This window comes from Urocitellus parryii, unplaced genomic scaffold, assembly GCF_045843805.1.
Source record: "Urocitellus parryii isolate mUroPar1 unplaced genomic scaffold, mUroPar1.hap1 Scaffold_53, whole genome shotgun sequence".
NCBI lineage: Eukaryota > Metazoa > Chordata > Mammalia > Rodentia > Sciuridae > Urocitellus > Urocitellus parryii.
The window spans coordinates 1,482,770-1,626,948 of NW_027554068.1; the positions used below are offsets into that span (position 1 = coordinate 1,482,770).

The 144,179-nt window shown below is 38.7% G+C and overlaps 1 protein-coding gene, 1 non-coding gene and 2 pseudogenes across 2 annotated transcripts; 3 read left to right on the forward strand and 1 right to left on the reverse strand.

The window, feature by feature from the left end:
• Window positions 1-13,522: 13,522 nt before the first annotated feature.
• On the forward strand, window positions 13,523-22,155 carry LOC144252722 (adhesion G-protein coupled receptor V1-like). The gene is made up of 6 exons (XM_077794865.1): window positions 13,523-13,713; window positions 16,521-16,783; window positions 19,262-19,437; window positions 20,133-20,257; window positions 21,779-21,937; window positions 22,040-22,155. Exons 1-6 carry the CDS (start codon window positions 13,617-13,619, stop codon window positions 22,060-22,062), a joined length of 843 nt encoding a protein of 280 aa, XP_077650991.1. The 5' UTR covers window positions 13,523-13,616; the 3' UTR covers window positions 22,063-22,155.
• Window positions 22,156-26,183: 4,028 nt separating this feature from the next.
• LOC144252720 (transport and Golgi organization protein 1 homolog) lies at window positions 26,184-116,598 on the forward strand (annotated as a pseudogene).
• LOC144252690 (transport and Golgi organization protein 1 homolog) lies at window positions 84,632-85,941 on the forward strand (annotated as a pseudogene).
• On the reverse strand, window positions 90,292-90,398 carry LOC144252736 (U6 spliceosomal RNA). The gene has a single exon (XR_013343049.1). It is a non-coding gene; the product is annotated as a U6 spliceosomal RNA (small nuclear RNA).
• Window positions 116,599-144,179: the final 27,581 nt, after the last annotated feature.

Consider the following 144,179-nt stretch of genomic DNA (forward strand, 5'->3'; position numbering starts at 1 on the left):
CAGGAAGAGGATGGAGAACCACACGTGGGTGGGACTCAGGCAGCCGTGATGTGCCAAGGGAGAAGAGACGCCCTTCACCAGGGCTGGCACCTGGTCGCAGCTTCAGAGCTCTGCGATGATTTCCAGAGTGGTGGTGGGCCGGTGGAGGCAGCTCCCTCTCCAGCTCAGAACCTACTCCATGAATATTTGCTGAATGAATTAAAAAGCCACCAGAGAAAACCCCTCCTCGGACCACACAGCACAGACCGAGTCCTAGAAGGAGAGAAGCCCTTGGGCAGTTAGGGGCTGAACCCCTCCAGGGCCTTCATTCACTCCTTCCTTCACCAACTCGTTTCTCCATCATCAAGAGCTGTTTATTGAGCCCACTATGCGCTCATCATTACACAATGCGTTGCCAAGGGGTAGGATCCTGAACAATGACCAGTGGGCTCCGCTGACAGTGGCCAGGAGTCCCGTAAACGCAGGCCCCTGGCTCTTGGTGAACCCCAGATGTTGCTGGGCTCTGCTGACCTTATAGAAGACCTTCAGGTCTTCACACAAGACACGCATCTGACAAGTAGCCAGGAGCTCACCAGCCACAGGAAGGTGGCCCGCGGTCTCACATAAGCCCTTCTAGAGGATGACAAGCCTTGGCCAGTGCTACCTTCTCCTGGTCAGAGCCTGCCTCATCCTGATGAGAAGAGTGAGGGGGTTCACATCTCTCATTTGAGGGCCCATGAGAACACTGTGGCCTCCCACCACCAGAAGTGGAAAAACTCCAAAAAGGCAGATTTTATTCAGTTCAACTTAACCACACATTCCTAGTCACTGCCTAGGCACAAGGACCTCTGTTTGAAGTCACCGGAGAGACCAGGATGTAAGAGACCTGGTCCCTTTTCCTCAGGGACCCATCTAGAAGAGACAGTCACAGACACAGGGGCTGTAGTTGGGGCTGTGTGGAGGGGGCCATAAACGGTGCGCGTGCGCACCAAGTGCAACCTGGGCTCCTTCCGGGCATTTTGGGGCTGGCCCCTGCACTCGGCTTCCCAGAGTGTTCCACTGACTTTCACAATAACCCGTGAGGCAGGACTCTCATTGTCTCATTTACAGATGAGGGAATCACGGCTTCCGAGGTCCAGGTCACAGGCCAGTGAATCTGTTGGCTTTAGCTAAACTCTGCTGCCTGTAAATCAAACCAGATGGTACTGTTGTCCCTGGTTTGGAATGTGGCAGGGCAGGGAGCAGGGAAAGCAGGTCAGGAGAGAGGAGGGAGCCGCCGACGGAAGAGGGACCGTGGAAGCTCGGCTTGCGTCTGTCTCGTCTGAGAGATGTGCAGTCCTTAGGGTCAGGGCTGCCATGACCAGAGTGGAGAACCGAGGGGCATGAGGACAGGGGGCGGCACCCCAAGCAAGGGGTCAGGTTGCAAAGCACAAAGATCTGGCAAGAGAGGACGAGCAGGGTGCCAGAGTCCTCGAGGCAGGGCCAGTAAATGTCAGCAAGCAGTGGATTGGTGACTTCCTCAAAGGAAGAGGGCCTGGGACCGGGGGAGGAGGCAGGGAAGCGATGCGGAGGACACGGTGTAGGTGAGGTCTGGGAGACCTCCCCTGGAGGGACACTGCCATCCAGAGTGACCTGTTCACCCCAGGAAGAGGTTCGACAGCACTGTGCAGGGAAAACGGAAGGACAGGGCCGAGGAAGGGGGTGGCAGGAGACCCAGGAGGGGAGGGTGGAAGAGACCAGGGAGGAGAAGGTGCCAAAGGAATCTTTCGAGAATAAGAACCAGACAAGGACGTCAGCTCCCTGAACGTCACACCGCGTGCAGCGGGAGGCCTGCGGAGACCAGGCCCGCACTCCAGCTTCCCTTGCTGCCTGCCCCCAGTCACGGCTCCACTGCTCCCCATCAGCCCCTGCGCGTCCCCCCATGGAGGTCTGCTGCACTGTGCTGCCCCGCCCCTCCATCGCGTTCTTACCCTCTTGGCGCCTATGTTTTACTTGGGGAGAGAAACAACAAACAAAAAAAACGAGTTTGATACGAGGTGGAGATAATAAGGGGGGGTTTGAGGGGGTGCGGTGGGAGCCGTGGGTAGGATAGAAGTGGAAACCCCCCTTTCTCCTAAAGGACATAGCCTCCGAGGGACTGGCTTTCCCGCGTCTCCTTCCACCCCTCCTGGGGACGTGTGCAGGCAGGGGCACCCCTCCACCATGAAGGGGTAGCAGGGATGGCTGGTTGCGACGGTGCCCCTGCTTACTGAGGCTGTTCACCCCCCGCTACCACTCCGAAAGCCTGGGGTGTCTCACCCTGCCTCTCCAATCCCCTCCCATTGCCATCTTGACCCCTGTCTTATCTGAGTCTGGTCCCCCAGGTAGCACTGGGGCCAGGCAGGGTGACCTGAACACGGAGAAAGCAGTCTCCAGCCTCGCCTCCCAGTGAAGAGGGGGGGCTGGGGCAGGGCTCAGGCTTGGGGAAAAGCAACCTCAGGAAACAAGGCTCTTCCTCAGCTCCAACCCGGGAGAGGCACAGCGTCCCGACAATTCTTCCCCCAGAAATGACAGACTCCGTCTGAGCACAGAGGCCTGTCCACCGCCAAACCCCAGCTGGAGCACATCCTCAGTGGGCTGAGGTCTAGGAAGTCTGCTGCTAACTGCCCCAGGATGCTCGGATGTCCCCGCATGCGCCACAGTCTGCCCAGCTGCCCTGCCAGGGCCTCGCCAGGTCCTGAAGCTGCAGTGGGCCTGAGGGTCCGTCCTGCTGTGCCAGCCAGCTTAGGACAGGGGGCTGTGGGCTGGGACACAGGGCAGGAGTCACTTCCTGGTTGGAGGTACAGAGACCAGGAGGATAGGCTGAGAGCCCTGGGGACAGTCCAGGTACCCCCAACCCCATATCCTGCTTCCTGACAGCCCAAGTCTCTTGAGAATGTGTCACTTCACAAAGCCCCCACAGAGCCACCTAGACCTCACCTCTCTTTCCCAGCCCCCAAAGCTGCTTTCCCTCTCCCTTCCCTTAGGGCCAAGTCCTTCCTCTCACCGGGTCTCCAAATCGCCTGGATCTCCACCGAAGTCAGGTGGTCAGCAGCAACTTCCGGGTTGTAAGTGATGTGGCAGGCACTGGCGGGAGGGGCAGTGCCCTGCACAGTGGTGGGCAGCTGTGGAGCTGGCTTCCTGAGCTGGCAGGCCTCAGGCCCACCTACCTGCACGGGGCACACGCCCCCCAGGCTCCAGGCTCACAGCCCCCGTGAGCTGTGCTCACCGTCTCTGCTTGTGCTGCAGGCTGAGCAGGCCCAGGAGGCCCCCGAGCCTCCCTGTGTTACCGAGGGGTCAGTGTGATAGAGGACAGGCATGACCCCAAGCAGGAGCCAAAATCATAGCACCCAGGCAACAGAGGGGAGCCAGGGCCCAGCCTGTCCCACTTCAAAGAAGGCTCCAGACCCAGGACTGGAGGCCAGGTTGGGGGCTCTTCCCCCCCCCCTTGCTCTTCGGCCCTCTGCCCTCTCTCTGAGCCCTAACGGCCTCTTCCTGGAGCAGTGGAGCCCAAGGAGAAGGGTGAAATCCCTGCCCTGCCTCATTATCCCCTTTTGTCCCACGAACAAACTGATGGCCCAGAATGAACGATCCCTTTCCTTCTGGATTGGAATCTTCCCAGTGCACGATTCCTGTGCTGGAGAGAAGAATTGTCCCCGCATGCGCCACAGTCTGCCCAGCTGGCCCCTGGCTCCGGCTCCCACCTGCCCAGGCCCATGTGCCCAGCTCCCTCTGGGGCCTGTCCCCACTCTGTCCCCTCTGCCTGATGAAGTCTCACCTTGCTGCACATCCCATGACCGTGCTGTGGCTGGTTTGGTGGATATTATAATTACTGCATTAGCCCAGTGGCCTGAAGAAAACTCGGGGTGGGGTGGACTGAGAACGGGGGGAGGGGAGGATTCATTATTAAATGCAGATGTTGTTAAATCACTGTAATTAACTGGAATGGATACTGAGAACTGGAGGCATAAAAGCCAAATGGGCTTTTGTTTTAACTGTTTGTCATATATTTAAAGGGGTCATTGGAGAATATAACACAGAGAGATGTTCTTGCTCTCTTCCGGTTTGCTTTGGCCTGGCAAGTGTTGAGCATGTGCACGTGCAAATGAACACACACTCACACACACACTCACACACACACACACACACACACACACACACTCACACATGTACACACCCCTCCCATCCTCACCCTCTGTCTCTCTCTGATTCACACACACCCTCTGTCCCCTCTGTCCCTGTCTCTCTCACTCTAATGCACACACTCAGTGGGGCTGGCCCAGGAGGTGGAGTCTGAAAAGGAGGAGTGGGGTTCCCAAACACAGCCCTGGGGGAGGTGGTCTCCCTGTCCTTGGAAACCTTCCTCAGAGGCTGTCCACTTGCCCGCCCCAGAGCTTGCCGGCCTCCTGTGGCTTCTCAGTAGGCACACAGAGGCCCACGCCCAGCCGCCTGCTTCTGATCACCCCTGGCCCAGGGGGCATATCCCTGGAGAGATGCTGCCTCCACTCCTTCCTGGTCTCACTTAAAAAGTTGGGGGACAGACACACCCCCATTGGGTCAGACTGTCCCTTTCTCCCCAGGAGGTCGAGACTTCTGCTTGGACACCTTCCTTCCCAAGGTCAGGGCAGTGGTCAGGAGGCAGGGTCAGCTGTGTCCATGTGGGCTCTGACAAGCCCCTCAGCCACACACCTCCTCTGGGCCCTGAGAGGAGGCAGAGGCCAGGCTTGGACCGCACAGTGTACATGACAGACAACACGAGGACAGGTGGAGGAGGCCGCAAGGTGGGGTCTTCTCTGGACTGTCTTGGGCCACTGCTCCGACCCCACCCTCAGCCTACAGAATTGCCCCTGCCGACTCCGGGCCTTTCCAGGGAAACCCACCCATTGTGTCCCGGAGCCAGTGGTTCTGCTGCCGGATGAAACCAGGGCCCGGGGCCTGCCCACCAGCTGCCCTCCCTGGACACCAGAGTGGTGTCGTCTGGCTCAGTGAAGAGTTCCTCTCTCGCCCTCTTGCTGGAGCTGAGCCTTGGAAAGCAAAAGCAGGGCAGAGAGGAAAACCAACTGGAGCAGCCTGGTGACGGGTGTCCCTGGGAGGCCCTGCCGCAGCTGAAACGGCCCCCTCCACTCTCCAGAGAACCAAGTCAAGGTGCTGGGTGCTCTGGTTCCCCTCTAGGGCTGCGACTTAGCTACCCCTGAGCCAAGCCAGGACCCCAGCCACCTTGAGAACAAAGCTTTCACAGAAAGGAGTCCCCCACATGGCCACCCTGGGCTGGCCTGTGAGCCAGGGAGCCTCATCCTTCAGGGCCTGGCCTTCTTCCTTGGTGTAGTGACAGGAGTCCCTGGATCCCCAGCACCTAACTCAACTCCCAGCTCCCCTCCTTCCGGCTCCACTCTTCAAGACGCCTCTGGGAGGACACCTTTCCTTCTGGGTTTTCAGGGCCAAGACTTACAGTAAGAGACACAGGATAGAACAGGCACCGTGGTGCACGCCTGTAATCCCAGCAGCTCGACAGGCTGAGGCACGAGGATCACGGGTTCAAGGTCAGGCTCAGCAACTTAGCGAGGCCCTAAGCAATTCAGCAAGACCCTGCCTCAAAATAAAAAATAAAAAGGGCTGGAGATGAGCCAGGCACAGTGGTGCACACCTGTAATCCCTGCAGCTCAGGAGGCTGAGACAGGAGGATGACAGGTTCAGAGCCAGCCTCAGCAACAGCGAGGCACTCAGCAACTCAGTGAGACCCTGACTCTAAATAAAATACAAAGTAGGGCTGGGGCTGGGGCTCGGTGGCCGAGGGCCCCTGACTTCAATCCCGTGAACATGTCACAGAGAAGCTCTCCCGGGCCCTGCACACTCCTATTTTATTTCTCTACATGCTCCTGCTGTTGTTTTACATTGCTGTTTCCATTCCATGACCAACTTCCCCACCACCTGATCTCACCCACTACCGAGTGTCGTCCGGCTCTCTGAAAGCCACTCTCCCTTTCCCGGTGACAGCAGGCAGCAGTGCCAGCAGCATGCCTGCTCCTACCTCTGCCATCTTACTGCTCCACGGGCCGGAGTCCCGGCACCGTTTAACCAGGTCCTTTGCATCACTGGCGGCAGCCAAGTTGTCGAGTCGGGTCACCTCTGAGACCTGGGTTTCCGTTCGGGCTCACAGGGCTGCTGACAGAATCCACAACCCCGACCCTGTAGGAGCACCTCCCTAACCTGGCTTCCAGGTGCCTTGCTGGCCTTTCTGTGGGCCTCCACTGCTGCCCGGCCTCTTCCCTGCTCCATGAAGCCTCTGTCCTTCTGGGGTCTTCCCAGTTTTCCGAACCCTGAAAAGTTTCTTTGTTGTACAGAGAACAAGACTGGGCCTCAGGCAGGGTGGGGCAGAAACCTGGCTTGTCTCCGTGTGAAGAATCCACCTGAAGCCCTGGCGTTGAACTGTTCTGCTCCTGCCGCAAGGACAGACCCTCAGTGGAGGGTGAGGGTTTGCAGGTAGGACAGCAGTCACTGCCTGCCCACCGCTCTCCTTGGAGTCTAATTGGTGTGATCTCCTGCTGTCTCCCAGGAGCCCATGAAGCAGGATTTCATTACCACTTTTCCGCAGGGAGAGGGGGAAGGAAAGTCAGTTATCCCAGGCTTGTGGGAATGCTGGCGGGGTGGGGAGGGGTGAGGAGGGACGAGTCACACCTAGGCCTGTGGATATAGCAAAGTCAAGCTCTCTCTGCCAGGGAGATGGCCTCCCTGGGGCCTGGTGCTCAGATGGCAGAACAAGTCTCCCGGCCAAAGGGGATTGTTTTTGCTAAATGAATGCTGCCGCTCTTTCTGGCTCCCCACATCCCTCCCGGCTGTAAATTTCCAAGCTTAAGCCAACCATTCCCTGTACGTTCCAGAACCAAGACTGAGAGGCTGGGGAGGGAGGGAGGGGGAGAGAGGGTGAGGGGAAGAGTGAAGTAGAGCAGAGAGGAAACTAGAGAGACCCGGAGCCTAGGCGAAGCCCCGGGCTCTGTCTCTGGCACCAACAACACAGAAACAAGGAAACGGCAAGCATGCTTCTGAATGTCTATTTTTCTGTTAGAAAATAAACATTGTTTCCATACTCGAAGGTTCCTGAAATTCAGAGCATTTTATAACTGATGCCAAAGAAGCTTGCTGGTAAATGGTACACCCTAAGAGTCAAAACGATCTGGAACCGGGAGGGGGAAATGCAGGTTAAGGTCACCTGTGACAGCCTGCAGCGCCTCGCGCAGACTGTAGGTACGTCTGGACTTTGCAGGACCGTTAAAGGCTTAGCGGAGTCTGGTTATCATGCTTTCAACTATACCGGTTTATGGGGAAGGAAATTCTGTGGTCCCGATTATTCTACTTTTATTTGCACAGTCTTGTGTGTGTTTCCCAGTGCATCTCCCCAGCGTGTTTTTTTTTTTTTCTTTGCAGTAGCAATTAACTTAATAAACCACCTCCTCAGTGTTCCGCATGCAGATTAACCACTTCAGACAATGCCGGATAAGCATGGCGCTTTGCATCCCTGCCCCTTCTGAGAGCGGCTGCTTTTTCTGCCAGGCAGAACAATGGGGGTTGTTTTAACGGCAGAATCCTAGTAATTAGCGAGAAGAGGCCCCCTCAGGTATCCGCTGAGAAAGGTCCCCTAATTTGACCCTGTTTCACACGGTCCAATTTTCAATAAAATGAGACCCTCCAGCACCGCCCCTCAGGAGCTCTCCTGGGAGTCGCAATGCCTACATCTTCCTGGGGCTCATTCAGTTGAGAGTGTCCCTTCTGATCTCTGCATCGAGCGCCAGCGGACCCCCTTCCCGCCTGGTATTTACCCAGGGACAGTTCTGTGACCCCGGCCTCCATGCCCCTTGGCAGCATCAGTCAAGTGCAGGGCTGTCTTCGTCCTCCGGTTGGGACTGCCTTTATTATTTTTGATGATCTCCTTGAACCTGCTTCCCTTTCCTACAGTCAGTGGAAGCCCAAAGCCGTGGGCGATGGTTTATTCATCATTTACTTACTTATTTATTGAGCAGCGCTTCCATTGCACATACGTTTTTACCAGAAGTAGGAAGCACACACAGACTAGCTCCTCACCCTTCAAAGTCCTCCCCTGCCGTTCTTTCCCTGTGGATCCCAAATCGTCCAAATCCACCGTAATATTTTCCCCCAGGCGCCTTGGGTTCTAGGTTTAGTTTTTGTCCCCAGATGTCTCAGCTCCATGTTTGATATCCTGGCAGCTCAGGACCATGACAGATGGGACAGTCACAATTCTTCCTTCAGGCAAAATTCTCTGCCCATGAACCATGAAGTCTTCCGTTCTTACGCCCAGGAGGCGTGGGTCTCGCTGGACAGCCGTCTATCCCTTACCCCTCAGCGAGAGCTGCTTGGTGCCAGTCCTGCTCACTCAGACCTCGGAGTCCCTGGGTCTTGGCACCAAGAAGCACACAGAGATTCAGGGCTGGCTGTTGATGGGTCCGTCACGCTGCCCGGAACAGGGTGGCTTTCCAGGTGAGCAGGCAGGTAGCGTCTTGGGCACAGAGGAACATGTCTACATCCTGTCCTCCCCTGCTCTGCCCCAGCATCAGCTGCTAGAGCACACTCAGCGTACCAGGGAGGGCTGAGCACATTGGCATTGACATCTGTGCCTGGCCCCTATGTTCTTAAAAGACACACAGGTGAACCCCACAGAGTTAGAAACAGGAAATAAGGCTGCCCAAAGTAACCAAAATATCTCCTCCTGGGCTTTGCACAAGACAAGCAACCCAGGGTGGTGACGTGGTGTATCTGGTGTTTTCCACGCTGCTGTCATTCAACAAGTTATTTATTAGTAAAAGGAAATCATTATTATTACTATTGTTTTATGGTACTGGACATTAAACCCAAGGATGCTTTACCATGGAGCCACGTCCCCGGTACCTTTAGTTTTATTTTGAGACAGGGTCTCACCGAGTTGCTGAGGCTGGCCTTAAATTTGTGATCCTCTGGCCTCAGCCTTCTGAGTCCCTGGGATTACAGGTGTGTACCATTGTGTCTGGCTGGATTATTTCTTAATAAATGCAGTACAGAGGTGGGAAAGCTAGCTGGTGCAGTGGCACACTGCACTGTAGTCCCAGCTATTTGGGAGGCTAAGGCAGGAGGTCAATTGAGGCCTGGAGGTCAAGGCCAACCCAGGTAACAGCAAGATCACATCTCTTAAAACACATAAATAAGCCAGGCGTGGTGCCAAAGGCCTGTCATCCCAGTGACTCTGGAGGCTGAGGCAGGAGCATGGCAAGTTTGAGGCCAGCCTCAGCAACTTAGTTAGAACCTACTCAAAATAGAAAAAAAAGAAATGGGCTGAGGATGAGGCTCTGAGACAGAGCACCCCTGGTTCCAATCCCTAGTACCAAAAAATAACTCAATTAATTCATTTCAAACAATCTTTCAAACACAGGGCCCATGGATCTAAAGGAGATAAATGGTATCTTGGTAGGCTAGGCTGGAAAAGACTAATCTGATACAAACTTTCACTTGGTGCTGGCGGCCCCCGCCCAGCCCGCGCTGCAGATTTTGGTTAACGGATGCCGGCTGGAGAGATCAGAAAGGCTCCATCCTCTCTCCCTTGCCTGAAACTTTGGGCTCTCCCTGAGCCCCTCCCTCAACAATGTCCACGCCACAGGCAACCCCAGACCCCTCTAAACCAGAGGGGCAAAGCCCAGCTCTGCCAGCCTAGCCATGGGCCCATGACCACCCTCTGAGTTCCTTCCCTAAGGTGGTCAGTTCCTCCTAACTGCCCGTGGCCTCTCCAACTCTCGGACTCAACGCCCCTCCCTCCTGCTGCGTGGAAACTGCCCTGGCGTGGTGGCCACCGACCCCCTACTATCTATCCAATTCCAGTCCTCTCACCATTGTGCATTTTGGGTTATTCATTCTTGGAAACTCTCTCCCTCCTTGTCTTCCCACCACACCCTCTCCTAACCCTCCCACCACCCCTTCCCTTGGGTGGTTACCTCGTCTTCCAGCCCCAGAGTTCCGCAGCCTTGGCCCTGGCCACCTCTGCTCTAAGCTTCTCCCTGGCTGACCCTCCGCTCCTGGGGTCAGACCTGCACCTTCGTGGAGGTGGTGCTCAGAGTTGCATGCCTTGCTCGGGCCCATGCCACACTCCGCCGTCTCAGGCCATCTTCATGAGAAGATTCTGCATGAGTCAGCTTTCACTTGGGCCCATGCCACACTCCGCCGTCTCAGGCCATCTTCATGAGAAGATTCTGCATGAGTCAGCTTTCACTACGGTCACAAATACCTGAGATAATCAGCTTATAAACAGAAAAGGTTTATTGGGGCTCACAGCTTCCGAGGTTTCAGTCCATGGTGGGTTGACTCGGTGGCTTTGGGGTGTGTGGCAAGGAGCACATCACGGGGAGCGGTAGGTGCAGTGCAGGGAGCTGCTCACCTCATGGTGAATGGGAAGTTAAGAGAGAGGGGAGAGACCAGGCGCCCAAGCCCTTCAAAAGCATGGCCTCCGTGACCTAAAGTCTCCCACTAGGCCCGGCCTCCGGAAGGTTCCACCACCGCCTGTCCCCTCGCCAAGCTCAGGGCCAAACCTCCAATACCCGGCACGATCCATCCCTGAGACCTGGGTCTCCCCAGTGTCAGTGATTCTTTTCTTCCATCACCAGCTATTCCCCTCAATGGTAGGAAACCCGTGGGCCTCACGTTCCTGGTACCCCAGCCTTGTGAGTTGTGATACGGTGCTCTGGGTGGAACACAAGCACACAGTGGGCTTCCCCCGTGTGCTTGGAAAGGTTCTCAGCCCCCTCTCTTCCTGGGGCTCCAGGTTGTCGGGACAGTTCCGCTGCCCTGGCACCAGTGTGGTGCTTCCTTTCTGGTAAAGGAACATCCTCCACATTTCTCCCAGGACCAGGTAGAAAGGACAGTGACCTGAGAACTGCTTCATAAGCCCGTGTGAGCATGCGCTCTTTGGGGAAGGGCCGCCCAGCTTGCTGCTGGCATTACCCGGGGAATGCCTGTCCCCGCACCGCACACCACAGGCTGAACTCAGCCTCCGCACACAGCCCACTTCCTCTTCCCAATATCGCTCACTCAGGCCCCAAACCCGAAGCACCATGCGATGCCACCTCCAATCCTGCCGATTTTACATCCTGCCGATTTTCTCCAGCTTTCTCTTCCTCTCCGCTCTGGTCCAAGTCTCTATCACCTCTGCCTGAACCTCGGCCTCCTACTAGCCCCCGAGTTTGTACCTGACAGGTGTGCACATGGTCGCTCTGTGTCAGACCCTCCAGGGACTCCCAGAAGCTCACTCCACACCCAGACCACCCACCCTGCCCTGCCTCAGCCTCCAGCCTCAGCCTGTGCTGCCTCCACACTGTTACTGGAGGCTGAGAGTCAAATGTGGCATGATCCTGGTCCTCGGGTGTCATGCCTAAGATTAGGACAGTTACTTCACAGGAACGGAAGCAAGGGAGGGAGGTAATCAGGGCACTTGGGGGGCCTGGTGGCGGGGCGGCGGGGGGCCTGGTGGCGGGGCGGCGGGGGGCGGGGCGACGGGGGGCGCTGCCGTCGGGGCGGCTGTCCGGGAGGCGGGGCCGTGCAGCGGTGGGGCCTGGCGGCGGCTTGGGGCCTGAGGCCAGGCGGCGGCGGCAGGGGGCCGGGCGGCGGGGGGGGGGGGGGGGGGGGGGCGGTGCCGGGCGGCTGGGGGGGGCCAGGCAGCGGTGTGGCCCTGCGGCGGCTTGGGGCCTGGCGGCGGCTTGGGGCCTGGCGGCGGCGGGCCCCGGCTGCAGCGGCGGGGGGCCGGGCTGTGGGGGGGCGGTGCCCGTCGGCGGGGGGCCGGCAGGGGGGCGGGGCCGGGCGGCGGCGGTTCCGGTGGCGGCGGGGCGCGGGGCGGCGGGGGGCGCTGCCGTCGGGGCGGCGGTCCGGGAAGCGGGGCCGGGCGGTGGGGCCTGGCGGCGGCTTGGGGCCTGGCGGCGGCGGCGGACCCGGCAGCGGCAGCGGGGGGCCGGTTGCCGGGGGGCCGGTCGGAGGCGGGGGGCTGGGCGGAGGCGGAACGCCGGGTGGAGGGGGACCAGGCTGCGGGGGGGCGGTGCCCGGCGGCGGGGGGCCGGCGGGCGGGTGTGGGGGGCGGGCGGCGGTGTGGCCCTGCGGCGGCTTGGGGCCTGGCGGTGGCTTGGGGCCAGGCGGCGGGGGGGGCCCGGCGGCGGGGGGGCGGGGCCAGGCGGGTGTGGGGGCCGGCGCGCCCTGACCGGTCTGCGCATGCGCGAGCCCGGCCAGGCGGCGCAAGGTCACAGGTGGGCTGTTGGCGGCGGTTGGCGGCTGCTAGCAGTTGGGCTGCCTTCGGGGCAGAGGTCCTGGAGGCGGCGCGGCGGGGGGGGGGGGGGGGCAGGCGGCGTTGCCGTGGGGGGGGGGGCCGCGCGGTGGTTGGGCCTGGCGGCAGCTTGGGGCCTAGTGGCCGCTTGGGGCCTGGCGGCGGCGGCGGGTGGCCGGGCTGCGGGGGGGCGGTGCCCGGCGGCGGGGGGCCGAGCTGCGGGGGGGCGGGGGCCGGGCGGGGGGCGCTGCCGTCGGGGTGGCGGTCCGGGAGGCGGGGCCTGGCGGCCTGGCGGCGGCTTGGGGCCTGACGGCAGCGGGCCCCGCAGCGGCAGCGGGGGGCCGGTTGGCGGGGGGCCGGTCGGAGGCAGGGGCTGGGAGGCGGGGGCTGGGCGGAGGCGGAACGCCGGGTGGAGGGGGACCAGGCTGCGGGGGGGCGGTGCCCGGCGGCGGGGGGCCGGTCGGGTGGGGGGGGCGGGCGGCGGCGGGCCTGGGGTGGCGGGGGGGGGCGCTGCCGTCGGGGCGGCGGTCCAGGAGGCGGGGCCCGGCGCCGGTGGGGCCTGGTGGCGGCTAGGGGCCAGACGGCGACGGGCCCGGCGGGGGGCCGGGGGGCCCGGCGGGTGTGGGGGCTGGCGGCGGGTGTGGGGGCTGGCGGGGCCTGGTGGCGGCTAGGGGCCAGACGGCGACGGGCCCGGCGGGGGGCCGGGGGGCCCGGCGGGTGTGGGGGCTGGCGCGCCCTGATCGGTCTCCGGAGGTCCCGGAGGCGGCGGGGGGCGGGGCGGTGCCGTCGGGGCGTGTGTCCGGGAGGCGGGGCCGGGCGGCTGCAGGGGGCCGGGCGGCTGCGGGGGGGCGGTGCCATCGGGGTGGCGGGGCGGCGGTGGGGCCTGGCGGCGGCTGGGGGGGCCAGGCGGCGGTGGGGGGGGGGGGGGGGGGGCCAGGCGGCGGCGGGGGGGCCGGGCGGCGGGGGGTGCGGGTCCGGCGGCGGCTTGGGGCCTGGCGGCGGCTTGGGACCTGGCAGTGGCTTGGGGCCAGGCGGCGGGCGGGGGGGGGGGGGGGGGGGGGGGGGGGGGGGGACAGGCAGGCGATGGGGGGCCATAGGCGGCAGGGGGGGGGGGCGGTGCCGTCAGGGCGGCGGTCCGGGAGGCGGGGCCGGGCGGCGGCTTGGGGGGCGGCTGTCAATTTAAATAAATTAAGATAGCTAATTCTTTGTGTTCGAAACTATATTGTTTCATCCCAAACATTTTATTAAAAAATGTTTTTTTTAAATTATATTATTCCTTTTAACTTTTAACCAGAGTCTTCATTTTTCTGATGGAGAAAGACATAAAAATATAGAAATCATGATTCTTGATGATGACATTCCAGAAGGAGATGAAAAATTTCAGCTCATTTTAACAAATCCTTCTCCTGGACTGGAACTGGGGCAACAGACAATAGGTATTTGACAATTTCTTCTCCATAGCCACCTCTTTCTCATGCCTGTTTCCCTAATTTGGGGGAGAGACAGATTAGAGAGACTTCATGATTTCTACTTAGAATAAAAAAAACATTTTAAATTAGGCATCTTGGAATTCTATGTCAGTGTTTTTGAATGGGTATATTTATCTAAAGAACAAAAAAAGAGTTAGTTGGTACTAAAGATACTATTGAGTCATTTCCACAATTTAGAATGTTCAAAACATGAACAGAGACAATGCAGAAAATATGTCTCAAGTGATGGCTATAAAGGAGGAGGAGAAAAATAGGTAAAACAAAATAAAGGGAAAGAAAAAGAATGTATAAGAGAATTTGACTGTGAGAAGAAAAAAAAGGAGAGAAAAAAAAAAGAAACAAAACAAAACCAAAATTAACAAGACAAAAACACAGACCCTTAAGGGTCAATTCAAGGAAAAATAAACATGTTTAAAAAATGCTAAAACTGAGATAAAAAAAAAAAAAAACAAATGTATGTATGTCTACCAACAAATCACTCCAGCAAGAATACATACACACATGCACACTTAAAGAATCATCTCCACTTAGGTGTTTCAAAGTGTTGATAAAGGTGGATGTCGGTACCTATCCTCAACTGTCATTCTGTTTCTTCTTGGGCTATGTATTGAGAGTAAGAGACACAACCTTGGTTGGGGGTTAACTCCTTCCTCTTTTTGTGTTGTTCACTAAACTGCCTACTGGGTTGGCCTAACATTGAAGTTGTTTGAAATAGCTTTCAGCTTCCCTGCTTACCATTATAAGACAGGAAGGAACGGGAAGTACTATCAACTGCAGTTTTGTCCAGACAGATAACATTGATGCACTCCGAGTGTGGAGCTTCTGCACAGTCCTAGTAGTGATGTTCTGGTGGCTAGGGCTTAGGTCTAATCAGAGCTTAAGGACTTTGTTGAGTATTATCTTCCCTGGAGAACACACATTCCTAGTGCCAGGCTGATGGCAATCGCTGCCAGGATCTCAGGAATCTCCCTAGAATTCTATTTGTAGGACAGGAAAGCCAGTCCTCTCCACGTGTTTCACGTCTCTATAAGTCTTACACACTTATAGAGACGTGAAACACAAACATGGCCTTCCCACACTTAGTCCCTAAGTGTATTCATACCCACTTGTTCAGTTTCATGACCTCTTCAGCTGGTTATGTGAGCCACCAGACTCAAAGGGTTAGTGAGTTGCACTCCCCTCTGTATTTCTTACTTGAATCACCATGGGTACAATATTCTCCATAACTCTTGCATTTGTGTTCTACTAGGTACACGTTGGGCCACATGATGGGACATTATGGCAGTTCTTGTTTGATCTTACAGGCTTCTGCAGCAGCAAACTGCAAGGTGGCCTCCTCAAGATGACTTCCATGTCAGGTTGAGAGAAACAGATTTCACAACAAGCACATTTCAAACAAGAGCCTGTTGTGCAGCCTCTGGATAGCTAAATTATGACTTTTTATCATCCATAGGTTTTTCCATGCCAATAGGTTGTGTCTCTCTCTATATATATTACCCCTCCCCTCTGTGGCCAATCAGTGCTGCTGCTGCTGCTGCTACCAAGTTGGCTCCAATGTACTCTTTCTTGTTCTTTGTTCAATGCATCTTCATTTCTATGTTTCTAAGAGACCATGATTGTCTAAAATTGAATTTTAGTTCCCTTTTTTTACCCACCTTGCTGAGAAGCAGTTCTCCTGCTGCTTGAGTGTGGAGTCATGGAGCAACTGGAAATGCAACCTTCCTCTATTCCACTATCTTGAATCTCTTCTAAATTTATATTTCAAACTCTTATCATATGATAATTTTTTTCTTGTACCTTGTTAGTAGACAAGCATTTCATTTAAGGATGAAAGTTCTGGACCTTCTTTTCCATTACCTTTGCCTGACGGATAGCTCCAGGACATGTTGAGCAGTAGCAGTACTGGCAGTCATCATTATCTTGTTTCTTTCTTTTTTTTATTGTTATTATTAGTTGTTCAAAACATTACAAAGCTCTTGACATATCATATTTTATACATTTGATTCAAGTGGATTATGAACTCCCAATTTTACCCCATATACATATTGCAGATTCACATCGGTTACACATCCACTTTTTTACCTACTGCCATACTAGTGTATGTGGTATTCTGCTCCCTTTCCTATCCTCTACTATCCCCCCTCCCCTCCCCTCCCATCTTTTCTCTCTACCCCATCTACTGTAATTCATTTCTCTCTCTTGTTTTTTTCCCCTTTCCCCTCACTTCCTCTTACATGTAATTTTGTATAACAATGAGGGTCTCCTTTCTTTACCATGCAATTTCCCTTCTCTCTCTCTCTTTCCCTCCACCCTCTCGTCCCTGTTTAGTGGTGATCTTCTTCTCATGCTCTTCCTCCCTATTCTGTTCTTAGTTGCTCTCCTTATATCAAAGATGACATTTGGCATTTGTGTTTTAGGGATTGGTTAACTTCTGTTTTTACTGGGAATGTTTTCACTGTTTCATCATTAAATTTGGTCTCTGCTGTTGACTTCTGAGAGGTAGCATCACATCAGGTTGACAAACCTACCTTCCATTCTAAGATTGCAGAGTATTTTCATATAATAAAGGAATATGAAATTTTATGTAATGCTTTAAAAATGACCTCTCTTTAAAAAAAAGGAAAAGGTACTCTTAAAATGATCACTTGAGGTCGAGAGTTGACCTTCTTTCCAATGAAATATCCACACTCATTTCAGCATTTATAACAGCCCTTCTTATTTTCACTTATCATTGAATATTTTTGTTTGGACAGCTGTAATTACCATCCTTGCTAATGATGATGGCCCTGGAGTTCTATCATTTAACAACAGTGAGCACTTTTTCCTGAGAGAGCCAGCAGCTCTCTATGTTCAGGAAAGCGTTGCGGTCTTGTACTTTGTTCGGGAACCTGCACGAGGACTGTTTGGAACTGTGACAGTTCAGTTCATTGTCACGGAAGTGAATTCTTCAACAGAATCCAAGGACCTGACTCCTTCCAAAGGCTATATTGTATTAGAAGAAGGTGTTCGACTCAAGGTACAGTATGCAACTTTAATGAGGATGAAGCTTATAACTCTAATATTTACAAAATATTTTTTCCTGCATCCTCAAAAGAAGAAAAAGATATTTCCAACTTAGGTGAGAAATAAAGACACGATTAGATTATTATGTGACAAGTGCTAATGTACTATATAATATGTATAGAGGGCAACTGAAGGAATTTACTATTAATAGAGAAATATGGAAATAATAAAAATACACATTTTTTTTTTAATTTTAAATTCCAAACTTATTTAAATGGTATACTTCACTTTATATGTAAAGCATAAGCCAAAAAAGCTCCCAGCCTCAGTCAGTCATTTCTTTTTGCTATATTTTAATTAAGCAGCATGTAACTGCTGCTTCAAACTGTTTGAGAATAGGAATAGTGTTTTAAAGAGAAAAATCCTGGATTTGAGATTAATTATGAATGTGATCTATCCTTACATAAGTTTAGTTTCCCAACTTATTTTTCTATATATTTTCCATTCCTGTATATTGATTTTCTGTTCCTACTAAACTTTATTTTTAAAAATATAGTTGAAGTTTAAATTAGTTCATCGAATTATCTTTAGACATTTTTCAAGCTAGCTAAAATACTGCTTTAAAGAAATACATTTGGGGCTCGCCTGGCATGCGTGCGGCCCGGGTTCGATCCTCAGCACCACATACCAACAAAGATGTTGTGTCCGCCGAGAACTAAAAAATAAATATTAAAAATTCTCTCTCCCTCTCTCCCTCTCTCTCCCCTCTCTCCCCTCTCACTCTCTCTTAAAAAAAAGAAATACATTTGCAGCCCTTTCCTCTAAACTAATTCATCTAACAATCAAATAACTTTCTCAATTTTAAGTTTTTGTAAAGTTCAACATATTTTTTGTTCATTTTTTAAACGTTCTTCCAAATTTAAAATCTTTGATTTCTTCAAAGACACACTTAAATTGTGAAAAATACAAAAGTTCAAATTTGAAGTATATTAAAATTTGTCATTGCTTTATTCACATTTTTCTCTTAATAATTTTTTTGTAATTTAAAATGTTTAAAATTTTTTTACTGTAATATTTTGTGTCTTTTTCTCGGCGTGTATTTAAGTAAAACTTTTGTTCATTTGGTAAATTAAACATTAGAGAAAATTAGATTAAATATTTTTGGCTCACACAACTGTTTTTGCTCCACGTTTTTATTTTGACATATAAATAGTAAAATGCACCAATTCCAAGCATATGGATTAATGATTTTAAACATAGTATACACACATATAATGACCTGTATTAGTCAGCTTTTCATCACTATGAACAAAATACTGATAAGAACAACTTAGTGGGGAAAGATTTATTTTGGCTTAGCGTTTCAGAGGATTCAGTCTGTGTCATCGGGCTCCAAGGTAGAATCATCTTGGTGGAAGGGTGGAGTTGAGGAAAGCTGCTCAGCTTATTGCACCCGGGGAAAACAGAAAGCAAGAGGAAAGTGCCAGAGAGAACCCAGACCTTTCCAGGAAAACCTCTATCCCTTGTGACCCACTTAATACAAGTAATCCATTCAGCCATCAGTGGATTAATCTACTGATGAGATCAGAGCCATCATGATTTATCACTTTCCAAAAAGTCTACCTCTGAGCAGATGAGACTTTGGACAACATTTCATATCCAAAACATAATACCTCCACTCAGATTAAAGATATTAACACTACTATTACCCAGATGGTTCTCTTGGCATCTTGCCTTTTCAAGAGGAAACCACTTTGTAATGTTTTAATTGACTCATTTTTGCTGATTCTTGAGCTTTGTATAAATAGGGCCTTATAGTATCTATTATTTTGTGTTTAGCTTCTTTCATGCTTCTTTTGTGTGGTTGCGGACATCCGTAGCTGATCCTTTTTTATTGTTGAATAGAGTTTTGTGGAACAGATCACCATTTATTTATCCATTTTCCTGTTGATGAACATTTGGGTTGTTTTCTAATTTGTTCCTACTATGGCTTTTTTGTAATATATATATTTTAATTGTCAATGGACCTTTATTTATTTATATGTGGTGCTGAGAATTCAACCCAGTGCCTCACACATGCTAGGGAAGTGCTACCCCTGAGCCAGAACCCCAGCCCCTCTACCATGGCTTTTTAATGGTGAATCCTAGACTACAAAGACATTAATGAAGTTATATAGCCAGAGCAGGATAAAAAAGTATCCCAAAAAAGGACATGAATTTAATATTTTAATATTTTATTCTGTGTTATTTAAAAATGTCATTTATTTTTTAGACACTTCCATGTAGTGTACCACAGTGTTGAAAATCCCAAAAGTAATAACATGAAAATCCCAAAAGTAGCTATCACATTATGGGGACCATTATTAAATAAAAAAGAGGTGCTGTTTTTTGAAAGACATTATTTTGGTTTCTAAAATGTTTAGTAAATTTCTCTATGTGTTTTGCAAATATATTCTATTCTAGTAACTTTACTTTTTTATTTTGTTTTCAGGCCCTGCACATTTCTGCTGTATTAGACACAGAACCAGAAATGGATGAGCATTTTGTTTGCACCTTGTTTAATCCGACGGGAGGTGCTAGACTAGGGGCTCAGGTTCAAACCTTGATAACAGTATTACAAAATCAGGCCCCTTTGGGGCTGTTCAGTATTTCTGCTATTGAAAATAGGTATAATTTATTTATAAGAAAATGTCACTTCTGAAAATAAGGAAGAAATAATTTTTGACATAAGAAAATGCAAAAGAAAATTGAGGTGTGATTATGTAAAGTGGACTTTTAAAATGAATTCCAGACTTAACCATGGCCTGCTTAATGGTGTCATCAGAATTCTTATTTTCTCATACTTCACACTTCTAGGAAAAGGCCTGCATTATTTTGTGATTTTAGAAATAAAAAGCAAGAAAAAATATAAAATATACTTGGTCACTGAATCCAAATACATTACTCTTTAAACATATTAAAATGATTATAATTATAAAATTTCCTTTGGAAACTGACAGATATTTATATACAGTATATTAAGAGATTTAGTTTTATTCTTATACTAAGAATTTCCTGTTTTTTCCTGTCAGATGTTTTTGATTTATGTGTGAAAAAATTCAAAAAAGACAGTTTTAAAATGTGTAATGTTAAATTACTGATCTTCAGTATTTTCTGATTATAAGTGTTGCATTTGTACTTAAAAAAACTCCATAAATGAATATTTTCAAGCACACATTTGTCTTGAAAATATTCATGTATCAAATTTGTGCATGTCATTTGGGTTGTATAAATGTAGAAGCATATTAAGCATATACTGGTAATGTGACATATATTTTAAATATGTAGAAATTATATTCTTTTTCTGTTTTCCACAATTTCAGAGCCACTTCTATAGATATTGAAGAAACCAACAGAATGGTATACTTAAATGTGTCGTGTACTAATGGCATTGATTTAGCTGTGAGTGTGCAGTGGGAGACGATATCTGAAACAGCCCTTGGCATGAGTATGTTTAGTTTTTTATGAGAAAAAAATGCTGTAACTCAGAAATGTTGCATGTATAAGATTTACATTATTTCCATGAATTATAATTTATGGGTTTATTAAAAATGGGAAACAGATATTTAATTTTATTACTATATCCAAGAATATTTGAGTGCCTAGGAATGTTACTGAGCTCATGGAGCTTAGAATTTAAGGTGTACCAAAATAATAAGTAAAAATCAATGTGGAGGAATCAATTATGCAAAGAACTGGGTTGGAGGAACCTGGGAGACACGAGGGGGAAGCTTTAGAGGCAGGAAACTCAGGCATAAAAGGACATGTCATAATTGAAGAACCTCAGTGAATAGGGAGTACAGAAATAGGGGAGATGCAGAGATCATTGAAGAACTTGAGAAATATTTTATGGATGTCAATCTTTTATCCCAGAGTTAATGGAAAACCTTTGAGTGGTTTAGGCATGGGGAAGATGGTATGGTATGATCATGTTTGCATTTTTAAGTGTTATTCATAGGACCGTGTAAAGAATTGGTTGGTATAGCAGAGAAGAGAGGATGCATGGAGATGAGCAAAAGGGCAACAGATGATGGAAGTTTAGAGCAGGTGATGAACTGGGTGCAAGGGTGAGGGTGAGACCCAGATGACTCCTAGTTCCTCAGCTTGTGTGGTAGGATAGAGTGTCTTGCCACTGACTAAGAGATGTGTGAAAGAAGGCTAGGTGGTGTTTTGGTGAGGGAATTAAAATAAATCTGTTTTAGCACATTTTAAGTTTGAGTTCCTTTTGAGAAGGCGTTTATACTCAAAGGAAGGTCTCTGCTGCAAGATAGACTTAGGGATCTGACATGTGTTACTGTTTTTAAAGTCATGGACATTGATTTAACAATCTGAGAAGAGGAGCTGTAGACAGAGAAGGGAAGAAGACCCAGCCTGAAAATTGAAAAGCATCAGATTGAATGGCTAGGGATAGCAGAGTGATCTCACGAAGGGGATTTGGAGACCTGGTGAGAAATACAGGAGAAAACAGTAGATTGCAGATACTAGAAGAGTGTGTTAAAGGGTGGGAGATGGGCTGGGGCTATTGCTCAATGTCAGAGTGCTTGCCTAGCATGCCCAGGGTCCTGAGTCCAAACCCCAGTGCTGGAAAAAAGAAAAGAAAGAAATAAAACATGTTTTAGCATATTTCCCTTTAAAATTACAGTTAGCAAGTATTTATATTTAAATAGACCTTGGGAAAGTTCATATGGCTATAGAGTGAAGTATTAGTACTCCTTTTGTTATCCATAATTGTTATTTTAAGTTACTATTTTTAAGTTTTCTAGCCTCTTTCTCTCTCTCTCTCTCTCTCTCTCTCTCTCTCTCTCTCTCTCTCTCTCTCTCACACACACACACACACACACACACACACACACACCATGGGGAATTCATTTGTATTGAAGTCATTAGTCTCAATGTTTAAATAACAAATTAGAGCAGATAAGTTTGAGAAGGAATTATGCACTGGTAAATAATGATTTATGTTTTTTAGGGGGAATGGATGTTGTCTTTTCCATATTTCAAAGTTTTTTTGGACAAGCCAGTTTCTGGCTGGTGTTTCTTTACTTTGGAAGATTCAGTATATGGTATAATGTTAAGAAAATCATCATGTACTATTTACCGATGGCAAGGGATTTTTATTCCAGTAAAGGTAAACATTGCTTATTTTTTTCCACAGTGCACAAAATAATATATACAAGTAAATGTGAGATACATTATGAGTTAACTGTTTTTTGTAATTCTCATTTTCTAGGATTTAATGATACAAAATCCTAAAACTTGTGAGGCCTTTAATATTGGTCTTTCCCCCTACTTTGTAATTACTCATAAAGAAAGAAATGAAGAGAAGTCTTCTGTTAACAGTGTGTATACCTTCACATCTGGATTCCAGTTATTCCTGGTAAAAACAAAATCTTCATTTTATATTGCTTTACCTAAAAGAAATTCAGATTTGTAAGACTGATCTAAATGGATGACAATGTATATTCTATGTTAATGAGTAACAGAACTTTTTGCAAGTTGATACAAATTGTAGCATGTATCTTAAACGGGGGCTATTTTTGTTGGCTTGAAATGATGTATGCTTATGATATATGCATACCTAGTGATCAGAATAGTTTTAAACATCGAGTCTTAAACATCAAATACTAACTCATTAGTATAATATTTAGTGCCTTTCTGAGTTAAACTCTTTAAATTTTTATTCCCACTTTTCTGTCTTCCTTGCAGGTGCAAACAATCATTATTTCTGAGAGTTCCCAAGTAAGATATTTTACTTCAGACAGTCAAGATTATTTAATTGTTGCAAGTCAAAGAGAGGATTCCGAATTAACTCAGGTTTGAATCTTTGAAAATGAAGATCTCCCCAACTTTTAAAAAAATACTGTAATTGAAAGTTATGAGGTAGGGTCTAGAGATTTGGTATAAAAGAAAACCATAGTTTGTGGTAAAGTAGTAAAGGAGAATATGAATATTTATTGGTCCCAATTAACTTTTAAACAACAGTTATGAATATTATATGTTCTTCAAGAGCCAAAGCAAATGTAATCATAAACATGAACATTTAATAAGAATTTAATTGAGTTGGAAAACATTATGGAGGAAAATCACACAGCTAGATAGATGGTATCACTAAAAATTCATGATTAACATTACCAATTGGGCACTCAGCGTCACCCCAGAAATTTCACATTTTTCTAGCACACTACATCTTATAATCTCCTTAATGCTTAATTGATAATTTTTGTCTCTGGTGCTTCTGTACATGCTTCTTATCGCCTCATTTTCAACTAATGACCTCAGTGAAATGAAAGTCACTAGAGGGAGATTACTTATTTTCCCAACACCAAATTCAAAATTCCACTTAAAAGCCAGTGTTGCCCCTCCCTCCTGCTGCAGCGGAGGAGTGTCCTTCTGGAGAAGCCCTTCCTTTCACATGGCTGCCCCTCAGCCTTCATAAGGTTTAGTTATTCCCTCCATAGCTGGCATTTCTTTCTCCACGAAATTATTACAGTTGGCATAAATAGTTGAGAATTGTTCAGTTTACAACGAAATCCCTTGATCTCTTCCCTTTCTGATTTCTTTTTTTTCATTTATTTTCTCTCCTTTTCGGTAGGACGTTGTGAGAGAAGTGTCAGCTAGCTTTGTCTACTTCTCATGCTCACCCATGGCGACTGGGTTGCCAAATCTAGTGGATATGTTTATCACTGTCATATACAACTTCCCACCAGCATGAGACTTAGTCATACCCAAATCTCATCCTCCTCTACTCTTGCTTTGTGATACCACAAGGCTTTCCTTCTTAAGAACTCTGTCTGCTCAGTCTCCATTGCTGGATCCTCCTCCCTTTTCTGAATCAATATGTCTTAGAGTATTCCATAATTCAGTTTTAGTTCATATTTCTTCTTTCTTTTCACCTACTATGGGAAATTTCATCAGTTCTGTAGCTCTTCATAGGAACATTAGGCTAGCTTTACATATCAGCTGTAGGCTAATGTCTTTCAAATCATATCTGCAACCTTTCCTCTGTAGTCCAGACTTGAATGTCTAACTGCCTATTGATGCATCCACTTAAATATATTTTAGGAGTGTGTTATAATGTATATCAAGCTGAACTGTAATTAATTTTCTCTATGAAACTGTGCTTGAGTATTTGCTTTTATCTCGGGAAGTAGTAACCTCAGAAATGCAAGTGCTCAAGGGAGAATTCTGTGATATATTTTGTTGAATTACCCCCTTTTTTTTTCTTTCACATCTAATTGATCATTAAGTGTTTTTGAATCTGTGTCTCCATAATATTTTTGAGTGTAGACATTTCTTCCCACCTCAGCTCATCTCCATCTAAGCATAGTTCTTATCTTTTCTTACCTGAACTGCTAGTCTCCAAGCAAGTCTCTGAAGTTCTCTGATCTCAGATTCATTCTCTATTGGTAGCGAGAGTAATCTTTTAAAAATATTGATTCATGTTACTCATTTAAAAAATTTAGTGATTCCCAATGATAATAAATTTAGCATTAGTTAGTATACTATATATGTAGGATAACCATATTTCTTCTAGCCCAGGATAGCACTGGATCATGCCATGTCCTTGTATAATTATTATTAATATTTCAATCTCTAAAGAACCCCTACATGAATGGTAATTGTATGGTCACCCAAGAAAGGATACTTCATGACCTCCCCTTTCCTGTCTTGACTGTTCAACCCCTTAGCACTGTCAGCTTTCTGGGCTAGTTTTTATTCAGAGCACCATAACCATCTGTATCTTAGAAACTGTCATGTCATTCCTTCTAACTTCATTCCCCTAATACATACATTTCTTTCATCATATCATCCTGACTTTTGGCTTCAGTACCAGTTTTAATTTATGGTCATCATTTGTTCAGTTATTGCTATGTGAGTTTTTGCCTTTTCCTCATCGTTAATAAGAGTGATAAAGGAGGAGGTCAGTGTACCCAGGCTCCTAGCTTAATGCTTGTCTCAAAAGTCCTAACTGTTGACTGCATAATTATTAATTTTTCTTTTTTAAATTAGAGCTTTATAGTTATACATAGTAGTTGCATTCATCCTGAAAAACTCATACATGCATGGAAATCTATTTTAGTTCATGATATCCATTTTTCCCTCCTCTTTTTCCCTTCCATCCTCCTTCCCCTCTCCATCCCTTTCCTCCACTCTGCTAGACTTCCTTTCACTTGTCTATTATTTAATATTTGATTCATTTGTATTATCCTTTCCTTACCTCCTCCTTTCCTTATTTTACTCTAGCTTCTGCATATAAACTTTGAGTTTCTGAGTTTGGCTAATTTCACTTAACATGATATTTTCCATTTTCATCCATTTACCAGCAAGTACCATCATTTCATTCTTTTTTATGGCTGAGTAAAACTCCATTGTGTGTGTGTATGTATCATAATTGTGATACATATTAAGAATATATATATATGTATATGTATATGTGTGTGTGTGTGTGTGTATATATATATATATATATATATATATATATATATATATATATATTTCATTCTATTCCAGTCATCTATTTATTGGCATCTGGGTTGATTCCATAAGTTACCTATTGAAATTTTGCTGCTATACACTTTGAGGTGGCTATATCCCTGCAGTGTGTCAATCTTATGTCTCTCTGGAAAAATACCAAGGAGTGGGATAGCTAGGTCATAGGGTGGTTCCATCTCTAGGTTTTTGAGGAATCTCCATACTGCTCTTCAGAGTGGTTTAGTAGTCACACCAACCATGTTCAAGTGTACCTTTCCCCCCCCAACATCGCCAGCAATTATTATTCATATTCTTGAGCAGTGCCATTCTGACTGGGTTGAGATTACATTGTATTGTAATTTTGATTTATATTTTCCTGATTGCTGTTGAACATTTCTTTCGTATATTTGTTGGCCATTTGTGTTTCATCTTTTGAGAAGTTTCTGTTTAGATCTTTTGCCCATTTATTGATTGCATCATTATTATTATTATTATATTATATTTGGTGCTAAGCTTTTTTTAATCTTCTGGATATTAATCCCCTATCAGAAGAATAGGTGGCCAAGATTCTTTCCCTTTCTGTCATCTCTCTCTTCATGTTCTTAATTGTTTCCTTTGCTGTAGACAAGCTTTTTAGTTTTATGGCATTCATTTATTCTTCATTTTATTTCTTGCACTTTGGGGGTCTTGTCAGTATCTATATGATGGACTATGGAGCCTATGTTTTCTTCTAGTAGTTGTAAAGTTTTTGGTCTAATTCCCGAGTCTTTGATCCATGTTGATTGGGATTTGTATAGGGTGAAATAGAGGGGTCTGTTTTATTTTTGTATACATAGCTATCCAGTTTCCTAGCACCATTTGTTAAAAAGGCTGTCTTTTGTCTGTCTAAAATATAGTTTTGACAGATTTTTCAAATGTCAGATGGCTGTAAGTATGTGGATTTGTCTCTGCATCTTCTCGCTGTGGCTGCTGCTTCCTTCTTGCTGTGAGGTAAGGAAGAGGGAGGGTGTGGGTCTTCGTGGGGGTGGCAGCCAGGGGGGCGGGGGCGACTTCAGTGGCCTGCCGCCGCCGCCTCTGCCGCCTGGGTCTCAGTCCTGCCAGGACCACCACCGCCTCGGGGTCTCGGTCCTGCCGCCTCCTCCTGCCGCCGCCTCGCTGCGGCGGCGGCTGCTTCCTTCTTTCCTCGGAGGTAAGGAAGAGGGAGGGTGGGGGTCAGCCTGGGGGGTCAGCTTGGGGGTGGCAGCCAGGGGGGCGGGGAGGGGACGACTTCAGTGGCCTCGCCTTCCAGCCACCTCCGCCTCCTTCCTGCCGCCGCCGCAGCCTCCTTCCTGCCGCCTCCTCCACCTCGTTCCCGTTCCTGCCGGCGCCGCCGCCTCGTTCTCCTTCCTGCCGCCACGATTGAGGTCGGCTTTGGGGGCAGCTAGGGCTGTGGTAGCGGCGGCGGCAGCTTCCTTCCCGCCAGGAAGTAGGGCAGCGGGGATGGGAACCTTGTTAACTTTAGCCAGGGCGGTGGCGGCGGCAGCTTCTTTCCCGCTGCAGGTAAGGCGGCGGGGCTGGGGTCCACGTGCGGGGCAGTAGGGGCGGCGGCAGCTTCCTTCCAGCGGCAAGGTAGGGCGATGGGGCTGGGGTCCTGGGGGGTGGGCAGTTAGGGCGGCGGTGGCGGCAGTTACCTTGACGCCAGGAAGTAGAGCAGCGGGGATGGTGTCCCCGTGGGCTTTGGCTGGGGCGGTGGCGGCGGCAGCTATTCCCGCTGCAGGTAAGGCGGCGGGGCTGGGGTCCACGTGGGGGGCAGTAGGGGCGGCGGCAGCTTCCTTCAGGCAGCAAGGTAGGGCGGCGGGGCTGGGGTCCTGGGGGGTGGGCAGTTAGGGCAGCGGCGGCCATAGTTACATTCACGCCAGGAAGTAGGGCAGCGGGGATGGTGTCCCCATGGGCTTAGGCTGGGGAGGTGGCGGCGGCAGCTTCATTCCCGCCGCGAGGTAAGGCAGGGTCCTGGGGTCCGCATCGGGGCAGTAGGGGCGGCGGCAACTTCCTTCAGGCGGCAAGGTAGGGCGGCGGGGCGGGGGTCCTGGGGGGTGGGCAGTTAGAGCGGCGGCAGCAGCTAGGTTCACGCCAGGCGTCCACGCCACCGGTGTCCCCGAGCTGCGGGGCCTTTTGGCTGCTCCTATTACTTGCCCGCTGGGGCTGCGAGCTGTCGGTGGGTGACCTTCCCCACAAAGGGCCGCGGAGCTGCGTGGACGCCGGCAGCAGCAGCGACAGCGGCAGTGGCTCGCCTATGAGGGCGCAGACATTTGTTGCAGTTCTTGGGGCTTTGTTGTTTTCCTTGGGCTTTTACCCTTCTTTTGGTTAATTTTGGATAAAATGTCCCCCGTGATGTAAATATTGAGCAAGGAACCTTGGTGACGTGGGGAGCTTTGCCGAAAGTGCAGTTTGGATTCTGCTTTTCCCATGGTGGCGGCTGGATGAATCTTCACTGCTGGCTGTGGAAAAGGCTAGGGAAGCTTGTTAGTTGAGTTTTAAATTTCCCAGTGTTGTGTTTAAAGGTTTTACGTGCATAGAAGAGGAATGTTCACCTTAAATAAGCATATGAGCGGTTGACAGGGAATGTTTTCCTCTGGGAAAGGGAATTTGGTAGCTCTGACCCATGTCAGTCTGTGAATATTTAGACGTGTAGTGACTTTTTAACATTTTTCATAAAAACCTGTTATTTACAGTTATGTTGTTAATACTCCTTGCCTTAAGTTCCCCGGCAAATCTTTTTCATGCCTTCTGAGAAAGTAGACAATTCATAGATTATCCAAGGAATGGAAAAAAATGTGAGTGGGTGATTTCGGACAATCCCTGAGAGCTGGCATTGTAAGATTCATCCTATCCCCAGTAACATTTTCATACAATAAATGTGAACACTTTTGAAGCCTTTTTATAAAGATACAATTTGGGAATGATATTAAGATAAGGAAAAGCTGTTGATTGATTTCTTAGATTAACATTTCTTCCCTCTTCTCTTTCCTCTTTAAAAAAGTTTTTCAAGTGATAACTTCATCAAATGGCCAGTGATAAGCAAATGTCCGATGATGACAGCCCCAGCACCAGCAGTGGCAGTTCAGATTCGACCAGCAACACCCTGCTGCTCCAGAGCCTGAAGATCATGAAGAAAGAACCTTCTGCCACCCAGGGGAAGAAGAGCACCAAACTCTCTCGCAAAACCACTGCTAAGTTATCCACTAGTGCTAAAAGGTAACATTGTCAGGTTGTCTTTCAAGCAATTGGATGCTTTTATTTTTACATCAAGAACAATACTCCAGAAATACTTCATGACCAATTTTATTTGTACTTGAATGAATTGTCATCCTTTAGGGAGCATGAAAATATCCTCACTAAAATTATGCTTCTAAGCAAACTTATTCTGTACTTTGGTAATTTCAGCAAGAGTCCTAGAGACTGAATTCTCATCCTGACAGTTTAAGGAGTTGGCAAGGAAAATTTGTGAAACTGAATTAGATGGTACATTGGGGATGTTTCCTTTTGTGAGTTATACTCTTGAGTGAAATTAGCGTGTGTCCATGTGGGTGTCAGTCCAGGCATCTGTGGTGGCAACTTCATAAAAGGAAATATGTCACTTTTCATGAAAGGAAATGATCAAAAAAGTTTATTGTTAGGAGCCACAGCAAAAATATTGATACAGGCACCTTTGGATTTTATTTGACTGCCAGCCAGCAATTCACATTCATATGGTAATTGGACTCATGCTGTCCAGCTGGGCCCAATTTCAGGACTCAGGTTACTCATGTCACTCTTGTAATGGGAGAGTTCCCATTGGTTGGAAAAGGATGGTAGGAGGGTGTTCCGGGGGAAGTGGAAACCCCCCCGGCTCAGGTAGACACACACGTGTGGACCCACTTGTTAGGGGACGCACATGGCCTCTCTCTAAATAAAACTTTGTCTCAGTTTGACTGGCTTGTGTTTTTGTGCCCAACCGGGCTGTAAGATTGCAAGCCGGCGTGCACTGATAGCTCAGCAGGGGATCGCTCAGCAGGGGTGCCGCAGGCAGTGCTCGGCAGCAGGAGCGGGACTCAGCCGGCCCGGGGCCGGGCAGCTTGCGGCATTTTGGTGGCCCTGTACTGGGAACGCCCAAAACTTAAAGGTGAGTAATATCGCTCGCCCCTAAGGAAAGGCGACAGAATGGGTATTTCTGTTTTGATTTATTCTGCTCTTATTTCAGGCTCTCTAGCCTTACAATTTTTCCAGACGAGTTGGAATAAATGGCTGACTCAAGGTTTGAAGTTATTCGGCCCTGAGAGAGAGAAAATTGACATAATCATTTTCCTCCTCTCCGTTTCTGTTTCATTCTGTTTTGGCTTTCTTCTATCCTATCTTATTGGGTTACGTTACCTTTATAGTAGATTAGAATCTAGTAAAAAACAAACCGAAAAACTGTTAAGTAAATTGTTAGAGGTCCAAGCCATGGCAGAAAACATATTAGGTCAAGCAAAACAAAAGGTCTCTCAAGCTAGTCAGATAGAAGAAAATTTGAACAAGGCAAGCTCAGGGAAAAAACGGTCGTCAGATAGGGAGGCTGTTACTAACTCCGTTCCACCACCAGAGGGCATAGTTCAACCAACAGCTTTACCTGCCTCCATAGATGATGAACGGAATCCTGAGGCGGGACCCCAAAAACTAGCATGCCCTGTAATTGAGCAGGGAGAAGAAAAAGAACGAGTTTACCGTGCCTTAGATTTCAAAATAATAAAACAATTAAAGGAAGCTGTAGCAGCCTACGGCCCGGCCGCTCCCTTCACAGTCAGTATGGTCGAATCTATTACCGGCTGGAACTTAACACCAGCAGATTGGGCTAACGTGTGTAATTCTGTGCTAAATAGAGGACAGTATTTATTATGGAAAATTGCCAATGAGGAATTTTGCAAGGAGACAGCTAGGCAAAATGCAGAAGCAGGTTACCCTGAACGAGGCCTGAAAATGTTACTGGGAAAAGAAGAATTTCAAGAACAGATGCATCAGCTCAGATATGATCCTGGCGTATATGCTCAGATCGCTATAAATGCAATTAAGGCATGGAAAACTTTGAAGGGACAAGGGGATTTTCAAGGTCAACTATCTAAGATAATACAAGGAGTTAATGAGCCCTACGCTGACTTTGTAGCTAGACTTATTGAAGCAGCCTCTGAGACATTTGAAAATACAGAACAGGCAATGCCATTTATAAAACAGCTGGCTTACGATCAAGCAAATCGTTGCTGCAAAGAGGTCATTAGACCGTGGAAACAGGAAGATTTAAACACATATATTAAATTATGTAGAGACATTAATGAACAAGGACAAGTCATGGCAGCTGAAGTAAAACAGGCTTTAAGTACCAAGCCAAAAACATGCTATAATTGCAATCAAGAAGGGCATTTTAAAAGAAATTGCCCCATAGGAGGAGGGTTTAACAAAGCTAGGTATCAAAAGAGTAGAATCCCGGGTATTTGCCCACGATGCCATAGAGGGAGACATTGGGCTAATGAATGCCATTCTCAAACCACCATAGAGGGTATTCCGTTATCAAAAAATGGACAAAGACCAAGTGTCTACCCACGATATCGTGGAGAAAGGCATCAGGCCCCGTTGTCAAAAAACGAATTGGAGGGCCCAATGCCCCGGGGCCCAAAACCACAAATATACGGGGCAATGGAGGAACCCAGCAGCACCATCAAGGTGGTGCCCAGGACGCATTATCCATCAGATCCCTCATCAGACAGACTAGAGGGAGCGCAGGGTTGGACATCTGTGCCTCTGCCAGAGCAGTATTAACTCCAGAGATGGGAGTTCAAATCATTCCCACAGGAGTAAAAGGACCTCTTCCCCAGGGAACAGTAGGCTTATTATTAGGACGCAGTTCTTCTACACTTAAAGGACTTATGATAAGTCCTGGGGTAATTGATCCCGATTATGAGGGTGAAATAAAAATCATAGCTAGTTCTCCAAGAGGTATATCAGTAATTTCATCAGGAGATAGAATAGCACAGCTATTAATAATACCAAGCCTACATGATAAATTTTCCAGTTGTAATGTAGAAAGAGGTTCCAAGGGATTAGGCTCCACAGGTGTAGATTGGGCTATGCTATCTTTAAATTTAGATTCTCGCCCTATGCTAAAATTAAATATTCAAGGGCATGATTTTAATGGACTGCTGGACACAGGCGCTGACCTCAGCATCATATCTCGCCAGGAATGGCCTAAGCATTGGCCATTACAGCAAGCGACCCAAACACTTAGAGGCCTAGGAGTGGCAACTAATCCCCATAGAAGTGCAATGGTATTAGATTGGAGGGATCCTGAAGGATGTGAAGGAACTATACAGCCCTATGTATTGGACCATCTCCCCATAAATTTATGGGGACGAGACGTCCTAGATCAATTAGGATTGACATTAACAAATAACGTCAATCCTAACGCGCCCACTACTAGGGCAAAACAAGGCTTTAGAAAAGAAAAGAGATTAAAAGATCAAGAACAAGATATAACAGCACCAATTCAAGTAGATCAAGAGATAGATAAACATGGATTGGGTTTTCAAAAAGGGCCACTGAGACAATCAAAATTACTTGGAAATCAGAAAGACCAGTGTGGGTTCCTCAGTGGCCCCTAACTAAAGAAAAGATACAAGTAGCCCATGATCTGGTCAAACAGCAATTAGCGGAAGGACATATACAACCTTCCGTATCTCCCCATAATACTCCCATTTTTGTTATTAAAAAGAAATCTGGTAAATGGAGATTATTACAAGATTTAAGAGCCATTAATAATGAGATGGTTATTATGGGACCTGCTCAATCAGGGATTCCCCAACTGTCTGCTTTACCAAAAACGTGGCATGTTCTAGCTATAGATATTAAAGATTGTTTCTTCTCAATTCCAATTCACCCCGAGGATAGTCCACATTTTGCATTTACTATCCCTGCACTGAATCATGAAGGTCCTGATCAGAGATATGAATGGAAAGTACTCCCTCAAGGGATGGCTAACAGCCCAACTTTGTGCCAAATTTATGTTGATAAAGCAATCCAGCCACTTAGAATTCAAAACCCTGAACTACAGATATTTCACTATATGGATGATGTGTTAATGGCACATAAAGATAAAAACACATTGCTAGAATGTTATGCCACGCTTACAAACTTATTAAAAAATTATAATCTAGAGATAGCAATAGATAAAGTACAATTAAATCTTCCAATTAATTATTTAGGAGTTCTATTATCCTCAACCATGGTCCGTCCACCAAAAATTCAAATACGAGTAGATCAACTCAAATCACTTAATGACTTTCAAAAGTTATTGGGAGATATAAATTGGATAAGGCCTTATCTAGGCATACCAACAGGAGAATTAGGACCTTTATTTGATATTTTAAAAGGTCCATCAGATCCAAATTCACCCCGCATGTTAACGCCTGAAGCTAGAAAGACATTAAAAATCATTGAAACATATATGGAAAATATGCATTTGGATAGAATTGATATAAGTTTGCCTTTATTATTTATTGTACTACCGACAAAAAATATTCCTACAGGGGTATTTTGGCAAGAAGGTCCATTATTATGGATACATTTATCTTATTCTCCTAATACTATTCTTACTAGATATCCTGAGGCTGTAGGGCAATTAATACTCAAAGGAATAAAAGCAGCAAAAGGAGTGTTTGGGATTTCTCCCAATAAAATTATTACTCCATATACTATGGATCAAATTGATGAGTTAGCTAATGAGTTAAATACTTGGGCAATAATCATGTGTAAATCTAGTGTTGCATTTGATAATCACTTGCCATCTAATCCTTTGTTGTCCTTTTGGTCTAAGCATCCTGTAGTTTTTCCAAAAATGACAAGAAAAACCCCTATCATAAATGCTCCAAATATATTCACTGATGGGTCAAATAATGGTACAGCAGCAGTAGTTACTCCTGATCAAACTTTTACATTTTTAGTACCCAAACAATCAGCTCAAAAGGTAGAGCTCAATGCAGTATTGCAAGCTTTTATGATGTTCAAAGATTCTACATTTAATTTATTTTCTGATAGTCAGTATGTAGTTAATGCTATCGTATCTCTTGAAGATGCTGGTAGGATTTCTCCTTCCTCTACTGTTTTCTCTTTGTTTTCTGCTATACAGAGTCTAATCTGGGATAGAAAGGATCCATTCTTTATAGGACATATCAGAGCACATACAGGATTGCCTGGAGCCCTTAGTTTGGGTAATGAACTAGCAGATAAATCTACACATGACATACATATTTTCTCCACAATAGAAGAAGCTATAAATTTTCATAAAAGGTTCCATGTCAATGCTAATACTTTACAAAAACGTTTTAAAATAACTAAAGAACAAGCCAGACATATAATAAAACAATGTCAAAATTGTGTGACATTTTTGCCACAAGTTAATCTTGGAGTCAATCCTAGAGGACTGATACCTAACCATATTTGGCAGATGGACGTCACACACTTGCCAGAATTTGGAAAATTAAAATATTTACATGTTACAGTTGATACTTCTTCTGGATTTTTGATGGGCTCCCTTCATCCCGGAGAAAAAACTAAAGATGTTATAGCTCATTGCTTACAAAATTTTGCCACTGTGGGTGTTCCTAAACAGTTAAAAACCGATAACGGTCCTGGTTACATCTCCAAGTCTTTTAAACAATTTTGCTCATCATTTGGCATTACTCATATAACAGGAATCCCATACAACCCACAGGGACAAGGCATAGTTGAAAGAGCTCATCAAACTATAAAAATGTACTTATTAAAGCAAAGGGAGGGAATTAGTAAGGGGTATATATCCCCCAAAGATAAACTTAAAATAACCCTTTTTACTCTAAACTTTCTAAATTTGGATGCATCAGGACTTAGTGCTGCGGAAAGACATATGTATCCGAAAAATGTACATAAGCCTAAGGTACTTTGGAAAGATATTCTAACAGGACAATGGAAAGGTCCGGACCCAGTAATAGTCTGGAGTCGGGGCTCTGTCTGTGTTTTTCCACAGGAGGAACAGCAACCAATTTGGATTCCAGAGAGATTAACTAAAACAATTTCTACAGAAAAAAAAGATGATTTGACTCAAATCCATAACAGCTGATATCCAGAGTTCCAGCCTGGCTATTCTTGCATCTGCGACAGTGATTTACCACGGTGCCTTTTTCAATATCTATTTTATTATTTGCATTTTTCCCACATCATAAAGTTCTATTTTATTTTATTTTATTTTACCTTATTTTTTAAGCTCATACAAACCTAGGTTAATGTTTTTCTGATCAGTTTTATTTTTTTGACTGTGTTTTATTTATTTATTTTTTTTTAACTGTAAAGTTTTTAAACATTGCAATGGAGATTTCACCTAGCTATAGCTACAAGGCCTTTATTTACTATTGTCTTATATGTTCTATGTTATGTATGCTGTTTTGTGTTGTATGTCTGTATGTGTGTATGTCCATATTTCATTTATAAGGAGCGCTCATGTATATATAGATACAAGTATTCAAAAAAAAAAAAAAATTAGTCACGTGACTTATATGGTTTAATTTACTTTAGGTAAACAGCTGTTATTAAATTTTGTTTTTAAAGGTGGTTAACAGATATGTTTGTTTACTTTCACCTTTCCTTTTCATTATATTTCATAATTCTGTTCAGGATAATGTCTCTTTAGCAACATGGCCATAATTCCCATCTCCATCCCAGTGCCGGTGAAGACTAAGACCAAACTACAACTTTTATGATAGCTATCACTATAAACTGTACAAATTGATACATCAATCAAAATAACTCAATAAGACTGCTCAATCAAGGACTTAATTTACTTTGGGAGGAAATGGACATATTGATAGACTCCTCCAATTTGAACTGCTCAATCAAGGACTTAATTTACTTTGGGAGGAAATGGACATATTGATAGACTCCTCCAATTTGAACTGCTCAATCAAGGACTTAATTTACCTTGGGAGGAAATGGACATATTGATAGACTCCTCCACTTTGAACTGCTTACACAACTTGTCTGGACTATGTATCACCTGTATGCATTGTGTTCTATTTGTTGATACAGCGAACTGGTAGTGCTAAATATCTTAGCCGATGTGTCACCAGTGTTTCCAAAGGAGCCGTCAATTGGCTTGGTGTCGTGGCAATTCTGCGTCTTTCTCCCTTCTGCTAGTGATGGTCTGATTTTGGGGGCCAACAGAGGTGAGGCAAGAACCTCACCCCCCCACTGGCACCAAGGTTAAATTTGGGGGCCAACAGAGGTGAGGCAAGAACCTCACCCCCCCACTGGTGCATAGGCCTATTACACAGGTATGGCTATATACTGGACCGGTAGTCAGTGACGGGTATGATTCGGTTACAGTGGTATCAACCTAAGCCAGGAGACTGACGCAATAAGGTCAGTTTTCCCATGACGGGTAAGAACCATATGTGAATTGGACATACCTAACAGGCACGGTCCCTAGCCACATTTGCCTGTTGTTTATTTAAACAGTAGGGGGCAGATGTTAGGAGCCACAGCAAAAATATTGATACAGGCACCTTTGGATTTTATTTGACTGCCAGCCAGCAATTCACATTCATATGGTAATTGGACTCATGCTGTCCAGCTGGGCCCAATTTCAGGACTCAGGTTACTCATGTCACTCTTGTAATGGGAGAGTTCCCATTGGTTGGAAAAGGATGGTAGGAGGGTGTTCCGGGGGAAGTGGAAACCCCCCCGGCTCAGGTAGACACACACGTGTGGACCCACTTGTTAGGGGACGCACATGGCCTCTCTCTAAATAAAACTTTGTCTCAGTTTGACTGGCTTGTGTTTTTGTGCCCAACCGGGCTGTAAGATTGCAAGCCGGCGTGCACTGATAGCTCAGCAGGGGATCGCTCAGCAGGGGTGCCGCAGGCAGTGCTCGGCAGCAGGAGCGGGACTCAGCCGGCCCGGGGCCGGGCAGCTTGCGGCAGTTTATATTTGCTAAAAAATGTTGAATGGCAGGCCTTGGCTTTTTTTGAAAGCAGATTTTAAATTTGCTTAGTTTTACAAACAAGTCTTTAAATCCTGCATAATAGGTATAATTTTTTTTGTAGTTATAGTTATCCCTGTTTGTTCTTGTGAGAACAAATAAAATGGAAAAGTAGCCATTAACAATCTCAGGTGTCACTTTGCTGTTAAAACTTTGCACATCTTTAAAACTCCTGGATGTTCTTGACATAGTAGTGAAAATCAACAGCAGGAAAAAAAAACATTTTGTTGGTTATAAGTGAAAGATTATTTGTTTCCTGCTGACTTTTATTTTCTATTATGGCAAAAAAAATCCATCAATGGGACTCCATCAGTGATAGTGGTTGTGTTGAGTAGAACTCTTGTATCAAACATAAAGTGTACCTATAGCATTACCTAATGTTGATGTTTTGTGGTTTTTCATTGATCACAACTAAAAGAAAAAGGAAATATAAAAACTGATCAATTATTGCATTTTATAGTGATTCATGTTCTTATTTTTCTATACATTTTCACAGTCATTGCACCATTAATCAAACACTAATGAACTTGAGAATATTGTATTGAATAGCAGCAGTCTTTGAAATAATTTAAAATTCTTCTCAGTATGTTGTAATCTTGTGGAGAGAACATTAAACAACTTTTGAAAACATTTTAAATTTCAAGAAAATCAGAGAAATGCTCTTTTTCCCCTTACCTTAAGGCCCTCTTTCCTCCAAGAGTATGAAATTTAAATTTGCGTGCTGTACCTAAGATCAGAGAAAAGAAATGGTTAAGTAAGATTGCTAAAATAGTCCTTGGAAGTTTTTCATTGGTAAAGGTATTTGTAAATTTTAAACTTTTTTTAAACAGATAAAATATTGACAAAACTATTAATGTGCTCTTGCAATAGCTTTCTAATTTTTACCACAGTAAAAGTGGATTGAAGTCATTGTCAAAAATATTCTAGTGCTTTTCCTCCTTCTGTTTTGTCTCATTTGCATATAAGCTTGAAAAGAGAATTTCTTTGGTAAAAAGAGTTTTAAAATAGATTTTACATCGTTTTGTTGAGTAGTAGTGGAGGACTTTCTCAAATCAGGTGTAAATGACTTACCTATTTACAGTACCAAGTGAGAAAAAAGCTGCAATTTTCTGTTAAGGAGTTTGGGTTATGCCTCTGAGAACAAAGAGGAAGCAGCCATGTTAGCATTACTGAAGGCAAAACCAGCCTTGCAGTTACCTGCATGATGGTAGAGGGCATTCTGATTTTCTGGTTATTCTGTAGACTGTCTCAAATCCTTTTTGTCTGTTCCCATTTCACTAATAGAATTCAGAAGGAGCTAGCTGAAATAACCCTTAACCCTCTCCTAACTACAGGTAAGAAACAAATTTTGTTATTTTGATTTCTAAATTGTGGAATGATATCAGGAGATGAATGTATTATCCTTGTATGTATGTGCAGCAGAAGAGGCTAGCTAGCTATGTTTGCTTCCTTAAAACTTTGCAAGTGCTTTAAACAAAAATTTCCTAGGTGAATTAAATTAAATTAGGGGAAAAACACTGTTTAGCATGTATCATATATTCTGTACTTATGAATATACTGATCTTGTGCTTCTTGCTGAGATTTGTTTGAGTGGTGTTGATTTTTCTGTTGTTTTTCTGTGGAATACATTTATTCACAAGTATTTTGTAGAAACCTGTAAGGTTTTAAGTTTTAAAGTTAATGTTTGAGTGCAATCTGAACTGATTTTCCAAATTTAGAAATTGTTGAATATGGTGTTACAAAATGTGAAAGCATTAAACAGGAGTATAGTTGTTTTTGTTTGATTTATTCAGTAACTTGCCTAAAGGACAAATTTTATGTGCTAAGCTATGGTTGTAGTTGTTATTTTCTAGAAAACACATTGTTGGAATTATTTACATTTTAAACAAATATCCTAATGACTTGGGAAAATTCTTAGAAGTAAATTAATTGGAATTGTGAGAAGAATCAAATTCAGTGGAACTCAGACTTTAAGATTGGTTGACAAATTGTATTAAAAGTAGCTGGTTGATTTTTTTCATTTGTGTCTTATATAGTGTTCTGTTTATTTTTGAATGGTGACTGTATGGTTTACAAAATTTATCAAATTTAGAGAGCAATATTATAAATAAATTGCATAGAAATATGTGCTCAAGAATGAGAGGGGAAGGGATGCTAGAATTAAGGCAGTGTTATGATTTGATATAAAAATGTTTTGGTGTTTAACCTGTGTTTTTGCTACAAATTGTGTTTGCTCATATTGATCAGCACCATCTCTGAAGTCTACTTGAGACATAATAAAGAAAAATCCATTTGCTACTTATTGTGTGTGTTAACCAGATTCCCAGATAAGGGGGATCTGATCCTGATTTATCCAGTGAATTAACAGTTTTGCTTATATTTGTAGTCACAGCCATTTCAGTTTAAAAAGCAGACATGAATGTGAACTAATTATAAACAGAGTGGTATGTCAGATCTCAAAATATTACTTAAAAAGTATACTCCTCAATAGTGTAGCCACTAGCCACATTCTGATTATGGACCAGGTTGTTGTGGTTAGTTGAAAATGTGATATGCTGTAAGTGTGAAATGCATACTGGATTTTTACATCTTGAAATAATATTTGGCATGTTTAGTAAGTGTTTTAAAAATTTTATTTTTATCATCTTCGCATAGTTATTAGAAAATTCAAAATTACATGTGTAACTTGTATTATAATTTTGTTGAACAGTATTGCTTTAGAGAAGAAGTAAATCAGTATTTCTTTTACCCTTCTAAATGGTGTGTCAAATCTGTACCATTTAGGAGGTCAAGTTAAATTTGCTCTGTGGAAGAATCACTTAACTTTCAGAATATATTCTGATAATTTCTGTTGATTTTCTGCAAATGGCTTAAACCAGTGTATGAATTTACATCTAGAGAACATAGTAGACATATTGAATACTTTCAGAGCAGTAATTTACTAGTACATTTGGTAAAGGAATGTACTTTAAGTGTTTAACCCAGGACTGTTTCCACAAGGTCACAGGATTATTTTAGATGAAGTAAAATAATCTAAAATAATAATAATATTTCTGTGAAATAGAAAGTAAGTTTCACTTATCGCATATTTTTTTCTCTTTATATACCAGATTTCATTTAGGTTCATGAAATAATGCTTAACATTTAGTGATTTAACTATTGAAGCAGTAAAACTTTGGGCTTGCTTGTGCACAGTAACATGGAATACTTATATCTATTTTCTTTTGTCACAGTCTTTGGTGACTGTTGGCTATTGAAAAGGACATCTTTTAACTTCTCTAGTTCTTTAATATCTGAGTTTCTTTGTGGCTGTGTAAGTGATTCAGGAAAAAAAAAACAAATGTAAAATACAAGTTTCTTAGGAAATTAGAAGTTGTTTCTTACTACTTTGGGGAGAGACTTTTTTCCATACACCTCATATGTAAAATAATGCAGATACTTTTGTGTGTCTTTGGATTCTTCTGGGTAGAAGGTTAGTTCTTGTAATTTTGATAGAAAAGCCTACATTTGTATTGTGTTTTTGCTTTCATGCCAGAAAATGCAATAGATTATGGTATTATATTTCTTTTAACTCATAGCTGCATAAATGAGAATTTTAGCTTTATGGTAATTGTATTATTTAGATTTGTTAATTTATGTTGTAATTAAAAATGGGATTCCACAGTCATAAGTATATTTAGAATTTGTGTGTTAATATTGCATGAGACCTTTGAAACCTTATGCTTGCTACTTCCAGGTGCAATTATTTAATTATGGCTTTTGGTAAGGTGTGTGTGTGTGTGTGTGTGTGTGTGTGTGTGTGTGTGTGTAAACTTGTCAAAGTATGTGGCAGTTAATTATCCCTCAGGGAAGAAATGTTAAGTGTATCTGGGTACATTCAGGAAAATGTTGAATGAGATATAGGAAAACCAGAATTACTTGTACTAGGGAGATTTGTCTTAAATCCCATCTTTTGTTTTAATTAATAAGTTATTATTTAGTTACATAATTAGGTCTAATATACACATCCAGGATGGCCTTTGAAAGATATCATTGTCAAATTAAATGCATGACTTTAAAAGTGTTTGATTATATGTCAATAGGAATACTTCTTTTTCTTTTAGTAAACAAGGTTGATAAAGATTTAATTTCTAATGATTTGATGGTATTTTAGGTTTTAAGTATTGAAGGCCTGTGGGCCAATGCATTTTAAACACAGGGAAATAATATATGTTTTTTGGTTTACTTTTATACTTTTTACATTCTATATTTTAGATTACGGTATAAAAATCAATTCACCAGTGAGCATGAAGGGAAATTATTATGAACATCCCTTTGTTTTACAGAAAGTTATGGACGAGAGTTGTTTAGTAATGTGTTGACATTTACGTTCTGTTTATCAAAGGATGTGCTTCCTTTTCCACTTAGAGTTAGCACTTGTGTAAACAGCAAAAGTTTGGAAAGGTGCTGGATTTCTAAGTTAACCTTGAATTTCTTTTCCTGTATAGAGGGTACAAACATGTACTCCTAAATATTAATGGGTTTGGACTGAATCTATGTTAAAGAAGATATTTAAGAGTAATTGTAAATCCTTTTTGGATGAATGGAAGGCCTTATGGGGGGTAGATATTACAGTTTCAAGTTTATATTAATCATATGTTGACTATCAAAACCTGAAATTAGCTACTATAATACTTGTAAATACTATAATACTTGCAAATTTTGTTAACTTCCCTTTTTTAAAGAGAGAGAGAGAGAAAGAGAGAGAGAATTTTTTAATATTTATTTTTTAGTTATCGGCGGACACAACATCTTTGTTTGTATGTGGTGCTGAGGATCGAACCGGGGCGCACGCATGCCAGGCGAGCGCACTACCACTTGAGCCACATCCCCAGCCCTTAACTTCCCTTTTTAAAAGAAAGAAAAAGAAGTAGCATAAGTTCTAAATCAGAAGTTGGCAATTTGCACGTAAGAGTAATTTTCTGAGTATAAACTGTGTTTCTGATGGTTGCCATATCTCTCACTATTGTCCAGTGTAGATTAGAACTTTGCTAATTAAAGGGTGATCTTCAGACTAGCAACATCTGTATCACAGGTGTGATTGTTAAAAATCAGAATATTGTTTTCCCCTAACCAGAAGTACTGAGTCCGAATCTGAATTTAATAAGATTGCTAACTGAATTGTGTGTCTATTGAGGTTGGAAAAATCCTGCTACTGAAGCCAGACTGTTCAGATCCATGCTGTGCCACTATTGGCATGCCACTTTATATAAGTTACGGGATATTTTTGTTCTTCAGTTTTCCAAGTTGTAAAATGAAGATTAAGTTGATCTCCCCATTGTATAATTATTGTGAGGATGAAATGAATTTGTTGAAAGTTTTGTTTACCACATAAATTGGATCCCTAAAGTGGATACAGCATGATAAAAGTAGGTGAGACAGTTTAGCAGCATGCCCTCACTCTTGCTGGTGTTTGCTCCAGTGCATCCACATCCTACTTATTGGAAAAATTACATCTTAATTCATCATCTAATTATTGAGTACATATCAAGCAGTTTGTTTTTAATGTGAATAAAAGCAGGTTTTTTTTTTAAAACTTGAGTTAAAACAGAAAATTAGCCTAAAAGTGTTGATCATAGATGAACAAATACTCAATCCCTTCCAAAAAATATGTGTAAACTTAATGATACTTTAAAAGAATGCCTGGGATTGGGGCTGAAGCTACTGGCAGAATGCTTGCCTAACATGTGTGAGGCACTGGGTTTGATCCTGAGCACCATATAAAAAAAACATAAAATATATGCATTCTGTCCATCTACAACTACAAAAAAATGTTTTAAAAAATATTTATAAGAATGCCATGACTATGACTGCCCAGTAAAGTATAATAAATTTTTTAGATAGTTGTATTAGTTACTATTTTCCCCTCTTTAAATATCCCATTTTAAGAGTTTGTGATTTTATTCAGAATGCAGTAATTTCAATATTTGTAAAATTTACACTCATAATAGTATAGTTTACCAATTACTTCAACATAATGTAGTGTAATTCCAGGCAAAACAGTGAGTTGGAATTTGAAAGAAAATATTAAATAACTCATATTCTTTACTTTTTTCATAATTGTGATATTTAATATTATTCACTTAAAGATTATTTAGCTATCATTTCTATTTGCTTATAGAAAGTAGTTGATAATTACAGTAATTCTAATTGTGTCCAACTACAACTAAAAATTAAATTTTAAAAAAAGAATTCTGTTTGGGCATTTCATTAGAATTTAAAAGATGAAATATCTTTAAACATTTAATGTTTCTTTTGCATCTGGATCACGGAAGTTTTTGCCTCTTCCCCATATTCATAGTCTAGGAGATAGTTGACAATACCTGGAGACATTTTGCTTTTCAAAACTTGGGGAAAAAGGCTCTAGCATACAACAAAGAATTGTCTCCCTTCAGGAGATCTTAATGAAATAAAACATATATATGTTTCTGTTATGTTTTACTAGGAATATTGAAGTAACTTGTGACTACAGAATGGGAGTCACCTTTGTATTGTCTTAGTGATGAAAATAAAAACCAAATGAAGAGCATGGCTTTCTCACCAGTGTGTAATTTAGTGTCAAAATCTAATATAATGTAATCATAACTTTCTGCAATCATAGAAAGTAATGTAATTGCCTCTTCGGAAAAATGTGAGAAGAGAGTATCAATATCAAATTTTGAGAAATGTTAAGAATAAGGGAAGCATCTGGAAGAGATGGGAAGGATCAGTCTCTAACCACAAATTTTGCACACCTCTAGTTCTCCCACCTCCTACCACATATCTGGCTTTGTAAAACTTTACTTTTTATTTTTTGCCTTAGATAACTTAGCTAAAAATTATTCCAAAATTATGTAAAATAAATGTAATTTTCCATTATTAAACTTTTGTTTTCCATAACACATTAAAAGGAAAATTAAATAATAAAAACAGACATAATAAATTCTTGTTTGATATAATCATTTAAATATCTTTTTTAGACAGCAGTAATTCAAACAAAAAATACTTCCCTTACTTAAAATGTAACATTTTATATTAATGAATCAGGAGGCTAAAACACTAAAATTGTCAGACTCAGTAAATCCTTCAAATATTTCATCTATAGAGGCACAGTAAACACTTAGTGTAAATTATAAAAGGTTTTTTAAAATATATAAATTCCAGGTCAAAATATATCAAATCAAACATATATCAACTTTACTTCTCAATTTACTTCTCTATGTAATCATATTTTGTTGACTCTAAATAACATTGTCTGGTAACTGATAATGACATTAAAATTTGTATCATCTCTCTGCTAAAATATAGTAAACTCTACTCTGAGCCCCTCATTCATAGGTCTTACATCTGTTATCCCATCGTCAGCAATAAAGCCAATGAGATTATTCTAAAATATAAATGTCCCCATGTTATTCTTGTCTTTGCTTTTTAAAGGACCAAGCAATGTACTCTCTAATTTCTCTTTTGCCTATTTTCCCTTTGTTGTAGAATTATATTGTGCATTTCAATCAAATTAAAGTCTTTCAGTTCCCTTAACTGTCTAATATATTTCTAGTTAGGCAGATGATGATGCACCTCCTGAAATCCTATTTTCTTTTCACAGACCTCTCAGTCTCACTCTGCTCCATCTGGAAATATCCAACTCCTCTTTGGGATCCTTATAAAATCTCCCTTTTGTGAACATACACTTTATACAGTCTCCTTGATGACTTGCTGCTTCCCGTCAGTTCTATTTTGGAAATATTTGCAAAATTGCATTTATTACCTCATATCACAGTTATTCATTCACATCACTATTTCCATTTGCTGACTATGAAAGAAAACCTTTCTGGTTTTGGCATCTGCCTTGGCAGCAGCAGTCGGAGAAGACAGCCTGGAAGACCTCCTCTTAGGCTTCTTCTTAGCCTCACTTTCTTCAGAGCTGACCTTCCTCTGGAGCTTCCTGGCTGAGAGCACAAGGCTCATGCAGGTGCTGCAGGCAGTGGCTCTCAGGAACCTTCTGAAACTGTGCTGCCTGGCCACTGCTGCTGTTCCCACCACATGAGTTGCTGTGACACACCAAGTATTCAATTATTTTAATTCAGTTTTTACCATAATTGAGACATAACTATAGGCAATTTTAAATCTCTAAATTTTGTGATTTTAGCTACAACAAACCAAATAAAAATCAAATCCTTACTATTATGTTTTGTTTATTCTGCTTTCTAAATAAGTTCTCATTTTGTCATTATTGCCAGTGCTTACAACCCTCCTTTCTCTTATCTCTGGCCTAGAGAACAGTGACCTGCCCCTGGTTACTCTTCCTGTCATGAGCCTCTCTCAAGTGTGCCATTCTCCCCTCTCACAAGCATTAGTTTCTAAAATAAACATTTAACCATGCCATACCCACAAAAGTAAGAAAGTATTCTATTATTTATGCAATAAACTCAATATTTATTCATATGTCCCCCAGCTCTTCCAAGCATGATCACAAATAGTCTTCCAAATTCCCTGTAGGAACAAACTCAGCCCCACTAATACTTGTTCACATCATTCCTTCGCTTCACACAATTCCTACCTCTTCTGATTTTTATTGCTTCTCTGTCTCTATTTATGCTTAACATTTGCCAACATAGCCTCCATTGCCTCTAGCTCCTTAAGTTCCACATTGAATTCTCTTTTTTTCATGCCCCAAAGAATTTCTGCTGCACCATCATTACTTTCCCATCCTAATAGAAGTGAGAGCTTATTAATCTAATTTCCATATACTTTTTCAAAAGCTTTAATCATAACATTAAGTGTGCTTTGTCTGTTTTTACAAATAAATATCTTCTCCATTATGATGCAAATTCTTTCAGGATTGATATTATATTGTATCATTTTTTATATCATCAACATCTAGTATATAAAAGGAAGAATGAAAGAATAATCTAAATAGAAAATATATCTAAAGTTTCTAGTTACTGTGTATTATATCCAATATTCAGAGCTATAATATTAATTCTATATTTTGTGACAAGGAACTTCTTGTAATAATTCTACAGTGCAGGTGGACATAAACTTTAAAGCCCAAATGAAAGCCCCACACCACTTACTTTCCCCAGTAATAAATGCTACTTTTGGATTATGCTAATAAAATCTAACCTTCCATTAGATAGATGATTTCTGAATATTCTTGAATAAATTACCTCTTAAACAGAATAAAATTAGAATGGCATTCACTTTATTAATTAGCAATTTTTAAGACAGGCAGAGATACAATTTACATACTTAAATATGCCCATCTATTATACATATATATTATATATACATATATTTTTGTCAGGCCTACTATTTCTCTATCCTCTAATAGATAATGAAACAAAGGTACTTGTGTTTATCAAGTGTAAAATAATGCTTCTGTGGATGTGGGGAGTAGTTTTTAATTGCCTGCTATTACCTATGGAATAAATTTAAGAGTTAAGTTTGATCACTTAGAAATGCTTGGTTTTAATGCTTATAAAAATTGAACTTACACATATTCTGAAAAATACATTTTTTAAATCAAACTTAAGCTCATTTCACTTTCTCTCTTTAATATGTCATCAACACAAAAGCTTTTATCTCTTCCACTCTAAAAAAGAGTATGTTATTGTGGATAAGTGAAGGAAACAGCAAAAATATAAAAATTAAATATTTTGTGTCACAAGTCTTTTATGAGGAATAACATTTGTTTGATTTTTATTTTTTGAAAGCTAAATATGTAAATGCTAATTCTTTAAAATTGGAATGGAACTTATTGATGTCTATTACCAGTATCCTTTTTTTCACTGTGTCACAAAGGGGAAATTGGGCGCATCAGGCCAAGAAACTACTCCAACATATTACACAGGAGAACTTTAAAAAATCTAAGGGAAATTGGACAGTGGCATTTGCAAAATCAAGCAGCATGATACAAAAATTTGAGATCTATCTAAGTCAATAGGATGATTTTATTCAAAGAGAAAAAGTCTCCACTGTCTCTCAGATTGGCAAAATCAGTTTCCTTTGTCATAAAATTGCTTAAAATTCCAAAAGGTAACATTTCATATGTCAGTGACTTGTTCAAATGGCTATCCCCTACCTTACCTAAGCCAATTAACATCACTATAAATTTTGTTCATATTGATTTGCCTTTCTTAAAGTATAAGCAGGAAAAATTCCTCACTGTCTCAAAACCTGCTATTTTTTCTCAATTATTTTGTGACTTCCTGGCTATTAAGTAGATGGAATAATATTTAATGCTCACACAACTGGGGCATCTGAAAATGAAGGGAAGTCCATCTTCCTTAGCCACTCTGTCCTGGGGGATAACTCCAGGTTCCAGTGCCAAAACAAATCAGGAGAAAAACTTTGTCTCAGAAGTATTTTATTGTGTGTTAAAATGGCAAAAATAACAAACTGAGGTGGGTGTTTGTTTTTTAGAATCCAACTCAATTATAAAATGTACTAAATTAATTTTCCAAAATAGTCTAATAATCTCTCTCAGAAATTACAGTGATGCAGTGGTTATTTGCATTTTCCTGATTATATTCTATTTTTTCCTCAGAGGGGGACCTATGTCCAAAGGGAACAAGTCCTATCAATTGAGTGTCATAGCAATCATGCAGAAGCTTCAGCATATCAAAATGTCAGAAATCAGACAACAGAGAGAGAAGATGAACGTTTAAATAATAGAAAACTCTTCAGTAGCGCTGAAGTTTGGTAAAGAAAGAAAAAGGGAGGTGGGAAGAAACTAAAGAGTTAATGAGGAAATAATTTATGAAGAATTTTATAATGCTTTCCATCCCTTGTACTAAGTAATTGAAGTTTTAAGTATAAAATACAGGCTCTTTTTACATTTTGGACAGACTGGCTCTGCTATAGTGTGGAAATTTGTCTTGGATGGGAGCCAGAGCAACAGTGAGAGATCATTCATTCATCCTGTTGTTTCAGGTATCTACTTACCAGTTAATGATGTCTTGATCTCAGGCAGTTTCTGGACCTCAGCATTATGATGGTTCTGCATTGCAGAATTCTGTGCTGTTGGGGGTTTTGCTGTAAAAATGTAGTAGTTTATCAGTAACCAAGGCTTCTACTCACTAGATGTCAGTAATATTTCCCTCACCTCCAGTATAACAATATCTCAATATCTTTAGGCATTTTCAGATGTTCTCAGGGGAGTCTCCCACCCCAGAACACTGATTTGTGGTAATAACAAAGAGGATAGAAGAAGGAGAATTGGAGAATATTTAACTTGTTAACAACAAAATGATGATGTATTGAAAGTAACATTTGAGGGAAAGGGGTAAATTGTAGATGCAAAATTTAAAGTGTGTCTGCTTTTGCTTTTTACTGGGAACAGTTACGGTGCTTATATAGGGAGGTGCTGATATCAGACATATGAGCTTAAAGAGTAAATTGAAAAATACACACACACACACACACACACACACACACACAGGAGAGTCAGAATATTATTATAGTATTCCAACATAAAATTAAGGGGAACTCAACTAAAAATGATAATTAAAGTAGAAGAAACCAAGGCGAACAATTTTCGACCCCTACTCAATCTCTCCAGTTTGAACACCTATGCCCATCATATTAGCCATTTTAGAATATGAAAATACAAAGAAGTAATAGTAGCTATTTTAGAATATGAGAATATAAAGAAGTACCAGATTTTAACATTCAGAGTTCAGAAAATATTTATCTTAGCTACTTATTATTTGGAATGTTCATAAAACACAATGTAATGTCTTTTCGAAGTGTCTGTGATTTTAGGGATATAATATGGAAAATCAAAGACAACAATATTCTATTACAAAAATGTGTTTCATATTTGATGTTAGAATACAACACATTTGTTTTCTAAGTTAGATTCAATAAAGATGAGGAGCTTAAAGTTATCTGGACAGAAGAAGAGAAAGGAATCAGTCATCAGTTAGAATGAAAGAAACCCATGATTGCACTTGAAAGGGTGTTAGCAGAAGCTGTCCAATAAATTCACAGAAGATGCTTCTGCTTTAATAAATTGTTGTGCTATCAGCCAGGCACGGTGGTGCACAACTGTAATCCCAGTGGCTTAGAGGCGCATGAGTTCAAAGGCAGCCTTAGCAACAGCAAGGCGCTAGGCAACTCAGTGAGACCATCTCTAAATAAGAATACAAAATATGAGGGCTGGGGTTGTGGCTCATAATATAGTGTTTGCCTAGCATGTGTGAGGCCCTGTGTTTTATTCTCAGCACCACATATAAATAAATAATAAATAAAGGTCCATCAACAACTAAAAAATATCTAAAAAATGCAAAATAGAGCTGGGATGTGGCTCAGTAGTCCAGGGCCTCTGAGTTCAATCACTGGTACCAAAACAAACAAAGAAACAAACTGTTGTACTATCAAATCCTTTTGTAGCACTTGAGCTTCACTTTCTCTACTTGTACTGACGGATCAAGGTTTTGTTTGTCCCAAATCTATAATTTGGTGCCAATTGTCTGTTTATCTTCTGAGCATGAAAGGGAAATCTCAGCCTTGAAAAATTTTTTATTATTAGTGTTATTATTATTGGCCTGGTAAGAACCACAATAGTGCTTTTATGAAGCATAAGAAAATTTAGGGGTTCTAAAACTTTATTCTGAAAAAAAGTAATTTTATAAATATTATTTCATGTTCAAAGTATATTCATATACAGCCTTACATTTTCAAATGACCAAAGAATGAGGAACACTTAAAAATAATGTGTTTCATTATTCACATAGGTGGAAATAAAGTTGTAGGTTAAATTTTAGCATTAGTACTCATTCTCTGATTTTGTGTTATTTCTACCTATTGTCAAACATCTAACAATACTTTAGGAATAGGATGTCAATTTTTTATGTTCATAAAGTTCAGTGTAAAATAAAAAAGAATTATCTTGATTATGGCTAATATTTTCTGTATAATCTTATGAATCATTACTACTGGATTAGCATTTTTCAAAACCAGGATCAAACATGTGTTTTTCAACTTTATTACCTTTTTATACCTATTATTAGAGTAAATAAATTGGCATCATAATTTTAAGTTAATATTTTTTTTTCACATAATGGATATGCTAAAATTAAATCCATTCCTTTATATAGACTTGTAGAATCTACACCCAATTTTCAGATGCTATAAAAAATGTCACAGTAATCTTCATATATAAGTATATATATATATATATATATATATATATATATATATATATATATATGATACTTGTTATATTTTGGAAGAATATTCATGAGCTAAAAGGTGTTCATATTTTTTAGTATTTTTTAAAATCAGAAAATACATTAATTTGCTCTTTGATTAGTCCAAATGCAGCTTAAACTTTTCCCATTGTCCTCCATCTTTTACAACACAGTTGTTTTCAGCTATTTAATTGTGGAAACAATAAAGACATTACTCTGAAACAACTCTTAGTAGGCAAAAAATTTTAAAAAATGTTATCACTAAGAGATAATCTATTAATCTCTTTGTGACACTTGGTTTAATTCTCAGCTTCAAACTCAATAAAATTCCAGGCATTTGCATAAGTTGTATATTATCTAATAAAGTAACACTGTTCTTCATTTTTCTAATCTAAGGTAATATATTACCTTTGTAATATATGGTGGTAATAAATTTATCTTTTTTCACCATAAGTAGTGGACTTTAAATCCAGTAAATTTGATCATTCTGTTGCACATTGGTGTTTTTTATTTGGGTTTTTTTTTTTTTTTTTTTTTTTTTTTTTTGGTTTTTCATTGCATTGACTGATTTGAGTGATTTTCATATTGATTACTCTTCCTTTTCCTTTTTTTCTCTCTTCCTTTCAACATATTTAAAACCTGGAATTCCCTTTTCTTTCTTTCAAAGCAATTTTTTTCTTTTACAAATATTTTTAGATTTTTTAGAAAAATCTTGCCCATCTCCAAATTCTAAAATGATTTTTCACCTTAAAAATTTTACATATTATTTAGTATGTATTTCAGCATTTCTTATATGTTAATGCTGCCTCTGTATTTCTTATTTAGTAAGGTATGTGCCCTGTCTCTTCCTAATTGTAGAAGCATTATTTTTTTTTCAATTGATAATATCACTTTTTCATGTAAATTTTTACTATTTGATAGATATAATACTAATTTTATCTGCAATTTATGGATTCTTTTTTTGTGAAGTCATTTAAAATAATTTTGCAGTCAAATCTCTCATTACCTTTTCTTACGTTAGCCTTTTCTACATAAAGCCAATTCAATGTAAAATTAAAAATTGTCTCATTAAATTTTTCACACAGTTATGATTTTGTATTTACTATTTTAAACAATAATATATTTGGTTTTCAGCCTGAGAAGAACTGGGTTAAAATGCCCATTTTCTCCATTAATATTTCAAAACTTGGAAAAGTCAGGGATCTTTGAGCATCTTTAAATGGAGCCTATTAGGAACCATAGGGGTTAAATTAGATAATGTGTGTAAACTCTTAACAGATGTCTTGCTGGTAGTAAATAATAAATGATGCAGAAAGTTATTTATGGCTTTATACATAATGAGGTGTTTTAATTTATTATTTACCAAATACATATTTATCGTAGAAGTTTAGGCTAAATATGTCTTTGGTAAATAATAAATTATTTTTATTAGTTTTGACTTATCTCTTGAAGTTGGGACATTCAAAAGATAAGTCAAAACTTAATGAATATAGACCTGAAAGTAATATGAGAGTTTTTCCAATTATAGTTGAAATATAATGAAAAATTAAAAAGTAGTCATGGATATAGGACACATAGAGAAACTTCCTGTTCAGGAACATCACTTTGGTCTTTGGAGATTTATGTCTTCATTCTCTGACTCTTTAAATGGAACAGTAGAATAAATAGTTAATGTCTTAAGAGTGATTGCAGATCAACAAGCAAAGATAAATACAAAAATGTTACAGGACACAGTGTTCCTATTCAATATCCTTGAAGTAGTTTCAGATTTAGATTGATTCTAGGCACCCAGGCCTCTTAGACATCATCAGGAACATCTAAATTGCTTTCTCACAACTTCTACAATGTTGGGGACCACAAATCAAGTCAAGATGGCATCTGGCAGTTTGCCAGGAGGAGTGGTTTGTGAGGCAAGGCCACTGAGCCATTAAGATGATAAGGATTCCTTATTGGCTGACTGCTGTATCTAGATAATGCTAATTGAGTCAAGCTGTGTGTAATCAGTTAGGTATATATTCCTCTGCTGTTCCGCAATAAAGTGGTGCCTGCTACCTTGGGTACCCACTACCTTGAGTTCGTGCTCAGTTCCCTCTGAGTTTCTCCTCAATAAAGCAGTTCCTGCTTCAACCTTCAAGTTGTTTATCACCTCCCGGTTATTTTACCCAGCCGGACTGCAGCACTACAAAGCCTTCTTATCACCTCAATTTAGAAGGTACCTCATTAAATTGCTTTTAGCCAATTCGCTTTCTAAAATACTCACATTTCACATACAATAAAAAAATTTCTTTAGCTCTACTCTTTTAACTTGCACTTGATAGCATACAGGCATTCATTAAGTTTTACTGTCAGCAGAACAGCACAAATTTAACAGTTTTGTGATCCATTTTTACTAAATAACAGAAGAGAAAGTGTTATGTTAAGGGCAGTGTGAGTTTAATTTTCTGTATCATTTAAAATTACTTAAGTGCATCCCCAAAGAAAACTAATATATTGATCAGATATAATTCACTTCAATGTTAATAAAACCTTAGCATGAATTGTTTGCATATACTAGCAAAAGATATATAAGTGAAAATAATCTACGAAGGTTCATAATGCTTATATAGCACACAAGAAATCTATGGGATAATAATAACAAGAGACAAAATTTGATGTGTATAAGAAGAAATATATTTTAGTGAAAAAAGTTTGATATTTAATTGTGGCTTTAAAATACTCTTCTATATTAGATTATATAAATACACAAAGAGAAATATTGCATCCTGGTCACTCTCCAGTAATCTGCCCATGTCACAGACGGGTGGACGGACAGCACTCTGACTCACCCTGTGCAGGCAAGCAAGGAGCTTCCTGTCCCAGCCACATCAGAGGAAGATACAAGACAAGCACCAGTTCACCTGCCATGGTATGAGGGAGGATCTAGGGACCAATGCCCAGAGACACATTATTTTTAACAAATGCAACACTCACTTTCTCAGCCACTGGAAGTGGAGCATAGGTCTACAGGGGGGAGTGGCCATTCTGACCTATGGCCTCTCACCCACCTACCAGCACCACTCACCAGGGTGCTAGGAGGTGCTGTCATTGGCTGACTGCACCAGGCATGCTGGGTCACAGTGATTACTACATCCTTCTTTCAGCACTCAGGGACCCCTCAGTTCCACTGGACCTGGGAGAGACTGGAGGGGGATGGGAGGATTTGAGGATATACTTTAATATGTGTATATATAAGTATTTACTTATTATATCTTTATATGTATATATGTATATATTTTACATATTTATCGTGTCTTTATATGTGTGTATATATTTTATGTGTGTATATACATACATGCTTATGAACTTTATACTTCCATGTGTATATTGATACTTAATTGAGAGTAGAGCTTCTATTTATCATCTTTATTTTTTTGCATACTGTTTCTTCCATATTGATAACTCTGGTTTGGAAGCATAGAGGGAATAATTTAATTTTCATGTCTCATAAATGCTCATTTCTTTTGTCCCATAATACATATCAGTCAAAGAATAAAATTGCAATACTTCTACAGTATGATTACTGGAAGCATTCTGGGGTTTTATTGTTAGTTTTGGTTTTGGTTTTTAGCATATACTCTCTCATTTCTTTTTTTCTTTCTTTCATTTTTATTTTTTGCATTTTCTGTTTCTTTTTTGCCAGTGTTTTTTAAATTGATTTTTAAAAAAATTAATGACAGCAGAATGCATTACAATTTTTATGACACATATACAGCACATATTTTCATATCTCTGGTTGTATATAAATTATGTTGACACCAGTTCGTGTCTTCATATATTTACTTTGGATAATGTCTATCACATTCCAACATCCTTGCTAGTCCCCTTACCCTTCTTTTTCCTCCCACCCCTCTGCCCTATCTAGATTTCATCTATTCCTCCCATGTTTCCCATCCCTACCCCTCTATCAGTTAGCCTCCTTATATCAGAGAGAATATTCAGCATTTGTTGTTTTGGGATTTGCTAACTTCACTTAGCATTATGTTCTCCAACGCCATACATTTACCTGCAAATGCCATGATTTTATTCTCTTTTATTGATGAGTAAAATTCCATTGTGTATACGTGACACATTTCTTTTACCCATTCATCCACTGAAGAGCATCTAGATTGGCTTCATAGTTCAGTTATTGTGAATTGTGCTTGAGCCACATCCCCAGCCCAAGAAAGATAATTCTTATGGAACACAAACACATTTTCAAATGAGATGACTGCCTCGATAGTTAGCACACAGTGGATAAAAAGGTTGTGGAGCCTGGCACAGTAGTGCATGCCTACAGTCCCAGCTACTCAGGAGGCTGAAGCAGGAGGATGGCTTGAGCCCAGGAGTTCAAGGCCGGCCTGGGCAACACTGTGAGACCCTGTCTCTGTCCCAGGAGTAATGACCTCAGATTCTGGAATATGGGATGGAATCCTGACTGTTTTATCTTCTAGTGGTGCAACTTCAAATAAATCCCTTAATCTAGCTGTTTCCATTTCAGCATCTGCAAAATGAGAATAGTGCTAGCAAGGACATAGGGTTGTTGTGATAGTTAAAAGAGTCAATGCATGTAAAGTGCCATGAGCAGTGCTTGGCAGTAGTAAAGTAGAAGTGTAGCTCTTATTATTGGGTATAACTTAGCCTTTCTCCGTATTCAGTCATTAGTATTTCTTTATTCCAACTTTGATTTTATAGGAAGACTTCAATGAGAATGTTCCTGCCTGGCTTGTCTTACATCCAGCCGGGAGTTAGTAGTCCTTGTGGAAAGGAACCCTTCATTCAGTTCTTGGAACAAGCCCTTTTAGGCCTGTTTTAGCAATGAGCTCCAACGACCGTGGCTAGAGTGTGTTCTGTACAGTTTCCACATTTATCAAAGAGAAGCCTGTAGTTTGCTTCTTAGTACTCTAAATTCCTGAACCCAAAGTGCTCTTTTGGCCTTTTCCTGCACCATTGGAGAAAGAGCAGAGAGTTGTTGCATTGAGTGTTCTTGTCTTGAACTGATTTTATGACATCTTCTTTGATCAGTGTGGAAACCAGTACAGGAAGACACTCTCAGGTTTTCTCCACTCAGAGGCAGGTATCATCTGCTCTAATCATAGCTAGCGTCAGGTCTTCCTACCTTGTTGAAGCTGCAAGTGTGGTCATGTGTGTTTCTTACTGCCCACTGCAGACCTCTCATTGTTTTAAGATACATTTTTAGTTGTAGATGGGCACTGTTTTAGTCAGCTTTTTCACCTCTGTGACCAGAACCAACTGTGGAGGAGGAATGTTTATTGGAGGGCTCATGGTTTCAGAGGTCTTAGTCCATAGAAGGCCGACTCCATTCCTTGGAGCTCCAGGGGAGGCAGCATCATGGCAGGAGTGTGTGACTGAGGGTAGCAGCTCACATCATGATCAGAAAGCAGAGAGAGAGAGACTCCACTGTCCAGATACAAAATATATACCCCTTAGCCATGTGCCTGATGAACCCGTTCCTCCAGCCACACCCACCTGCCCCAGTTACCACTCAGTTAATCCCATTAGGGATTCATTCACTGATTAGGTTAAAGCCATATCCCAGTCATTTCTCCTCCAAACCTTCTTGCATTGTCTCAGATGTGAGCTTTTGGAGGACACCACATCTAAACCATAACAGATGATACCTTTATTTTATTTATTTTTATGTGGTGATGAGGAAGGAACCCAGTGCCTCACGTGTTCTATCACTTGTGTTCTATCACTGAGCTACAACTGCAGCCCCCAGACCTCTTATTTTTGGAGCTGTTTTCTGAAAGAACTTGTGTCCTTATTCACAGACTGTTTGAAGCAAAATCCAATCAAGGTTTTCAAACAAATATTAAATGTCTTCACGCAATTAACTTAAGCATCCTTTTCTTCTGCTTACCTCTCATTCTGTTATATTTGATAATTAAATTTTCCCAGTTCATGCAATGGAAGGTGAGGTAGCACTTTTGACCACTGTAGGGTGGTCAAACCTGAAGTCTGGGGCAGAAATGTCAGTTTGAAGGATGAAACCAGTCAGTTGGACTGATTTCTGATTTTCACTAGGACCTAGTCCTGCCTTGTGTATTTTCTAGTTCCCTATTTGTGTGTTGCTCATCATGTTCCTTTTTTTTTTATGGTTTTCAGGTGGAGTTGGCATGAACTTAAAAGCAGCAGATACTGTTATTTTTTTTGACAGTGATTTTAATCCTCAAAATGACTTGCGGGCAGCTGCCAGAGCTCACCAAATTGGCCAGAACAAGTGAGTGAGTTAGACATTGGCACCTTTCTGCTCTGTTGGCTTGCAGCTGTGGATTGGGGAGGAAGGTGGACCGTGTAGTCCTGACAACAGTGCCACGTTGGAGTTAGAGACCACTGGGTTTGAACCCCGTTGTGCTACTGGCTTGTAGAGTCATGTTGGGGGATCAGTGGTCACATGATCAGTTCAGACTCACTTTGTTGAAAAGAACAGTTAAATTCCAAAATGATTAGAAGAAACTTAGAATTTATTTAGTTCATGTTTCTCACATTAGATCCTAATTCAGTTTAAAAATGAAGTTAAAGCCAGTGGGTGCACATGCCTGTAATCATTATCAGCATGGGAGACAAGCAGGAAGATCAAGTTTAAAGCCAACCTTGCAACTTACCTAAACCCTGTCTCAAAACTTTTTTTTTTTTTTAAGGCTAGGATTATAACTTCATGGTAAAGCTCCCCTGGGTTGGGTTCCCAGTACCACAAAGAGGAAACAAAGTTGTGTTCAGCTACCCTTTGACTTGAGGTAACATGCCTGCCAGGGGTTATCCTGGCTACAGATGAAGGCCCAATAGTGGTCACTTCGTCTTCCTTCCTCTTCCTCTTTTGGGGAAAAGTTCAGGAAGAAGTTGAGGCCAGATTTCTCTAACAAATGCTCAGGTCCCAATGAGCAGTGTCTTTTTCCTTTTTCCCTCAATGTGGCATTTGGTTCTGCTTCCTTTTGGGTGTATTTTCCTGGCATGCTTTTTCCCCAGCTTTGCAGACTCCTAACACTGCTCTCATTTGACTCCAGTACAGGGCTGGGAAAGTGATCCGGCTGATTGGCCGAGACACTGTGGAAGAAATAGTTTATAGGAAAGCAGCCTCCAAACTGCAGCTCACCAACACAATCATAGAAAGAGACCATTTTACTCTGGGAGCCCAGAAACCTTTGGCTGATCCTGACCTCCAGGTAAAATGTATTCTTTTTAGAGTCTCATGATTTATAACTAGTACTCTCTGTGGATGAGAATGCAAATAAAAAGGACCAGCATTAACCACCCATTGTTGCAAATTACCCATTTTTTCATTGGCCTAATTCTTACCCTCTCAGTACCTAACTACATGCAAGGTGCCATACAAGCTAAAAATGAGGGTGGCATTTAAAGGCAGAGAAAATAGAATAAAGAAAATGAGCTTTGAACCATCTAACTTGGATTGAAATTCACATCTTATCCCTTATTGGATGGATGACTTTGAGCATGTAACTGAACATCATGGATCTAATCTCTTCATGGCTTCTAAAGATGAGTGTGCCACGAGTTACCTCAGAATTTGTTTAAGTTCTTTTTTTTTCTTTAAATCAGTGATGATTAGTTTCATACCTCCTCCTTAATCCCAGACCCTTTGAGTAGTGACTTACAGTACTCATTCCATACTCAGAGATGAGTGAACAAGATTAGGAATTCAAAATTATGCCATAGGATATAGGGATGAAAGCACTAGAGTTAATTTGTTGAAGAAGGAAAAATTAGATGGGAGTCAAATGCTGTCTTAGAATATCCTAGAGAGCTCTCTTTTGGTAAGAGGTTTGGAGTTATTCCTTAGCAGCAGCCTTTGAGATAAAATTGAACCTATATTATAATATACCCCAGGTCGTTTTGAGGGATTAGATGCAGAGAGATCAACCCCTAGTATCTAGTATGATTCAGGCATGAAGAGAGTAATAAATGTCTGAGAAAAGGTAGTAGCTGTGGGAAGATCTGCTGTAGGAAACTGCAGAGAAATGACAGGAGTTGGCTCTTGTTTTGAGGCAGGCAGTGAGAGAGAGCAAGTTCAAAGATGGCTTTAAGTCTGAAAGATGAGAGTAGAAAGTAGGAGATAGGGATAGAAATTAGAAGGATGAAGATAATGTAGGCTTTAGTCAACAGAGTTTGTAGTAAAAATCAATATACATTATTGTTAGAAGGAGACTCAGAAAAGAAAGGAATTAGAAAAGTTTGCAAGAAAAACCAGGCTTTAAAAGGATCAGCTTATCAAACAAAAAATTCAAGAGGTATGTGAAAGGGAAAAAATTACACAGTATTACAAGCAGAATCATCAAATTTACAACTAGCCCAAGCATGAGTTTAAAAATGGCAGTTTTCTCACATCTGTATCTTTACACATCAGCATTGCAGACAGGGAAGGTGCTGTTTTTGTTAGGGAGTCACTGACCTGCAGGAAAGGTTCACAGATTTGGGGGTACTAGAACCTGAAAGAAGAACTCTAGGTTTTGTTTGTTTGCTTGACGTTTGTATATCTTAGAGAGTAACTGGAGTCTTTGGCCTTTTGTGTTTTGAGTCTTCTGCATGCTCATCTGTCATGGTGGCTGGGCAGGCTGTGCATTTTGTTTTCACACTATTGAAGAGGCAATTTCAAATGGAAGGTGAAAGCTTGAGAGAGAGGTGCATGTACACTGTAGGTGTCTAAATACACTTCTTCACAGGATCTTGGGAGAGGAGCTCATCATGGGCTGTTGTGAAGGCACAGGTGTCAGGAGTTAGAGGAGACAAATTCTCAGATGCTCGATGCTTCCCCAGTGGAGGGAGCTCCAGGCATTCAGTCAGGGGTTTCTCTATGACATTGGCTGCTAGCACATCATTGTGAAATGCACAGGCACAAACTCTGCCATGGGACCAGATCTTGGGGCCAGTACAAACTATGGGCTGGTGGAGAGGACCTCGGTGGGACTTCCTGCACAAGCCATGGCAAGAAATCACACTCTGGTTCTGTCTTGATTCTTTCCTCCCCACCAGACTGTGAGTTATTTATGGTTGCCAGGAACAAGGGTGATAACTCACTGCCTTGTCTCAAAATACAGCAGGACATTTTTTTTAAGTTATTAAAAGAATCTAATAGTAAAAGACGTGGTTCTGGTTTGATAAATCTAAGCAGTATAGAGCAGTGAAGTCCTGAAAAAGGAGAGCAGGTTCCTTGTCTTAGAAGGAGAACACAACAGAAACAGAGAACAGATAAAGATGCGGTGAACACTTATTGAATGCTTACTGTGTGCTAAGCATTGTGTGACGTGCACTTTTTCCAGTTGTTTCAGAAGAAGAATAACAAAAAAATGAGATAGACGTTGTCTTTACCTCCATCTTAAGAAATTTTCCAAACATCAGATTCATGACTCTAATCCGAGCACTCTTTAACTTCCAACTACATGCTCTTAGTTACTATAATAAAGTGGTTTTCATTTAAAAAATGGGTAGTTCCTTAAAGACACGTTGTGAGTGAGCAGTAGCGAGGGAAGCCAGGAGACATAGTCCAAGGAGTGGACGAGTGAAGGGTCCCAGTATGGACTGAGCCTCATCATAAATACTTGGCTTTCTTCTGTTTTGGGTACTAAATGCCAAAGCCATTTGGCTTGGTTTTATATATATATACACATACATATATATATATGTACACCAAGGTTAAATATAAATATAACAGTTATGGTTTTGCTTAGTTTTTGTCATAGTTTTTATCTTGGATATTTTCAAGCTAAAGTTTCCAAGTTACAGAATAGGCAATATAGAGATAACTAACCAAATCTAAAAGGGCAAAATGAAAATGAAGTCCCATGATGTGGATCCCAATTGGTTCAGAATTCCTAAGAGATAGTACTTAGGGAGGTGGAGAGTTGCAAGTAGCAAATGAAAGCCAGGTAACACTATCTAAGATTCTGGTTCCAATAGCCGTAGGAAATAGGCTGAGTATATCCCCTAGGTGGAGCAAGAGGGCAGGATGGGGAGTGCCGCAGGACTATCCAGGGAGATTGAAATTGAGAAAGGGCTTTTGGGTCTGGTGATCAGGGTGGTTATGGTTTTGCCAAAGTGGGTCCCATAAAGCACTGTAGTAGCAAAGCGGCTTGGCAAGGACAGGTGGCAGCTCATGGTGAGATGAGGTATTCAGTGGCACCTTTTCTTTATAAGAGTTTGGCAGTGGGAGAGGTAAGAAGGTAGCCAACAGGGTCTCTGACTTCTCTGGGGACTGCTGGAAGTGCCTGTAAAAATTGCTGGTGAGAAGTGCTATAGAAGATGCTGGGAATCATTTTATCTGCCCCCACTCCTCAAAAAAATTGGAGGCCAAAAAATTTTTTTGGTATTGTAAATAATTGTCAAAGTCAACATCTCTGATCATCATTTATCACCTCTCTGCTTATTCCTCATCCAACTCCAAAACAGCCTGGCAGGTGTCATTTGTGATGGAAGAGAAGAAAGTCCATCAGGGAAAGAATTACCTGGTGTCATTTAGACACTTAGCAAGTCACACATCCTCATCTGTGTTTTCATGAGAACTAACTGGATCTCTCATTTTCTTCATTCAAGTTGAGTGACATACTGAAATTTGGCTTGGATAAACTGCTGTCTTCTGAGGGGAGCATCCTGGAGGACGTAGACCTGGAGTCCATCCTGGGAGAGACAGAGAACAGCCAGTGGGCCTCTGATGCCCTGCCTGCAGCTGGAGGAGGGATCAGAGAGCGGGAGGAAGGAAGTGAGTTGGGGTTAGGTGAGCCAGTGACTCCATCACCTCAAGCTAGGGTGTGAGTGAGATGCGTCCCCACGGGTAGTCCTGTGTCCTGCTCTGGCACCTCTCTTTCCTACCCAGCCCTATAGTCATCTGTTGACATTCTTAAGGCTTCCTGGTCCAAGAACTGCCAGAGTAATCCTTGTTCCCTTGAAGCTGGACTTTGAATCCAAGTGATGATATTAATGTTTATGGTCCTGTCAGTCTCAAGGATTAAATTTGAACCTTTTCTCTCTTGACACAGACTTCTTCTCTGGAGTTTATTTGGTAAACCTGCTATCTTTATGATGGTGCTTTGCACAGTGATACCTCTTCTCAATAGTAGAATGTTTTTTAAATTGCAAATGATATTTATGGACATTTATTGTGTTCATCAACAGTGCTGACTATGTCATGTGCTTTAGGTCTTTTAAGACCCATGAGGTGGGGGGCTGGGGTGGTGGGTCAGCGGTAGAGCACTCACCTCACACGTGCAAGGGCCTGGGTTCAATCCTCAGCACCACATAAAAACAGAAGTAAAAATGAAGGCATTGTGTCCAACTTCAACTAAAAAAATACATATTAAAAAAAAAGACCCATGAGGTGTAGGAGATCATTTTGTCTTCCTTTTTCTTTTTTCCCAGATTTGGTGTCTGTCTGTCTGTCTGTCTCTCTCTCTCTCTCTCTCTCTCTCTCTCTTTATATATATATATATATATATATATATATATATATATATTTATATATATTTTTTTTTTTTAGTTGTAGATAGACAGCATGCCCTTATTTTATTTTTTTAATGTGGTGGCTAAGGATCGAGCCCAGTGCCTCACACATGCTGAGCAAGCACTCTGCCACTGAACTACAGCCCTAGCCCCACTATTTATCTTTTTGTCCGTTTTCTGTTCTGAAATATTTGAATTTCAGACTTGAAAGGAGTTTTGTTTTGTTTTGTTTTTTTCCTCATGATTATTTTTAAAATGACTGTTTTCCTGTATCAGCAATAGGGAGTCAATCTGGGCTGGTGTGAGAGGGTTTTACTGACCTTTTTTAGAATTTTTTATTCATATATGACAGCAGAATGCATTGTAATTCTTATTATACATATAGAGCACAATTTTTCATATCTCTGATTGTATACACAGTATATTCACACCCAGTTCCTGTATTCATACCTGTACTTTGGATAATAATTATCACATTCCACCATCTTTAATAACCTCATGCCTCCTCCCTTCCCCTCCAACCCCTCTGCCCTATCTAGAGCTTGTTGTTCCTCCCATCTCCCACTCTCTATCCCACTATGAATCAGCCTCCTTATATCAAAGAAAACATTCAGCATTTGGTTTTTTGGGATTGGCTAACTTAGCATTATCTTTTCTAATTCCATCCATTTACCTACAAATGCTATGATTTTATTTTCTTTTATTGCTGAATAATATTCCATTGTATGTGTGTGTGTACACACACACACACCACAGTTTTTAATCCATTCATCTATTGAAGGGCATCTAGGTTGGTCCCACAGTTTAGCTATTGTGAATTGTGCTGCTGTAAACATTGATGCAGCTGTGTCCTGTAGTATGCTGTTTTTAAGTCCTTTGGGTATAGATTGAGGAGAGGGACAGCTGGGTCAGATGGTGGTTCCACTCCCAATTTTCCAAGTAATCTCCATACTGCTTTCCATATTGGCTGCACCAATTTGCAGTCCTATCAGCAGTGTATGAGTGTGCCTTTTTCTCCCACATCCTCGCCAACACTTATTGTGGTTTGTATCCATAATAGCTGCCATTCTGATGAGTGAGATGAAATCTTAGAGTGGTTTTGATTTGCATTTCTCTAATTGCTAGTAATGATGAACATTTTTTCATGTATTTGTTGACTGATTGTATATTATTTTCTGAGAAGTGTCTGTTCAGGTCCTTGGCCTATTTATTGATTGGGTTATTTGTTTTTTTTTTTTTTTTGGTGTTTAGCTTTTGAGGTTCTTTATATACCTAGAGATTAGTGCTATATCTGATGTGTGAGGGGTAAAGATTTGCTCCCAAGATGTAGGCTTGCTATTCACCTCACAGATTTGCTTCTTTTGCAGAGAAGAAAGAAACTTTTTAGTTTGAGTCCATCCCATTTATTGATTCTTGATTTTAATTCTGGCACCAAAAGAGTCTTATTAAGGAAGTTGGAGCCTAATCCCACATGATGGAGATTAGGGTCTACTTTTTCTTCTATTAAACGCAGAGTCTCTGGTTTTATTCCCAGGTCCTTGATCCATTTTGAGTTGAGTTTTGTGCATGGTGAGAGATAGGGATTTAATTTCATTTTGTTGCATATGGATTTCCAGTTCTCCCAGCACCATTTGTTGAAGATGCTATCTTTTCTCTAGTGCATGTTTTTGGTACCTTTGTCTAACATAAGATTATTGTAGTTTTGTGGGTTAGTCTCTGTATCCTCTCTCTGTTCTGTACCATTGGTCTACCAGTCTGTTTTGGTGCCAATACCATGCTGTTTTTGTTACTGTTGCTCTGTAGTATAGTTTAAGGTCTGGTATAGTGATGCCACCTGCTTCACTCTTCCTGATAAGGATTGCTTTAGCTATTCTGGGTCTCTTATTTTTCCAGATGAATTTCATGATTGTTTTTCTATTTATATGAGGAATGTCATTGGGATTTTGATTGGAATTGCATTAAATCTGTATAGCGCTTTTAGAAGTGTGGTCATTTTGATAATATTAATTCTGCCTATCCAAGAGCAAGGTAAATCTTTCTATCTTCTAAGGTCTTTTTTTGATTTCTTTCTTTAAGGTTCTGTAATTTTCACTATATAGATCTTTCACCCTTACTGAGCTTCTTAATTCAAGAGTTCTTTCTAGCCTGGCACAGTGGTGCACACCTGTAATCCTGGTGACTCCAGAAGCTGAGGATCATGAGTTCAAAGCCAGCCTCAGCAAAAGCGAGGCACTCAGTGAGAACCTGTCTCTATTAAATACAAAATAGGGCTGAGGTGGCTCAGTGGTTCATGCCTCTGAGTTCAATTCCCAGTACTAAAAAATAAATATTTAAAAATCTCTCTCCTCTCTCCTCTCCTCTCTCTCTCTCTCTCTCTCTCTCTCTCTCTCTCTCTCTCTCTTAAAAAAAAGACACAACTGATGTGACTATGTGTACAACCAGAGATATGAAAAATTGTGTACCATATGTGTAATATGAATTATAATGCATTATCCTGTCATATATAACAAGTTAGGATTAAAAATAAATAAATTTTTTAAAAAGATAAAAAAAGTGGGAAAATCAGAAAGTAATATCGTTCCATGCTGTACATATCACTTCCCTTTCTCAAGTACAATCTGGCACAAAATGTGTTGAGAAGAGATTCCCCTCCAAAAAAACAAATCCACTGGGGCTGGGGATATAGCTTAGTTGGAAGAGTACTTGCCTCACACGCACAAGGCTCTGGGTTCAATCCCCAGCACCACCAGAAAAAAAAATCTGATATTATATCCAATGGCATGAACAAGATTTAAAAAGCCACATAACCATAATGAGAGCACAAAGCACACAAAAGGCTTTCTAGATTCCAATCTAGAAAAAAAAACAAACATATCCCAAGGGAGGAGAACAATGTTCTTGCAATTACTTTTCTCTAAGGAGTATCTTAGTATGGTGATGAATGACCTTTTTCCCCCCCAGCACTGAGGATTGAACTGAGGAGTGCTCTACCACTGAGCTACATCTGCAGTCATTTAATGTTTGTTTTGTTTTTGTTTTCCTTGAGACAGAGTCTCACCAAGTTGCCCAGGCTCTCCTGAAACTTACCATTCTCCTACTTGTCAACCTCCTGAGTAGCTAGGATTATAGGCATGCACTATTGTACTGGCTACAAATTATATGTTTTTAAATCAGGAAATTGTCATTTAGAGAATATTATTCCCATGAGTCCTTTCTATATAAATTATTATAGAGCAAGCTTCACACAACCAATTGAAGAGACATTATCGTTAATAGATTATCCTATATTGTAGTTAATTGTATGGAAAAGAAACAATGTAGCAAAAATGAAATCATAAAAACAAAGACATTTCACATAGTAATGTAGATTAAAATGTCATCCAACTATAAATTCCCTCAAAATGCATGGACCAAGATCCTACCCAAGATTGAGACTTGAGGAAGGACTGACTGTATCCTTTAAAGGCACAAACTCGTTTTTTCTTCTCTTTGGTACCCTGTGCCACACTGTAAAGAAGCCCAGGCTATCTTGCTAGAGGGAGAGTCCATTTGAAGAAAGCCCCTGACATTTGAAAGACCACATGGAAAGGGAGACTACATAAAGCCAACAGTCAGCACCTTAGTTCCAGACATACAAAGCCATCTCAGACCTTGTAGTCTAAATCAGGCGTTTGCTGTATGGGTGAGCCTAGGTGACACTGGAGCAGAACCTTGGTTAAAGTCTTGACTTACAAAATTATGAGAAATAAAATGGTTGTTTGTTTGGTAGTGGGGATTGAATTCAGAGGCTCTCGGCCACTGAGCCACATCCCGAGCCCTATTTTGTGTTTTATTTAGAGACAGGGTGTCACTGAGTTGCTTAGTGCCTCGCCATTACTGAGGCTGGCTTTGAACTCTCGATCCTCCTACCTCAGCCTCCTGAGCCACTGGAATTACAGGTGTGCACCACCACTCCTGGCAAATGGTTATTTTTTAAAGCCACTAAATTTTGGAATTTTAAAAAATATAGCAATAGATAACTAAAACACTGTTTATTGATGATTTGCAGGGCTTTTATTTAATGACCAGTTTTATTAAAGAATACCCCATTTATTTCTACTGTGATCAGCAAACAAACTGATATTCAATATTTAAAATTTTTTGAAACTGATTAGTTTGCCAAGAATATAACCTATCTTGCAAATTTTCATGAGGACTAGAAAAGAATATATATTCTGGAGTTGTTGGGCATTGTCAGTCAATGTCAATAAGGTTAAGGTGGTTGATAGTTTTGTTCAGACTCTTGTGTATCATTAGTGATTTTTTATACTGTTACTATCAGTTGTTAAAAGGCTGTTAAAAATTCAAAGTATGGATTTATCTCTTCAGTTTTGTCAGCTTTCATATATTTGGGGCATATAAATGTTTGGTTGTATGGTGTCATGTTTCTGTGTTCTTAAAAAACACATTATAGTATTATGAAATGTCTTTCTTATCTCTTATAAAACTCTTTATCTTGAATTTAAATTCATCTGATGTTAGTATAGCCTCTGCATTCTTCTTGGCTTACTATTAATGATGTATTTTTATTTAATGTAATTAAATAAAATTACATTAAATAAAAATTAAATTTTATTTAATTTATCCACTAGCTTTTAGCTGTATTGCTTTACATTATTGTTTTAGCAATGTTTCCAGGAATTATGAAATGCATTCTTTAATTTATCACAGTTTTCATAGTTTAAATTGTGATACTTTCTCACATTTCCCCAAGTCTTTTGTGCTTTGTCGTCATACATATTACAGCTGTATACCCTATGTTTTTTACCTTAGTCATGTTTCCAAGAAATTAAAAGAATAAATATGTATACATATTGCCTTTTATATTTACCTACATTTTACTATTTCTAGTACTTTTCATTTCTGTTTATGGTGCATTGTCTTTAAAAATATCTACCCCAAATTCTCCACATTCCTGTATCATGTTGCTTCTCTCATTATGAAGTAATATCTATTTTCCCACCCACTGAGTCTGGGCTGGTCTTTTGTCTTGTTTTAATGAACAAAATATATTTTTGGTGAAAGTGATTCCATGCCAATCCTAGACATAACACCCTGGGAAGGTGTATACATTCTACTATTATCCTCTAGAAATCTAATCAACAAATAAAAAATTTTAGAATGACTGAATGACTAAAAGCATTTGAAGAGATAAGCCTGACCCAACCAGTTGAGCTAGCAGACATGTAAACGAAGCTATTTTGTCAGTTCTACCTTTGGTTAAACAATTCCTGCTAAAGGAAACCACGTAAGTAGTAATAAATACCTAGAGCAAAGGACCCATCAGGTTATGTAAAGCCAAATCATAGAATAAGGAGAAATAACAAAGAATTTTTATATTAAACCATTAAGTTTATTACACAGTGAACTAAAGCACACAGTGCATCTGTTTCTACCTGATGGATCATCTCCTTTTATCCTGAAGAGGTTCTTTTAGCATTAATAGTAGAGATCTATTGGTATTGAATTTTCTTTTTATTTATTTGAAAAAGTCTATTCTGCTTTCAGTTTTGAAGAGTATTTATCCTGGATTAGCAGTTTTTGTCTTCTAGCACCTTAAACCTTTCCATTAACTTTAACCTCTCATTTCTGATAAGAAGTCAGCTATCATTTTAGTCATTTTTACCAATGTAAAACACACCACTTTTTTCTAATTGCCTTCAAGACCTTTTTCCTCCTAATTGATTATTTACAGTTGACTCTGATGCATCTAGGTGTGATTTGCTTTGTAACTAACCTTAGTATTCACTGAGTTTCCTAAATCTGTTAACATCTTTTTTGTTAATTTGGGATAATTTTAGCCATCGTTGTCTTAAATATTTTTTTCTGTACAATTTATGCGTCTATTCTTCTAGAAATCTAATTATATGTATGTTAGGTCACTTTGTACTGATAGTAACCAAGTCTCTATTTTTTTCTTTCTGATTTTTAGAACAGATAATTTTTATTGGTCTATCTCCAAGTTAACTTTTTGCTGTTTTTGCACTATACAATCTGATGATAGATTTGTTTCATGAATTTTTCATTTCAAATACTATACTTTTTATTTCTTTTAAAAGAATTTTTTCATTTATATGTTGACACCCATATCTACTTATTCATTATGATTAAGCTTTTCTTTAACTCCTTGAAATTAGTTATTAAAACTATTTAAATTTTTTTTCGGCTAATCCTAACATCTGGGTCAGCTCATGGAACTTTTTTTATATGTGATATTTTCTCTTGTGGTTCTCATTTTTCTATCTTCTTTGCATTCTGGCAAAATTTAATGATATTCTACATGCCTATAATCCCAGCGACTCAGGAGGCTAAGGCGGGAGGATCAAAGCTAGCCTCTGCAACTAAGGGATGCACTTAGCAACTCAGTGAGACCCTGTATCTAAATAAAATGCAAAAAAGTGCTGAGGTTGTGGCTCAATGGTTAAGCACCCCTGGGTTCAATCCCTGGTACCAAAAAAATTTTTTTTAATTATATTCTGGTCATTTATAGATGATACATCATAGGAAGTCTGGATTATGTTGTCTTCCTATAAAGGATATTCTGTTTTATTTGTCATGCAGGCTAATTACTGGTGAATTGTTTTGATCATATTAGATTTGGTATTACTATTATTATTATTATTTGGTTCCAGAGATTGAACTCAGGGTACTCAATTACTGAGCCACATCCCCAGACCTATTTTGTATTTTATTGAGAGACAGGGTCTTGCTGAGCTGCTTTAGCACCTCGATTTACTAAGGCTGGCTTTGAGCTCGTGATCCTCTTGCTTCATGCACCTGAGTCACTGGGATTATAGGCATATTCCACCGCGCCTCACTAGGTTTGGTATTTTTCTTTATTTCCATATTTCATGGTGCATTATACTTGTACATAATGGTGGGATTTGTTGTTATGTTTGCATGCATATGTACAATACAGTGATAAAACTTGGCCAATATCGTTCTCGAGTATTTCTCTTTTACCTGCTTTCCTCTCTCCCCTGATCCCTTTCCTCTACTGATCTCCCTTTGATTGTCGTCAGATTCCTTTCATACACACACACCTTTCTTTTTCTTTTTCCTTTCTGGCTGCCACATACATTTTCAGCATGAATCAATTTTGGTTTCAAATTTAGGTCTACCTTTTTCCCTTTACTCTTTTGTGTGTGGTTCTTTTTGCTAAGGCTTATTTCTGAACTCTTAATTAAGTACCTGATATATTAGTGAAGCTGCTGCAACCTGACTCTGCTGGAAACCTAATTTCTTCCAACATTGCCATTTAGCATCATCTTCAGTCTCCTTTATAGCAGTCAAACTCTGCTAAGCCTTAAAGAGTCTCATCTGGTACATTCATATGAAAAATGAATTTCCTCCAGGCTTTTAGTATTCTCTCTCTAACACACACACACAATCACATTGCACCCACCATAAATAGCTCAGACATTCTTGTCCACAAAATTCCAACCACTATGATAATCTTGCACTTTGATAATTTTCTCCTTAACTCAGTATGACCTCCATCTTACTTGAGCTTCATCTCCCTAATTGTGTTTTGTGCACCAGGCCTACAGTCATGTCTGAAATTAATACCTGAAAATGTTTAGTTTTCCTAGTTTTATACACTTTTGTGTCAGGAAAACAAATCCAGTACAGTAGATCTATAACAGTTTCAAGTAAAAGTACTAAATTACTTATATCCTTGCCCATCAATAGTGGTAGAGGCACTTAGGTGAACTTACATAGAAACTGCAACATCTTACATACTCAACAACAATTTCATTGCCCATGGAACCCAAAATTAATTGAAAGAGTAAACCCCAAAATGGATATCTGAAAAATAAACTGGTCAAAATTAGTAAGGCAATCAGACTTAAATAATCATATATTTTACCAATAGCACTAGCTTAAAAGTATGGGTCTACAATAACTAGAAAAATACAAGTTAATGGCTAGAGTCATAAAAGTTTCTATTATGATAGGCAGTCTCTTATGATGCTTTAATATTATATGATAGTTGTGAAATGATTACAAACTAATAATGAACATAATCTATTTGCAGATTACAATATTCTTCCCTGTATTATCTACAAAGTTTAGATACACCTCAAAATGCCCTGGAAAAGAAATTTCTTAAGTCTCATCAAAATGAACTGCCAGGTTTTTTTCCTACATTTGACATGACACAGTGCCAAGATTTCTAGTCCTGAATACACACTTTCTATAGGGAAGGGACATTTATCTTGGCAATTAATAGATCATTTATCTCATTTCATACAGCCAATTTTAGTCGTAAGAAAAGAAATGTTTATGTATTTATTCTGCTGACTTTAATCTATAATCTAATCAGGGATCAACAAACTTTTCCTGAAAAGAGACTGATAATAAATATATTAGACTTTGTAGGCAAGTCTTCATTACCACTCAAGTGCCAATGTAGCACAAAAACAGCCTAGACTGTGGGTAAATAATATAAGCTTCTGTATTCTAATAAAACTTTGTTTACAAACGCAAGTGTTATTGTTGGACACCGTGAAAGAAAGAAAGAAAGGAGGGAGGGAGGAAGGGAGGGAGAGAGAAGGTGTGGGGAAAGAATGAAAGAAAGAAAGAAAGAGAAAAAAGGAATAAAGAGAACAATTTAAAAAAAAAACAGTGTCAGGCTGACAGGTATGATTTGCTCATCACTGTTCCAGAGTATTAATGTTTATGCTCACAATAGATGTTTGGCTAGGCTGTATACATACATACATACATATATACATGAAAGCAATTTTGTTCTTTTGTTTGCTTTCTTTTATTTTTTCCATTTTTTTGTTGATACATTATAGTCGTAAATCATGGCAGTATTTGTCGTAACATATTTCCACATGCACAATATAACACTATAGTTTGGCCAATATCATTCCCCAGTATTTTCCATTCACTCCTCCCTCTCCTGGTCCCTTTCCTACACTCTACTGATCTCCTTTTGATTTTCACTTTTCTTTCCCTTTTTCCTCTCTTGCTTCCACATCCGAGAGAAAACATATGCTCCCTTGATTTTATGAGTTTAGCTTATTTTGTGTAACAGAATGTTCTAAAGTTTCATCCGTTTTCCAGCAAATGACATAATTCACATTTATGGCTGAATAAAGCTCCATTGTGTGTATATGCCACATTTTCTTTATTTATTCATCCTTGATAAGCACCTAGTTTGGTTCCAAAGTTTGGCAACTGTGAATTGTGCTGCTATAAACATGGGTATGCATATACTACTCTAGTATTATGACTTTAATTCTTTAGGATAAACATTGAGTAGTTGTATACCTGGGTTATATGGTGGTTTCCTGCCTAGTCATTTGAGGAACCTCCATACTGATTTCAATAGTGGTTATATTCATTTACAATCCTATCAACAGAGAAAAAAGTGTCCCTTCTCCACATTCTCTCTAGCATTTATTATTGTTCATATTCTTTTTTTAAGTAGTTGGACACAATACCTTTATTTTTATTTATTTATTTTTAATGTGGTGCTGAGGATCGAACCCAGGGCCTTGCACGTGCTAGACAAGCAATCTGCTGTTGAGCCACAACCCCAGCCCCATATCATTCATATTTTTGATGGCTGCTATTCTGACTAGAGTGAGATGAAAGCTCACTGTAGTTTTGATTTGCATTTCCCTAATTGCTATTGATGTTGAACATTTTCATAGATTTGTTGTCCATTTTTATTTCTTCTTTTGAGAAGTATCTGTTTAATTCATTTGCCCAATTAAGCTAGGATATTTGAGGTTTTGGTGTTAAGTTTTTTAAAGTTTCTTATATAGTCTGGATATTAATCCTGTGTCAAAAGAGTAGTTAGCAGGGCTGGGGATGTGGCTCAAGCGGTAGCACGCTCGCCTTGCATGCATGCAGTCCAGGTTCGATCCTCAGTACCACATTACAAACAAAGATGTTGTGTCCACCGAAAACTAAAAAATAAATATTAAAAAATTCTCTCTCGCTTTCTTTAAAAAAAGAAAAAAAGAGTAGTTAGCAAATATATTTTCTCCCATTCCATAGGTTCTTTCTTCATGTTACCAATTGTTTCCTTTGTGTGCAGAAGCTTTTTAATTTGATGCCATTCTGTTTATTAACTTTTGTCATTATTTTCTGAGCTTTAGGAGTTCTAATAAGAAAGTCATTGCCTGTACCTATATGCTGGAGTCTCAAACCTATATTTTCTTCCAAGGATTTGCATAGTTTCTGGTCTAATTCCTGGGCTTTTGATCTCTTTCAAGTTTGTACAGGGTCTAGTCTTATTTGTCTACATATGGGTAATCAATTTTTCTGGCACCATTTGTTTAAAGCCTGTCTTTTCTCCCAATGTGTTTTTGGCATCTTTGTCAAGAATCAGATGACTGTTAACTGTGTTGGATCTTTTTCCGTGTCTTCTCTTCTTTCCCATTGGTCTATGTATCTGGTTTTATGACAGAGCCATGCAGTGGTTATTTCAATAGCTTTGTAGTATAATTTGAAGTCAGGTATTGTGATGATGCCTCCAGCTTGCTTTATTGACTTAGAATTGTTTTGGCTATTCTGAATATTTCATTCTTCCAAATGGATTTCAGGACTGTTTTTTCTACTTCTGGAAAAATGATATTTATTATTATTATTATTATTATTATTATTATTTTAAATTTATATGACAACAGAATGCATTACAATTCATATTACATATATAGAGCACAATTTTTCATATCTCTCGTTGTATACAAAGTATATTCACACCAATTTGTGGGTATTTTGATGGGAATTGCATCAAATCTGTATGTTGCTCATAAAACCAATTTCAAACATATACAATCATATTAGTAGTGATTTTAGTGTCCAAAAAGAGATCTACTAAACAGTAATTACTGGGCTGGTTTGGTGACTTGTAGTCCTAACTACTCAGAAGGCCAAGCCAGGAGGATTGCTTGAGTCCAGGAGTTGGAGATCAGGTTAGGCGACATAGCAAGACCCCCATCTTAAAAATAATAATAATTACTGATGTGAAAACACATCTCAATCATTATGATAGTCACTAACTCTTCATTGTTTTCCTTGAAACTCTAATATACAATTAGTGAATGTCAATTTAGGACTAATTGGGCTGTTTTATAGAGGAGAAAGCTGATTATAATAGTAAATGAAATCAGCTATCATGAACTGATTTGTGTTTATTTAATTACAATTATCATGCTGATGACTCTAATATGTAAAGTCTCCACCTATAGTTCCCTAGGTGCTAATTTTAAAAACATGAGTTTTCACTAAAAATAAGAAAAGAAACCCCTCCATATGCATTTCAATAATTCAAATTGTATCATAATTTGACTATTAACACAATGCAACTAGTTCAGATTTAAATTCAAGATTACACAGTGCAAAAGAGGGAATAGTCTTGGAAAGGAAAGTAGAAAAATGTAAGATCCCTCTTAGAGGTCAGAAAAAATAAATTCAAAAATGTGATTTTTTTAAAGGTAGTGTTAACTTGAAGTGGAAAACAAAAAGCAAAAAAACCTTTGAAGCAAATTCAGTTGTGTTTACAAGGGCCTTTGAGTTTCTTTGATGTTTTAGTGATTCTGGTTTTTAAAATGTTGATTTGTGGAGGATGGGCACAGGGGATTGAATCTAGGTGCTTAACCACTGATCCACATCACCAGCCCTTTTTTACATTTTTTTTTTATTTTGAGATAGGAAATCCATAAATTACTTAAGGCCTTGCTAAATTGCTGATGGTGAGTTTGAACTCAAGATCCTCCTGCCTCAGCCTCCAGAGCCACTGGGATTACAGTGTGCATCATGAAGCCCAGCCTTAAATGTTGATTTTATAATCCTTTCTTTTTAGCTGATAAGAGAAATTACAAAATACAGAATACTTGCAAACTACAAAATATAGGATACTTACAACTAAAGGTGCTTTGTTAAATGATCAGAGTTTAACTAACATTTCAAGCAGTGACTCTCAAACTGGGAGAGTGATACTAGTCTTTTCAAGAGAAGTTTAGAAATGCCTGGGGGCATTTTGTTGTTGTTTCACCATGACTGAGGAAACTACTAACATTTTTTGGCCAGGCCCATAGATAGTATATAACCTTCAGCTAGTAGGAATAGTCCAAACCAAAGTACCAATAGAGTTCTATCAAGAAACCCTGGTGCAAAGAAGTAATCTAACAAGGAAAACACAGTTGCAGTTAAGTAAGAGAACAGAGCAGGTGCCGGGTGCAGTGCTTCATGCCTGTAATCCCAGTGGCTCTGGAGGCTGAGGCAGGAGGATCGTGAGTTCAAAGCCAGCCTCAGCAAAAGTAAGGCCCTAAACAATTCAGTGAGACCTTATCTCTAAATAAAATACAAAATAGGGCTGGAGATGTGATTCAGTGGTCTAGAGCCCTTGAGTTCAATCCCTGTTACCAAAGAAAAATAGACCACCCAAGTGATTTGTTTGTACCAGTAGGTCTACCTAAAACGAAAAGGGATTTTATGCAGTCAAATTGTTTTATTATCCATTTAAATATAATTCTTTATTTCTTTATGTTTGTCAAGAAGTAAATATATTTAAGATAACAATGAAAAATAATAAAAGAATGACAAGTGTAGGAACCTAATGATGACTTACACTTTTTGATTACAGACTTGACATTCATCTGAAATGACAATGCAATCCCTAGCTACTGCAACAGAAATCCTAACCACTGAGTGAAAAAAAAGAGGGATGTTGAGATACCTTCAATCATCTTTTCTCACTTCTGAGTAAGTACCAAGAGAGGTTGGCCAAAAATATTTTAAAACCTAAAACATGCTATTAAACTTGGCTTTTCTTTAAAATAAGTGCAAGTATATGATATGGCCTAGTGTTAATTTACAATCCCTACTTTCTTATGCTTTGACTGTCTTTAAATGTGCCCAGTTTGAACTGAGATGTGCCATAAGTCAGATATCAAAGACTTATTATGAAGAATGTAAAATAACAGTTATATTTTTATTATGATTACAAGTTAAAAGGATGTCATTTTGAATATATTGAATTATGTAAAATGTATTATTAAATGAAGCTCATCTGTCTTACTTTTTAAAATATGACTTCTAGAAAATTTAATTTACATGTAGAGTTAATATTATATTTCTATTGGTGGTTCTAAGGGATCAGTGAGAAATAAGAGAAAGATCATGTTCAGATTCTCTATTTCATCATTTGCGTTTGATGTCATTCACTGATCCTCCTTATGTATTCCAAACCATTTCAAATTTCATTTGGATTTGGGTAAGACTGAGCTTTCATGCTAATCACAGAGAACTTACTTTCCCATATATATTTGTTCAGTGTCCCCCACTGAGTATAGTCTTCATAATAGTGTTTATGGTCCTGTTTCTAATTTTATACTGCATGCATCAGTTAAAATGCTGAAGATTCAGGAGGGTTTGCTTTGCTTCAGTGTATGCTCTGGTAGACTATATGTTATCCCGAAGAACATATTTTCTCCTCCACTCTCCCTGTCTCCTCCAAGAGGTGCTTGTGATCTTCCAAGCACACTTTTGGAGGATGTTATCAGCCTTACTTTGTTTCAGTGAGAAGAGAACAGTTTCCAGAGTATGCACTATCTAAAAATGTCTTCTTAGTGATGAAAGCATTTATTGCCAAGACTTTTGTTGCTTTGTCAATTGTCTATATTGGCTGTAACCGCCAGGATTTTGCTGTTTAATTATTTAAACCACATAAATGGGCAATCTTTCATATATTATCTCATTTTCTTCTTAAAAAGTGAATTATAAAATTTTAACTTTGACCCCATATTTGTATAGATGAAATATCTGAGACTCAGAAAAGTTAATGATTTCCCTATAGTCACACAATTAGACTTCTGACTCTTACTACAATCTTTTTGGCTATATTCCTTACTTCTGCTGCTGTTCTAGTAAGGAAGTAATTTATATTTCTGAAAACTAAATGTATAAAGCCCAACAGTGCACTGTGGAAATTGAGATGTGCAGGCCACAAGTCCCCAACATCTGTTCTGCATTTATTTCAACACACCAAATATTTGACCTCCGTGAAAAGAATGCCAAGGTAAATTAGGCAGAACCAGAAACAGGAACTCATATATGCCATATATTAGTGGCAATTTCAGATGTTTGAGTTTCTTTCTTTGTACAGTTGAAAGTGGAATAATATTTCAGGGCTAGACAAACAGTAGATGCTGGCAGAAGACCTTGCCTTGTATATGACTCACTTCCATTAGTACAGTACACTTCAACATGACTTTTTAATTGTGGGGAGTGCCTCAGCCCTACTGGTCATGCCCAGCCTAAACCTCCATCTTCCCTGGATTTAAGGGCAAGATACTTGTTTAAATTCCACTTAAGTTATATGATCCCTTTACTTAAAGTCTAATATTTTCTGCATTTTTATTCTATTAAGTCTAAATCCTTATGCTTGATTTTCAAGGAATTTCATAATCTGACCTAAGCACACAAATATGTCATCCTTTATAGAATCCTTTCCTCTTAGCAAAATGAGGTGTCCTTACTGTCCTCTAAACATACTTCTTTCTGCTGAGTCTTTCTTATGCTGTTTAATTCACTTGCCTTTTATTCTCTTTTTAGAATCTGAATCCTATGTACTTATCCAGGTCTAGCTCAAATCCCAAGACTCATCTCTTACTTTTAACTCTTTAGTGTTTACAATTTGTACCAAAATACATTTTAGCATTTATTTTGTGGCAGGGTAGTGCCCTTTCCACCCCCCCACTACACTAACTTTTACCAAGGAGGAAACTGGTGTTACCAAGAAAGACCTGTTTATTTTTTTAGGAGTTCCCACTCTCGGGATTATAATGAGGATCTAGAGTCACCTCCACCCTTGGAGATAGATCCCAGATTGGGGTCCTTCGGCACAGGTGTAAAGGTTGATCCATTGCCTAAACCTCTTACACTGGCACAGAAGATGATGTACACACACACACACATACACACACGCGCCAAAACTCGAAGGAAGGAAGGGAGGGAGGGAGGGAGACCCTTTGAAATCCATTGAGAAATGATACTGTTCTGGTCAACCTGACAGAAAATGGGTATTTGTTGTCATTTTCTGACTTACCATATTGTGACCAAGCATAGTGCTTTTATTTTTATTATTTTTTTTTACTAAGACCTTTACTAGGATTCACCTGGTTTATAACTTTCTACCTTTAAATATAACTGAATCTGCTGGAAGGTGGTGGCAGAGTCTGTAATCCCAGATATTCAGGAGGCTGAGGCTGGAGGATCACAAGTTTGAGGTAAATGTGGGGAACTGAGCCAGACTCTGTTTCAAAATAAAAACTAAACTGGTGGCACACACCTGTAATCCCATCAGCTCAGAATGGTGAAACAGGGGAATTGGGATTTCAAAGCCAACCTTAGCAACTTAACGAGGCCCTGAGTAACTCAGTGGGACCTATCTCTAAATAAAATACAAAAGAGGGCTGGGGATGTGGCTCAGTGGTTGAGTTCCCAAGAGTTCCATCTCTGATAGCAAAAAAAAAAATTAATAATAAATGAATAAATAAAATGGGCTAGGGAGTAGCTCAGCAGTAGAGCACCCCTGGATATTTGTACTAGGGAGTACAAAAAAAAAAAAGAATTTTCAATGCATATTACTTTTTGTCTAGTTTATTTCATTCAGAATCTCCCTGTTTTTGCTATTATCAATAGTTCTTTATTCTTGCTAAGTATGTTTCCAAAATTTATTATCTATTTTCCTATTGATATACATTGGGGATTTTTTTTAAGTAAACCAGGTTATATTTATACAGTGGAAAATTATTAAGCAATGAAAATAAGAAGTACATTCACATTCAACAACTTGGATAAATCTTATAAAAATACATATGGAGCTAAAAAAAGCCACATACCAAAGATCACATGTGTATGATTACAGTGTATAAAGTAACAAAACAGGCAAAACTAACCCTTGTTATTAGAAGTTAAAATAGTGCCTAACTCTGGGGGAGCGGAGGGAATAATTAGGGGAGCAATAAGAAAGGGCTCATGAAGGTGCATTTGATGTCCAGTTTCTTGACCTGGGTTAGGGTTCAGTGGATATGTTTACTTTGTGATAATTCATTGTGCTATACGTGATTTTCTTTTGTCTGTTATATTTAATAAAAGAGAAGCTCTATTAACAGTAAAAAAAATCAGTCTCTACATTCATGTAAAAGTTAGTAATCAAATGCCTACTATATGGTTAATATGAGTATAAGGGTTCTGAGGCATGTAAGACAGACATGTTCCCACAGTCCAACATTGGGGATTTTTTGACTATTACAAATAAAACCACCATGAATAGTTGTGCACAAGTCTCAGTGTGGATGTATGCTTTTATTTCTCTGGAGTAAATATCTCGACAGATGTGATTTAACTTTTAAAGCAACTGCCAAACAGTTTTCTAACAGTTTGTGCCATTGTTTGTACTACATGTTATAGTCTGCAGTTCTAAGAGAGATACCATAGTCTTCATCTTTGTCAACATTTGTTATGATCAGTCATAAATTTTGTCCATCCTACTGTATGTGTAATAACATTGCAGTTTTGATTTACATTTCAACTTACGTTGGATATCCTTTCATGTGCACATTCACCATATTTGTATCTACTTTGGTGAAGAAAAAAAAATCTTCTGCCCATCTTTTCAAATTGGGTGATTTTTCTTATTAATAAGTTGTAAGAATCATTTGTATATCCTAGATATCATTCCCTTGAGAGAGATATGTTTTGCCAATACTGTGTCCTAGTCTGTCAGCTTACCTTTCCATTTCCATAACAATGAATATAGAATAGACAAAGTTTGTTGTTGTTGTTTTTGGTACTGGGGATTGAACTCAGGGGCATACCACCACTGAGCCACATCCCCAGTCCTATTTAGTATTTTATTTAGAGACAGGGTCTCACTGAGTTGCTTAGTGCCTCACTTTTGCTGAGGCTGGCTTTGAACTTGCAATCCCCCTGTCTCAGCCTCTTGAGCAACTGGTATTACAGGTATGTACCACCACGCCCAGCATGAGACAAAGTTTTTAAGTCTGATTTATTTCTGAGAGGAGAGAGAAAAAAGAGAGCATGAGGCAGAGAGAGCTAGTTAATTTTAAAAGTCTCTGCCAAGCAGCTTTTTATATTTTCTTCCAGAAGTTGTATAGGTTTAGCTGTTACATTTAGGTCTGTAGTCTATTCCTACCAGTAGTGTGTGAGGGCTCCTATTGATCCACATCCTTGCCAACTTATTATTATCTTCTTGATTATAACCATCTTAATAGATGTGAAGTAGTATCTCACTGAGGTTGTACATTTCCCTAATGGTGCTGGGTATCCTTTCATTTGCTTATTTGCTTTTGCATATTTTCTTTGGAAAAATGTCTATTCTAATTTCTTGCCATTTTTTTTCATATTGAACAATAAGAATTGCTTGTATATTCTAGGTAGTTATATTCTAACTACATGAATTGTAAATATTTTCTTCTATGATTGTGTTTTCACTTTCTTCGATGGTAGCCTTTAAAAGTTTTAAATTTGATGAAGTTCATTACTTTATTATTTTTTTCTTTTCGTGCTTGGGCCTTTGGTGTCTTAACTACAAAGTCATTGTCTACTCCAAGATTTACCTATGCTTTCTTACATTTAGTTTTGGTATATATATATATATATATATATATATATATATATATATATATATATGTGTGTGTGTGTGTGTGTGTGTGTGTGTGTGTGTGTGTGGGGTCCATTTTGAGTTCTTACATTTATGTCTGTGGTCCATTTTCAGGTAATTTTTATGTGGGGTAGGGTTTAACTTAATTCTTTTGCATTAAAGACTACATCATTTTGAAATATATTTTCATTTGGAATGCAATTCTAGGATGTCAGTGTTTTTTTCTTTCAGAACTTGAAAATGTTGATGTACTGTTTTCTGCATGGTTCTTGAATGAATTTTGACATTTTACTTTCACTCCTTTGTACATAATGGTGTCTGTTTTCTGTAGATGCTTTTCAATTTTTAGCACTGGTTTTAAGCATTTAGTGTATATTTGTGTCATCTTTATCATTTTTCTTATTCATTGAGCTTTTTGAATCTGAGTGTTCATCAGATATAGAACATTTTTATTTATTATTTATTCAAATGTGTTTTTCTCACCTCTTTTAGGAACTACCATAACATACATATATATATGTTGGACTGGTTGAAGCTGTGCATACTGATGCTCTGTTCAGTTCAGTCTCTTTCTCCATGTTTGATTTTGGAGTCTTTATCACTGCATATTCAGTTTGCTGATATTGACTTCTTCAATGTCGAATTTGCTGTTAATCTCATTCAGTGTAATTTTCACCTTAGCCATTGTTTTATCTGATTTTATCTAATTTTATCTGTTTTATCTAATTCAGACATTTTTATATCTTCTTTTTCTCCTTTACATGCTTATTCTTTTCCATAGCATCTTGAACATATGGTATACAACTGTATTAATGTCCTTGTATAATAACTCTATCACAGTGTAATTAATGATCATTTCTATTAATTTTCTTTTCAACATGGGTTATATTTTCCTACCTCTTTGCATGCCTCATACATTTTTATTGGATTCCAAACATTGTGAATTTACCTTGTTGAGTACTGGATATTTTGTATTCGTTTAAATATTCTTGAGCTGTGTATAGCTTTTTTTTTCTAAACTATCTTGGAAGCATTTTTATCTTTTTAAGATTCTGCTAGACTGGAGTTACCTTCAATCTTGGGCTAATTTTTCCCTTTTACTGACTATGTTACTTGATGCCCTTTTATTATAGATTTTCCATTCTAGCTGGTGATTACAAAAATTGATCTCCATGCCAACAATCACCACCACCTTCCATTCTGTTCTTTTCTGAAGGTTCTTTCTCTGGCCTTACATGTGTGCCCATTGTTACATAGCCACAGACTTCAGGGGAACCGTCCATAGATGTCTAGAGAGCTAGTGCATGTACACACTCTCCCTCCCTCTGCAATTCCCTACTCTCCCCTTTATTCTGCTCTGGGACTTCTAGCTGCATCTGTCTCTTCAGACTTTAAAATCCATCTCTTCAACTCAGGAGATTTTCTATTTGAGTTTCCCTTCTCTGGATGTGGCCTGAAAAAATTCTTTCCAGGGAGTAAATTGGGATAATCCTAGCACTCATCTCTCATGCTTAACTTTATCTTAGAGGTCACTCTTACGCTGCTTATTATCTAATATCTGAGAACTGTTGTTTGTATTTTGTCCACTTTTTTCCAATGTTTTATATGTGAGGGTAAATCTGTTGCCCCTCTTGGAGAGATTTAGTCTTCCATAAATGTTTAACACTATTTTCTGACTCATCATTTACAATAGATGAGGTTCTTCCTGGTAACAGCAGCGTTAGGCCTACTGAATGCTCCTAGGCAAGTGCCTTCACAAGTTTCCAATGGTATATGTTATTATGCTGCCAATTATTTGTTTCAGATATGTTTTTCTTGTCTCATTTAGATTGTACTCTGACATTAGGAACCCTTCATATCTTAGAATTTTATGTCCCCTCCACCCAAACTGGTCACATTTACCTTTAACCATTACTCATCCCTTACCCCGTAAGATTTCCCTTTGAGGTATTAAAGAATAATGCACTTGAGATTATTTATCTCCATGCCAACAATCACCACCACATTCTATCCTGTTCCTTTTCTGAAGGTTTTTAATATAACCTTATATTAAACATCATGTTAAACATCAATGCCACAAATTTAAATGCCATGAGTAAAAGTGAATGCTGATTCATCCACTAATTGTATGTATCCTGATAGAAAGAACTACCACTACCTTATTGTGGCCAGTTGAGAAATTTTCTTCTCATTATCCACCAGACTAGTTAATATGTCTTTAAGGCAATAAGTTTAAAAAATAATACTGATAAATCAAAGTATTGAAAACTCTACAAAATAAGAAGCTAGTTCTTCAGTAACTGGAAGCACTGACTATGCATATAAAAGTATATCTGATTATGAGTCAAGGTAAATATCAAGAAGATAATATGCAATTAGATCATTTTGCTATTCTGATTTTTCCACCAATGAATTATCATTAATTTCTATTCTACAATAAGAAAAATTCTACAACATACCATATTCTATAATAAGAAAAATAAGAAAAAATTAAAGCTAGTTTTAAAAGATCTACTTAAATATTCCAGTATCATGTAACCAAACAACTACTCTCCACACAAGTATGTTTTCATTCAACAACAAACACATTCAGGGGTACATTCCTGGAGCTGAGGATGCATGCTGCTGAGAGGTAGACCTTAAATGCCTTGTTCTCATAGCTTATTTCCTCTCAGTACTATTTATATATGGGGGCTTAATAGTTAATATAGGTGTTTAGGTTAATAGTGTAGTATATTTATAATATCATTGGAACCATGAGTTTACCCAACAAATCATTTGTTAACTCTCTCATACATTCTAGGCATTTCCCTAGTCACTGATGTAACAGTAGTGAACAAAACAACTAATTTCCTGCTCCTGTTGGAAATTGTGTTTGAGGTTGGCTCAGAGCAGTGAAGTAGATAAACAAATGTAAGGAAAGTGGTAAGAGAAGTCGAAAGTGGAAAGGCAAGTCTGAAGAGAAAGAAAGGCAGGGTAATGGGCTTGATAGTCATGGCAAGAGGCTCTATTTTGTGTAGGATGGCCAGGGAAGGCCTTTATCACATGAAATGCCACTGTTACAGAGACATGATAAAGTGAAGGGGTAGTTAGCTAGTCAGATGATTTGGGGAGTTAAGGTTGAGGCAAAGTTACAAGTGTAAATGCTCTGAAGCAGGGGTGGGCTTGGTGTATTTAAATGGAACTAACAGACAAGAGAAGAATGTTAGGAAATGGGGAGAAAAGGATGAGGGGAGTCACATTGAATAAGAGCAGTCCATAATAAGCCAGGGCAGTCCATAATAAAGTCATGGCTTTTTTTCCTGATACCAGAGATTGAACCCCCAGGGGCACTTAAACACTGAGCAACACCCACAGTCCTTTTTAAAATACTTTATTTAGAGATAACTCTCACTGAGTTACTTAGGGACTCACTGCATTTCTGAGGCTGGCTTTGAACTCAGGATCCTCCTGACAGCCTCCTGAGCTGCTGGGATTACAGATGAATACAACCAGGCCTGGCTAAAGTCATTGCCTTTTATTTGGAAATGGGAAGCTATAGGAAGATTTTGAGCAGAGAGACACAATCAAATTTATATTTAAGAATATCACTCTAGTTGCCATCAGTACAATAGATATTGGGGGAAATGAGGGCAGAAGCAAGGACAGAAGAAGGCTAAGGGAATCATTCAGGTGACTTATGATGTGGGTTTGGCCTGTATATTGGCTTAGCAGATGCAGAGGAGTGGTCAGATTGGGGGCATGTTTCAAATGCTTATTTGGAAAGAAGGAAGTCAGAAAAATAAATAAATAAAAATAAATAAATAAAATGTTGTATAATTTATATCAAATTCTAGAAAATGCAAAACAATCTATAATGACAGGAGATGTTTGGAGACAGCCCAGAAAAGGAGAGGGGAGGGATTACAAAGAACGATGAAAGACTCTTTTGATTTTGGTGATAGTCTCATGGGTATACTCATGTCAAAACTTATCAAATCGTACACCTTAAACGTGCAATTTATTGTAGGTCAACCATATCTCAATAAAATTATAAAAATAAAGACATAATATTGTCTAATGGACTGGAGTTGGAATGTGAGAGAAAAGAGATCAAAGATGGTTTGTAAGTTTTGGGCTTTGAGCACCTGGAAAATGGGAATTAAATTGTCATTCTTATTTCTGAGATAGGGAAGACTGAAAGGAGCAGATTTTGAGAGAAAAATGAGTTCAGTTTTTTCAACATGTTGTTAGAGATGCCTACTAGATACATTTTATAATAAATACATGGTAGAAAAGAAATGAAGAATGACTCAGACAGTTTCTCTCTATGATCCACTGGTTCTCCAGAAAGCGCAGAAGTACACTGGACCAACCGGGACCTCTCATGGCCCCTGTAGACAAATGTTTGTGCACACCTTTTTTCCATCGTTTTCTTTATTTAACATTATGAGCATGGTGGACTACATTCTTTTCTCTAAGTTTTAAAGATTCAGTTAATTTGGGGAAACAACTGATGGGTTCATTGTTGGAGGTTGATGAATAACCTTAGCAGAGACTATAGTGACAAGCCCTTGGTCACAGACAAACGAGAATGGCTCCACCCAGGACGGGAGCATTGCAGACACTCTTCCTTGGGCTGGCTAGCTTGTGCCTTCCCCCTGTTAACTGTACATATCAATAATTCAGCTATATTATGATTTAAATCAGATTTTGCTCCTCTTGTCAGAAAGTACAACAATTGCTTGTTAGTTGATAGGTTGTGATGAAAAGGAGTCTACTCCTTTGGCTTGAAACTTAGCTTCATTACTCACTGGATGTGTGACTGCCTCAATTTACTCTAAAATAAGGATTTGAATAGGACCTACTACTACTGTAAGGTACTATTGTTATGAAGATTAAATGAATTGATATATATAAAACCTTCAGAATAACAACTGGACATAAAGCGTTCAAGAAACGTTAGCTAGTAGCTTTCTTCTCTGACAATCGGTTTTGTCAGTTGGTTCCCACTAAGTTGTGGACTTTTTCCGACCAGGACCAGATATCTTGTCTTTTGATTTTCATCCACTCCAACACCATTCTAGGGCCTTGTCCAGCGTCTGGCATGAATGGTAGCACAAAATGAGAGTTAAAAATATGCTTTTGAATTAAATAATTTCTTCCCTTATGGATAAAGATAAGAATCTCAAGATCTTAGCTGGAAGACTAATGTCCATCTCTCTGCCCCCACCTGTCCCCGCCTTAAAAAAAAGCAGGCCACTGTCTCCAGTTTACACCCTCACTCACAGTTCCATTCACCTTCCCCTTTCCTAATCAGAGGGATCTTGGGGTGGGGCTTCAAGGATCCTCAAGGAGTTTGAAGGGGAGGGAGCCTGGAACCCTAGACTAGCTGTGACAAGTCATGGGTGGGATTTGGTAGTTCAGAAAAGGAGGTACCAGACCAGGAATGGGGGATGGGAGTCATGGTGGAGTGGAGTGGGCTAGTTCAGGATGGACCAGAAAGGAGACATTGAGGAAAGCCAGAAAGGACCGGTTGGCGGAGTGGGGGGGGAATGGGTGGGTGATGACTTGTGAGGGCATAGAAGCAAAGGCAGGTGATTGGACGAGAAGGAGAGTTCTAGTTGCCAAGGCAGCGACTAGAGGAGAAGGTCTTCAGTTGAGGAGAAGGTCTTGACTAGAGAAGGACAGAGCTCTGGCTCTGTGAGTTCTCCAGTAGAGTCTGTGCATCTACCCCCAGATATCCCTGCTGACGTGTCACCCGGGAAAGGCTTAAGCCTTCCCGGGCGCCACCCCTCCCCGCCTTGCTACCCACCACCCCTCCCTGCCTCGCTACCCACCCGCCCCCTGAGCCCCCTCCAGCGCCGCCTGCCACTGCCTGCCTCAGCCTACTCCACCGCATCACGGGCTCACTGAGGTGACCACAACATGGCTGCGGTGCCTGGGCTGCTCTTCTGGCTGTTCGTGCTCTGTCCCACCTGGCGAGTGCCGGGCCACCCGGACCCAAGCACCGGCAGGCGCTGCTCGAAGCACAAACTCTGTGCAGACTACGAATGCACCAGTGAGTGAGCAGGCGGGTGGGCGGCCCGGGGTCTCTGCGGTGGCTCTTTGGGGCTGCATGGGGCTCCGATCCCCTGGTCCCCAGCCCTGTGGTCTGGGCTAGGGGTTCGAAGGACAACGGGTGGGGTGCAGTAGTGACAGAGCCTCGGGACCCTGTGTGTGTCCCCTCCGTCTCTGCCGGCGCCCTCCTACTTGTTGCCAGCGTTTTATTTTTCTCTACTGACTGAGGCGGGGGTTGGGAAAAACTCAGAGCGCATTGAAAGTGCATTCTCAGAAAACACTATGGATGGTAGGAACAATTTTTGGCTCAGAAGAACCATCCTCATGCAGATAGTCAAACAGATAATGCTCAGGGTGAACAAACTTCATTTGAACTTTTTGAAGAAATACTACCAGATAAATTGAAAGTGCCAGAAAGTGAAAGCAACAAAACCAGCAACATTTCTCAGGTCTCAAACGAACAGGAGAAGACTGATGCTTATAAACTTTTGAAAAAAGAAATGACATTTGACTTGAAAACCAAATTTGGCTCTACTGCTGATGCACTTGTGTCTGATGGTGAGACGACCAGACTGGTGACTTCATTAGAAGATGATTTTGATGATGAGGAATTGAATGCTGATTATTATGCATTTGATAAGGAAGAAGAGGAGAATGAGGAAAGCTTTGGGGAGCCCCCGTTACTAACCTTTATAAATGAAGAAGACATGAAATTCACAGTGGAGTTTGGAGTGGAGAAATATTCAATAGGTGAAGAGCAGAATTCAAATGGAGAAGATAAGGCTGAGGTAACTCTGCCCCCGGGCATCAAGGATGATGATAAAAATATACTGACAACCTTGGAGGATACTTTATTTATTGGCACAGGTGGTGATGAGAAAACAGATATGATGGATTTGGAGAATTCTTATTCAGAAGAAGAAGAAGAAGATGAGGAAGATTTAGTCCCAGATAGAAAAAAGAAGAAACCACAAGCAGCAACAGATTATATTTATCCTGAAAGTGCAGAATATGGTCTTTTTGTGGAAACCTCTAAGACAGATAATGATGAAGAGCCAAAAGTGGACATCGAACTTCATATTAAAGGAAAAGAGACAGATGTTCAGGAGATGTTTAGGTTCCACCACAAAGTGATGTCAATGACCTCTATAGGTAAAATCTTCCCAAATGTCATTTAATGTGTCTCAGGTGCTGAGATGCTGAGGCAATGGGGCAGACTTCACCAGCAGTCAAATTCATAGACCAATAGTGAATGGAGGGCCTGGGGTTATAGCTCAGTGGTAGAGCACTTGTCTAACTTGTGAGGCACTGGGTTTGATTCTCAGCACTGCATACAAATAAATAAAATAAAGGTCCATCAAAAACTAAAAAAAATGGCTGGGGATGTGGCTAAAGCTGTAGTGCGCTCGCCTGGCAAGCGTGCGGCCCGGGTTCGATCCTCAACACCACATACAAACAAAGATGTTGTGTCCGCCGAAAACTAAAAAATAAATATGAAAAAAAATTCTCTCTCTCTCTCTCTCTCTCTCTCTCTCTCTCTCTCTCTCCTCTCTCAAAAAAAAAAAAAAAAACTAAAAAAAAAATTAGGCAAAAGCTTAAAAGAATAGTAGTGAATGGAATCTCAGGGTTGAGAAAGACCTTAGAAGCAACTGGTCCAACTTCTTAATAACTGCATGTTGGACTCCTGCTGTTTAATCAAACGTACCCCAGGCTCATGTAACTCATACTGAAATTCCACCCCTACAAGCTCTCAGTTCTAACTGGAATTCTACCTCATTCACAGAGCCTCAATGCAGGTCTGTACCCAATTCCCTTTAGTCTCTCTTGGTATTACTGTGTTCTTTTTAAATAGCTGTCATCTGTCCATTCAATACATAATTGTTGAGTATCTCTGCCAGGTGCCAGATGCTGTGTTAAGCCTTGGCTCATTCCACCTGCAAATCTGCAAACCAAGACTCCCTCTCTTTCAGCTTTCCTAAAATTTTAAACACAAAGTTTCACCAGCACTAAATCCATGTTTGTTGAATGTGACCCTGTCTACATATCTCTGGTTTTAAAATTTTTCCTTGAGTTAATATTGTTCTGGTAGCAGTTGTATGGCCATGGAAGTAGTGGAGAGTAGACTGGAGATTGTTCATTTTATAATTGAAGGGTCTGACAGCTCTAATTAGGATTTTGAAGTTTTCTTCTCTGTGTTAATTGTCTTTAGGAGAGCCACATATTCCAGGCACTGTGACTCATATATTTAGTGAAACACTCGATGAATATTGAAACTGAAGAGAGACAATTCTTATTCTATAACATAAAATAAAATAGCCATTTCCCCTTTCAATTTTAGAGCTACTTATAACAGAAGGTACTCCTGTTGATGCTGCTGATACAGAAAACCAACTAGCGATAAAGGTAGAAGAGCCAGCAGATGCCACCCTTTTGGACAGCATACTTTTCTTGTTACATTCATTCTTGCTTTATTTGTCTAAGATGGTAAGTTTGACATAGTTTCTTCATTTAGAATGTTGATTATTTATTAGTTTGTAAGTGGCTTCTGGTCATGAAGTGAAGAACTTAAAATGTCTTTATGAAAATGACTCCTGACCCTTTGAGTAGATAGCTCCAGAAACAAAAGCCATAGGGGTGTGGCTTAAATGGCTACTTGGTTTAGCACATGAGGAAGATTTGCTGTCTACCAAGGCTGGTCATTTGCATACCTGTAAAAACTTGGTTCTTCCCCTCAGAACCTTTCTTTCTGGCAGGGAGATAACAGCATTCACTTGAAACACAGTAAGATAATGGCAGAAAGAGAGGTATTTATTTGATGGTAGAACATTATTGTCCATAAATGCATTTATTATGGTTGGAAGGGTGATCAATAAGGTCATAAAGTAGTTGAGATGTGTTTGAAGCACTGGCAAAGGGCAAACAGGAGTCTGACATGTAGTTTGTTGTTGATTAGACAGGCTGGGGTGGAAGACGGAGGGGGAAGCTGGTAGTCAGAAGAAATGTGTTCAGAGAAATGGAAACATCAAGAAAAGGATATTTGGGGAGGGCAGGAGAATGTGAATAATTGGTGTTGTAAAGTGTGAAGTTGGAAGGGGATGGTCTGTTGGAGAGGCCAGCAAATCTTAAAGGAAGTCATGAGCCAAAGTAGCATTAGACCATTAATAGTGGGGATCCTTAGAAAGTTTTAAGAATGAAAGGAATTAGGTTAGATCTGTTTCTTAGAGTCACTTAAGGCTGATCTTTCTAAAGAAAATCATGATCCAAACAAGACATTTAATCTGTCTAGAAGCTTATCTAAGCATTTTAGGGCTTACCTCCCCCCCATTGGTATTTGTTGATATTGGACTTTTAGAATTTAATTATAGGAATGAGAAAGCTTTTAGAGGTTGGAGGATAAGATGGTCCTAGGGCCATTGTGACAGTAATCCTCCTAAACTGAAGTTGTTTCCTGTAGATTGTGTTATTTCAAGGCTTGAGTAAGAAAGATGATGATGTTGTTTTCCTTGTAAAATGTATAAATTTTGTAGCCAGGTAGATCTGGTTTCAAATCCCAAGGTTATCATTTAGAAGTTTGGGCAAATAACTAAACTTTTGAAAAAAGTTTTCCTCATCTGAAAAATGTAGATAATGCTTACTCCAATCATAAGAATTTAATGATTTGACAAGGTAAAGTGTCTGGTGAGGTGTCTGGCATTTTGAAGGGTTTTACCCCCACGTACCCCCTAATTCTCATGTAGGCAGTCAGAAGGTGGTATAAAGACAATGAATATACCTGGGGAGGAAAGACCACCAGGGTGGAAAAGATGTGGTGGGGAGAAACAAATCATTTTTCAGTTGGCTCCATGTTTGTTCATGATGGTGGCAGCCACCTGAGTAAGAGGTATATAGAAGCCAGGCAGTTAGAATAGTGATATTTCCAGTGATTAAAGCAGTCTTCCACAGTCATAATTTGATTATCAGAATGAATCAGCATCACTTGGAAAGTTAACAGCCTCACGATATGGGAAGGATTACTTTATTCATATTTTTAGGTATGCACAGAGCCCTCCTCTAGTTCTAGGTCGGGGGACACAAATGTGGTGCAGGTATGGTCAGTGATTGTACGGTGATAGGTAAGACATAGATGTGAGTGGTAAAGGAGAGGCACAATGTTAGGAGACTGATTTGAAAGGAGATTTCAAAAAGGCATTTTGATGGCCCAGTATGTACAGGACATTGTGCGAGGACTAAAAGAGTCTAACAGGTATAAGGCACGATTGTGATTTTTGAAAGCCTTAAGAAAAGGACTTAACAAATATATGCAAAAATTATGAACAAGTCAATGTAAAATCTTAAACAAGTAGTATGATATCTGATAGGACTGGAGAGTAATAGGCTCTGATGTGTTTGGGAGATGTGCACCAATCAGATTCATTGATCAATGGAATCTTAGTAGAATCTTAGTGTTAGAAGAAACCTTGGAAGTCAGCTAGTCTAGTTTCTCATTCATTGCTGTAATTTTCTTTACTGTGGCCCTGACGAGTAGTTATGAGGCCTGTACACCAGTATTTCCTAGCATGAGTCACTCTCTTACAAGGCTATATGTTCTTCTGTTGTCTAGTTCATCCTTGTATTGACTCCAAATTTTCCTTCACATGATTTTCTCTATAAAATTGAATTCTTTTCTACATAGAAATCCTTTAAATATTTGAAGTTATATCTTAATTTAAAAATTATTTTTAGTATTTTTATCATGGAAACTTTCAAATAAGAGCAGAGAGAATAGTAGGGGACTATAGGTAACCATAACATACTGTCCATTTCAGAATACTAGAAGAAAAGATTGTGAAAGTTTTACCATAGAGAAATGATGTTTGAGGAGGTAGATATATATTTAACCTGATTTAAACGTTACATAGTGTATACATGCATCAAAATGTCATGTTACCTACTTCAATAATTGTAGTGTTTGTTTCTATGTACTAGTTAAAGAATAAATTTAATTAGAAAAGCTTTAAAGAAAAGCATAGAGAATAGTATAATGAACCCACGGGCCATCACCCAACTTAACAGTAATTCCTTGATAGCCAATATCAGTGAGGTTTTTTTTTAATTTGTTCTAATTGGTTATACATGACAGCAGAATGCATTTCAATTCATTGAATATAAATGGAACAAAACTTTTCCTAGTTGTACACAACACATGTGTAGTCCTACATGTACCTCGGGTAATCAGGTTCATCTCATTCTACCATCTTTCCTATCCCTATGCCCCCTCACCTGTCCTACCTCCCCTCTGCCCAGTCAAAGTTCCTCCATTCTTTCCATGCCCCTTACCACACACCTCACCCCCATTATGGGTCAGCATCCACTTTCAGAGAGAACATACAGCTTTTGGTTTTTGGGATTGGCTTACTTCCCTTAACCTGATATTCCCATTCACCCACAGATGCCATAATTTTTTCTCTTTTAATGCTATAAGTAATATTCCATTTCATATATGTACCACAGTTTCTTTATCCATTCATCTGTTGAAGGGTTGGTTCCACAAAACTATGGAATGCTTCACAAATGTGGGTGTCATCCTTGCTCAGGGACCATGCTAATTTTTTCTGTATTGTTCCAATTTTAGAATATGTGCTGCCAAAGCAAGCACACTCTGAGTTTTAACAAATGTAGATACCCATATAAAAACTACCATAATCAAGATATAGAACAGTTTTTTCACTAGAAAAGGGGTTTCCTTGGGATCCTTCCCAGTGAGTTCCTTCACCACCTGTTTCAGGCAACCACTGATAAGTTTTTTTTTTTTAACTATAGATTCATTTTTCCTACAGTACTATTTTATATATATGCCACTATAAGTGGACTCATATCTAGGAGTGCAATTGCCTCCTACGTTTAATGTATGTTTTTATCTTGTGTGATACTGTCAAGCCATGCTAAAAATGACTACAATCATTTTATACTTCCACCAGCAATTTAGGAGACTTCCACTTGACTTCATCTTCACTAGCACTTGGGCCATTCTAGTGGGTATGTCTTTGTGAGTTTATTTCCTGATAATTAATGATACTGAGTGAACTTTTTTTTCTTTTGAGATAGGGTCTCACTAACTTGCTTAGGTCCTTGATAAGTTGCCAGCCTCAAACTTGGGATCCTCCTGCCTCAACCTTCTTTTTTTTTTTGTTTTTGTTTTAAAGAGAGAGTGAGAGAGGAGAGAGAGAGAGAGAGAGAGATAATTTTTAATATTTATTTTTTAGTTCTCGGCGGACACAACATCTTTGGTATGTGGTGCTGAGGATCGAACCCGGGCCGCACGCATGCCAGGCGAGCGCGCTACCGCTTGAGCCACATCCCCAGCCCCTGCCTCAACCTTCTGAGTTGCTGGGATTACAGACATGTGCCATGATGCCTGGATCAAATACTTCTTCATGAGCTTGTTGACCATACTGTTTTTGTATGTCAACTCTCTCTGGCTAGCTGGAATCCAGACTTCTCTCAGCTCAGTGCCAACTGTGGGATTGGTTAGCTTATAGTTGTTCTTGGCCCTCACAGGTACTGCTTAGAATGTAGCCCCAAACTGAAGACCACCTCCATGCAGATTTCTGGAACTCTTTTTCTTGTGGCTCCCATCTTTCTGGTAGTTTTCTCTACATATTTTTGGCTGCTTAATCTCCTGGAACTCTGGTCTCTCTCTGCACAGTGAGACTGTTATGCCCCATTTGGGTTCTCCTTCCCAAACTGAGGTCTAGAGGGTGCCTCCAGGTAGAATGCTCACCTATTTGTTCTCCTGCTCTTAGGGGTGACAGTTGCATGTCCCTTGTGGCTTTCTATCTGAAAAATAGCTCTTTAAAAATATATTTTGACTGGGCATGGTGGCACATGCCTTAATCCTAGCGGCTCGGGAGGCTGAGACAGGAGGATCACGAGTTCAAAGCCAAAAGTGAGGTGCTAAGTAACTCAGTGAGACCCTGTCTCTAAATAAAATACACAATGGGGTTGAGACTAGGGATGTGGCTCAGTGATCAAGTGCTCCTGAGTTCAATCCCTGGTACCAAATATATATATATGTAACTTTTTGCAATAATTGAAAAAATATGTTTGTGGGACTTCTAGGATATATTATAGTTTTGGTGAATAAATGACATCCCCTGGTACAACAATTTAACCTGTTTTCTCTATTGCTTTTTTTTTTTTTTGGTGGTGCTGGGGATTGAACCTCGGGCTCCATGCATTCTAGGCAAGTGCTGAGCTAACAACCTCAGCCTCTGTCTGTTGCTTTATATTTCTTGCAAATTGGTAGTCAGGTTTAGGTTCAATTCAGAATAGTAAGGTATTCTTCTAGCATTATCAAATGATACACAAAGGGGCTTGAAATCTTTTTAACTTTTATTTGTCAATATGATTATCATGCATTTAAAAATATTTGGTGTGTTTAATCCAATTAGGAATAGTAATTGTTCTTACCTGATGCTCCATTCCCCCCCCCCCTTTTGCCTTGTAGAAGCCTCTTTATCTTGGCTCCTGGGACCCTTTGCCACCACCTAGTGGTCATTGTTACCTATTTCCCTTGCTTTTGAAGTATGAGATGTTCCACGTTCATCTTAAACATTTCCTGTCCAGACCTTGAAGGAACTACTTCTCTAAAATAACTTTGGTTCCTTTCAATAAGAAGTCATATTTAGAGGCTACATTCCAAGTACTAGGATTGCTTATTGCTCAAATTGACTGTCATTTGTAGGCCTTTTTAGTGAACAAAGCTCAGAAATGTGTGGGGGTTTTTCATCATGTCATTTAGATAATTCCCATGAAAATTCAGGATGCTAGAGATTTTACTTCACTTCATCTATCTTAGATTTGTGTTTTCTTTCTCTGATGTTGGAGTTCCAGTTTTCAATGACATCAATATAATTGTTTACAGTATTGTGCCACTTAATGACATTTTGGTCATTAGTGCATAATAATGGAGCTAAAAAATTCTTGTCACCTAGTATTTTTAATATCTTTTCTGTGTTTGATATGTTTAGATATATAAACATTTACAATGTTACAATTGTCTACAGTATTCAGTATAATAATATCTTATAGGTTTTTATCCTCAAAGCAATAATATACCATATATGAATACCTAAGTGTGGAAATGGCTACATTTTCTAGGTTTGTATAAGTATACTCAATGATGTTTGCACACTGAAATTGCCTACGATGTGTTTTTCAGAATTTATTCCCATCATTAAGCAACATACGACTATATTTATATTATTTAAAATACTTTCAGAAATGTATTCCTGAAATGAAATGAAATTCTCTTGTCTTTAAGCTATATCCCACTAAGGTGTGTTTGAAATAACTCATTTCTGTGGTTTGTCACCAAGTTGATATCACAGGTTGTTTCATTTTTGCTTTCAATATTTAGGTATTACTTTTTAAGATTTTTTAATTTATTTTACAATTATTTAAATATTTAGAAGAGCCAAAGTTAATTTGTAAAAATAAGTTGTTTCTGTTTTTTTGTACTGGTGATTGAACCCAGGGCTCCTATCCACTGAGCCACATACCTTGCCTTTTTATATTTATTTAGAGATAGTTCTCACTAAGTTGCATAGGGACTTGCTAAGTTGCTGAGGCTAGCTTTGAACTTGTGATTCTCCTGCCTGATTTTGAAAGAACTCTAGCTTTTGTCCCAGTTCTGTCTATCCTGATGTTACTCTCTTTTATAGTTAACTTTAAAAATTTATTTCATTATGTATTCTGCTATTAAAAAAATAAGCAAATGAGAAAAGGGATATGTAACTCAGTGGTAGAGCACTTGCCTACCATATAAGAGGCCATGTGTTCAATCCCCAGCACCATAAAAAGAAAAAGAAAAGCAAATGATTTTTACATCTAGCTATGATAGGTTTATATAGGTACTGGCTTCACCTTCCCAACTGAAACAACTAAAATAAATATGAAAAAACCCCACAAACATAAAATTTGAAGATCAAGCAACATTGAAGATCAAGCAACAAAGAATGGTTCTGGAAACATAAGGAACAAATGCTATGAGCTCTATAGTTGTCCCAGCTTTTACTATGTTAAGAGATTCCCAAGCCATGACAAAGAAGGGGAAGTCGGGCAGAACCAGAGGATACCATGAATTGAGAGATGGTGCTGAGATTCCAGGAAAACCAAAGTGACTAGAATTCACAGGGTGGAGTAACAAAAGAAGGTTTCTACATTGAGAGACAATTCTGGAAATTTGTGAAAGGCTCCCTGAGTGTTCAGCAGAGTATTGATCAGCACATAAGTGTGATGAAACTGCTTAGCAAGTCAGAGAAACAATCTTAAGTGATTAGAAGGAATAGGTCCTAACACAGGGACCAGAATAGCACCTGGAAAAAACTATCTAAGGAAGTTGGGTAGAATAATCAGAAGGGTGTTACCTCGGACTGACTATTACAATTTATGTCATACCTAACAAATATTCAGACCCAAGAGACTCAAATTGTTTCCAGTAATTTAACTGTATACAAAATATTAAGAACAGTAATTCGTAATGTATGGCATCGAATCAAAGCTTACCAGGCATGCAAAGAAGCAAGAAAAATACAATCCACAATGATGAGGAGAAGAATCATCCAATCAAAGCCAACTGAGAACTGGCGGAGATGTTAGAATGAGGTAATGGCATTTTTTTTAAAGTTATCACTATTATATTTCGTGTGTTAAAAAGGTAAAAAGAGATATAGAAGATATATTTTAAGAAAATCAGACTTCTAGAGTTGAAAATATATGATAAATACAGTGGATGGGATTAATGCCAGAATAAGCATTGCAATGAAATTGTTAGTGAACTTGAAGACATAGCAAGAGAAGTACCCCGAATGAAACACAGAATATAGTGGAGTGATACTTTTAATATATTTGAAGAGCAATAATGTTGGCCGATAATATCGTGCCCAGTGAAATATCTTTCTAAAATGAAGACTTGTACTTACATACAAGCTGAAAGAATTCACCCTACACTTGCACCAAGACAGCAGATGGAAATAATGGAATAAAGGAGTAAAGAAAATGGTTACTGTGTGCATAAATGTTTAAAATAATTTTTCTTATTTGAACATTTTAAAAAGTCATTGACTGTTTAAAGACAAATATCAGTGTAGTATGGGACTTAGAAAACATGTAAAGTAAAATACATGACAACAGTATAAATCTCAGAAGGGTAGTAACTATTGTAACGTTCTTATTGAATATGTGAAGTAATATAGTATCATCTGAAGGTAGATTGTGACAAATTAAAGATGTATATTCTAAACTCTGAAGCACTAAGATTAGAAAACAGAGTTATAGCCAATAGAGGAATAATAAGCCAATAGAGAAATCACTAAAACATACCGATAGTGGTATTTCTGCAAAAGAAGACAGAAAGAAAGAAAAGAAAAAGAACAAAGAACAGAAGGAACAAATAGAAGATTATATTAAGATTACACCTATGTACAGCAGTAATCCAGGGACAGGTAAGTGTCTTTCCTTCTGGAGTCCTTTCATTTGGACTCTTCCGCTTGGCTCTCCTTGAGCTGTCCCCCGCTGGGCTCTGCAGTTGGTTCTTTCCGCTCCCAGCCCCGCCCCTCGGCATCCTCCATCTGCTCACTGCAGTCCACCCAGTGGCTTTCTCTGATGACGCATTTTACGTGCTTTGGGCAAAAAGCGCCTGTGGAGGAAGGCAAAGTTCACTCCCAGTACCCGCCCCCTGCGCTGGGTCCTCCCAAAGTAGGAAACAGTGAAAGACAGGGTCCTGTGCTGTTCTGCAGGGAAGCATCACTTCTGCTCACCTGTCCCTACACCATGGACTCACAGTACCTGCCACTGTGCTTCCCCGGGGGACCCGGAGCTCCTGGGACCCCTGTCCATGCTCTACGCAGCCCTCATAGCCAAGCTACTGGAGGTGACGGTCCCATTCCCAGGGAGGGACCCCAGCTCTGGCAGGCGGGTGGCTGAGTTCTGGCAGAGTGGGTGCACTGACTGTCATGGCGACGGAGAAATGGAGTGTGTCAGGCCCAAGGCAGGCAGGATGTGACTGTATTGTTAAGCGAGGCCGGTGAGAGTGGACTTGAGCTTTCCCCACTTGCACTTTTTTTTTTTTTGACGGAATAGAGGTGACAACCTCATGGTATGTTCCGAAATGCAGCCAACAATCCAAACAGCTAACGTTACTACAGGTCTTTTCCCTTAGAGACTGCTGGGGAATTGGGCCCAGATGACAGTTATCTGGTATTACCTGTAGAGGGCGGTGAAAACGGAAGAGTAGGCAGGTGTTTACTACACTGCCTTTGAGCAACCATTTAAAATTAGGCTTTGAATTTTATAGAAGGATGTTAAATTCAGAGAAGTTTATCTAAGCCAGTTTTCAAGAGTTGTCTGAAATTACATGTCACTTATCTGTTTATATAAGAGTGGAATGGAAGTAAGATATAAAATCTTATACATACATCATCATTGTTTTTATTTGTTGCCATAAAATTAATTAGTTCTTTCATATATTTAAGTTTTTGTCTTAAATGAATTTTTTAAATTCTAAAAACCAGGTTATCAGAGAAAAGAATGATCCAGAGGGATTCTAGCCAGGTGTTAGACAATGTGATGATATAGGGCCTGTTACAAACTGGAAATGTATGCTCAATTTAAAGTATTTAGATTCGGGCTGGGGTTGTGGTTCAGTGGTAGAGCGCTTGCCTAGCATACATGAGGCACTGGGTTCAATCCTCAGCACCATATAAAAAACAAAACAATGTGTCCACCCTAAAACTAAAGATACATAAATATTTTTTAAAAAGTATTTAGATTCATTATACTTGAAAACACTGCAAGAGAACAAAAAATATGAGACTGCCAGTATCCTCTCTCTTGAAGACGCTATTGGAAAATATTGAGGAGGTGGATTTCTGATGAGGAGGTTGGTTTAGAATTGCCATGATTCTTTGTGACTGTTTTGTTATAAATTTAAGGTTTCCCATTTTTTCTAATTTGTCTGTTTCAGCTGTTTACTACATTGCCTGATGATACTCAACCTGGGCCTGATTTTTATGGACTACCATGGAAGCCTGTAGTTTTCACTGTTTCCTTTGGGATTGTATCCTTTCTCATTTTCTTTTGGAGAACTGTTGTTGTTGTGAGTAAATTGACTTACTTATACCTTAGCACATAAGCACAAGGATTATTTTATATAGTCACTGCCCCCCCTTTTTTTTTCTTTTTCAGTTGCTAAAACACAAATTAGTGGTTTAAGTCAAACTAACCTTATAAAATAATTTAGTGTGGGTGCAGTTGGTATAACTGGTAATTCTTACAGCCATCCTAACCAGTAGTTTCATATGTATCAGAAGTCTTAAAAGTGGGATAAAAGATGGGATAGGTTAGATAAATATCCTTTTATGTAGCATATATGTCTAGTAGTCTATCTTAAAGAAATAACTATGCTTTGAAGATTTTGGTAATGTTTTTCAATGGAACAGTGTATTAGATTGAAGACTTAGCACAACATTATTTAGGGGTTATTGTATGTTTGATTAATGGAATAGTAGGCAGATTTATTTATTTCAAAGCTTTGAGGTACAGAAAATGCTCACAATTAAATGTGAAGTGGGGAAAAAAGCAGAAACTAAGATTTAAATGTTGATGAACTGTATGTTAATATAAACACATATAAACAGGGGGAAATGCTGCAAAGAAATACAGTAAAATGAGAAAAAGGAGATGAGATAATTTTTCCAGTCTTTTATATAAATTTTCCCAGATTTTATGATTTGATCATATGTTCAGAAAATACCTTTTTATTTGGAAGTATAGATTATGTGTTGTCCAAAAATCCATTAAATGTTTTGTTCATTAAGTTTTTTTTTTTCCTGAGCAGAATTAGTCTATGTCTGTGTATGTGTGTACATATATGTATAAGTGTGTGTGTGTGTGTGTGTGTGTGTGTAGGCTTATACATACTTATGTTTGTACTGTAGGTTATTCTGTTTCATAGTTATTTAACATAATTGGAAGAAAATTATTTTAGGTAAATGGACTTTGCATATGAAAATCCTAACATTTAAAGAGGCCAAAAGCATTGGATACAAATCTTTTCAAATCTGAGTGTTCTTTTTCTGATTTCTTAATTATTTCAGACATATCATTGTTAAGATAAGTTTCCTCTCCTTGTACAATTGAGAGTAAAATCTCTTAAAAAGTATTCCCTTCTTAAATAGAAGAATCGTTTGCCTGGATTCCTGTGAGGAATTTTCTAATCTCATTGAACTTTGTCTCAGCTAAAAGGAAAAAGGAAATAGAAGGATAAAGAGAAGGGAAAAACATGAAACCATTTTATATTTCTCCCTCTTGTTTCTTTCATTTCAAGAACTGCGGTACCTGTTTCTCTTTTCACTAGGTTATGTGGGATCTGGTTCCTAACTTGTTGCTCCTCAGTTTCAGCATTTGACTTTGGAACTTTAGTCCCTACCTTAGATGACTGCTTTTATGCTACTTCCCATTTTCCTCTGTTGCCATTTTGAGTAAAAGGTTAGCAAGGCTATGACATTAAAGAAATGTTCATTTATTTCTGTGTTGGAGTTTTCTGAATGCAATTTCCTATTACGAAGATCCCATGGATGATCCATGGACACATCTGAGTATCCCATCACCATTAATAACATAAGTTTGAAAGGACAAGTAATATGCTAAGTTACAAAGAAATTTAGTGATGTTTTAAAAAAAATTCTGCTTAGGTTTTATTATCAGGCAGTTTATTGCTGTCTTTTGGAAATGATTGTTTTTGTCCTTTCCAGAATATGTTAATTGTCATTTCTCTTGTTGCTTGTGCATTTTCTTCTAGCAGTCTTCCCTTTCAGATTTCTTGCTATATATTTAGTGGTTTGCAGAAATAAGATGATGTAGCCTCTTAGTTTCTAAATTCAGCCAATAGCCAAATTTAAATTGGAGTTCTAAGATGTTTTCTGGTGAGTGAAAGTGGCATATCTTAGTACAAAGATTATGCCTTTAATATTGTTTCCTCAGATTCCTTTTGAATAGTCATTGTTTCTAGACTTTATCCTGGTTATTTAGAATTGTCAAGTAAATGATTTTGAAGACACACACACACACACACACACACACATATACACACACACACATCTTTACTGTGAAATAAGGTACATATCTTAGTGTTTTTATGTCAGAGGCTATTTATGAAATCTCACTACCAATTAAATTTAAAAGGCTTGTTAACTTTACTTATTTTTAATCCTATAAATTATTATCCTGAACCAGAATGTTATTAAATTCTCACTTGGTTATGATTCTGACTGTTGTTTTACTGTTTCTATTGAGCATATGTTTGACATCAAATTTAATCTTTTTTCTCTCTCCTAGGTAAAAGATAGAGTATATCAAGGTAAATTTTTAGGTTTCTTAAACTTGTAATAACCCTTTGTATTGGTGTTTGATGTGTGTTTTATGTATGTTAGAAATAGATACAGTGACTTTTAATGTCTATTATCTTTTTTACCTCCTGAAAATTTTACTATTCCTAGGTTGCTAGCATGGATAATAGAGTAGATGATGATGGTTCCAACTCTGAGATAGGAGATAAAGAGGAGGAACAAATTGTGGATAGGGAGATGATGATAAGTTTTAATTTGGGGCAGATTAACTTTGAATATTGATGTAATGCAGATGTATTACATTTGAAGAGTATTTCTATGCTAATTATTTAATCATGCATTAAGTAATTGAGTAGATAATTTAAAGAATGGTAATGTGAATCAGTATGTTTTCATTTCTGTTTTTCTTTGCAAAGAATGAAATGATTCCATTTTCTGAAAAGAAAGTGTTTTGAGAAGGGAGGAATATCAAGCTACAACACTTTACTGTATTTCCCATCTGTGAAATAAGCTTAAATTGAAATATCATTTTGGATGGGAGGGGTACCTGTGATTGAACTCTGGGGCACTCTACTGAGCCACATCCCCAACCCCCTATATTTAGAGACCAAGTCTCACTTAGTTGCTTAGTGTCTCGCTCTTGCTGAGGCTGGCTTTGAACTTGGGATCCTTCTAGCTCAGCCTCCTGAGCCACTGGGATTACAGGTGTGCACCACTGCACCCAGCAAAATATCATTGTTCTTATATTTTTCTTAAATTTTAATAATTTTTATACTCTTATTGCTAATAAGCATAGATTGCTTTTTAAAAGCATAATAGTTATGCTAAGAAGTATTTCCTCATAGTACCATATAACATGTCTTTGCTTTTAGTAGATTGAGTAATTGAATTTCATTTAGTGATTGTAATAATCTTGTGTATTTCCCCCTTTTAGTCAATGAACAGCAAATTTCCAAAAAGGTGAACAATTTCATGAAAGAAAATGAGGAACTAATGCAGAAATTGTCAAATTATGAACAGAAGGTATAATTATTCTTTTTCTTTCTCCCTTGGTTCTAGCTTGAATCATTTCTACCTGTTTTAATTTAAAATCGTATTTTAAAATTTTTGTTTCATTATTTCCTACAAATCATCCAAATTCTAAGCAGTCATATGTATTAAGTACTGCTTTCTTCTGGAAAGGGTCACTTGTCTGGAAGTAACTTGTATAGTAGCACTATAATTTGTGTATCTTAATTCTGAATGCTTTATTTACATAGATGAAGGAATCAAAGAAACAGCAGGTCCAAGAGACCATGAAACAAAATATGATTCTTTCTGATGAAGTAACTAAATATAAGGTAAAAATCCCTTCTTTGGGGGGAATTACATTCTAAACTCAAAAGTAAATGTAATGAGTGAGTGATCTTGACACCTTTTTTTTCCAGGATGAAATGAAGCTTCTTGAAAAAGCTAATGAACTTCTGGATGAGAGAGCTAAAAGTCTTCTTGTTATGTTAGAATCTGAGAGAGAACAGAATGCTAAGAATCAGGACTTGGTATGAGTTTTGCTGCTAAGTGTTACTGCAATTTGGCTTTTGAAATATTTTGTAAAATTGGTTAAGTTGAACTTAGTCCAGCTGTTAACTAAAGTAAGATTAGGAGTCAAGGAAGTTGAACACACTTCTGCCCATTTTGTGGAACTTTTAAGTACTGATACAACAAATTATTTTTATGGGCCTAGGAAATATTTTTATTCTCAACCTTGGATAATTTTCATATTGCTTTGCTCTGCCCTTGGAAACATGCAGAACAACTAAAAAACTATTGTCCAGTTGAATAGTATTTGTTTACTTTTTACTTGAAAGTGTAATGAATTAATGAATTTTCTGCACTTAAAAAAATTTTACTTACATATTTCATTTTCAGTTTCTATAAGTTTCTGTAATTACATAAAAGTTGCAAAAGATAGTAGAGTGTGTTCTGAAATATCCTACCCCCAAGTAAGCTTGATCACCTAGCTGAGGTAGTATTTATCAGATTTCTCCACTGTAAAAATTCTTTCCAATCCTTGTCATATTGCATTCTTTGGAAGTTACCATGCACAGCCCACAGTTAAAGTATGAAGAGTTACAAGCTCAGGATGCAGCTCATGGTAGAGCACTTGCCTAGCATGCATGAGGCCCAGGATTCAATCCCAGGCATTGCAAACAAAGATTGCAGAGTTATGTCCACTTCCTTAAGGAGCGAGTATCTTTATAATTTTTTTGGAATTCTTCTGTATGTGAGATTAGTCTATTCTTCCTTAAATTTTATCATTTTTTACTTCAGATAAGAAAATTTTAAAAATGATCTTGGGAAATTTTTTTCTCTATCACTCGAAAAAAATTACTAATTTGAACTGGTTTATTTGAAACAGTAATTAATTAGTTAATTTTCTATGCTTTAAAACATTTTATTTACTTATTGCATTATGGTTTTCTATACTTTGTCCTTTTTTTCTGGTTATCTCATAAACAGTAATGTTGTGGATGCCATGAAATATTTATGACTTCATTTTCCCTCATCTCTTTCATTTCTTGATTTTTTGCTTAGTCCAAGCTGGATCCCCTGCATTTACCTGAAATTTAATGGGATGGCTTGACAAATATTTTGTTGTGTTTATCTTTTTTAGTATATATATATATATGTGTGTGTGTACACACACACACACACACACACACACACATATGTATCAGTATTTCTACTGAAATCCTAATGCATATTTTGTGTTCTGTTTTTACCTGGCAGATAATGGAAAATAAGAAATCTATAGAGAAGCTTAAAGATGTCATTTCAGTGAATACTTCTGAGCTTTCAGAGGTAAAGCTGCCAACTCTTGCTAACGGATATTAATACTACATCTTAGTTTTGTTGCGAACCAAAAATTTGAGGTGTGCTAAAATGTGCAAAAAATAAGAACTATATGATGTCTGGTTTGGGAAAGTATAACTTTGTTTTTTCTTTGGAACTAATTCACTAACTGTAGTGTTTTGCATTAGCTTCAAATTATCCTCAATGAAACTAAGCTTCGTGAAGAGAAGGTGAAGTTGGAATGCTGTCAGCTTCAGAAAGAAAATACCATGCTTAAGAAGGAGAAAGAGCAGGTAAAGAAAATTTGATGTCATACATAATGTAAACTAGAGAAGTGAATCTTTCTTGGATCTGTTTCTGAGGTAAGGAATATTCATGTAGGACCTTTTCTAGATATGCAAAGTTTAAACAATGCTCCCCAAATTGAGTGCATATATATGTTCTCCATCTGTTTTGGATTTTTGGATTATTGCTTTTCTTATCAAATATCAATCAGTTATTAACTTGCATAGCCTCAAAGAAACTTTTTAAAACAGAAAATTAAGTATTTTATGATCCTGTTTTGAGTAGTTACTGATTCACCGGCCAAGGGAAGATTACATGATAAGGAATCTAAATTTAGGAGACAGTCATATGTGCCCAGCCATTCCTGCTGGAGGTAAATTATTTGAATTGACAGCAATTTTCTGGGGAATGCAATAAAACAGGGTCAACTTCCTGATAGCTCTGATGTTCTTACTGCAGCTGTGAGAGTTGGGGCCACTCTGCCCTCTTCCTTAACCAAGGTCTCAACCCCCTCGTTTGAGGCAGGCCACCGAGGAGTATGGCTCTCTATTTCTTTGTCTAAGTCTTGTAGTCCTAATGTATCCAGTGCAGAAACCCCTACCTAACCCATAGGAATTCATGTGTTTTGACTTTTCAGTTGCAGCAGGAAGTCAAAGACTGGAGTACATCACATGCTGAGCTCAGTGAACAAATCAAATCATTTGAGAAGTCCCAGAAAGATTTACAAGTAGCTCTTAGTTACGAAGATAATACTAATAAAGTAAGTTTATACTCCAAATACATGTTTCATCTCATGAATTCTCCTGAAATCTTCTGAATTAAAATCGAAAGTCTTCCAACCTTTTGCTTCTTTTCTAGGCTTTGACTAATTATATCACACTGTTGAATCGGTTACAATGTGAATCTAAATCTGAGGATCAAAATAGAGAAGATGAGTCAGATGAATTAACCAATGGAGAGAGAGCAGGTAAGATCAGTCTCAGGGAGGTTGAATCCTTTTTTGCTTTCCTGTCTTTAAGTATACAGATGCCACTTTTCAGCTGGATGAATTTCTTCTTAAGCTTCAGGGTTGTAGACACATATCACTGGATCTATAGATATGTCTGTTGCATTGGCAGAGGTGGGTTGCTGCGGTATAATGTAGCAATAGGCATGTGAAGAACACTGACTTTTTCTATCCCATTGAAAACTAGTAAGTACACTGCAGCTACAATAGTCACATCCTATACCTCTAAGTATTGAACATTGTACAGTAAGAGAAATTTATTTCTTAACTTATGCAGATGATACTTGATTTTGATACTCATCATCTCTATGGCTCTGTGGTTTTAAGGTCCACAGTCAGTCTTAAGAGTCCAGAGGCAGTTGGAACCATAAACTAAGGCTGTGAGAACAGAGGCTAGAGACTATCAGAAAGCTAGAGAGGGAGTGTAACAGTGTTTACTGATGAGGAAAATATTTCCAGATGTTTTCTCCCAAGTTGGATATTGCTTACATAGCAAGTATTTCAAACCACACCTGGTAGTAGATTCAGGGAGAAAATATAGGATTGAATCTTTCTAAATAAGACACTTACTTGCCCAGGTGAAGATAGATCTGAGAGAGAAGAAAAGCTTTTATCTTACAAGAATAGCAGAGATAACATTTTAGTTGTGCAAACTAGAAATTCACCTTTTTTTGATTTCTACTTCTATTTATTTTTATGCTGAAGATCAAACTCAGTGCCTCACACATGCTAGGTGAGCACTCTACCACTGAGCCACAACCCCAACCTGAAATTCACCTCTCTCTCTCTTTTTTTAAATCTAAGCTTGCAATTCTCTTAAAAGTCATTAGTCTAATCAGTTTAATTATTTAATTGATTTTTTTTTCTTCCGGTGTTTGAACACGATCATTCTTTAGTTTGGGGAAGTTAGGAGAATATAGAGTTAAAAGTAAGGAAAGAAAAAGCTAAAGTCTTTTGTTTTTTAGGTGATCGGAACGAGAAGATCAAAGATCAAATTAAGCAGATGATGGATGTCTCTCGGGTATAGTTCTTTGTAAGAGTCCCATAGTGCCTGTGAATTCTTCCTGTGCCTCACTTTTAAGAATACCTCTCTTTTCTGCAATTTTTAGACACAAACTACAATATCAGTAGTTGAAGAGGATCTAAAACTTTCACAACTTGAGCTAAGAGCCTCGAAGTCCACAAAATGTAATCTAGAAGGTGCGTTCTTCTTGAGAAGAAATTGCCATGTTGGAAAGACTTAAAATTTTATTGGAAAGATAAAGCTTCTTGCTTTCATGCTTCTTACTTTTCTTGGCACTACTCCCTCAAACAAGTTCTTAAGTCCTTGTACACATATAGAGATAAGCTGTTTTATCCTTTACAGACCAAATAAAGAAATTAGAAAGTGACTGCAATTCACTACGGTCTTCTAAAGTTGGACTGGAAGAGGAATGCAAAACTCTTAGGCAGAAAGTGGAGATTTTAAATGAACTCTACCAGCAAAATGAGATGGCATTACAAAAGTAAGATTTTCATTGTTTGTTATTGTTATCACTGTGTGAACTAACAGATAATTTTATCTTTTCTTAAGATTATTTACAATTTCTTCTAGTTGTAATAAGTAGAGATTTGTCTTTTTTCCTTTGTGTTTTGTTTCCTATAAGTTGCATTTTTCTTTCCATCGTCAGTCTTAAGAGTCCTGAGGTAGTTGGAACCATAAACTAAGGCTGTGAGGACATCGTAATCAATTGTCAAATTCATATGAAGGCAGGAAGTGGTAAACTGGTATTAACAGTCACTTATGTGGAAATACCTCTCAAAGATCTAGACCCTTTCTATGATCCCACTACTTATTTTAATTACCTTTCATTGTGATCAGTTATGTAATTCTAATGTTTTGAACTTGTATCTCTAACTCTGGACCTTTAAAAATACTGAGTGATTTGGAATGACATGTTTTAGTAGAATAAAAACTTCAAAAAGGAATAATATTTACTTATTGATGGTACAAGTTTTGGACTTGAATATCTCAGATGTTCACACTAAAAATTGAACTGTGGCAAGGACCTTAGGAGTTATGATTACAGAAGTACTTGTTTGTAGTATATATTTATATATTAATCTTCTCAGTGTGGAGCTAGTTATTTTTTGAAAGTTCATTTGAAGTTTTTAATCCACAAAAATACTTGAATTCTCTAAAAATAGTTTGTGTGTCAGATTTTATTTATTTGCACCTGATTTTACTCTTCAGCATTTATATATATATATTCTTTTATATAATATATATATAATTAATATATAATATATATAATATATATTACTTTATATAATATATAATATATATAATATATATTACTTTATATAATATATATATTCTTTTATATAATATATTCTTATTAATTTTCTCTATAGCCGCTTGAGTGGACTTTCTAAAATATAAGTCTGTCCATGTCAATATGTGCCTGTGGTTTATGAAGAATTTGCTTTCTATTTGATGACCTGTTCTTTTTTTTCTTCCTTGTATCTTTTTTTTTTTTTAAAGAGAGAGTGAGAGAGGAGAGAGAGAGAGAGAATTTTTAATATTTATTTTTTAGTTCTCGGCGGACACAACATCTTTGTTGGTATGTGGTGCTGAGGATCGAACCCGGGCCGCACGCATGCCAGGCGAGCGCGCTACCGCTGAGCCACATCTCCAGCCCCCCTTGTATCTTTTTAATAGTTTAAATATTTTTAATTATTTTCCTCATCCCCTGTATAAGCTTGATGTAATCCTAAATTATAATGGAATTATAATTATATAATTATAATTATAATTTTATTCATCTTCTCATAATTTAAAGGCCATGGTATATATTCTGGATTTAATAACAACCTGACATAGATTAATAGGTTTATTATCTTTTTATGGGCTTTAAGTAGCTCCTGAATCAGATAACTGTTGTGGCATTGTATGTTAGTACTTCATATACTGTGAACTCCACAAAACATTCATTCAATTTATACACATATTTAAAGTTTCTGTAGTTCTGCATTCTACACTGTTGGTTTCTTATTTGAAATTATTTTCATTCTATTTGAACATTGTCCTTTAATGATAGATTTGATTAGTGTATCAAAGTAGTACAAGGATAAATAGAGAATAGTATTTTATCCACTAAATATTGCTACCTTTATAATCTGTGTTAGGTTGACATGAACTTCATGATTAGAGTTAAAACCAGTTTCCATTTTTTAAAGGTTCTTTCTTTTGGCTACTGAATTTTGACTGTTACTTAGTTTTAGCAATTTAAAAATATCCAATTAATTACCATCTGTTTTAAATTTTTTCATTAAGGAATCCATTATCATTGTTGTTTGGTCTTATCCCTCCCCTAGTTCCTGTAGTCATTTCTCTGTTTTTTTAACAGTTGTATTGGGAAGTGCCTAGGTGTAGTTTTCCCCACCCCACCCACTTTTTCTCTTGCAGTTATGTTGCTTGGGACCATTAAACATTTCTTGAATTTTCGAGTCTTTTTCTAAATGTTGATTTTACCTCATTCTCTCTTCTGATTATAATAATGCATATTAGAATTTGATTTCCCATGCCTCCTACATTCTGGATTTACTTCTTCTGGATATTTTCTTCTGACCTATCTTAAAAGTGCTAGGATTTATTTTACTTCCCAAATCTGCTGCTAAAATCATTCATTGAGTTTAGGATTTTAAAAAGTTCAGGGTTTAAAATATTATTTTAGTTGTAGAGGGACATAATATTTTATTTTATTTTTTATAGGATTTTTTAAGAGAGAAAGAGAGAATTTTAATATTTATTTTTTAGTTTTTGGTGGACACAACATCTTTGTTTGTATGTGGTACTGAGGATTGAACCCGGGCTGCACGCATGCCAGGCGAGCGCACTACCGCTTGAGCCACATCCCCAGCCCAACACAATATTTTATTTATTTTATGTGGTGTTGAGGACTGATCCCAATGCCCCACACATGTGGGGCACGTGCTTCACCACTGAGCCACAACCCCAGTCCTATTTCAGTACTACAGCTCAAACCCAGGACATTGAGCCATGTGCTCTACTATTGAGCTACCTCCCCAGACTCCTTGCTCTTTCTCATAAGGGACTAGTGTCTTACTGCTTTCCAAGCTATCTTTAATCTCATCATTCTGCCTCTGCCTCTTGAGTATCTTCTACTGTAGGTAGGTCACCACACCCAACCTTTTCTTGGTTTTATAGTTTCTAATCCTTTGACAAAATTCATAATTTTTTTTTTCCTCTTTTGTGGTGGTGGGTTTGAACTCAGAGTCTTGTGCATGCAAGGCAGCATTCTACCAACTAAGCTATATTCCCAGCCCTGAAATTCATAATCTTGACTTTACTTTTTTGACTGTATAAAGCACAGTGATTTTAAAACATGTGCAGATAACCCCATTAGGTGGTTTTCTTTTCTGTGGGATTTTTTCTCACAGAATTTTGTCTTATGGAGTGCCTGGTCAGTTTTGATTGGCTAACATTGTTGTGATAATTATAGATGAAATTTGAGGACTAAGATGAAGTTATCTTCTTATAGAAAAGTGTTGAGGTTACTTGAGTAAGATTGTCACTTTAAACTTAGTCAGCAATTAAGATAATTCAAAAATGACTTGTCTTTTCAATGTTTCAGTATTATTCCTTTTGGATTTTTTGCCTGTTCATCACTTAAGTGTGCAGTATTTTCTAATCTAAACTCAAAGGCTAGGGCTTTTATTAAGGGTCCCTTTATTTGTAGCCCCAAACACTTCTTTTTTTCTTCTAAGCCCAAGAATTGGATGAAGGCTTAGTTCAGACTCATTATATCTTTGTGTTATGTTCAATATGTGGGTAAACCTAGGAGAAAAGTACCTTAAAGTGCCAACCTTACTTGTAATTCTGAGATTCCTTTTTCTAATGGATCTTGGCCACATCCATATATCTCCACTGCCTTTTTAGCTTGGATCCCTTCAAACACAATTTTATATTCTTATAAAGATATTTTGATTTTTCTTAGTGCTCCTCAGACTAACTCTTTGATAATTGGAAACAAAATTCTCTCTGTCCTTCAAGATTTAGTTTTCTCCATATTCCTTCTTAAGCCAGTGGGGAAAATTATTATATTCCTTTAGGCATCATTTATACCTGAAACAGTGAACTCTTTTATTCTTTAGCATCTTACAAGGTAACTAGTATATTATAGCCACTCATAAAATACTTGCTGAAGAATTAAATGAGAAGCTATATAAGAATATATAATCCCCTTTTTCTATTTGGTATCAATAATCCTTTTTTACTATAGTTCTTCTGATTTATGGAAAATTAAGTTTCAAGTTAATTATCTTTTGAATTGGAACTATGGCTAAAGAGGGTAGTACAAGGATAGCAGAAAATAGTATTTTTTAAATCATTAAATGTGTCTACCTTTGTCTCAGTAGATGAACATCTTGAGTTTCATGATCAGAGTTAAAACTTGTCAGTAGATAATACTCTGATTGTAGGTCAGTTTGGCTTCTTTTTCTGGTTGACAGGCATTATCAAAACTCAGATTGGTCTTTTTGCTTAATTACAATTCTTTTGAAATAGATATCTAAAGTGTGAAAAATGTTCTGTGGTAAATTGCATAGCTAAAAGACATATTCTAGAAGATTTTTTCTTTGACTGACTATATCTTTATTATGGTACCAGTCTTGGATTGAGAAGAGTTCCCCCATGACAAAGATATACTTAATGTCCTACCCATGGCAGAAACGAGAAAAGAATTATCCCCTGCTTTATCCTATTATGTTTAATTATGTTAGGTTGATCAGTCCTGATCTTCCACATTGAAGTAAAGTGAGTTTTTATTATCTTACACACAGGAGACTTGCCCTTGGGGCACATGTTGTTTTCACATTTATTTTATTTACTGGTAAGTAGAGAATTAAGAGGAGAAGTTAGAAAATGTAAGTGATTTGCCAGAGTTTGATTTACGAAATTGCAGGTTTGAATTTCTATTTTATGTGCCTAAGCATTTTATAGAATTGTGGGAAGTGATATTCACAAAGAAAAACTTTTGATTTGATAACTGGCTTTATTTTAGGAAACTGAGCCAAGAAGAATACGAGAGACTAGAAAAAGAGCAGCAGCTGTCAGCTGCAGATGAAAAGGTGGTTTCCGCTGTACAGGAAGTTAAAAATTACAAGTGAGTTCAGTTTCTAAAGGAGGGTGTCAGTGTCTAATGAACTAGTGTTAGCTTTCTTTTTAATCTTTTTTTACATTGTGTAGATAGAAGAAAATAGCTTGGAAGTATAAATAACGAGAGGATATGAATACATTCAATTCACACAGGAGAAAAAATAAATTTCAACTTAACAAATGAAAAATGTTAACAAAGATTTACTTATACCTAATGGGCAAGACCATAGGGAACTTGGTCAATGCAAACAGTTCTGGGGGTTTTGTATGTTGTAGTAATTCTTTAAGAAATCAGTTTGCTGTGTGATGTATCAAGACCCACAAAAGTGTGGCATTTGATAGACCTTGGAAATCTTCTATGGATATAATTTGAAAAAAACAAAAAAAGTTTTAAGGAGGAAGATATTTCTAGCAGAATTACTTGAGAACACACTCATGAACAGTTAAGGAAACTATAATTTATCATTCAGAATCTCTAGCAATTAAATGATAAAGAAGTTATTAGTATTAGGTTTTTAATTAATTAATTAATTAATTAATTAATTTATTTATTTATTTATTTATTTTTGGTGCTTTACTACTAAGCTACATCCTTAGACCTTTTTTTTACTTTGAGCCAGGGTCTCAGTTGCATAGGTTCCCACGTAATTGCTGAGACTGACCTCGAACTTGTGATCCTCCTGCCTCAGCTTCCCAATCATTGGGATTACTGGCATGTGGCATTGCACCTGGCCTGTAGTATTAGTTTTGATCACACTGGATTCATATAACCATAGAAATGTTTTTCTTATGTATGATAACGTCTTTAAAAGTATAGCTGATGGAATAAAGGGAAAATGGTCAGAATGTTTCAAATGTTATTCAATTGTTGTAATTCTTAGGCGGAGAATTGAAGAGATGGAAAAAGAACTACAGAAAACTGAGCGCTCATTTAAAAACCAGGTAGTAATTAATACTGTCCTGTAGTTGCAGAATTCTTTGATATCTAATACAGACAATTATAGGCTATTATAATGAGTCCCTAAAAACATATTTTTTTAATGTGTTGTCTTTTTCAGATTGCTATGCATGAGAAGAAAGCTCATGATAATTGGGTAAGATTTTTTCCCCCTTTTCTTTATTTTGTGCATAGCCTACCGCAACTGAATTTGAATATTTTCTCTTTAATAGCTCAAAGCTCGTTCTGCAGAAAGAGCTATAGCTGAAGAGAAAAGGGAAGCTGCTGATTTGAGACAGAAGTATGTGATTTTGGTATCTTACTATATGTTTTATAGTGTTTTAAGGTTATCCTAGATATTATCTATGAAGGAATAGATTGCTGTTTCATAATTCAGCCCATTCTTTCTCAATATTCAAGACTATTGGAAATGACCCAAAAGATGGCAGTGCGGCAAGATGAACCCGTGATTGTAAAACCTATGCCGGGAAGACCAAATTTACAAAGTCCTCCTCGGAGAGGTAGGGGGCACTTTGTAAAAGGAGCTATTTTATTTCTTGGTGCATAATGTATGTAAATTACTTTTTATTTCTGTGTGTAATGGTTATGAAATAATCTGAATGATTTGCTAAAGCGGGAGGTGAGGGTTGGTGTCAGGGAGAAGGCTGCCTTAAAGTAGTAGCACGGCATTGTTGTCTTTAGGTCCACTGAGCCATAATGGCTCTTTTGGTCCATCCCCCTTGAGTGGTGGAGAATGTTCCCCTCCACTGACAGCAGAGCCAGCTGGGAGACCTCCTTCTGCTACTCTTAATCGAAAAGATATGCCTAGAAACGGATTTGGTTAGCATTCACATGTTGCTTCAAGGTTTTGTTTTTTTTTTTCCCTTTTGAATATTTTAATGAAAACATATAATTTGGGCCTGTACAATATATAGAAGATAATTTCTTACTTTATCTTAGTGAATGTTTTCTGTAAAATCTGTTCTAGAATAGAAAACATTTTTTTTTCCTGGAGGTCTCTGTATTGTTTTTTTCTTTTAAATTTTACTCTGTGAAGTGTAAACCTTTATCTTTAAATTAAATCTCTATGGTGTTCCTTTCCCAAATATTATAAAAGTAGCCTTAAACTTTATGTAGCATACTTTATTTCCTACATGAAAATACTGAGTCTTATTTCCAATTCTAAATAGGACTGTAGTCTTGGTAAGATTGGAAGTCAGGTTATACAGACTAAAGAAAAGCCAGCCTACACATACTTCAAGTCTATAGCTTAAAGTTTAGGACCAATACTTATTAATCTGCTGTTCTATCAACCCAAGGCAGTTCTTTATTTTACTTAAGTCTCTTCATAAATTGTGATTTACGTATTGGGCAGCCCATTTTTTTAAAAAAATATTTTTAATTGTAGATGGACATGATATCTTTATTTATTTTTTAAATGTGTGCTGAGAATCAAACCCAGTGCCTCACACATGCTAGGCAAACACTCTACAACTGAGGTATGACCCCAACCTCTGGGCAACCCATTTTTCATTTTGCTTTCTAGGTATTGTTGAATCCTGACCTGTCCACCAGTGGTTTATTTCTTCTGAAAAATACATACAAGGGCTCTGATCTTTCTTTCCCAAGGGTCAATGGATGGACCTTTACCTCGTACTGGTCTTCTGAGGCATCTGGGAAACCTGTTGCCTCTGGTAAAGGGACCAAGTAATTTCAAAGAATCTGTAATTGTGGATGGATGATTTTTATTCTTTTCATGTTAGAATAAGTCTGAATCCATTCTTTGATCTCTAACAGACCCAGGATGTGTTCCACCTCACATGAACAGCAGCTCCAGAAGTTCTTCTCCAGCTAAGGTTACGAATGAGGGCAAGGTAAGTTCTGTAGTTACTGTGAATCATGTGGTCATGCAGGAACATGTAGCTTTCCTACAGTACTTGCTCTTTGCTTTATCCTTCTTTGTGTTCTATTTGTACAATCCCATTTGTTTTTTAAAAAGCAAACTGTTCCCCAAGAACCTGAGACCCCCTCAGTCTCCACCATTACTTCTTTGACTGAGCATCCAGTTGGATGCTTAGAGGTTGAGAACTGAATTGGGTTTTATTCTGTGCATTTCTGGGAAGGATATTCAGAGCATGACACTGATCTTGTTTGCTGTAAACTGCATGCAATATTGAGCTTACTTTTCTCCTTAACTTGGGAATGTTGCTTAAGTGTGTACAACTGTAATGGACTACAGAATGTGAAAAGTTATCACTCTAACTTTATATGGTGTTTTGTGTTGAATGTTCTAAGGCAAAGTAAATTCATTATAAATTATATAATTCATATATTTTTTTATTTTTTTGGAAGAATGTTATTTAAGAATTCCTCCATTTGTGCAAACCCTATTTTGAGTGATTTGAATTAGATTGGTATCAGATTTTCTGAAATTGAAATACTGTTTCAATGAAACAATGATCATCTAAAATGACCTCTTGAGCCAGTCCCAAGAAATGGTCTCATTTGTTCACATAAGTGTATTCTCTTGTAACTGTGTTGCTATTATATCTGGTAGGTCTTCTGCAGCTCTATAACAAAATAAATTTTAATTGTTTAGTTTCAAACCCACTACTCATAGGAAATGATAAATCAATATCTCAAATGGTGTACAGTAAATGAATGTAAATATTAAAGCTTTGTCTTCCTAATTTGTGTATATAGCACTGTGATGGAAAATACTTCTCAAGTTCCAGTGTATATATATTCCAGGAATATACATCTCTAGAGAAATCTAAGGGCACCTTAGATAAGACCCCAAATCCCTTTGTAGTAGAAGATTTAAAAGAGAGAAAAGACCCATTGTTAGAGAGGAGTAGAGGTGGGAAAAGCATGGCTTGGAGGCAAACCTGGGATTGAGTTCCTTTAATATGCAGTGTGGCCTTCAACAAATTATGATATTCCATTTGCTTTTGTTCCCTCTTATTTAAAATAAGACAGTCTACTTAAAGATCTCAGAGGTTGAATAATATATGAAAGACTTACTGAAGATACTCTGAATAGTAGCTATTATTACATGGGTAGAGAATGGATTTTTCATTTTATTCTGTTCATTCTTAATATGGAAGTAATGAGCTATTGTGATGAAAGGGAAGTGATGGGGAGGGGGGGGACTCCCTTTGAAATAGATTGTAGTGAATACAGCATGACATACTGGTCAGAAATCACCTCTGTTAATAACCTCTGCCAGTCCTCTTGCCTTTCCCTTTCCTGTGCAGATATAATCAGTAACAAACTGCTCCCTCTTGTGGCATCCTTCCAACTTCTGTAAGCTGTCGGTGGGAATACACAGGAGGGGTGGGTAGTTTTGTTGCACTGATGGTGTTCTCTGGACAGGTGCCTGTTTTGGGTTTTAGCTTTTATCGGTGTTGGTACTTTGTCTTAATACATAGGAATTTTAAAACTTTTAACTGCTTTCAAATCTTAAATTGCAGGTTCATATGGCTATGAAAGGGCCCCCTCCTTTCTCAGGGGTACCCTTCATGGGACCCCCGATGGGACGGCCTCCACCACCTCCCATTTGGTATGGACCGCCACGTCAGCTTGGTGGGCCTTTTGGGCCTCGGCCAATTCCTCCACCGTTTGGTATGATGATCTGAACAGTAGTGATTGACTTATAAATCACATTCATCTTTCATTTCTATTGCTTGCTAAAACAGTTGGTTGCTATCTCAGGTCTTAACAATGGAAGGATAAAGCTGAGTACATTTTAACTTTTCCTCCAGTTTTCTGGGACATATGGGACACTACATAATCTTATACTGAGATAGGCAATAGCTATCTCTCATAGACAAGGATAAGGGGCTATATACAGAAAAGCCAGAAATATTACTTCTGCAGATGTTTGTTGAAAATCTGTTGATATGCACTGCAATAGATGGAAAGGTGGATGAGACACATGCCATAACTTAAAATTTTGTCACAGATATGAAAATCCTATAACATAAAGTTTGTAATCACCCATAATGGAAGCATAAGCAGTAGGTTATAGAATATAGAAAAGTCAAACCCTCCTTACCTTGAGAAAAGTCAGAGGGAAGTGTTAAAGAGGAGGATTTAACAGTGACCTAATAAATATTGCTGATTTAATTAGGTGGCTTTGGAAGGCCTTTTTCAGGAGGGCATGCACCTTGATTCTGATGGCATGTGTAAAGTCCATGCTGAAATACTTCATGAATTTTTAATGGATACAGTAATTATAGTGGAATTTCCTTTTATCAATATTTCTTTGATGTAGTGAAGTTCTTATTTCATGATCTATCATCTTGTCATGGTAATATAGTACTTCCAAATATAAATGGAGCTCTTGTGAGATAGAAATAATTCTGCAATTATATAGTAGGGAAAGAAAAAAGACAAGCCTGGAGCTAGGTAGAGCCATGTTTAAATCCTTAATATGTTGCTTCATGGCTGGTTGGTCAAAGGCTATAACTAAACTTGTTCCATCTCAGTTTGCCTCATCTGGCAAGTCAGGATGTTCACCAGTTGATGTTCTAGGCTTGGGAGAAATTAAAGACTATATTAACATACTTGAAATCACCCTAGTTCAGAAATTTCTGGGTATTTACATAACTTCCTTTTTATTTTCCAGGTCCTGGTATGTGTCCACCAATAGGCTTCAGAGAATATGCACCAGGTGTTCCACCTGGAAAATGGGATTTGCCTTTTGACCCTCGTGATTTTTTTCCAGGACCCGCACCAGCACCATTTAGACCTTTAGGCTCATTTGGCCCAAGAGAGTACTTCATTCCTGGTGCCCCATTACCACCTCCAACTCATGGTCCCCAAGACTATGGGCCACCACCTGCTGCAAAAGACTTAATGCCTTCAGGCTTTAAAGATGAACCTCCACCTACACCTAATTCTCAGATTAGTGAGGGCTGTTCACAGGCCTTAAAACAGGGCCCATAAAATTAACCTTTGACACTTAGTCAGAAAATGGACTATAAACTATTCATCAAGTTAAAGGATTATTGGCTTCAAAATATAAAAGTTTATTTTAAATGGTTTATGTTTTTAGAATGAAGCTGCCTTGGTGCAGTATACATTTTGAGCCAAAATATTTTCCCCCTAAATATCCCCCACTTAAGCTAGAGTATCCTTCCAATTTTAAAATGTGCAATAAGGAATACATTTGTTTTAGTTAATGTAGCATATACAATTGCTAAATGATTTAGAGTGTCATAATTATGGACATTTCCTGTGGAAATGCTTTAAGAACATGTATTTCCATTATCCTATTTTTAGTGTATTCCAGTTGATAACAGAGAAATGGTGTTTTATAAGCTTGATTTTTTTTTCTCTTTCAATATCTGGTCGCAGAGACTGCTACACTAAAAATTTTTACTCAAAGATCATAAACTTCATTTTCCTTCTTGCTGAAGTTCTTTGTTGTAATAGTTCATAAAAAATGTTTATTAATATTTCCCAAGTGTCTGTTGATTCATTGGATCGTCATGAGACTTTGTGCCATTGGGGAAGCATGTCAACTCACTCTCAGAACTGAAGATGGTGACTTGTCAGCATATTCCCTGTTGCTCACTGTTAAGGAGGCTGGACCTTGGTCAACTGTGGACTTCTACAAAGGATTTCTTTTACTTGTGAGAAGTCTTGTGGCTCTATTTTTGTAGCACATTCATGTACTTTTTTCTAACCACTGTCCATGTGAGAATGGTTTTCTGAGAATGAGTTTACATTGGTAGCAAGAGTTGTTTGACCTGAAGTTCTACTGCTTTTGCCATTATTGCATTATAACAGTAAAATATAAGGTGGTATGTTGTGTCTATAAAAAATTAGGAAATTTCTTTTTAAAAATGTACACAACACACTCTTCTCTTTCCCATACCTTGCCACTGATTTTCAAGGAATATGATAAAAAAAATTAGAAAAGTATAATCCTCTAAGAATGAATGAAACTCTAAGGCTTATAATGTCTTTAATCAGCAACTATGGGCTGAATTAAATTCTTTTTTTTGATAGATACTCAAATATATTTTATTTAAAAATCAATTAAAGCAAGTCCTGAATCTGTAACTACTGTCTTTAAAACAATGTTTCTAAGAACTAGCTCTCCAGAACTGTAATTTTAATTACGGCAATTTTAACAGTACATTTTAAAGAGGTTTAAGATTTAAATAAAATTATAAAAGCCTGGTACTTTTGCTTACTGCTAGACCAGATTCTTCCATTCTTTTAAATTCTAGAAAGTAATAGGATTGTTGAAACCTAGAACATAACATATCATTGTTCTTTTTATGTCCCCTAAGTATTCTCAAAATAGGGGCAAAAGCTTCAGTGTGAAACAAAATCTCTGTGAAACAAAATCTCTAAAATTCTGAAGATAACTCAGAATCAAAAAGAATTTGAGTCCTTTAGGAAGAATTCAATCTACATAACCTCCATTTAATAGTAGAAGCAGCAGCTGTGTGTAAGAGGAAAACCATATAATAGCTTATGCCATTTTTAACCATGTAAAATAAAATTTAAGTCACAAACACATTTTGAATGTATCTTTCAACCTCTACAGGACACAAGGCAATGCTGAAGTTACTATAACTCCTAATTTTAAAATAGCATTTAAATAAAGGTGATGTCAGCTAGGAAGATAGATTTTCAAGGAAAGGCAGATTTATTATTTTATTCAAAGCAACAGTAGTTTTCCCTCTAAAGCCTTTTTTGTATTTATTCTATTAGTAAGTTATAATGTGTTCTATGTAGTTTATCTGAGCAGTTCTGAACCCACCCATAGTTGCCTCTCCTTACATCCATCTGATTGTACCACTTCTGTAGCAAAGCCCAAGGTAGCTGCCCACGTACAGGTTGTGTAGAGAATACTGTCCCTTGATTCAATTATACTTTTGTATCAAAAGTTTTAGAAGTCCTCTCCAGCAAATTGTGTTTGAATTTAGTTACTAAAATCATTTCATTTGTGAAGCAGTAGTGTTTCAACCTGAAAGTATTACTGCTATAGTTGTAATTATTGTCCAGTGACTCATCCCCTCCCACACTAGAAAGTAAATTTAAACAACTAATTTGTGAGATACAGATTGCTTTGTGTTAATTGCTTCAAGATAAAATCACCTTTTTTGGGGGGGGAGGTTTGGTCATTCATATCTTAATTAAAGCTAAGCTGATGACAATGTTCAATTTAAGTTTGTTTAATGCTGATGAAACAGACATTCATACAAAGCATCCTTTTTTTCCATATAACCCCATTCTTTGGTGGCAGCTGGGGTTGTGGCTCAGTGGTAGAGTACTTGCCTAGCACAGGCAAGGCCCTGGGTTTAATCCTCAGCGCCACATAAATAAATAGAGGTTAAAAAAGCATTCTTATGTGAAGGATGCTAAATGTTTCTTCATATAAATTATCACTTTGAGGGGCTGGGGTTGCATGTGAGGCACTGGGTTTGATCCTCAGCACCACATATAAATATAAAGGTACTGTGTCCATTTACAACCAAAAAAAAAAGGTTTTTTTTAAATTATCACTTTGATATACATGTTTTATAGTATGAGAAAACAGAAAGAACAATGTATCAGTTTTGCTACATTTTAATAGTAGATTTTAAGGGAGCAACATCAAACATCAGTAACATCAAACAAAAAGGTACTGAGTATTCCACAGGGTACAGAGTGCTGCCAAGCACCTTGGAAAGTTTACATGACATGGAGAACATGAGGCCCTTCTCTTGAGAAGTTTAGAGTCTGGAAATTTTGACTACTCAGAGTTTCAGTTGAGTGAACATTTTATTAAGGCAAATTCTTCATTTCCTAGAACTACTGTAGACTGAACTACTTTTGTACTTGTGAAATTAACCCAATCCAGATGAAAGAAAAGACTAAATTTGGTTGATAATTCTTTCAGGCTCATATAGTTTTGTTAACATTCATCTAGTAAACAAAACTGACCTAACAGACAACTGAAAAATTAAAGACTAGATCTCTTGAAGTGCAAGGGCTAAAATAACTGTTATTCGTTTTAAAAAGCAAACGGATGGTATCATTAGGTTTTACACTAGTTTAAAAATAGGCCAAGTATTGCATTCCCTTCATGCATTGTTCATTTAAAATAGTGAATATTAAAATACGTGGGTTCTACATGTAACCCACAAAAAAGCTCCTCACAAATCTTTATGTTCTGTGTATCAAATATCCACCTTGTGTACTATGAAAGTTTTATTTATGTCTCATCAAGTTAAAAGTAATGTAAATAGTGAAATTATAATAGGCTAATGACCTGCATATTTTCATATGAATGTCAATATATCTAAATAGGAAATAAATGGCAGTCATATCTACCTATATTTAAAAAATAGAATATCTTTCCAGATTTTGCATACTCATCACTTTATAAAGACAAGGTATGCAGGTTTTAAGGTTTCACAATCAGTTGTCAGAAAAACAGCAGTTGTTCCTGCAGTATCTCATTAGCATCTCACTCAATTATTTTTAGATGACATGATTTAGAAGACGTAAACCACCCAAAAATTTGTAATTATTCTGAGAGAGATGGTTTTAATGTTAACCCTAGAATCATTAATGTTAACCCTAGAAACAATAGCAATGTGATGTAGAACAACTAATCAACATGACTAAAAATGTGCTCACTTTCAGAAAAACAATCTGGTCATCTGGAAAAAAATCACAGCTACAATCTGGGGAACACTCCCATATAAGATATTGATCTGATTAAGGCACACTATTTCTAAGTAGAACTATCAGATGAGGGTGAATTTAGGCCAGCTCTAAGGAACAGCCTATAAGACAGATCATAACTGATCCAATCTCCCTTCAAAGCAATCTGGTACTATCCTACCCACTTCAATTCAAAAGTTTGAAGTTAATTCAAATCAAAATATTATCAAAATGACCATACTACCAAAAGCACTATATAGATTTAATGCAATTCCAATCAGAATCTCAATGGCATTCCTCATAGAAATAGAAAAAGCAATCATGAAATTCATCTGGAAAAATAAGAGACCAAGAATAGCTAAAGAAATCCTTAGCAGGAAGAGTGAAGTAGGTGGTATCGCTATATGAGACCTTAAACTATACTACAGAGCAACAGTAACAAAAACAGCATGGTATTGTCACTAAAACAGACTGGTAGACCAATGGTACAAAATAGAGGACACAGAGACTAACCCACAAAATTACAATTATCTTATTTTAGACAAAGGTGCCAAAAACATGCACTGGAGTAAAGATAGCATTTTCAACAAATGGTGCTGGGAAAACTGGAAATCTATATGCAACAAAATGAAATTAAACTCATAACTCTCACCATGCACAAAACTTAACTCAAAATGGATCAAGGACCTAGGAATTAAGCCAGAGACTCTGCATCTAACAGAAGAAAAAAGTAGGCCCTAATCTTCATCATGTGTGTTAGGCCCCAACTTACTTAATAAGACTCCTATGGCACAAGAATTTAAACCAGGAAGCAATTAATGGGATGGATTCAAACTAAAAAGTTTTTTCTCAGCAAAAGAAACAATCCGTGAGGTGAACAGGGAGCCTACATCCTGGGAGAAAATCTTTACCCCTCACACATCAGATAGAGCACTACTCTCTAGGGTTTATAAAGAACTCAAAAAGCTAAGCCCTGACAAAAAACAAGTAACCCAATCAAAAAATGGGTCAAGGACTTGAACAAACACTTCTCAGAAGAGGATATACAATCAATCAACAAATATATGAAAAAATTTTCAACATCTCTAGCAATCAGAGAAATGTAAATCAAAACTAAGATACAACTATAGTCAGAATGGCAGCTATTATGAAGACAAACAACAATAAGTGTTGGCAAGGATGTGGGGAAAAAGGCACACTCATACATTGCTGGTGGGACTGCAAATTGGTGCAGCCAATCTGGAAAGCAGTATGGAGATTCTTTGGTAATCTGGGAATGGAACCACCATTTGACTGAGCTATTCCTCTCCTTGGACTATACCCAAAGGACTTAAAAACAACATACTACAGGGACACAGCCACATCAATGTTTATAGCAGCACAATTCACAATAGCTAAACTGGAGCCAACCTACATGCCCTTCAGTGGATGAATGGATTTTAAAAAATGTGATATATTACACTCAATGAACTTTTTTAAAAGAGAATAAAATCATGGCATTTACAGGTAAATGGATGGAGTTGGAGAAGATAATGCTAAGTGAAGTTAGCCAATCCCCAAAAAACAAATGCCAAATGTTTTCTCTGATATAAGGAGGCTGACTCATAATAGGGTAAGGAGGAGGAACATGGGATGAATAGTTGGATTCTAGATAGGGAAGAGGGGAGTGAGGGAAAGGGAGGAGGCAGGGGATTAGCCTCCTAATGAATGTGGAATGAATGTGATTGATGGACATCATTATCCAAAGTACATGTCTGAAGACACAAATTGGGTGTCAACCTACTTTATATACAAACAGAGATATGAAAAATTGTGGTATATATGTGTAATAAGAATTGTAATGCAAAAAAACAAGTACATGTATAACGTGAATTGGCATGAACATACTTTATACAAAGATATAAAAAATTGTGCTCTATATGTGTAATAAAAATTGTAATAGACTCCATTGTCGTGTATTTAAAAAAAATAAAATCAGTAAAAGAAAAAGAAGGGAATGGGGAGTGGGTAGGGAAAAACTGTGGAATAAACCCAAACTAACTTTCCAATGCACATATGTGAATATACTATAATGAAACTCATCATTTTGAATATCTATAAGATACTAATTTTAAAAAATGTAAATAGATCAGTAAAGTGGATGAAAGGGAACAGTGGGAGGGAGGATGGGGAGGGTGAAGGGACTGAATTGGAGCAAATTATATTCCATGCATTTATAATTAGTCCAAATAAATCTAATGTCAAGAATACCTATTATGAACAAATGAAAAAAAAGAATAATGACTTCACTGTTTTTATAAAATGCATTCTCATAAACAATTCAATTGAGAGAAATGAAAAAAGTAAAAGAGAATGTACAATTTAACATCTCACCAACCATAACAATTATTAAGTCACTCTTCCATCTTTTTCCCTAATTTCAAGATTGTTCCAGTTTCCTTTTCCTTTTGATATTCTTTTATTTCTTTCAACAAAGGTTTATTTTCTACATAAAATTCTTATATTTCTTTTGTTGAATTTATAATAAGGTCCTTGATATTATTTAATACTACTATAAATATTATAATAGTTCATTTTCTAAGCAACTATTACTTGTTTGAGATAGAATTGATTTGTCTGTACAAATTTTATATCCAGGAACTGCATTATCTTATTAATGAGTTATGAATAGGTTTTTTTGCATATTCTCTATATATTCATAAATATGCAAATAAAGAACATCCCCCCTTTTATATTTCATTTTTCTTGTCCTAGTGCAGTAGCTAGGGCTTCCAAAACAATGCTGATGAAAAGAAGTAATAGACACTCTTGTTTTGTTCAAATTCATCATTAAATGATTTTGGGCTGTAAATGTCATGTAGCCATGTTTTATCAAGTTAAGAATGTTTTTCTGTCCTTTGCCAAGAATTGTTTAAAATCAAGGCTGTATTTCAAACTTAACTGAAAACTTTTTCTGCATTGTTGACAACATTATGAAATCTTTCCCCTTAATCTGCTAATGTGAACTATCTTGATAAATTCTGCTAATAATATATTTTGAAAAATCACTCATTAGTTCATGGAGATTTTCTGAATTATTTTCTACAGTATCCTATTTATCATAGTTTATTCAGTCAATCTTCATATGGCAATTACATTATTTCTAACTTTTTATCATTATAAAAAACACCTCAACAGAGAATCTGGTGTATATGCAAGTGTTTCCCCCTCTTTTTCCTGTATTTTATGGGTGCATCTTCAGAGTAAATTCTCAGGAATGGGATTGCTAAGGAAAAATAAAAATATGTACTTATATGTTAGAGAATGCTCAATTCCCCTCCAAAGAAACTGCACCATTTTTCTATTCCCACCAGTGATTAATAAGTACCTATTTCTCCTAAGACTCACCAACAGTAGCTTTAATTTATGTTTTTTATTAAAAATAAAGTTTAGTATCTTTTTATATGTTTAACGGGTATTTTTAAATGTGTGTGTGTGTGTATGTGTGTGTGTGTGTGTGTGTGTGTGTGTGTGTGCACGAGTGCGCACTCGCTCATGTTGTCTGTTCCTCTCATGTATTCTGCTTTGGTTATTACAATTAAATTTTTTCTTTATATATTAAGAATGTTGGGGGGCTGGGGATGTGGCTCAAGCGGTAGCGCGCTCGCCTAGCGTGCGTGCGGCCCAGGTTCGATCCTCAGCACCACATACAAAACGAAGATGTTGTGTCCGCCGAAAACTAAGAAAAATAAATAAATAAATGCTAAAATTCTCTCTCTCTCTCTGTCTCTCTCTCTCACTCTCTCTTTAAAAAAAAAAAAAAAAAAAAAAAAGAATGTTGGGTTGGGATGTAGCTCAGTGGCAAAGTGTCTGCCTTGCATTTGCAAAATCCTGGATTCGGCCTCCAGTTCCCAAAAAGACAAAAAAAGAACCCACCCCACCCCACCCTAAGAAACCCCCAAGAATGTTACCTCTTTTATGTCTTACCTCTTTACTACTTTTTTTGACAGTCAAAAGATGATTGCTTTACAACTTTCAAAGTCTTTTTGATGTTAAGATTATTTTTTCTAAGTTGATATTAAACTTGTTACTTTGGGGTAAGTCAATTTTATAACCTATCATCATCTAGATCTTTCAGTTGAAATGGTAGGGCTGATGCTACATTCCTTACCAACAATCTTTTTGCCTGAGACTACACAGTAAGGTTTAATGTAATCATTATGCTTCAAATAATTTAATATGGAGGCAGTGATTTCAAGTCTGAATTTCTTTTTTAATTCAAGGTAGAATGTCAAACCTTGTGCTTCATGATGAAGGAAGCTGACTGTAATTAAGATCATAGATTACATAGAAAGGTGCCTAGGTGTTTCAGAATGGTCTATGATGTGCTCTCTCTCTGCATGGTCAACTCCTATATACTCAGTGAGTCCTAAATCTGTCTAGATTTACTGAACTCCCTCAGTCCTTCTTTTTGCCAACCTATGACATTGGTACACATCTCTAATCATAATCATGTGCTTTTGGCTCTGTCTTGCTGACTACACAATAAGCATCCTGAAAGGTGTGGGAACTGTTCCTTTTGTAGTATGCACAAGGATTAAACAGATCTTTGTTGAAGAAATATTTTATTGAATGAATGACTGAATTTCCAGTTCTAGAGGTTATCATTGTCTAGTAAAAAAAAAATGGCTAGAAAATCTATATCAATGAGTGAAGAAATAATAAACATAAAAGAAGATCAAATACTAAAATAATACCATACCATCAATAGCTCCCAGGTTAGATGAAAAAGGGTGCATGTTTCTGCATCAAAGATAAAACCATGATAGTTGTAAATTGAGCCAATGCATTAAAAGGAAGATTTCTAAGTGAAGAATTAACATATCCAATTACATAGTGTAATATGAGAACAAGTCAACTACATTCATAAAATTCAAAGACTAACAAGGATAAGAAAGAAATCCCTACACACAATCCAGTGTAACCTGTGCTATTCCAGCTAGATCATCTGCTCTCAGATCTAGAGCAAAGATCAGAAGAAATGTTCTTCCACATGGAATTGCTATGTAAATAAGAAATAGCTAACACTTGTGAGTATTTGTGATGTGCCACATACTATCCTAATCCTCTCATCTAATCCTCACAACAATAGTTTAGTTCTATTTTTCAGAGGTGAAAATTGAGACATAGAAAAACAAATTATCCATAATCACACAGCAGTTTGGCTACAGAGTCCATGCTTTTAACCATCATGTTCCATTTTAACATCTTTATTTTAATTGTCCCTAAAGCCTTAAAAGGAACTGCAGCAGAACCTCCCCATCTCAAGCTTCTGCAAAGTTCTTTTTGCCATGTAACATAACAGTCACAGGTTCCCAGGATTAGAATATAGACATTTTTGTGAGGCCACTATTTATGCCTCATACTTTTAAATATGGAAAACTCTAAATGGCTACTGCTGTCCAAACCAAGTTTTCAATAACATCCCAGGGATGTTATTGAGCTGTCACTAAGAACTCCAAGTAAGGGAGTGATTAAAAAAGAGTAACATTTGAACTTTGTACACTGGGCAATGCACATTCACAGGAATGGACAGAGACTGAGTAGCCCAGATAGCAATATGATAGGTCTTTAACACTCATATAGCAGTGAGCAGCAGGACTGTGTTCATTTGGTTAATTCCACTTTCAGTTTTTACTGCAAGACAAAGGAAGCCATTGGTAGCTGGTGAGCCCCAAGTTGTACTGAACACAGAAAGCACGTCTTTTTCTGACTTATCTGCCCCAACCACCTCTTATGCACCAACCAGAGCAGGCATGCTCTCACTGGTGTCAAAAAGAGTTGGAAGGAATTACTCAATTCAGTGTGATTTTTCTGCGAGAGTAAGATTCTAAGCCTAAACCTAAAGACAACTCTGATAAAGTAATGACAATGAATTAGAAGGTTTGGAACCATTTCACCACACTACTGTAATAGGGGACACCAAAAAGTCCATCTTGTTGATGGAAACTGTTTATTAACAGGTGGTACTTGGGTAAAAACTCAAGTTGCTCTATTTCATTGTGCTTCATCTATGGAAAACAATTTATGAAGGTAGCTATGGATCCCCCAAATGGCTGTTTGTTAAACATAGACAAGTTCGCTCAAGAATGTTTTAAAAACTGTGTAAAAGCGTCCGACCTAGCCAAGAATGTTACAGCCACTGCCACTGTGGAGAGGAAAGGGAATTGTGCAAGTAAGGCCTCTGCCTCTGCTGGGCACCCCACAGCACTGACACAGACCAAGAAATGAAGCACCACTCTACCTGCAACAGGTACAGAAAAACAATGGGAGAGCATCTGAAGCCCCCCACCCCCCGCCCATCGCCCACAACTTCTTTGTTACAAGAGGATGCTGAGAAAAAATGAAGGTCTGAGTATCAAGTAGGATGGCCTCACATTCAATAGTCTCTGTGTAGCCATAGAGATCATGGAGAATCAGACAATGAAAGGACCACCAGCCTGAGAATGAGTCTGGAGTGACATGGATATGAAGGTCAGTGGGATCCTTAAGACCCTGTCCTCACATGCAGAAGAGGAAGTCATTCTTTTCTTTCAACTTTTTATTTTTGCTTTTTAAAATTGCTATTGTTTATATCTCATATCATACCATAAGGACAATTTCTAGTCCAAAATTGGAAATGGCATGACAGTCTTTGTTCCAAAATAGTACATTATTGTCTAGGTCAGAACATTAAAAGAGGAAAATTACCAAAGATTATATTTTTTCAAAACACTGATTTGAATTTATTTGCTTTTTACATGATATCGTACAAATGTTTGTCACAGGCATTTACTTCAATAAGAGGTGAGTCAGTCTTCATTTTGCCTTGGTGCTTGGTGAATTAAATGTCATGAATAAGGAGTACAAAATTTGTTGTCCATACTTTTAGGACAGAGATGAACCTAATATCTAAAATGTAAACTCAGCATTATCATATGTGTGTGATTATATATTTATGTCTTCTTTGTTTTAGATTTATCATACTTGCAATTAAATTCAGATGGTTGATACTACCAATTCAAAGTCTGTCACACACATTTTTTAAGTGCACATTTCTTTGTAATTTTAAAATCCAATAAAAAGGATATATATAAAATAATATTTTCTATTATTTTGGGATAATTTTAACATAATTTAAAATAATGGTATTGTCAAATCATTATTTGGTCATAACATTTTGTAGATGGCACAAAACATGAAATGGGTCTTAAAAATCTAGCAAGAGAAAAATTTTGCAATTTGCACTGCACATCTGCAATTTGTACACACATACAAATTGTGTGAAAATATGAAAACACATGCACAATTTCTTTTGGTTGGTAACTGATTAGTAGTTGAGAAACTGGTCCAACCTTTCAAGATAAAGAGTAAAATCATAAGAAGTTTGTTCAATTTGAAATTATATTAAAAGTTTGATAAAAATCTTAGGGTTCATTAGCATTCAAATAATAATATTTCTAGGTCTGTTAAAAATTATACCTGATTAAAGTTGCTTGTATATAAGTTATATGAATATATTCTTGTTTTTATTTTCTTTATTGACTGGTACTAGAAATATGTATTTTTCTGTGTTCAGAAATATGTGTTTTGGATAATGGCTGAATTCTTAAGTGTCACCATCATATCTGGAAAAAAATAATAAATACTCTCACAAAACCTAAGATGAATCAGTGGGTATATGCTTCATACGCAGTTGCCATTTAGCATGCAAGGAAGAGTTACTACAGGTGTTGGGTTAAAAATTTGAGTGGCCAGAGGACTTTCAAGAAAAAGCAGGCCAGATGTTGCTTAGAGCCTTGATGAAGAGCCTACTCAATAGACATTTCCTATGAACCAATATCTGCAAAGCTCTGGAGAAAACCTTTTGACTTCAAGTGACAAGATTCATGGATTAAAAAAAAAAAAACTGAGCCAGACATAGTGGTGCATGCCTGTAATCCCAGGAACTTGGCAAGTTAAGGCAGAAGAGGCCAGCCTGGGCAACTTAGCAAAACTCTGTTTCAAAATAAAAAAAAAAATAAGTCAAAGAGCTGGGGATGTAGCTAGGTGGTAGAGCACCCCCGACTTCAATCCCCAGTACTACAAACAAACAAGAAACAAATTATAAAAAAGAAATCTTAAAATGTTTCCAAAACTGCTTGAGAGTAATAGAATATTAGCAAGCCTTAAAACTATTGAAAAACAGCTAGGAGAACTACCAGATAACATTGAATGGTATTTTCCTTTCCTTTCAATATAAGTACATGACTGGGGCTGGGGATGTGGCTCAAGTGGTAGCGCGCTCGCCTGGCATGCGTGTGGCCCGGGTTCGATCCTCAGCACCACATACAAACAAAGATGTTGTGTCCGCCAAAAACTAAAAAATAAATATTAAAAAAAAAGAAACTGTTCCTTTAAAAAAAAAATAAGTACATGACTGGATGAGGGACTCTGGCTCTGACTGTTCGGCTCAGTCTGAGAATTTGAGACTTTGAGAGAAAGGAAGTGCACGGAGAGCCAGAGTCTAACTGCACACTTTGAGGGTATTTACTGCTTAACCCTAAATATATTCTAAAATTCTGTGAAATAAGGATGCCCTAATATTCATGGAACAGCAATGAATATTTTGTTGCAGTTTTCAACTTCCTATATGCATGGGTAAGAAAAAAACTGCACTTTAGCTGAAAATGAAATCCATATTTGCTTAACTCTCAAGTTCAACTCAGAATTGAATATTTATGCAGGAAAGAAACAAGTACAGGTTTGATTTTAAAGAAGTAAGATTCACTCTTCATTTTGAGTTTCAAAAAAACATTTTTGGTACATATCTAAGACTATATAAAAGATGAATAACCAATACAAATCTAGAATAATGTTGAGATTGCTAGGCTTATGTTTAGGTCACTCAGAAATGTTTTTTTTTTAATTTTGTCTAAAATTATGTCATGGCTATTTCTGCATGTGGTACTAGGAAACGAATGTAGGGCTTCACACAGGTGAGGCAAGCACCCTACCACTGAGCTACATCCCTAGTTCTTTCTATTTTGAGACAATGTCTCTCTAAATTGCCCCCACTGGCCTCAAACTTGCAATCCTCCTGCCTCAATTTCTTAAGTAGCTAGGATTATAAGCATATAATCCTGGCCAGCTATTTTTTTTTAATTTGTATTACTTTGGTTTATCATTTAGAAGCTTTAATATTCAACATGATAAATAAGTTTTCAGGTAATAAATAATAGGTTATAAATTTATATCCTCTATTTAAATGAAATCTACTGAGATTACCTTAAGAAAATTAAACTACTATATGTACTTAAGCCAGTTAGTGTTTAAAGCAGTACACAAAAGTTACTGTTTGTCTTATGAGAATTGAAGGCTTTGAAAATGATATTAATGTCAAAGAAAGGTTTAACAATTTTTTATTCTTTTCAAGAAAGGTTGGATAAAAATCCATTTTTAATTTTAAATGGGAATAAACTACTCTTGGTCATACCATAGTCATATATTATACTTCATCTCATTAGCTTAACAGTAGTAGTGTTTAGCATGTGTGTTTGTCAAAACTCATAAAGCTGCACACTAAAAAAGATGCCTTTTATATATGCAAGGGACACCTTAATAAATATTTTTTTTCAAAAGATCATAATAAGCTAGATGCTATGGCACAAGCCTGGAATCCAGGTGACTTGGGAGGATGAGGCAGGAGGATCCCAAGTTTAAGACTAATCTCAGCAACTCAGTGAGGCCCTAAGCAACTAAGTGAAATCCTGTCTCAAAATAAAAAGTAAAAAGGGCTGAGGATGTGGCTCACTGGTAAAGTACCCCTGTGTTAAATCCTCAGTACCAAAAAAAAAAGTACAACAAACTTACAATTATATAAATTACATAAAATAAAGGTAATAAAAATGTTATAATTCTTAGAAGCACCCTTCCATGATAATATAGACACAACAGCCTTATCACGACTGAAATCTTGGATGTCCACAGTATAACAATTTTTTCCCATTCTACAATTAAGTTAAAGGTTAAATTGTCCTTCAATGACATTTTCAATTTTATAATGACATAGGCCCTGGAAAATATGATTACAAATCAAATATTGCCAATTGAACTATATGTACTCTTTCTTACTTTGAGGAAAATAATTCAGGGAATAGAAGGGTTTAGTGAGCTTTCTGTATCTCTGAAATAAAATACCAAAATGCTATATCAGAATACAAAAATCTAATTACTTTGGGATTAATCTTTCATAGCAAATAGACTTAATTTACAGAGTTTCTTTTCAACTCAGCAACCTGAAACCCATAAAGACCTTAATCTGTCCATTTCATGACTTACATCATCTGCTTCAAGGATCTTGTTTGCTACAGAAGTATAGCTAGTGAACAAATAATCAAACCAGAAATTTATAGAACTGGAATCTATTTCAAGTACAGCATGTGGTTTGAAAAGGAAATAAAAAATACAGAAAAATTTTAGCAAATTTATTTACCTCATCATCTCAGCAATCTTGAAATTTCCTACAAATATGACAAGTAAAATATAGCTCTTTCTTCATAAGGACAAGCAGATTGAAAATAATTACCTTGTATCAAAGAAACACTAACAATAACATATTATAGTGATTGTAATTTTTCCAGTAATCCTATGGTGTAGGACTGTTAGCACCATTTAGAAGTGATAATGAAAATACAGTAGCCACCACTACTCCAGCAAATGAAAAGTATCATGCCAAATGCTTTGTATGTGGTGCCTTAATTTTCATTGTAACCCTATGAATTAGGCATTGTCAACATCTCCTTTTATAAAGAATTACATACAGTCACTTAACTACTGATTGGCAGATGATAGACTCAAAAGTGCAGGTATCTTGTTTGTCTAAGCCTATACTGTTTATATTTCAAACGTCTTCTACCAAAGAGTATTTAAATTACTGGAATATGACTTTAATTATGAAGTTTTCTGGATGATATGTATATTATATCTAATTATACCATAAAGCATAAAAAATGCATCACAATAGTACAGTGTTATATCCACACTTCCAAAAAATGAACTAGTTCATCAGAAGTAAAAACTGTGCACTGTATAAGAACAGAAGAAAGTATAGAAGTGGAAGAGGCAAAAAATTTACTCAGGGTGCTTGACCAGGGTATTTTACAACCTTGTCAAGATCTTCCACAAATAAAAAGGACTTGCTATGTATTCTTTATTTCCCCGTTAAGGGCAACTGTTTAGTATCCTTTCCTCCAGGTCCAGGTTTCACAATCATATATGATTATTTAAAGAACAGCTAGATATATAAAGAAAAAAATTAACATAGCAAACAGTTACTCTAGAAAGCCTACTTACAATGTTGGCCCATGGCTAGCATCTGGGAACCTGGATTTCAGCAGGATTCCTATCATGCCCTGTTAAGAAGATCACTGTGCCTAAACCATCCATGCAAACAATATGGTTTCTGCTGAACACTTGCTTTCTTCCTGGAGTCTGTAGTTTTGGTTCATGCTAACCCCAATAAGTGTCTTGTGCACTGAATCTCTACAGTGTTTCCCCAATAGACAATATTTTTCATTTCACAGGTGTGAAAGAATGTTGAGAGAATCAAGTACATATTTGACTCTGCTGGGAGAGGACTCTTAGAAGTTTGGTTTCCTCTGGAATTTGCCTGTGTGCCTTTACCCTTTGCTGATTTTGTTCTTGTGTTTTCTTGTTGTAATGACTCAGAATACAACTGTGAGTACAGCTATATGCTGAGTCCTGTGGTTCTTCCTAGCCAATCACTAAACACGGGATGTTTTGAGGATCCCTGACACAAATAGTAAGATACTTTCACAATAAACCAATAGCTACCGCTAACAGAATGGCCATGATAATTTGCTTAAGATTGGCAAAACTGGAGATGTTTTACCTGCCACTAACAAGTACAAAAGTAAGTTCCAAACACCTGACCTTTAATTATATAATGTACATTTTTTGTACCCACCAGGCACTCTAGCAGGAAAAGAATCAGGAGACCCTGCTCCAGCGCCACCTTCTTCTTCATCTTCTTCAAATTCCAAATGCTCTTCCTCACCAGGGGCTGAAATTCTCCTATATAAAAAAGGACAGAAAAAATAGTGAGCTACTCCACTTAATATACCAGCTAACCCTCAGAGCCACTAACTTCCCAGATAAGATGCTGATTATTAGGTTAATGTTGATATCAATGTCAATGTCAATCATCTCATTGCTACCAATGGTATCAGCCATATCACCAATACCAAATTTGATAGGGAAAAAATCCAGAAATATTTGAAAAACAGGCATAAAATAGATAATAAAATCAGAAGACAAAATATGGATGCTTATTTATTTACCTTAATGGGACAGGCCGAACATCAAATGGAAATTCTTTATTATATGTGAGAATATTCTTTAGGACTAGAATAAAGACATAGACCAACATTAGTCTTATATCTTAATCTTACATGTTATGTAAGACTTATATATTAGTTAGTCTTATATGTTATATCTTAAACTGATACTTTTAATCATATTTTATAGTGTATTAACCACACATTAATATATGTATTTTAAATTCCGAGCTTCACTATCATTTCAAGACTCTGCAATTGACTACTGAGTGTCATAGCAAAATAAAAATGTCCATTGTGGACTGCAGGTACTGTAAGATCTCCAAGGAAAGTCTCAGAGCCCTCATAGAAAATGAACCATAAAATAGTTCTCCAATGTACAAGTTCCTAGGTGATATGGGGTACCAGTGAAAGAGAATACCTCTTCTCCTGAAGTATTTTAATTAAAAGATTGATACTGAAGATGACTAATTAAAGAGAAATAGATAATCACATCTTATTCTTTATCCTAAGTAGATTTCCCTCAATACTTATCACACTGGTAAGGTTTGTAGCAGCAAGGTTATAATTCTAATATTCCTTTTATGATGAAATTTATTGTATATGTGTACACACATATATACATGCATATATGTGTGTGCATATATATATATATATATATATATATATATATATATATATTTACACTTGTGTACACACACATACATACACACACACACACAGCAGACTTTCTCCTCAGGGAAGTCATCAAACAACATAATGCTATCACCTCTTGTGTCCTGGTTGATCTACAATTCTATCTGTATCTGGAAAAGTATTTTATGAAATTTATTGTTTCATTCCCCAATTTATGGGTTCTAGTGACTACCTGCAATTATTTCAAGGTGAATATTTAGCATTATTAATTGTGCAACCCATGGTTTTTACTCTAATTACTCAGACTTTAATTTTGGAGTCTTGCAGATTTGAGTTAAAAGGAGTATGGCATATTGGATTCCTAAATAAGGAAATTCAAAAAGAACAGGTTGTAATTACATAACTTATTCCAATAGGAGTCAATCATCCAGTGAGAAAGAAGTTGGAAACTTGTACCTAGATTCTCATTACTCACTCTTATTCTCTCTCCCTTTAGCTCTTCCTCATCCTTTATCTCTTTCTTCTTCTCAATAAATGCATACCGAGTACTCACAATGTTCCAATCACTGTTTTAGGTGCTAAAGATACACAGTAATCAAGAACTCATATTTGGACCTTAGACCTTACTAAGGAAAAGTAGACAATAAATATGCCAACAAATAAACAAGATAATGTAAGATGTGATTAGTGGTATGAAGGATACAAACAGGATGCTGTGTAAAAGCAGAGAGAACTTGGTAGAGTAGCTAAGGTAGACAGGGTGCCTTTCAAAACTAAACTGTAAGAAGACATTTGAGCCAAGACCTGAGATGAGAGGAATCATCCACAAGTGGCTCTAGCATAAGGGCTTCCCAGGTATTAGAGAACAGGCTGGAGCAACAACAAAGTTTCCAAGTAGGAAACAGTTTGCCTTATTCGAGGCACAGAAAGGACTGTGGGAACTTAAGTCTGACAAGCAAAGGGGAAGCAGCAGAAGATCAAAGTAGAAGGTTTAAATCAAAACCTAGCCCTACAATTACAACAATAACTTGAACATTTACATAAATACTCTAATCTCCCCAGTTCTAAAATGAAAATGCTACTTCCTTTACAGGCTATTGAGAGAATTACAGCCTAAATAAATTTATACAAAATGGCAAGGGAAAATCTAAAATGGACATTCACTCTCTCCATGACCTTCTTGATCTAGTTGACTAGAATCCTAATATTTCTTATCTCACTAAGAAGTACTATTTATTTTTTAATACAAGAACATCTTTTCTATACTTCTGCATGATCATTGTTACTAAACTATTAAATCAACTCAATATTAATAAGTAATATTAATAAATATTTATCACTTACACAACAATGGAATAGATACCAAGAATGGGGAGCAGGTAACAAAAAGATCATGTCTCACTCATATCAGAAACAAAAACACAGAAATGATCATATTGTAATAAGAGTTTAATGAAATGGGCAAAAAAATCAACCATTAAAAATGTATATAACAATAATTTTTAAAAGTTGATCCTGTTATGGTGGCATGTGTCTGTAATCCCAGGTACCAAAACCCTGAGTCAGGAGGACTAGAAGTTCATCTGCCTAAGCAACATAGGGAGACCCTGTCTCAAGATGCATCATGATGGCCCCCTGGTTCTGACAAGGTTCACATGGGGCCAGGAATAAGGAATAAATGGACCTGTCCCAGGTTCTTCTCCTAGAGGTCTGGGGCCACAGATCCATTCAATGGTTATTTCAAATTCTCTGAATTTGTAACTGAAATGAATCATCCATGGACTTAGTGAGTCACCTGTGGGGTCAGGGATACCCTGGTAGAGAAGGTCAAGTACAATCTTCTGACACTACTTTCCCCAGACCAATGCTTAAAATAGTATCTCATCCTGGAGAACACACATTTGTCCTCTACTAAGTGTATCACTTCACCTTGAGCTCACACCTGTGGCTTTAGAAAGTGTACCCTATAATCAACATGAACCGAAGAATCCACTGGGCAGCAAAGGGTGTGAGTGTGGGTGGGGGTACAGTAGGCCTCAATCTACAGGAACCCCTCCTAAAAACCAGACCATCTGAAGCCACAGGAGCATAAGACCTGCTGCTCACTCTAAAATATGCATCTGCAGAATCACTTGGGAAAGACAGCATAAGGATGGGCACCAACACTGGAGACACAGGAGATACCCTAATCTAGGGTCAGGAAACTAGGGCATAGAAAACTATGCCAGTGCCCCATTCATTGGCATGTGGTCTTCAGTTGCTCTCATGAGTACTTGATATAGAGACAGTTATAGTGTGGCCTGCAGAGGCCTGCCACCCCTTACTATCTGCCTTTACGGAGAAAGTAAACAACTTGTGCCTACTTTATACCCTTATATGATGCTGGATCCTCAAGAGTTAGATGAGCCTAGGATCCAAGATCAGAAGTCTATAGATGCTACTACAGAAATGTATAGATGTACCATTGCTGTTAGGGGACAGACAGATGAGGAGGGTGGGAACACACATTAAGAGAATAATTCTATGAAATGTCCCACTGTGCTTACTCCCACATGCTTTCTTCACCCCCACATGCTTTCTTTGCCAAAAAACAATTTACCTGCAGCTCTGCCTAACCAAAGTGGAAAGGATATGTCTTATTCTTCAGCAAATTATTATCTACAAGGAAATTCAGGCAGGAAGTAACATTGACAAGAAGAACCCAAGTTATGTGTCCCTTCACAGACCAGATTCTGGAAGATAAAGATAATTCCTCCTAACCATAAAACCTGTAAAAATGATTAAGAATCCAGATAGAACCAGTCAGCATGGGCCAAGGTGACAGAGTTGTCATGGCAGAGCAGACTTGAAATTCTGATGTCACCCTGCTGTCAGTCAAAAGCCAAGAGGTGGGCCTGGTGGGACTCTCTGGAAACTATTGATAACAAGGAACTTCAGCAAGGCAAAAATACATTCTACATGAAATTGCTCTCAATATTACCAAATAAATAAAGGCTAAAATCACTATATAAAACTAAGAATAGCTTGAAAATAGAAAAAAAAAATTCAGCAACTTTGCTGATATCTTTCAACTGCTAATCTGACAATGGGAACCCTTTTGGTGTCTATCTTCTGGAACTGGCTCTAATCAGAAGACCATTTTTTCCTATATTTCCTTATTGCTTGGAAATGACTTAATAATGGTATCCAAATTTTAAGGCTTGGTAAACAGATTTCACCAGTATCTGGGTCTTTTTTTTATGAATCACTTTAATCTGTGTCCTTCTTTTGAATGATCAAGTATGATTTTACTTATCTTTGGAGGTGGTATAAGGTCATCAATTTAGATTCTCCTTTCCCCCATTATATACATACATCAACGGCTTGGTACTTGCTATCCTGTCATGTTCAAATTTCCAGGTTTAATTACCTCCTAAGCAAGATGACCAACACCAGGGTGTCTGGCAATAGAATAGGGTTCTAAGAAAATGAAACCAAAAGTCAAGTGGTATTTGCTCCCTAGTCACACCTGCAGTGTTAGCAGTTAGCAAGGTGAAAAACAGAACTTATTACATAAACTATCTTCTTTTATCCCAGTTAAATCCTATTTATGATATTTCACATTTCCTAAAGGGAAAAGAAATGAACACTTACTAAGTACCTGATCCAGGTCAAGAACTAACTTGATCTTATTTAATTCATCAATGACAACATTATTGAGTAGCAATTACCCCCATTATACAGACTAGGAAATCCTGCCAGTAAGTTTAAGGACCAGATTTTGAACTAAGACATACCAGATTTCAAAGCTAATATTGTTAGTACTCAGAATTTTAAGGCTAGATCTTTGAGAACCAAGTGGAACATTTTAATATAATCCCTTTATGTTACAAATGAGGATGAATCCTGAAAAGGATGAGATTTGCCAAAGACACAATGTTTGTGGTGAAATGGGGATCTGAATTTAAATGTCCCAATTTCCTGTGCAGTACTGTGTCTAATAACACTTCTTGTGTTTGGCTGTGTGCATTTGTGCCTGGAGTAGAGTGTCACTCTTGATATAATTTATAACATCTCAAATGTCTCCAAATGAAATTCAAGTGTGTGACAATTTGAAGCTATACATTTTAGTGACTAAAAATATTAAATGTATTTGATAAGAATAAATATTTAATTGATGCTTATGAATTATCACATATTGTAGAGAGAAATCTTGTCTCCAAAATATTTATTTATTTAACCAAAAGCCTATAATTTACTGACATGATTGGCTATAAAAATACAGCCACATATAAGATAGAAAGGAGTCCCTGTCATGGAATTTACAGCTTAGTGAAGGATACAGACAAATAAATGGGCAATTATAATGCAGTGAGGTCAATGATATGACACTGAGAGTATAAGACGCCATGGGAACAGGAAGCAGGAACACTTAACCCAGGCTGGATTTTTCAGAGTAGATATGAAAGATGAATAAAAGTCAGATAGTTAAGGGAGGATAATTGAGTGCACAAATATTTCAGGAAATTTGTACATGACAAACATGTACATGACAAACATTTGTACACGACAACATGCAAAGGCCAGGGGTGCCATGGGAGTAGCAAGGTCCTGCTGGCACACCCTGGTGTTCAGCACAGCTACCTGAACGTTGGACAGGTCACAGAGGAGGCTGGCAAGCACTTAAGAGGCCTCTAACTAATGACCTCAGACCCTGACTCTACCAAATGCTGTCAACAGCCTTTTTCAACTTTTCTCATTTTCTGGGACCTGTTTTTAACCTACCCCCAACCAAAACAAAATGTCAGAGGCCACAGTGCTCTGAACACGACTTGAACACAGAGGTGAGAAGCTCCTTCTAGTGCCACTGAAGTATATTTAAACAATGAAGCCAAGTCCTTGTCCTGGAGCTGTGGCCCTGGAGGGCCACAGAACCACCATCACAGTGTGGGTCTCAGGAGCTGGGAGCCAGAGGGTGCAGACCTGTCACCTCACAGGGGCAGGCTGGCCTGGTGTGGACACCTGCTCTACATACACCCACACCCTGCAACATCCCCAATTTCACGAACCTCTCGCTTCCCAACAAATGGGTATAAAACAAGTGAGGCAGAGCTGAATGGGATTGTAGGGCTAGCCAATAGCATGGCACTTTCCCAAGCCCTGATGAGCATGAATTTGGACCAATGGTGTTAACCCAAGTGTAGAAAAGCCCCCTAGACTAGCACATTCAGGCGGCAACCTCTATTAGGCTCACCTGTTGTCCCTGTGAGAGTTCTGTTTCTATTTTCTAATTTTATTTGTTCATTTTAGATATACTTTCTGTTCTTTTTCACACTTGAATAAATCCTGCTCTTTCCACCCTTGGATTCTGTTGTCGTGTTTGTAAGACAAGAACCCAGGGAAAAGTTGGTGATGAGCAATGGTGTCCATGGCAACAGTGGTGGGCATGGCCCACCATCTTGAGCTCCCACCCTGAGAGCCGTAACACACTCTCAATACCAGAGGAAGAAGCTGGCTCTTCCAGGTGCCACACTTTGAGCTGATTCCACCTGCCAGGAGAAGAGGAGAATGGAGTTTGCTCTCAAAGTCTGGCTTCACTAGTACATTGAGTGGTAGAGCACCTGCTGGTATGGTGAGGTTCTGAATTCAGTCTCAGTACCTTAAAAAAATAGAGAAATAGACATACATAAAAACATAAGTTCTCACTCCTGCATAATGATTCTCCAGCCCAGCCCAGGACAATTGTCCCTATCACCACAAGTAGCTGAAAAAACACTAGTAGTTTCTAGTGACCAGGAAACCCATGGGCGTGAGAATGTCCTTGTCCACATGTCAGGTAGACTTGTGAGGACAGGTGCAGTCTCAGTCCTGTGTTTGTCTGGGGTAACAGATAGTATGAGAAGGGCTGAGAAGGAGCTCAAAGCCACACAGACCCTAAATGGGGACATGACTTCATGCCTTTCCTTTCCAGAGGGAAGCTGTGCATAATCATAAACACCTAGTGGGAAGGGGAGGAAAGGGCTTCCCATTGTACACCACAGCCCTATCCCCTGAGCCAGGCTTACCCTCCAGAAGTGGCTCATCTGGAGAGTGTGAGAGAATTGCTGTGCATGTGTATGGTGGGTGGGCTTAAAGACAGTCTTAGAGAGTAGTGTGAAATGGCTTCCCTGGATTTAGAGGCGCTGGGAGGGGATCTGAGGTTAGGGTGGGAATAATGGGATGGGGCCTTTGATTCACATTTGCCTTTCTTTCATTCCTGTGTCACAAATTCAGTTAAACCTCTTTATATAGGATTTCAACCAGGAGAACATGAGCGACCCTTCTTCCTGGCCTATCTCCAAAGATCCTCAGAGGATCTTCTTCACTGAGTGTAATAGGCCCCTGTCAAGTCCTGATGGGATCCTTTGATTTCCCCTCTCAAGACCCTGTGGTTTGTTGCTATATGTGACAAAAATCCTGACAAGAACAAATTGTGGAGGAAACTCTTCTCCACCACTCTTTGAGAGAGAACAGTGCTCAGACACAGTGTGTATGCAAACATTATTAGTTGAATTGATTAGTTAATTATGTGAATTAAAATACCCAAGAAATCCAATATTCCTTATTACACTCTAGAGTCCCATGCCACCTTCCACTGTATTTCACAGGAGCTGAGGTCTCTTGGACAGAGTATTTTTGCTAGGATTTGATACTGTTTACAGAAAGGTAATAATTCAAAATAAAAAGAAAAGCTTCATCAAGGATATGAACAGGCAATGCACAGAAAATAAGTGAAAGTGACTGTTAGCCCTTTGAAAAGGTGCCCAATATCACTTTCTCTTATCACAAGATGAATGTAAATTGAAACTACAGTAAGATACCATTGCTTGCCGGTTAGGTTGGCAAACAACTAAAATGTGGCACGTGCTCTACTGGTGAGGCAACCGTGATGCAGGAGGGCCCTTTGGCACTGCTGGAGGGAGGGGAGAATGGCACAATTCAGATGAAGAGGAACTTGGCCAAACCTAGCAGAAAGATACCATTTGACAAAGCAGTCACCCTGGAAGTTAGTCTTTTGGGAATCGAAATTCTACAACACTATCCCAAAAACATACTAGCAAGAATAGCACAAGACAAGATGTGCAGGTACCATTGCAACACTATTGGTGATAAAGACTAGCAGCAGCTGGAACCGATGGGTCAATAGTTAAATAGGCAGAGCTTCCACCACACAGCAAAATACACTGTAGAAACACCAAGGAGGGTTTCTCACTACAGTGATTGCCAGGGGACAGTGTTGAGGGAAGCAAAGTGAAGAAAAACATGCATGATATGCTACCTTTTCTATAAGAAAGAAAAAATAGCTGTCTATGGACTAAGACCTCCAAGACTATGAGCTCCCAAATAAATATTTCCTTTAAAATTGTTCTTGTCTGGTCTTTTAGTCACAGCAGTGAGAAATCTGACTAAAACACAGGTCATGAGACCTTCCTATAGGAAGTGCCCTCCTGGCTACCTGGAGGAAAGAGCATCCTCCCTCCAGGACTATGAGCCAAGAAGAATCCGAACAGGCCTTCCTAAGTCCCTTGTTGATCACTGGTACCTCATATCCTTTTGCCTTCAATCATATTTCTCCATGACTGACCGTTCCTCATCAAGTCCACTATAAAAATCACTTTAATTTAACTGAGTTCCCATTTTGTTATAAAGGCTCTCAAGTTATGCGGAAGTTATAATTTGTATGCTTTTCTGTTTTCTGTTTTGATTTTTGGTTATAAGATCTTAATCATGAACCCAAGATGAGTAGAAAACATTTTCCTCCTCCACATTAGCATTTCTGCTTTTTGATAGAGGGAATAAATAATACATGGCATGATGAGTACGGTTCTGCTATGGACTGAGGTTGAAGAAGCTGCATCTGTGTACCAAAGACCCTACAGACATGTGACCCTGGCTAAGTGGAACATCAGAGGTGTGGTGTAGATTGGAAGTCAAAGTTATCTTGGGCTACTTTTGTCCCTTTTAACAGTCACTTCTTATCAACCTCTGTATCTGACACCCTTGTGACTTACAGAAAAAACTCTCAGAATGTATTGCTAAGCTTGAAACACCTCTAGCCTCCACCAACCTCAAAGCTGAGACACCTGAACCCTGTGGAGGAGACTGCGCCATCTCACTGGGGTTCACGTGCTGGAGGACCTCACCCATGTATTTAGTAAGTACACTGACTCATGACTTTTTATTCTGTGACTATGAAAGTTCATGTAACCTCTTTCACAGTGGAACGTCATCCAAACTAACTTGAATCTGTGTTTCAAGGCCATGGTCACACTGATATTTGGCTCAAAGTAAACTATTTTCTTATTTCCTTTAAAGTTGAGTTATTATTTTACATCAACAATTTCGAAGAAACTGGTCCCATTGGTAGTCTGGGGGAAAAGGAATTGGGTACTATGGTGTCATGCTTAAGAGTTTCTGTTTACCCTTTTTAACTTCTGAATTTGAACTACAGAAATACCTATCCTACACTTCCATAAATATCTTTTGTCCCTATACTGGGGAGACAAAATATACATACACAGCTTTACTACAAGATGGAAAATGTGACATGCTCTGAGGCAGAGGACAATTAAGTTACTGATGGACAGAAACCACAAGTCAACTCTGATAACTCAATAGATATTATGACACAAATGATTAAGGCCATAGAGTGAAGTGACATGTGGATATATTAACAATAGGAATTAGCTAGGTGGTAACTAAATCCACAGGTAGGATGTGACTAGGTCACTGGAGTATGCCTCTGTCCCTGCTCAGTGAGAGCACTCTCTGCTTCCTGATGGTCACCTCCTGAGCTGTTTCTCCTCCTCTACACCCTTCTGCCATGATGTTCTGCTTTACTTCCAGTTCAGAGCAATGGAGTCGTCTGTCGATGGACTGAGACCTCTGAAACTTAATTATATACAAAAATAAATATGAATACATAGATAAACCTCATTAAACCAAGATAAATATCCTTTTAAATCATCTTCCTCTATAAATAAGGGAAATGTCTACAGGCTTTCCAATTCCACTCAAATGGAGGAAAGTTTATTTTAGGTACTGGAGTGTAATAGAAGGAAAAACAAATCAGGAACTTGGCCTTCAGAAATTCAATAGGCAAAATGTAACATCCACAGATAGCAATATTAGAGTAGCTAGTGCTGAACTAAAAGTTAAAAGGACTAGAGGATTATTTGGGAGAGAGAAACTCATACCAAAGGAGTCTCGCTAAAAACATTGAGCAAGTAGTTGAAGAAAGCTGATTGTCTAGTGTTCTGATGACCTTCTAAAAAGGTAGTTCAAAGGGGAAAATATCTCTATTACATGAGAACTCTGATGATTTTCTTTGGGGGTTCATTGCTTTGCAATTGTTAGCCCAGACCAGTATAATTCTGCCAAATGGACCAAGAGGAAATTTGTTTTCTTTGAAGGTTTGTTGGTCCAGTCTCTAATAGGTGGCCTAAATGCCCAGGCTTTAAAACCACAGGAATGCTAAGAAGAAGTTGGCATTATAATGATTTCCTTTTAGAAATGCCAAAAAAAGTATTAGAGGGTTTTGTAAGATCCTCTCTGAAGATCAAGGAGAACAAGAGACACCAGTCTCTCTGAGGCAGGCTAGAGGAGGAGGAGGAGGCAGATGCCACTGGGGACCCCTCCCAAGCCCCAGATTTCAAGGCACACGGAGGGTAAAGTCCTGGGGGGGGGTGTTAGTAACTCCTCTGAAGATGGGCATAATTGTCCTCACCAACAGCCTGCCAGTCTGCAAGCCCTGCTGCTCTCTGGCTTCCTGAAGATGGAATTGTTCCATCAGAGAATGGTCTTTATAAACAAGCCTCCAAGAAACCCAACTGAATGTTCTGCTCTGAGTCAGCTCAGTCTTTATTAGCTGGAAGAACTGTTCTTCTGCAGCTCAGGTCACAATGGAGATTCTCCATTTAGATGTTGGAGCCAGAGCCCCATATCAGAAACATTACTAGCCAGAGGAGGAGTTTTTGCTAATAAAGTCTAATAGTGTTAACAAGATGTTAATATATCCACATGTCACTTCACTCTATGGCCTTAATCATTTGTGTCATAATATCTAGTGAGTTAGCAGAGTTGACTTGTGGTTTCTGTCCATCAGTAACTTAATTATATACAAAAATAAGTGTGAATACATAGATAAACCTCATTAAACCAAGATAAATATCCTTTTAAATCATCTTCCTCTATAAATAAGGGAAATGTCTGCAGGCTTTCCAATTCCACTCAAATGGAGGAAAGTTTGTTGGAAAGAGTGGCAGAGTAGAGACAGTCATCTAAGGACACTTCTTGCCACCAAGGGTGGTCTGATGATGTTGCCTTCCTGTGGTCCACAGAAGACATAGTAGATGATGGAACAGCTTCTACAACATTAAGGAAAATTATTAACCTGTGTTATATTATCCCAGAGAGCAAATAACTCCTCAACCAAAGATCTGGAGCCAACACCCACCAGATTCTCCAGATCTGAGGCACTGCCCCACTCAGGAGGAGACTCCTGTGTGTCCCTCCTCTCACTGCACTGCTGTGCTACCTACAGTGGCCTCCTCTACTCAGCAGCAGTCATTCCAGCACTACTGTGGAGTGGGTAGTGCTCAAGGCTAAGGAAGGGCATTACTTCTGTGGAGAGATATCAGTGGCCAGGGGCTTGGGTGAAACTGGTGGGACACCTGTCCTAAGGCCCTACCAGACTGAGACAGCACCACCCAAAGGCCAGAGGACAGACTATTCCTCACCTTTCATGGTGTCTGTGTATTTCCTGTAGAACTTGTTGGCCATGGAGATGATGATGATGACTGATGACTAAAATTAAGACAATGATGATCCCTAAGCTGGTCACTGAAACAGATGAGGTACGTGGAGATCTGCTGGTAACTGGGACTGTTGATGTTGGTGCTAAAACAAACAAAAGAGCAAAATCCCTGTCAAAATTAAAAATATCCATTGTTCAGCACCCGTTTTCCCCATACAGTGCATTCAACTCATATATACTGACTCATTATGGGACAATTATTCTACCAGGTCCTGGGAGTACAGAGATGAACAGAGGTTGTGCTATGTCCTTATAGAGCTCACATTACAACTGAAGGGGACAGCAAAAGTTCATCCAATTTGTTGTAACAAGAGAAGGCCTGGAAGTTTACAGAAATGTATATAGACCTGGGAACTAGTTGGCCGACCATTAATGACTGCATCATTGATTAATGGACAATGGGGGCTCCTGTAAAGAAGAGACCTTGGGAGGTGAGATGAGAAAGGAGGCTAGTGACAAATCCACATGGCTATCACTGATTGTCCAGTCAAGAAGCTGATGAAGAAGTCAGTCATTCAGCCCATCAAATTTTCCATTATATGCACATGCTCACATCCCACAGGGAAGTCATCAGACCTTTAAAGAGAATTCCTACATCTTTCACATCCTGCTGAGTTTCATAGTAACTCAGCTCTCTACCTGGCATTTCCTCCAAGTGCTCTGAGAATTCCCCGAGCCAGTGATTGCAATCTCCCATGGAGACCTTCCTTAAAAATTCTGTCAGTTCTTTCTCATTCTCCCACTTCTCCTTGATCCCTCTGGCTCTAGGATTAATCACTGTCCACTCCATGTGCATCACGTTTAAGTAGAGAGATGGCTGTCCATCAATGCTGAAATTCCAGAATGAACCAATGTGATTTTTTCCTTCAAACTGACAAGACAATTTGGCCTGCAGGGTGAGATGACCTGCAATACACAACAAAACTATCATCTTCCACTCTTGATAGATTCATCACCTCCCAATAAGTTGAGAATTTCTCTGCACATTTAGAGGCCTGTATTCTTTTCTCCCAGATTTGCCCTTTCTTGCCCATTAAGCCCCACATCCCTCTAAGGCTGGGCCAATGTTAATCTCTTTTACACAAATACATCCAGAGCCTCCTCCACATGTGCACTCCACCCCTTCCTCTCTCCTGCTCTATCTCTTCACCCCATTCCATACTTACCCATGGTCTTATTTTTTTTCCAAGTCCATGTCAAGCAGGATCATCCTGAGATCTTGCCCCAGTTCTCTCAGCATTTCGGTCAATTGTGTCCATGTTTTGGTGGCATTCACCTCCCTTCCCAGGTGACCCAAAGGTTTGATCTTG

What these genes read in the sequence shown, in the direction of transcription:
- LOC144252722 (XM_077794865.1), top strand. Translation starts at nt 13,617, where the DNA reads ATGATTCTTGATGATGACATTCCAGAAGGAGATGAAAAATTTCAGCTC. An exon ending in ACTGGGGCAACAGACAATAG is followed by an intron (nt 13,714 to 16,520) that starts GTATTTGACAAT and finishes TTGTTTGGACAG; the next exon opens with CTGTAATTACCATCCTTGCT. An exon ending in TGAAACAGCCCTTGGCATGA is followed by an intron (nt 20,258 to 21,778) that starts GTATGTTTAGTT and finishes TATGTTTTTTAG; the next exon opens with GGGGAATGGATGTTGTCTTT.